Source organism: Drosophila guanche, unplaced genomic scaffold, assembly GCF_900245975.1.
Source record: "Drosophila guanche unplaced genomic scaffold, DGUA_6, whole genome shotgun sequence".
NCBI lineage: Eukaryota > Metazoa > Arthropoda > Insecta > Diptera > Drosophilidae > Drosophila > Drosophila guanche.
This window is the reverse complement of record NW_022995757.1, coordinates 529750-662429: the sequence shown is the minus strand read 5'-3', so window position 1 is coordinate 662429 and position 132680 is coordinate 529750. Positions and strand designations below refer to the sequence as shown.

The window sequence follows — 132680 nt, the reverse complement described above, 5'->3', positions numbered from 1 at the left end:
GTTTGCCCAACGAGCCAGAGATGTTTAGCCACACCATTTGTGGTTTTATAGATCCACCAAAAGTTGCTCCACGATATTTTCCATGGCTCTAGAAACAAAACCGAGGCACTCAGCATCGAAAATGTTCCCTCCTCACACACACAAATGATGACAATGATGTTGATGCTGTTGAATGGTGGGAATAATGATGATGGTTACCCATCAAAAGCTTCAACTTTTCTGACAAATTGTGAACGTAGGAAAATTGTGTATGGTGTGTGGTGCGGTGCGTAATATTTAACATCTCATCACGCATACGCCATGTGCGGTTGCATCGATTGAGTGCGGGACACCACAGCGCGGCCACATGTCAAGAGCAGCAAAAGGAAACGCAAAGGCAAAGGGAAAAGCAATAGCAACAGCATCAGCTGTCAATGCAAGAGCTGCCGTAATTGGCTGAAATGAAGGGCGAAAGGTGCCAAAACAACAACAAGAAAAGCAACTAAGCAAAAGAACATGACACTTGGAAAGTGTCACTGAATGAATATTTAATGTGGCGCATCAATATGAAAGATTGAGCTGAAAAAATCACCAAATTTAGCTCAAAGCCACAGTCTCATTGCATTGACAGTGTGCCTTGGGCAAACCCCCGATGGAGATGGAAATGGAGCCCTTTTCCAGCGCCCAACTGCCGAACCCACAGAGCCAGAGACAGAGGGGGAGAGAGTTATAGCTTCCAAGTGCAAATGCAAACATCAGCCGAAAGTCAAGTCAAGTCGAGCTCCAGCCCAAGAATAAATATCAGGCGAAGATTGAGATACTCTAACATTGATTCCAATCAAACTTTCATGACCCAGAGCTCCAGAGACTCCACGCAAAAGTGCATCAAATGTGTGGCATGGATGGTACCAGAGGAACTCCCAGTGGCAGTAACTCTGAGAGTCAACCGAGTGGAAGAGCGCACTGATTGCTCAGCTAGAAGATTGTGGTACTGCGAAGGGGAGTGTAGCAGGATGTGACTCTCTTTCTCACCGCTTCTCTCTTCCTGTCTGCCTGTCTGTCTGTCTGTGTGTCTGTCTGTTTGTCCTTGGAGTGGCGGCTGCGATGGTGTTCAAGGAAAACCATAAATCAAGAAAGCTTTCATCTTTCCGTTAAGGCATCACAAATGCACTTTGACAATATCTGGTGGATGGGTCTTGTTTTACTTATTTATTTTCCTCACTTTTGACTCAGGTGGGATAAAGGGGCCACGCATCCTGGAGATGCCATTTGATAAACATTATTGTACATGTCCGACAATTTTTCAAATGCCAACAATCGCTGGAGCGTGTGCCGTTGGCATTTGATTGCCACAAGGGGATGCGACGGCGGAGCACTCTCGCCTTAAGTTGGTAAACGATTTAGCTGGATATAAATGACAAAGCATTTCGCATTTCGCATTTGGCAGCTGTAGAAGTGATTGATTTTGCCCCGAGAGCGAAAGCGATAACTGCTCTCTGCCTGTCTCTCACTTTGAGCTGAAGCTGCGGCAGATGCCACATTTACATGCGCCCAAGGAGTCCGCACAAGCGTGAACTTCAGTCCACATCTCGGCCAATCAATCGACAAGCCCATGGGCCATTCACACATTCCATGCCATGCCATTCCATCGCATTCTTCGGCCCTAATCCTTGCCCTTCCTTTTGTGAAGCTTGTGGCTTCACACTGCTCGAAACACCCGATGTTTGTGTCGTTTTAATTACCCAATCAATTCTGCCTCAAGAGCGTACCCCAATTTGGTCAAAATGTTTTGCATATTTGCCAAAGATCTGAACAGTCGAGCTACGAGAGAGCTCGTTGAATATTCTCTGCGAAATAATCGATAAAGCTTCATCGAAAAAAAACAATCACGATGGACAGATGTGCATCCAAAAGCAGCAACAAAAAATCATTAAATTTATGTAGATTCAACTTGGAATATGGAGTAGGGGCAGCTGTAGGCTGTAGGCAAATGCATCCATGGATCAAGTATGTACATAAGTACATATGTAGGTATGTATATGTACATAGATCAATGTAAATACTAGAACGAAAATTCTTACAAAGTGTGTGGGGCAGGCACTTGTGCCATCCATTCAGATTTGACAGGAAACTCGGACACGAGAGAGCAGGCATATCCTTTTGCCACAGCCAAAAAATCTGCCTGCCTGCCTGCCCCATCGTCACCCTTATTATCGTCCTAAAGAGAGAGAGTTCGTTATACTCGTGTCCAGTGTTTGTCTGTGCAACTTCCGGTTGGAATCTTCCGTTTAGTTTGATTGGGTTCTTCGCTGTGTCTCTGGATGCTCCCTGCAAGAATTGATTAAGCTGTCGACTGTTGTCCATTGAATGTTTGCCTTTTCACCGCTCTCCTGCTGCCAGCTGCTGCCTGGCCCCAGATCCTGGGCATGTCCTCGGTTCCTTCCGCATCGTACGCGCCGCATAATTAATTTTCCCTCCTGACATTTGTGGCGAAACGTAGGCTACAACAATGCGAAATAACTTGACCATTGATAAATCGATTCTCATTTGAATAAAGCGTAAGATTTATTTATTTATTCATTCATTCATTCGTGCCCTGAACCCCACCACCCACCACCCATGAGCTGATCAAAACCGTAAATTGAATTTAATTTAATGGCATTTTAATTCGCATTTTTCTCAAGGCTATTCATTTGAAAATATCTAAGGGATTTCATGAATTTCAATGCTCATGCCATGGAGTTCTGATTCTCGGCCGCACATCAAAGTACTCTGCCATCTCAGATCCAGAGCTCTTTGCCCTCAGGTTCATGCTGCCTTGGATCATGCGACTGCAAAGCGCTTTCGCTCCTTCTCGTTTCATGCAAATTTGAGACGGCAACGAGTGGGGCGTGGCCATGGATGCCGCTGCGAGTGGCAATCAGCTGAGAATAATAGCGATTTAATGGCGAATATTGTATGTAAAAGTATTAGATAGAGATTCTACGAGTTTGTGTGCCATAAATCTATTTATTTTCGGTACTTATTCTGCGAATAATTTGAAGAAAGAAAAGAAAACACTTTGAACAGCTATAATAACAGCCAAAATTGAAGTGTTTTGCTGGCATCTATTTGCGTATGGCTGGACTTTGGTTGTAACTTGAGGCAAGGAAACTCCAACTGACTGGCCATAGAGCATGGAACGGAAAGGATCTTGGGATGGAATGTGCAAAATCTTCTCGAATCATTTGAATATGTTTTGGTAATTTTATGAATCATTTTCAGCATCGGTTGCCTCTTTCATCTCTGTGTCTACACAACCCTCTGCGAGTATATCCCTCGCTCTGACTTCACTGTGCCTCATTTTCTATGCCATTTGGCAGCCCCAGGTGCAGCTACAACTCCAAATTCCAAGGGATGGACTCTCCGCTGTGGAGTGTCCCCTTTCACGGGCTCTCTGTCTCTTTCATGCATGACAGCCTGTGTGCATAATTGAAGGCTTGCAACATTGCTCTCCCCCTCTAGTCACCCTGCCAGTCTTGTTTATAATTCAGAAACGTGCCAGGGAAAAAGCCAATTTGCTTTCGGGCCAAATCAAGCTCTGCTCAAGAGCATGCAGCAAAAGCAAACAGCAACTGAAACAGAAACGGAAACGGAAACGAAAACGAAAAATGGGAATGAAAACAAACGGAGAGGCACAACAACGCAGGAGTAGAAGTTCGCTCTGGACAAAATAGCAAAATATTTCGAAAAACGTGACATTGCAGTCTCCTGCGAACAATCGCTGTGTCGCTTTTCCGTTTTAGCCAATTTGCGACAGGTGCTGCCAACAGATAGCAACAGCAACAGCAACAGCAACAAAAATAAAACACACAGAAAATCCCCGAAATCAGAGAGCGAGAGAGAATCAGCAGCAGAACATGCCCCATTACCGTGCACCTACTGAAAGTTCTTCAGCAAATTGTTGTGTTAACCGCTCGAGTACGTGTCCTACTCTTGCCACATGGTGTGGCCAAGAGCTAAATGGCCGGCACGCCAGCATGCAGCACGCCACGGACTTCCGCTAACGGACTGACGGACTGACGGACTGACGAATGAGCCGCCAGACAACGCAACTTAAAAGCTTCCATCAGCGATAATATGAGGCGGTCTATTTTAAGCCAGCAAAATCAATTCTTTGCAACAACTTTGTTGCCTTAAAGGCACGATAAGTTGCCTGGGAACCGAAGATAGAACTGGCCAAAGGATATACTCTCCCCGCACAAGGACTGTCAGGTGTGGCCCATCAATTCTGCAGCTCCCACAATTGATGTAGCAAAATTGCCTCCACAGAGGGTATGCGTTCTCTCTTATTTACGATTTCATATGATATTTGCATGAGCGCTTGTGATGTGCCACAAAGTAGTCATAGAACCTAAGCCTCAAAGTATTACTTTTATTTTATGGATGCCTTTGTGCGGCAGGAGCGGATGCTTGCCGCCATGCAATGCTTTTACCTTTGGGCATATATTTAAAATTCCACCACGTGTCCAGAGCTCGAGCAGCATTCAAGGACCCTGTGTGATTGTGTGTGTGTGTGTGTGTGTGGGTCACGTGCCCCCGTTTAGTTTGCATATCGGGGGCACGCAACGACAACGCACCTTCGGGGCCTCCGGTCAACTTTTCGAGTCTCGCGTGAACTCCAAACTGCTGATGTCATAAAGAAGAACTTTTATTTTCTTTTCCCCTTAGTATCCTCTCTCACTCTTCTTGTCCTTTGCTGGGCTCTTGTGGCATGCTGTGGCCAGCCGGTGGCTATTTTTGAGGACTGAGGCTAATGACTGAAGCAAACACAGACGGACACCAGCCGCTTTGATTGAATTTCGCTGAGGGTCATAAATCTGCCACGAGAGCAACTGCAGTCCATGCTGCCTCAACTGCAATTAGCGCCGTGGGGCAACAGCAGAAGCAGCAGTCGGCGGGCCATCAGTGTGAGTCTGAGAAAACAGAGTCAAGGGACAGAGTTCCATTTATTATCCACAGACCGATGGCGCCACGGCACACTGATTCCATTTTCATTGTCCGAATTGCTGTCTAAAGCTAGCAGAAGTTTTCTAACCTTAATGTTTCATTAAAACAAAGTTCAACAAAATTAAATTCGAATGATTAATAATTCTTGCAGCAGCAAGATGTTCGCCATGTCCCTTCGATGATGCTCCTGCGTCTCCTCGGCATTCGCTCTCTGGCCTTTGCCCTGCCACTGACGCACACAGCCCCAATCGGTATGTCCTGTGTGTGTGTGTGTGTGTGTGTCGCTGATGCCCTTCGGCTGATGTCAGGGAAGCTTTTAGTGGTCACAAATCAGAGCAAAGAAAGGAAAATGGGAACCAATTTTTTGTTTCCTAGCAAACACGCTGTGACGCTAACAATGGAACGGTATTTGTATAGTTTCTACGCGATAAAACGAGAGAGAGAGAGAGAGAGAGAGGGAGAGAGAGAGGGATGGGGAGTCTCTGTCGTCGCCATTTTGTGGCTGGCGGCTGACTGCTTTTCTCCTTCCTGCAAGCTATCCCTTTTCGGCATTATTCATTTATGCATTGCCGCCAAAAGGCGCGTCAATCAAAATGTTGCCGCTCATTAATTTTTATTGCATACTTTTTGGCGAACAAAGTGTTCCGTGCGGTGGCAATGAAATTAATAAGTGTGCATGTCCGTGTGCCTTTGTGTGCGTGTGCTTGTTAGCAATTAAGAGCCTAAGCAGCGAGCCAAAACAATTTCTGATATTGTGGGGTATCCACGCTCGAGGGCTTGAAAGTTTAATTAAATGGAAGGACACACACACACACAAATCGCTGCCACACAAAACGATAATGATCCTGAACATAATGACAATAGCTACATGAACGCTTTGGCCCTTTGCCTGCTGCCTGTTGGCTGTTGCATGTACACAACCACCATATTCCATGCCACATTTGAGCTGCTGCAACTAATTAAGTGAGCGGCAGGCAGGCAGGCCTTCCGCCACAAGACGCTTTTGCCTCATAAATGGTTACTTATTAAAAATGAATTGAAACATGAACACACACATTACTGCTGTGAGCTGTGCTTCGAGTTGGTGTGTGTGTGTGTGTGGCATGTTTCTGCCCCATAACAACCATTGGGGGGAATGGCAAACGTGTCTGCCATTACGGCATCTAACGGACATCAGGGCATCAGGCGTCAGTCATTTAACTCGTAAATAAATCAGATTGCAAATGCCGTAAATCCCTATTGGGTTGCTTATTCATTAATTATTATTCACATTGATATTTATGGATGGATTGAGTTACATCTCGGGGCTATTCCTTAGGTTATTCCTTAAAGTGCTCATCAAAATTCGGGCTATACTGTTACAACAATTTCAACTAGGCCGAAAGTTACATCTGAATCTGTTTCTTAATCACTGAGTATACAATTTTCGGATGTGGAAGGGGTGCGTGGGGTGGTCTGAGGGGCATCAACGCTCACAACAGAGATAGCCGAGGGATTGAAGGTTACGGGTACCGACTTCTCCACTGTTTCAGTCAGGGAAGCCGTCTGCAGGTCCACTTCCTTCTCGGCCTCCGTGATCGGAGCAGGCGGTGGGGCATCAACGCTCAGAACAGACATAGCCGAGGGATTGAAGGCTTGGGGTACCGACTTCTCCACTGTTTCAGTCAGGGAAGCCGTCTGCAGGTCCACTTCCTTCTCGGCCTCCGTGATCGGAGCAGGCGGGAGACAGTAGCCACCATTATCCATCTGGATGAAGCCGTACTTAACCCCCTTCTTAAGAGTATGGGCTGTTGTCTCATAGATCTCTGCCCCACAAGTGTTGCGCTGTGGAATCAATCAAACGATTTGTGGGAAATCCCAATGGATTATCAAAGTACTCACGCCAAGGCGCAGCACCAGTTGTGCCACTATCTCCTCCAAAGTGGCAGACTTGTTCAGATCTCGAATTGCTTGGGTGATCAGCTGGACGTTCGGATTTGCTTTTGGGGCACGGGAGTGCGGGGCCCTAGACACACGACGCCGTGGGGCTGAGCGCGAGCGTTCTTCGTTGCGAGCTGCTCTGGGTCTCGACACCCCGCGGCGCATTGATTCGCGAGCAGGACGTCCTTGCATTTCGCGCGCTTTCTGCACGTTTTTCTTTCCCTTGGGAAGCACCATTTTCGATCAAGAATTGTTCCTAGGTAAACTTTACGTTGTTCCACTAGAAAACAAATTGTTCGAATTTTCGGAAAAATTTAAAGAGTTGACTGAATTTTATTCCCTGGAAAAAATTGTACGATGCGAGTGAAACAGGAGAATAAAATAAACTGAAACTGAAACTGAAACTAATGGAAACTGATGGCGAAATCCAAGGCTACTTTGGAATTTGATTTTTATGCTTTTTCGTTGTTTTACACACTCGCTTGTTGTTGTTAAATGGTGATAGCTTGTGTAAGTCTGTTGTGGAAACAAAGTGGACAACCAGCCGACCGAGGTGCGCTGCAGTATAACGCATACATATATTTGGAAACATCTGTACATATGTACATACATATTTACATTAGTCCTCCGAATAGTTATAAATTATTTACTTGTGTGTATTTCAAATACGACACTAAAATAGTCCCACAAAAGTTGTGCTGAAAAAGTGCGAATGAATTCATGTGGATGATAAGCTCTCAGCTTTGTAATGCCGCAATCCATCGTGGCACTACCCTGTAATCGTATGATGTGCAGTCCAGAGGATATTCAAAGCACGAGCAAAAGAAGCAGCCCATACACATGCAAATATGTATATACCCTGCCGCAGCCACTGCCACTGCAGGGTAGCAGAGCTGAAAATGATTTATGTGGCTCACACTCAATTGCCATAATTTAGATGCAAACGACAGAGAGAGAGAGAGAGCGAGAGAGAGGATAGTGAGATGTAGATACAGAGGAGCAGAAAACGGACGTAGTAGAAGCAAAAGAGAGGTCAAAGAGGGTGCAAAGTGTGTGGCTGTGTGTGCCTGTGCCCCAGAGTCACAGGGCAACATGGAAAAACTGCATTCGCAGTAAAAATTAAATAAAAGTGCAAAGATAGTTGAAGACCTTGGAGTTTTCTTTCATACCAGCTTAAGCCGAAGTAATTAAAGGCAGCAACCAGAACTCGATGGAGAATCTTGTTCATGTGTTTTAGATGGGCAAAGTGGGAAAATAATATGGAAGAGCATGGGTACAGATGGGCAGATGAGCAGCGCTGGCGGGACGGCAGCACTGTTAAAAGACCCTGTTAACAGCCTAGGTTAACAGCCCAGGTTAACAGCCCAGGTTAACAGCTCACTGTTCGTTCCGTTCCTCAGCTGTTCCGTTATCGCTCTCCGACAGCGCTCTGAGAGTGGGTTCGCTCTCGCTCTCACGATCAATACGTCTCGCGAGCGGCCTTAGTTTGTAAGCTTGTTTCCACCCCCGCATTTCGTTACGACTGTACCGCTAGTGTATATGTATGTACACATGTACATACAAAATCACCGCAGTGAACTGCTTCTTCGGCAGGGCTTACGCTGGGATAACAGCATCGGCGAAAGTTATTGCGAGGGGTCCACAGCGCTGCTGGAACTTGCAAGCTCCCCTTGGAAATTGCCTCAATAAAGTGAAGCTTACACAAACACACACAAAAGAAGAACAGCATTCTCTTTGAGTTTAATCAAATAAATCATTGTGTCTATTAGGTAAAATGAGCGCCTTCATACCCAATTAGATTCCAAGGAATTCTCGTACGAGTACGAAAATATGCGGGAGCATAAATATTTACTCAGGACAAAGACCAACGGAGCCAAGAAACGGGCAGACACGCGTGACGAGATCTTGGAAAGAGTCGAGGCGGCAGGACGCAGCAGCTCATTCTGCAGCTGCAGTTGCAGCTTGGAAAGCAAAGCAGCTGCTTAACGAAATATGCAAATTGCCTAAAAGTGTGCCACAGACAATGGCAGGACAGAGCACGCTGAGCAGGCGAACAAACAACAGCATTTTGCAATTAGTGGAACTGTCAACAAAGACATGCCCAGAGTCTGGCACTGAGTCTCTGACTGTGAGTATGCAGTCTGCAGTCTGCTGTCAGTGGGAGACCAGCTGCAAGCGGGAGTGCGAGCTGTAGCGGGAGCCATGACCAATGCAAGGCCATGTCCCATTCACGCCACTCAGGCCTACATTTCTCACTCTCTCTCGCTCTCGCCCTCGCTCTCTCTCTGACTCACTCACTCGATGGTGCTCCGTCGAGCTGCCTGTCAGGCTGCTCATCATGTGGCCCAAGTGCCTTTTGGGATTCACTTCACATGCCCGTTCCTTGGCTGCTGTCAGATGGCATGCTATATGCTATAGGACGATTCGGACCAACAAACACTTGATATTTAGGCACAATCGTGCACCCACCAATGGGGGGGTTTCAATGTTGTTTGCTCAGCTCTTATTTTGGAATATTTTATGGCATGGAAAAGGCCTTCAAAATAGTTACCACACTCTCAAGCTAATGGCAGCCTCGGTCTCTCTTCTCCACGGGCATTATCTGAAAAGACAACGCATCTTTGTGTCCCCCCCTGTGTTTCCTTGATTAATTCTGGCTTCTTTGAACGGGACTCTTCATGTGTGTGTGTTGTCGCGATTCTTATGTTTCCTTTTGTTCTTTCTCCTCTTCTGCTTTTCGTTGCAGGTAAGCCTGAGGAGGGGACATCTTGCGGATCTTACGGTTGGCAGGAAGGGGCTGCCTTGGCACAATTTCACGGCCCAGCTGGCGCCCTCGCACCCTGCCCTCCCGTTCAAGCCAAATGGAAGCAAATAGCCAGCAGGATGCTGCGGATGAAGCAGAGGGCACAGCTCCAAAGCAGCTGATGAAACTACGGGAAACTCTAATTGAATTTTATGTGTGCGGGGGCACACAGCATCTGCATGTGTGTGTCTCGTTGGGAAAAACTTTCAATGGCGTTTTCCATTTGAATTTCACTGCAGCTAAATGCCTTAATTGAAGAGTGCACTAAAACCCCCAAGAGTTACACGTTAAAGCATAGAAATTCATTTGCACACGAAAAGTTCGTTGCCCATTTTCAATGTAATTATATTTAAAGGTATTCCAGGGTCTGCCTCCGATAAAAGATTACTTTAGGCATTGTTTAAAAGGGTTTTGCCGCATCCCTTGGAGATTTATTCTTTGATGTTTGCTGAACAATTTTGGGCTTTCGTTCGGATTTGGTTACGCTTAAGGGTTACGCTTCCAAGAACAACTAAATCTGTTTGCCATTTCCCAAAGCAAAAAGGTTGGACATTCGATTGAAATTCGTCCTTTTTTGGTTGGCCAGGAACAATCTATCAATGTTTGCGTGACGGACAGCAGCAGATGCAGAAGCAAATCAATGAAAAGACAGTGATGGATCACCTTCTAGATATGTATGCATATACAAATGTACGATTATGTACTTAAATATGTAAATATGTATGTGTGGATGCATGCCCCAAATGGCAGCATGGCAAGTGTGCAGTGTGCAGTGTGCAGGGAGTGGGGTTTGAGTAAAAAATCAAACTGTGGAGACTCAATTAAAATGTCGAAAGCATTTCCAGCAGCAGACAAACGCCGCTAAAACCCATCACTAATACAAATCCCCTCAGCACATCCAGCCATTCACACAGCAGAGAGCACACACACACACATATGGATAGCCATTTTTATGGCCACAAAGTCGGCAAACATTTAAAACCTCATTCAAATGGCGCCATGTGGCATTAAAGTCCCTCTGGAGAGACGCCGCATGCCACATGCCACATGTGTGTGTGTGAGTAAACCACGCCCCCCACTTATATACAATTAGTGGCACTCGACAATCTGCGAAAACTTTTGCCCAAATTCCCCATCGCGATGGTGAAAACAAAAAAAAAACACACACACACACACAAATAACGAGCGCAGGAAAAACCCAATAGAGACTCCACGGGTGGGGAGGAACAATTCATAGAGATGAGAAATCAAATTACCGCTAAACTGTCAAGAGGCAGCCTGAGTAATCGTAATAGCAGATAAAAATAAATAACACATTAAAGCCTCTTCAACGGCAAGCACCTAAAGTGGGCCGCCAACAAGGGGGCATGTATCGAAATGTATTTACGAGTATTTATGCTCTCCACATTCGATTATTCGAGTAGCTTTTGGCATTTGCTAAGAGCCTTCAACACTGGCTAGCTGCTGCATTTTCTGTCAAACTGAGAGCAGAGATGATGGGAATATCTTACCGCAAAAGTTAGCACATCAGATTACTGAGCTGCATCCTGGAATGACATTTTCCACACTGCTTAACACTGTAATTCATCACTTACCAACACTGAAAGCACACATATTGTTGCTGTGGCACTTATTTGTTGCTTTTCTTGGCTACCGCCATTGCAACAGTCCAATATACCCCCCGTGAATAGCATAAAGAGCAACTTTTCTCCATTCGTGGCAACGGAGAGTGAGAGGGGGGGAGAGAACTGTCTTCCGGCTGCTGTCTATGTTGCTGATAATAGCTGCTTATTATTCAAGTGCGTAGCCCCAGCTGCCGTGTTACAGGTGCCACCCCAGAATCCACATGCCACATGCCACATGCCACATGCCTCCCCTCCATGCCCCGCTATACGCAGTGCTCGCTAAGCAGTTGCCAGCATTTGAGGCTGGGCAGGGCTTGAGGCCACTTTGGAGTGGAGCTCGGGCACCGCAGGCAGGTGCCGCTTATTTATTTAACTTTGGTTTCACATTCGCCAAACGAGCAGAACAAATGTGATTCACTTTTTTTGGCTTCTACGCATTACTTCAGAGATTTAGCCAGAGACTCCTGGCAGTGCACGCACGGAATGCCGCTTTGCATTTAAATACTCGTCGATGGTAATCCCAATTTGAGTTTCATTTAGTTATACTTGCCAAAATATTCAACAGACATTTTGCAGCCTCATTAATGTTGATTTTAAAAATGTGAACGTGGAATGTCTTCCATCTAATATTCCGTCTCTTTTGTGGCCTAACTTTATGATGGGGGAACACCCAGATGGTGGAAGCTTAGGATTTATTTTCATTTCTGGGCCATGCTCTGCTGTGTCCTTAATGTGGAAACTTACTGCTGTGAAAAATGAAAAAAGAAAGCGCAGGTGGCTTTGTCTCTCTTTTTCCCGCTCGTTCTGTGTCTGTATCGGCAGTTTTATCTCCGCTGCACACAGCATTAGGAATGGCAAACAAACAGCAAAGTTTACACAAAAAAAAACATAAATTATCTCTTTGCGAGCTAGAGAATCCCATTTAAGCACACTTTTGCCACAAGGAAACACAGGAAGCGTCTTCCAATGGATCTGTTGGAGTATCCAAAACTTCGTTCCGCCTTGCGCGGATCGCAATTTTTGCCACTATATTTGTATGTTTGGTGGCTTTTATTTGGTGCTTCCCATGCAGGAAAAGGATATCAGCATGCAACAAAACGCTAGCCCAGCACCATGAAAATATTCCATTTAAAATCTAAATTGAATTCCGCTTTGCTGCGTTTTGATGTCCATCTGCTCGTGATTGCATTCGATTAAGCTCTATCGATTATATCGTAGAATATTCAACGAGTTCTCTCGTATTTATGCATTTTTGCAACTGCTTTCGGCATTGCAACCCAATGGAGAGCCGGATCCCGTATCTTTCTGTACTCATTTATCATTTATCAACTCAGCGCATTGACATGCTGATCATTTGCAAGACAAATGCACCCACACCATTCCAACTTGCCAATCTAAATTGAAATATATTAAGACAATCTCTCACTGCCGCTCTCCATGGCCAAACATTTGCATTACACCGACAACAAAAATAGCAAATTGTAACCAAGTATTGGGATTGGGGTTGCAATTTTTGCATCGGTGTACAACCAGGGCAGAACCTGGCAGCAGCTCTGGCTCTCTGTGCTGGCAAAATGTGGGCTCTGCGGTGGTATTAAAAATGTTTGCCACAGCAAACAGAAACGCCTGCATGCAGATATCCTTTTCCTGTTTACAACCACACACACACACAACAAAAAATGTGTGTAAAATGCGTACAGCATTTTTTATGGCATACATTTTGAATAATCCATTTGTCGTCTCTTTACTTTATGCACATATGTTTTCAATAAACATAAATATGCTCTTGGGTGAATTTGGTCAACAGAATCTTGGGATATTTGCCACTCGTAGACCACTCGGCATACAGGGTGCAACTTTCTCTTTTCCACCCTGCACCCTGGACAAATATAGTGACAGGCATTTACATTTATCTTTTATTTGCCGACGTTTTTTTTTGTTTGTATTCACCTGCTGTTTCCCCTGTCAAGGGCGATTATTGTAAATCAAGTGTGTGGCAAATTCCTGCCTTCAAGCGGCATCAAGTGCCCTGCCGCCCGCTGCCTTCTCGTCTGGCTGTTGTCACATCTGTAATCGTATCGAAATCGCATTCATTTTGCAGCATTTCCGCAAAGAAAATACTCGTAAAGTTCTCGGAATTCCGTGACACGTCGATTGCGGTGGAATGCATAGAATGGAATCCCGAGACGGACTCAACCCATCCACCACATAATCTCCTTTTCATCATGGTTCAATGGAACCGGTGAACCTGTCCTTCAATTCCCATTGGACCCCCCCTTGGTCTTCTCCCCTTTTTGGGTTTATCCAGTGGCTTGCGGGTTCTGTGCTACCTGCAGTTGACATTGTACATTGTATGCGGAGCATTGAAAAGTGCTCAAGTCAGCAGAAAAACAACTAAACGTAAGCAATTCTGTATTCCTGCTGCTTCCTGTCTGCCCCAGCATCCTTCTCTTCTCCCATTTGCCGGCTACCCCACCCTTTCAGACACTAAGTCTTAGTAATATTTACTACAATAAAACAAGCTCTATAAAAACCGAACATAGCTTTCTGGGTGTGAACTTAAAGCGCTTTCATTCACCATTACATTTTCTTGCAAACAACTTTTAAAGTTGAAACATTTTGTTGGCTCTTTGTCGCAAAAGTAGCTTTGAAAGGTCCAAAGCTTTGAAGCTCATTTGGCAAACCTTTCTATAAAGTTTGAAGCTACAATTATGGCAAGGACTTAAAGCCCTCGAGAAATGTGTAAAGCTTCGATCGGAATATATGTACCATCATGGGTCTAAAGCTTATGAATAACTCACTTCTAGTGGGTATTAACATGAAAGGGTGAGCTTGCTTGACGGTTTCAAACATCAAAATTCTCGAGTAAAATGACCAAAAACAGGAGAATAAATTCTTAATAAGTTATTTATAGTTAACACTTTAAAGTGATTGAAACGTTTTGTTCGTTGAACCTTATTGTATGGTTCTAGGACTCTTTAAATGCTTTAAGCACATGTGGCAACTGGGGGTAGGAAGCCCTACTAAATTAAGCTTTTCGTGGTTCCCGTTGGTACCGTTGAGAGGGAATCCTAGATAGCTTTTAGGCAAGAGCTTTTTTGCTGGCACAACAAAACAGCTGAATGTCGCTTTCGGGTCACCATTCGTCATTCAAGTGTGTGTGTGCGTGTGTGTGCGTGTGTGCGTGCGTGTGTGTGTGTAAATTTTGTATATTTGTGTGTGTGCAGCGTAAACAATAACAACAAAAGCGAACAACCGGCATAGGGGCCACACACACACACAGCAACAGAGGGAAATACACACGAACACTTGTACGCACACACACACACACACACACACACATACCATGGCAACGCAGACGCAGATATTGGGGCCTGGTGGAATGTACCGTTTTCTTCTTTTTAGTTTCACTTTCCGTCAGTCGCCGCCAGACTTCCGCACGGAAGCGTCGTCGTTCGTCCTACAACGCTCTCTCGTGTCTCCGTCTCCGTCTTCGTCTCCGTCTCTCTAGAGTCGAGTCTCGAGTCCCTCAAGTCTCACGTTCTCTCACGTCTCTTGTCTCCCGTCGTCGCTTTCGTTCGCGCCACCGCTTAAGCTCAAACTCAAACTCAAACTCACATCTCTCACTCTCTGAGCTCTGGGCTATTGTTGCTATTTATTTTATTCATTCGCTTCATACTCCAATCGTGACACACACACACACAAAAATGTAATCAGCCAGAGGGAAAACCCCAGCCAACCCAAAACAGGGACATTTCTACGACAAAACGTTGAAAACAGACCAAAAAAGAAACTCGGAGCAAAACACTTTCATCAAACAAACAAACAAACAAACAAACAAACAAAAAAGGTGCGCGGCAATTTGATGCGGAGGGTAGCCGCCATTTTGCGGGGGAAAGTTGCTCAAAAGAATGTCGAAAGCTGCCTGACTGCTGACTGACTATTTCCAACGTTTCTGTTGGGTGTTTATCTTTAGAAATAGCAGGGTAGAGGTTGCAGTGTTTCCATAGCTACGAGCATGCTGATGTTCCTGGGATTTAGTGCTCCGTTTGCAGTGGAAATATCGAACAAAAAATAGCAACAGAAAAAAAGATATGAGGAAGTGTAGTCAAGTACATCTCTGATTTTGCTCACTCGAAATGATTCGATTGCTGATTTTGCTTGATAAAAATTGACATAATTGCTACCAAAGGTTTGTATATTCTCCCCTTTTGGCTGTACTCTCTGAAGTCAGGATGGAGCAGTGGCAGGAGCAGGAGACCCGAGCTGTTGTTCTGGAACAGCTGATGTTGCTACGCCATTTGTTATGTCTACCCATGCCATGAGGTTTTCCGCACTCTCCTCTCTTACTATATGAAAATGAGTGGCAAACAATCAACGACAAAGACAAATGAACAGCAATTGTGAGCAGGACGAGTGTGTCCTGTTGTGTGCCACACGTAAAGCTGTAGAGAAATTTTGAATTCCCTGCTCAAAAGGCGAACAAAATCCAAGCAAAAACCACTGTGCAAACTGTGTCAATGCCTGCTCCACTATCATCAAACTGCAGCCCAGAAAAATAAACCAAATAGCAGAGAGCAGCTGTTTCAAATGAACTGCCACACCGATGCGAGTGCTCCCCCGCTGTAAGCCTCCTGTCCATATGTCAGCGGTCTCGTGTGTCTGTCTTTCTGTTATTTATGCCACAGTGAGACAGAGAGTAGAGAGAGAAATGAAGAGAGAGGAGGATAAATACAAAAAGACAAAAAGTTTACCCAACCTAAAGCCAAGAGCTATATATTTTTTTTTCCACGTGCCTCTTTCCAGCCAACATTTCTCCTTTTGTTTGCACACAGCTTCAAGATGTGGCAAGATGTGCATGGCAGGCAGTCCTCTCTCTCTCTCTCTGCCTTTCTGTGTGTGTGTGTGTATCTTTGGCATTGATGTATGCCACTTCTTTGTGAATGAAAATCCTGCCTCCTCCACTCTGCGGACTGCCAGAAGATGCTGATATTGGGACGCACTGGGACTAAATGCTCGTCACATATTTCCAAGACAAGACAGATCATTACCCCAAAAAGAGGCCAAAGGATAGAGGCAAATAGAAATGGGTGATGCAGGGCAGGGAAGCAGCTGTCAGGCTGTTCAGGAACACTTCTATGGTAAATCTCTTGATTTGAGCGTTCTCTAGGAGATCTCTAGAGGAAAAGTTCATCATTAAAAATGCATGCCAAACTCATACTCGTTTTTCTTGGCTTTAGTTCAAGCTGAAAATTGTGCCAAACTCTGCCCGACAGCGGCCCTTCCCCCATGGCCAGAAAAATAGTTTCCTCTCTGATAAGTTTTCCACCAAAAGAGGCGAGGCGAGGCGAGTGTTCAGTGCATATTTTGAAGAGAAAGCGAACAACGAGTGTGCCAAAGCCATTGAATGCTCGAGAAAAGAATGCAAACAAAATATATATGTAAGGCCGAGGGAGAGTGAGACCTAGGCAAACAGAGGGGCTGCCACATCTCTCTCAGCTGGCTGCTGCTGACCGACACATCAATCATACGCTGCGTTGTACGAGGCAAGCATTTGCATAGGCCAAATGGCAGACTCTGCCTCTCCACCTCTCCACGATTCCTCCTCCAATATGCAAATTGCAAATGTGTCTGAAGCTTTAACCGAACATTTTCTCCTTTTTCTCCTCTCTCTCTCTCTCTCCAGCAGCTGGCGCTTGCTTTCCCTTTCCACGGCCAGCGAAAGTTTTCTGTTTATGCTAATACTTTGAGTAAAGATTTTCCTCACACATGTGCCAGCATGCCACACCCCCAACCCCGCCTTCTGTGGCTCTCTGTCTAATTCAATTTTTGGGAAATTCTTTTCCCCTTTGTTGTTGTTAGAGAATTTTGCGACTAAGTCGTTTATCTGCTGGCACCAAACACTGCCAGAAAATTGAATCAACAGCTTAAACTTACAGCAGGGGGAGTGGTGCGAAGCATCATTATAATCCTGAAATCGGCGGTCACATTATGCGGCTGCGTTCAGGTTAAGTCAAGCGAGCAAGGACATCCCTCCACCCACACCCAAGCTCCCTCGAATGACTTCCCTGCTCTCTGCGATTATGCAAATTTTCATTCTGTTTGGGAGGCCTTTCCTCTACCCTTGCTGCCTGACTGATGATTGCATAAACAGCTCATTAAAACCGACAGACAAACAGACACAGGCCCTTTTTTTGGGGCTGATGCCACATCAGTGGAAGAGCCGAGGCAGAAGCAGGTTCCTCCAGCCGAATCTTTACGACGCACATCTCTAATTGAGATGATGCCCAAGACAATGATGCGTTCTGTCCGAGCCACGACAAGGTGCATCGTCATTTAGCAAGCTGCAAACACTGTCCAATCTGGGGAATAGAATAAGAACTGAGAATTTCTTCGCAGTGTATGCCCTCTAATGCATTCCATAATGGCCATTTTCGTTTGATTAATGAGCCGTTTGACTTGCCAGCCAGGCAGCAGCTGACGCTTAAGCTAAAGCTAGAGGCTCTCCAACAATGAAAAGAGCAACAAAGAGCCGAACCGCCTGGGAGCCTCACTGTCCTCACGGCAACTCACAGCAACTTTCCTCCGCAGACAAACTAATAAAAGCCATCTCTCATCACCCGCCCAACTCCTTGTCATCATGCTCATCAACAACAACATGAACATCTCGGGATATCATCTATGACTCTATGTATCATAATCAGCCTCAGCCTCAGCCTCAGCATTCGCATCTGGCGGCGTATCGTTATGGTTGAGATACAAAAGCCGCATTCGGCATTGAAGCGACCATCGCTCAAACGTGAAACGGTCGTTGTAAACAACAGCAGTGCCCCAACCATCAAGAAGGTGACTCTGGTGCCCAAGGATGAGGTGAGAATACCCAACTACGGGCAAACCCAGCAAACTGTATATTTTTTAGGCCTGAGTAATTTGCATAAATTAGTGCCCATCCGAGTGGCTCGAGAGGGGACCGAGCGGAAATGGCTGTATCTTTTTTTGGGGTAATATTTTCGCACCTTACAACGTCATTTGTTTATGTTTAACAATGGTTTCATTCACAACTTTAATGGACGCAAGGGGCCTGTCTTTATATTATTTTGTACGAGCGCCGCTGAGGAATATTTCCAGGCGTGCACCGTCACCGTCTCTGGCCAATTTGTATCCAGAAATGTCACATTTAAAACCATAAGTTGCTTTGTTTTTGCTTGCCCTCGAATATTTAAGACAAGTTAATTAAGTATGCAAATGTTTTTGTAGCCATGGAGGAAGGGATGTAGCCTAGGCACGGAGTGGCTGGGATTAAGTGGGATTTCCCTTTTGCAAGGGCGCATTTAATTGCTTTTGGACGCGGCGCAGATAAACGCTCGAGGGGCAGAACATATTTCTTGGTTCCTGGACTCCCCTTTGCCCTCGTGCACAGCACCATCGAGTCCTTTATGCGCCGTATTTCATAAATAAAACAATAGTCAGTGGCCTGGCCCGCAGATTTCACAGTTTATAAATTCTTCAAAATATATCTACACTGGAGCTACCGAGCTCCCCCCCCAGGCAATGGGTAATTTTGCGATGGGCTTGGCCGGGTATTGCCGAAAAACTTTCGATTGGCATTTCATTATTTTTTGGTTGGCTCCTGGTCCTGGTCCTGGTCCTGGTCCTGGCTGGCCATAAATAAAACACGAAACTCGATTTGCCATATCGATTGGCACTTCTACATTTAGGTATAAGGGAAACCCTCCTCAGGGGGCAAAGGCCATCAAAAGCAGCCGATGGCAAGCAACTTTTTGTTCTTCTGCGCAAATCTTTGGCCATAAATAAGTGGCCCCTAGTAAGTGGCTTTTATTACCTTCTCTCGTGTGTACTTCTTCAAACTTTCTTTTGTATTTGAAGAGCAGAGCAGCAATTAATACACAAAGACAAATAAAATTGATGGCGCAGTTTTGCAGACTCCCAAACGATCATTATTTTGCTTTATGTTTGGCATTAAATTTAATTTTGTCAGCGAAGGCAATCAGTTGGACGTTACCCAGGAATGCGTCTGCCCTTTCAGCTCTTGCTCAAACTCAAACTGAAACTCATTTTCGGCTACGAGAAGCTGACAAACTTTCTTCGACTCGGGGGAAATGAGAAATGGAATGAGGGAGAAGGACTCACCCACAAAACTTTCACTTTTTGCTGATTGTGGGGACGGACGACAGACGACAGTGCACTGATTCGCATTTAATTATCCTCATTTGAGATTTGTGTTGGGAAAAGGGAAATGAGAAAAGGATTTGTACGCCCTGAAATCGATTTAAACTCAAGTCACTGGCGAAAGGGTTTTCCCTTTCAGCGATAAAGGCCTTTTCCTACATTTAAATGCTTTCGATCCACCAATTATAATATCAGTCTGCAGAGTACTTTCTGTAGCGCATTTAATGGTATTTTCTATCGATTTCTATTTGTGGAAAAAGTATCAGAGAAGGCCTCGACAATCGGCTTATACTTTTCGCATTCGAACAAATACTTCCGCTGGAACTCTCCTTTCCGTTCTGCTCTGTTTGGCCACGGCCTTTTCTCGCTCTAGCTGTGCAGCAATTTGTGGCCACGATAAGGCGATGGCGATGGCGATGGCGATGGCAGACAGAGAATGAAAACTAGGATCAATAAATAAAAGTAGACAATAAATTTTGCATGCCAGGCAAATGGCGAGTAGAGCAGGAGCACAAGGAGGAGCAGGGAGAGGGCTTAGTGTACCCTTTCATTAATAATTGTCATGCCTGGGGAACGTTCCCTCAAGGAGAGTGGCGGCAACAAAGTCACAATAATGACGCAAGTTTCATGCTCCATGTATGGGCCACACTTTGCGGCATGCCCCAGTTGCCTTCATCATCCACATTCCATTCGCTGTGGGGTCCCATCAATGTTGCAAATGATTCTTTTTCGGGTCTCCCCTCTCGGGTAACATTTCTGGACAAGGTCCCTCTGTCGATTCCTCCGCTGGCAATGTAGCTTGCCTCGTACCTATCTGCTGTGTGCCTCTCTCTCTCTCCATTTATGTTGGGCGATTTCTAATTAAAAGCCGAGAGTTGAGTGCCGACAACCGGAAAAGTGTGGCTCGACACTTGCCCCAGGTCGGAGTTTTGTGTGTGGAGAAACTTTTGTTGTGCCCCAAAGACAATTAATATTAAGATTAGGATTTTTAAATAGCCAATGAAAGGGCAAACATTTAATTTAAATTTTACTCGAATTCCAGTGAAATATTCAGTAAGTCTTCATTCGTTTTTCTTTTATTAAACTGCATTCAATTGTGTCGCTGGAAATGAAAGGGAACCGAGACAGGGATAACAGACAGCAATCCTTGGGTTCCTGCGTTTGTTGTCCCTTCATTAGCTATTAATGGCAGAAAGTACAAGCCCCCACAACACACAAAGCTGTGACAATTGGCCCCCACAAAGGTGTTTTTGATACACAAAAGAAGCGAAACAATAAATGGCAGTTGGCAGGTGGCATTTACGACTCTCGATTGAAGTGGATCCACTCCGCTCGGACAGATAAAGCCAACAAAAGTGCAACGGGAAGGAGGCTGTGCACCTCTCTCACGTGGGTGTTTGTGTCATGTTTATCGCGACCAAGCGAAGCGGGAGAACCCTTCTTCGGGCTTGGATTTAAACGTAAGAACAATGATGGCAGCACGCCCAGAACCATCCAAAGCACTTGACATCAAGTGCTTCCATTTCCATGACTTTATGGATAATTGCACAATTTTGCTTAAAAGACTCTTGAGGTTATATGAGCACATCAAAATCAGACAAAAGCAAAAAAAATCATAAAAACTTCCACCAAAAGCATGCACATCGTTTTCTTCAGCATAAAGTGGCCAGTTGGCATGCCATGAAACTCCAGCAACCTCTGAGCGTGGTTCAGGACGCCTCAAGACCTCAATCTAATCGAATTTGTGGTACCTCTGGGGCCTTTGGGCAACTAATTTCAATTAGAGACTGCCCCTGCATCGCTCCTCTGGTTGTGCCCCGAATGCCCGCACAAACATGAAATTTCTATTTTCGCCAGTGGTTTTCCATTTCCAGTCGACTGCATCGATCCCTCCCTCCTCGGCTGCTCCCACTTGGTACATTTTTAATTCGATTCAAGCTCTGATGTTTGCAAATGAATGCAAAACCACTTCGGGGACCAGAGGCTGAAATCAAATTTACAAACAACAAAAAACCCAGCCAGCAAATAAAACCCACCCACACACACACACACACACAGAATAAGATACGAATTTTGGGAGAGGTCTCCGGGCACTCCCCTGGGAGTGGGCGTGTCAAAAGTTTTCCCTCTGCTCACATGCAAAATGCATTCGAATAGTTAAGTCCACGCTCTTTTGCAGCAGCCATACCCTGGCCAAATATCTCTCATGAGTGAATGGCCAGAACATGTGTGTGGCTTTCATTTTCCAGGGTAACCATTGCTTGAGCTTCCTTCACTCATCGTGTGTCTGTCTGTGTGTGTGTGTACTTTTTGTGCAATTTGGCCTTAATTTCTTTACCATTCGCTTGTCAATTAAGCGCCTCAAGGACGCTGACACCACAACCCATCAGCCCATCCACTGAGATGCATCCAACGATAGCTTTGGCTGTGAAATTTCAGCTGCATGTCGCTGGGTCTGCCCTCTGTGGAAATTGATTGGCAATTGGGAAATTTCCAACTTTAGTCTCCAACAATTGCTTGGGGGGGGTGGGTCAAAGTAAATACGCAAAAAATAATTCATTCTTTGCCTTTCCTCATGAGTTAGTTGGTTAAATACTTGGTTTCCATTAGATTGATTAAAACCGATGGGTGGTTGAGGCACAAGAAAAACAAGGCGCAGCCTTTCTGTGCAATTAACTAGGAAAATGACTGCGAACTATGAACAGGACTCGCGAAGGGACAGCTTAATGGCTTCACTCTAGACTTAAGCTTAACTTTAGGCTGAACTTTTGTTCTAAGTGGAAATTGTAATTCAAATTTCAGCACGAAATTAATGGCAAGTCCGTCTCGTTGTCCCTTTTTGTTGTCATTTTAGGAGCTGGTGGCAATATCGCCCGAACGTCGAAATTGGCGTGGAATATTCATAGCCCTCCTGGTAATCGCTGCCGTCTTTAGCCTGATCATATTCTCAATATTTCTGCTATCGCCGGAGGATGAGGGCCTCAGGATCCGCGGTCGTCGCATGCTACCCAGCGATATACTCGGCAAGAGCCTGCAGTGGAAGCCCTTCAATGGCACTTGGAGTAATGGTAGGAGTCGATCGCCCCCAAACCCATCAAAGGTTTATTCATTCATTTCTTATATTATTTACTTCGCTTTGCAGAGCATGAACTCATTTATCGCGATCCAACGGGCGGTCTGTCCATACTCAACATGGCAGATCTCACCACACGCATTCTAATGACAAATTCGACATTTGTAAGTACACCAGTGTTGGGTAATGACTTAGCCTTTGCCACTACTTTGCCTCCCTCTCTCTCTCTCTCTTGTTCAGCGGCAATTGAATGCAGAATCGTTTCTTGTGGCACCGGACCAGAAATATGTGCTCCTGCAGTCGGACAGCAACTCAGAGGGTTCCAGGTAGAGACACACAGCTACAACCCACCGACCACCTTTATGCTGAATATCACCCTCTATATCATTTTAGACATCACGTGTATGAGGTACAAACGGCCAACACATTTCCCTTGGGACCAACAGAGAACATTGCCGAAGCGCCGCGTCTCCAGCATGTCGTGTGGGCACCCATCAATCCACCTCCGCCATCATCTGCAGCTTCAGCAGCCACAACATCCACCATGGCACCGCTGCCCAGTGGCAGCATCATTCTGAATAGCCTGGCCGGTGCGGCGGCAGCCGGTGGCAAGACAACAACACCGCCAACACCGGGCTCAAGCTCAGGTGGCAATGGGGCTGGCAGTGGCGTTTACACGCTCAATCAGGCCATTGCCTTTGTGCACCACAACGACATCTACTACAAGCCAAAGGTGCAGGGCGAGCTGGTCTGCCGCATCACACAGACGGGCATGGGTGGAGTTTTCTTTAACGGCGTGCCCGACTGGACGTACGAGCATGTCCCAGAGCTGGATAGCCGACGGAGCGGCATGGCCTTCTCGCCAGATGGCCTCTTCCTCGCATTTCTCAGCTACAATGACAGCGATGTCAACGAGTACAAGTAAGTGTTGGCCGAGCAATCAATTGATCCTCCTCCTCCTACTACATCAAAAAGCGAACTCTGTGTGACTTTTTCCCAGTCGAAAATCTATCTGATCTGCAACATTTTCTGCCAATGAGAACATTCGTCTCTCCCCTCTTCAGCTCTGTATTCCCCCTTGTGGTTCTCACTTTTGTATACAATTTTGTTAACCAAATTTGTTTGGCATCGTAAAAAATTGTTGGGAATTGGAACAACATCCAACGGTCATTAAACTAACATCTCGAATGAAAACAACATAAAGCGAGACAGGTCAAACGGCAATGATTCTTGTGGTGGGTTGGGTGGTGGGTGGCTGGCATCTCCTAATTACCCGCTCGCTTCCGTAGGTGGAAAAACATTTCTTTGACCAGGGCATTGCTCTATTAATAAATCCAACAAAAGTCTACCGAAACGTCCACAGGCTTGCTTGGGCTGCTTTAACAGAGCTGCCGGTAACATATTCTCAACAGAATGCGTTACTGCATAACAGAGCTGCCGGTAACAGGACGTTTACATAATACTATTACCAAACAGAGCTGCCGGTAACAGCACGTTAGCATAATGCTGTTACTGCATAACAGAGCTGTCGGTAACAGGACGTTAACATAATAGTGTTTCTATAACAGAGCGGCGGTAAGCGACTGTTAACATAATGCTGTTACTGTTACGTTAACATAATAGTGTTTCCATAACAGAGCTGCCGGTAACAGCTGTTAAAGCACAGCATCATACTGCTGCTTTAACAGAGCTGCCGCGCGCTGTACAGGCTTCTGTAGCATTTCCATGGGAACAATCCAACATATCCCATCTGTGACTCTAAAACTATATCTTTTGATTTTACTCCAACTCCACAAGGTACACCTGGATGGGCGATGACATCAAGTATCCGGCCGTGTTGAGCCAACGGTATCCAAAGACTGGTGCCAGGAATCCCAATGTCACCGTCAACGTGGTGAATCTATCGGTGATCAAGTATATATTTCCGACGCAAATCAAACTGCCAGCGGATCTGGCTAACGGCAGCTATGTGGGTGGATTGACATGGGCCTCGCCCATCGATCTCTCGGTGACGGTGACGAATCGCGACCAAACGAAGGCCACCACTGTCATATGTCGGGCTCCGAGCTTCCACTGCCAGGTGGTGCACACGGAGGTGACCATCAACGATGGCTGGGTGCTGCCCGCCGAGCGGCCCATTTTCTCCGCCCGCATAGCTGCACAGATGCGACAGGGACAGGGCCAGGGCCAGCGGCAGTTCCAGTTCCAGTTGCAGCTCCAGTTGCAGGAGTCGGCAACGATGTCGGCCATGGGCAGCAACGATTCGCTGGCGAACAATGTGAGCAATGGGCAAACCACCTACGAGATCACCAATGGTGGCTACCTGCTGAAGCGGCTCCCAGTGCGGGATGGGGAGCACGGACACTACCGGCATGTGGTGTTCATCTCATCGCTGGACCGGCGGCCAGTGCCCCTGACCATGGGTCGCTTTGAGGTAACCGAAATAGTCGGCTGGGACGAGCCGCGCGAGATTGTCTACTTTATGGCAGCGCCTGAGAAGCGGCCGGGCGAGCGGCATCTCTACAAGATCAGCCTCAAGCTGAATGTCACCGAATCGAATCGCACGTACATCACCTCCACACAGCCCACATGCCTGACGTGCGACAACACGGAGGCCACCTACCGCCTGCACCGGGCCAATCCCTCGAAGATGCCAACGCGTGGCGACAGCTGGGAGGACATTGTGGCCCGACTCGAGCCGGACGACTGCATCTACGACATACCCAAGAACTGTCTCTACAATCGGGTGCAGTTCAGCGGCGACTACAGCTACTACGTGCAGGAGTGCCTCGGCCCAGAGGCGCCCAGCGTCTACCTGGTGGAGACGGCCAGCAATGACAAGATCTTTGTGCTCAACGCTGGGGATGTGCTCAGGCATCGCCTCTCCCAGCTGGCCATACCACAGATGCGGACATTCAGTGTGGAGATTCGCCATGGCTTCCATGCCCAGGTGCGACTCTTTCTGCCGCCAGGCATGCGCGAGGAGGAGGAGGTTGCCTTCCCCCTGGTGCTGCATGTGTAAGTGCCTCGAGTAACCGCCGAGCATCTCCGAATATTTTCACCGATTGGCTGTTTCTTGTTGGCTTCTAGGGATGCCTCACCTGGGTCACAGTTGGTCACCGAACGCTTTCACATTGACTGGAATTGGTACTTGTCCAGCCAGCGGAGCTTCATTGTGGCACAAATCGATGGACGCGGCAGTGGCTTCCAGGGCGAACTGCTGCGCACTCAGGTGCATGGCAAATTGGGCACCGTCGAGGTTGAGGATCAACTGGGTGTACTCACGTGAGTATTTCTCTATCTATCTACCTGTTAGACATATCTAAATCGAAGTGTATTTTCTTAGATACTTGCGTGACAATCTGAAGTTCATTGATCCCTTGAGAATCTGCGCCTTTGGCTGGGGCTATGGCGGCTATGCATCGGCCATGATGCTCATAGATGACTCCCAGCAGGTGCTCCAGTGTGCGGTGTCCATCAATCCCATTGTGAACTTTGGATTCCACTGTTAGTTTTCCTACCCCCGATCCCCCCATCAGGCTCTCATCTGACTATGCGCTTTATTCCCGTTTAGATTCGTTCTTTACGGAACGTTATATACCCTTGAAGGGCGACTATCTGCGGGCACTGCAGGAGGCGGATCTCACCATGAAGGCGGGCAACATAAAGGGACGAAATCTGATGCTGATGCATGGCACCGCGGATACTTTGGTGCATCAGGAGCACACGCTGATGCTGGTGCGGGCACTGGTCGATCAGCAGGTCAAGTTCCGGCATCAGGTGTATCCGGATGAGGATCATGCGATCGGCAGATCGCTCAGTCATGTGTACAAGACCATGGAATGGTATTTCGATGAGTGCTTCGGGCCCGTCGACGACAACGAGTGGGACCCCACGGGTCTGTTTGTGTTCAAACAATAATTAAGACCCCCCTACGATCCTTACGACGAGGATCCGCTGGCCAATCAGCTAAGCGACATCGACATTGATCCCGATCGCGGCAGCAGCAGCAGCAGCAGCAGCAGCAGCAGCGGCAGCAACCTCAGCACCCTCATCACGGCCACCACCACCAGTGCGTCGCTCTCCGCTCTCGACGAGCTGGACAACAGCCTTCTGGTGCTCGATCTCATGACCTCCTCAAGCACCTCCACCACCCTCAGTAAGGTCTCTGGCAAGCTGTGCAACTACAGCAGCAAGCGCCGGCTGGAGCAATCAGAGACGGCTCTGGCCGAAAAGACGCGCATACTGCAGCACTAGGAAAAGAAAAGGAAAAGCTAAAAGCTAAAAGAAAAGCTTAAAGAAAGCCAGTGAAAGTTGACTCTCAACACATGCGTTTTTCCATACCATTTACTAGAACTCTATTTCAATTGTTTGTTGCCTTTTTATTGTACGCCAAAGTTGGGTTCGATCTGTTTGCTCTGATGGAACCACACACATAAGAGGGTTACTTAGGTAGAGTTTCTTAGTTTGTTGCTTGAGAACTGACGGTTGACGGATGGACAGGCTAAGGGCCCCCAGTGAGCAGTGACCAAAGCCCGTGCGGATGGAAAAATGTAAGGAAACAAAAGCAAAGCAAGGTGATTCATTTATGCGACTGATTATTAACATATGTGTATTAAATAATTAACAAAAACAAGTCATCGAGCAACAATAGAGTGTGTGACAAGAGAGAGAGAGAGAGAGTGCGAGAGGTAGATGGAGGGAGGATGTGAAACAATGTCGATGTAAAATGTCGTAGGGATGAAGAAGCGTAGGGGAGAACCAAGAACCCAAAATACGATTATGTAAATGCAAAATGCAATACAATTTCTATCATAAAGGAAACAAAACAAACCATCATGTATCCAGTTATATGATGTACCCATGTGCGTGTGTGTGCCCCCCAACCCCAACCACAGTCCCCCATTCCCATTCCCACACCCCACCCCATTCCTATTCCTCTTCCCATGTGTAACTGTTTCGCATGTGTGACTTTTTTTGTTATTCCTTTTACCTATGAATGTGTACGTGTATGTGTATATGTTATTTGTTGGTTGCTCTTTATTTTTTTTGGTGTTTGTTGGGTATTCGTAATCGTATATAAATATAGTTATAATTGACTGAACGTTATTTTTTTTGTATATATTGATAATTACTTTTAAAAACAAAAAACAATATGAAGCATACATATTGAATACATATTTACTCATGTCCAAAGGAAGGAGGAAATATATTTAAAAGACATTTTCAAAGTAGTTCAATGAACAAGCCGCCACAAGGTGAATTCACTTGGAAGGTGACATTGTCCGCTGTGGGGAGAACCAATAACCTATTCACCACGCTCACAGTAAGAGACAGAAAGAGACTTTCCTGTGGTGTAGGCGCCACCTTGTGACCAAATTCATCTTGTAACGGAGCACCAGCCACAGAAATACATTTGTATGCACATACATATGTGCATAAGTTTGTGTGTACTTTGAATAGGATAATTCGTTGGCTACTATAGAAGTGGCCTGGAATTAGCCTGGGCTTGGAAACATTCCTCTCCAGACTTTGTACTTGCAAACCTTGCTTTAAAGGTCATACCCCCCACCCTTACAATTAAAATTGAAATTGAATCTCTCCTGTGTGGTACTAATTTTTAAACATACTTATATAAGTACGATATTAACGAGTATATAGTAGAGGAGGATAAAAGGATGAAGAAAGTGCCACACAGAGACAAGTCCAAGGCTTGGAACCACTCTCCCCACACAGTCAGCCACAAAAATCTTCCAATTGGAACAGAGCAACCCCCCCCCTCCCACCACCCACTGAATGCCAAAAAGGATTATACCAGGGGATACTAGAGGAGAAAACATATGTACATATGTGCATATGTGTGTGTGTGTCTGTGTGCGTGCTTTTGCGTGAACCAAAATGAAGGGCAAAAGATTTTTTTTTTAATTTTTTTACCATTAACATTAAAAGAATGAATAAAAGCTAAAAAAAAAGAAAAGGATAAAGATATAGAAATAGAAATATGTATATGTACATACATACATATATGGGGGAGGGGGGGATTGGATTGAATGTTTTTCAAGCATACATAAATGTTAAATGTTGCATTAGCAAGCGATATTTGATTGTAGCAGGGTGGGGGGGTGCCTTCATTTCCAAAGCTCGCAACAACAAAATTCCAACTCAACGCCAACCCAAAAACAAAAATAACCAACAGAAATATAGTCAAGCTTTAAATGTTGTACACTGTGGTGGATGAGAAGGAGGAGAAATAAGGGGGGCGTCCTGTAGCAGAAAGCAGAAAATTGTTGGATCCAATTAAGTTGCCCTTAAATAGTAAATGTTACAGAAAGAAAAGTAAGGCACGAAATGGAAAGTCAACCAAAAATGCATATTTATAAATGTTTAACACAAGAATTCTATAATAAAACATAAACGAAAGTAAAAATACATATAAACAAATATAAATACATTCATACATACATACATACATATTTACGTACATTACATGCTGCAAGACGAGAAGCAAACCAGAAAACTAGTAAACGAGTACGTGGAGTACGTGGAACCAAACCAGTAAACGCAAAGCTAACAAACACTAACAAATACAAAGGAACAAAAACAAAAAGAAACTAACTCTCATTTCCCACAAAGTACAAACGTAAACCAAAATAATATATATATACATATGTATGTGTACATATATCTAATGAAAAGAAAACAGCATTTGTTCACCTTTGTTCCCTTGCATCGCATTGTGCCCCAAAAGACCAAGCAAAAAACTACGTTTTGGTTTAGTCAACAACCCCGCCCACAACACACAAACAGTCCCCCCAACGAATTGATTTGGTTTCAAGACGTACACCATACAAACATTTCAAAAACGAACAAAACACTGAAGAAAAAAACAAAAAAAAATTGTATTTATGTAATCGTGAAACGGAACCGAATTCAAATAGATTTTAGCGTATTAATAGCAGAACTATGTATTTCCAACAACAGACACAACGTATACCAAACATTTGAGAACTAAAAACCAACTAAAACAAAAACAAAAAACGAAACAATAAAGACATTTTTGTGTGTATGCAAAATAAAATGTGAAATTGTGTTTGAATTTACCGCTCCGGTTCATTTATTCACTGGAACCACTGAACCGAACTAATGTGAACCGACATGTGAATCGATAGGTAAAATTCAAAAATAAAATTCAATCACACCATTCAAATTTATTGATTTTTGTATCTTCTGCACATCGCAATCGATATATCAGTGATTATTAACTTGATAGGTTGGAGTACGCAATGATTCGGGCGTCTCACCAACGGACAGCACCGATAGCTATACTGATACTCGATATCTATGGAACCTGTGTATATTGTTGTTGTGCTGCTTGGCAGCATTGTGTCTGCGGAATTACAATTTGTATGTTTGTTAACAGCTTTCTGTGAATTTCTTTTAGTATTACTTACCATTTTCCGCAAGGCCTCCTGCTGTATGGCTCCATAAAGTCATATTAACGCAAGTTAATAGGGATGGGATGGCTGCCAGTTGGCCCAGCATTCGCGGTGGCATTACGCATGCGAGCCTGCGATGTTGCTACATTGTAGACGCGCACCTTGGCGTTGTTGATCATCGGACGGGCAGCATTAGCGGGCTCTTGATCAATGTTCTCTTTATTTTCCGCTCCCACCATTTGGCATGAAACAAAAGTTTCCTTTGGCTATTTCGTATATTACTCACCAGTTAACATTTACTTTGTATTTTATTTGTCTTGTTGTATGTTTAGTTGTTGTCGCTTCGCAGCTCTACTTGCGACTGACGAATATTTGTATGAGCATCAAATGCTGACACGACACAATCGAAACTAAGGCCAACGACTTGACGTGTTTCCTGTATCAGAATTTGTACATAAAATCCTATAGAATAGCATGCAGTGTAAATAATGTTTGTGGTGTGTTGGTGGCACAATTAAAGTAACACAAATTCTCCATATACTCAAGTCATTTCGCATTCTCTTTGGATGCAATTACCCGATTAAATGGTCTGTAAAATATCTGCAAAAAGCTACTGGAATAATAAACAAATCGACAAGAATCCAATTAAATTCAAGGTAAGTGAAAGGGGACAAACATTACAAACATTCCATCAGGGACAGAGATGGGGCCAATAATCATGCCAATTCGATTGGACTTTAATTTCGCTTTAGTGTTACATAATTTAGCCATTTTAAAAAACATTTGATAAAATAAATATGAAAATGAGTAATTAAAAAGTAAACTCAAAGGCGCCAGGCATTCAGGTTCATGTCAGGCAGATTGGGATCATCGCAGCCAATCATTTGGTTGCTGCAACAAAAAAACAAACAAAAAGAGAGGCTCAATTTATTGGCAAACTCTTGCGAGCTTGCGGCATTGGCTTACCCTGGATGATCAGCACGGACAAAGGCTGCCAGGGGCACTGCCTGCAGCGTTAGGCGATCGGCATTGTCGCATATGAGGCGAGCCATTGTTGCCTTTCGTATCTCCTGCAGCTGGTTTGGTGAAAAGGCACCGGGATTGATGGCAGCATCATACTCGTAGAAGTAGCGATCACCGTGCTTGAAGCGCGCAAACTGATCGGCAATGATCTCGGCAAAGGTAACGCCCACAACACCGCCATCAACGGCCTTCTCCAGTAGGCCGCCAACCCACAAATCAATGTCATCGGGTGTCCTATAGACGCGTGCCAGTTTCTGGCCAATCTCGCTGGGAAACTGATCGAAAGTCTTTAGCTTGCGGGCGCCCATTAGCTCCAGATAGTCGTTGTAGGTGCGCAAGCCCTGGTCCCGTCCACGCTGTATGTTTATGGCAGCCAGATCCAAGCCAAAGGGATTATCACCGCGGAACAGGAAACGACTGAGCTGCTCAAGAGAACCGGAAAACACGTTACTGAAGAGTCAAGGATGCGCATGGATATTACTCACTCCCTGGGTAATTGAGCTATCAATCTGCTGCATGGGCTGGCTGTAGAGCGTGCGCAGCATATCGTCATAGAACTCGCGCTTGCGCATCCGCGACGGATTGAACATGACATCCGGTATGTTGATCACCTCATCGATATGGCCATGCTCCCCCCGTATGTGAAACTTTCCATCGACACTAGAAACGGGGAAAATGAACCAAAGAATTATCGTATGCTACACAAAGTAAATCCCGAAACGAACCTAGAATGCCCCATGCGATATGCGGCACCGGAAAATTCATTTGTTATGGCCGGATTTATGTCCGGACTGTAGTCGTGCGCATAGCCCTGATGCTGGGGCACCAATCGAAATCGCTTCATCTGCTGCGGCCCAATAATAATCGGCAGGAACTCGTTGTAGGTGATGTGCTGCACTTCGGCAATGACAATGCGCCGCGCCTCCTGGAAGATTCGCTCATCGCTGGCCGATGGATTGATCTGCGACAGTATGTCGGCCACACGATTGTGCTCGCGAGCGAAGAGTATTTGGAGGGTTATCAGCGATATGATCTGATTGGTGCGTCCATCGCCTGCAGAGCCACATTAGGCATTAGCCACATGAGACACAAGGAACCAGACAATGTATTTACCCGATTTAAAGCATGACTTGCCGGCCTCCTCACTGGGACAGGACTTCTTGTCGCTAGTCAGCGGCAGCAGGTCCCGCCCGAAATCGTTCAGCATGCGCAAGCGACCGCCTCTGAATGATCTCAGTTCACGGGCGGCCTCCTGGCTGGAGCCGTATACTGGCGAGGCGTCCAGGAAGTGCGTCACCTTGCTCATTTGTTTGCCATAGCCGAGCTGGCAGTCGGGATTGGGAACAAGGGAGAGCCTCACTAAGTTCAGGCAACGCACACCGAAGGCACTGTAGAACTCATCATCCGGATCCACAGAGATCGGCATGCAGGCAAAGTGGCTCTGCTGCGGATTCAATGCCACTTTGCCGCCAGGAGAACAACACTGCACCAGATCCCCATCCTCGAGACGCACCGTGGAGGTCTGCGAGACATCGTGCGCCTGCAAAATGGACGTGGAATGAATCATTCCATTCTCTTCGCAGAAGCTCCTCTTGCTATACAAACCAGAACTTGTCCAAACTGCATCACCAGAAGATTGTACTTGGGATGGGGACGATCGATATCGGCCAGAAGGATGCGTGAGATCTTGCGGGCTCCCAACAGTGGAGTGCCATCAGTCGAGTGGACGCGAGGATTCCAGATGCCATCCTCGTAGGCCGGCGGCAGCATACGCTCTAAGGGCTGGCCGGCAGCGCCCCAATGCGACCGCGCTGGCAATGGATTGTTGCATGTGCCGTCGTGGCTGCGATACACGGATCGGATGTTCCTGCAGATTACCGGTGCCTGGCAGTGCTGGGCCAGCGGTGTCTTTGTGAACTTAACCGGCACGTTGTTGGTGATGATATCGTCCACAGGCACCTGCTCTTTCTTGCTGAACAGCTGTGTGGTGAAGACCTGCTCGAGGGCGTTGTTGGACAGCGCAAAGTTATGCAAATCTTCCTTGGCCGTGGAGTGGAAGACAATGCCGTGACTGAAGTCGGGCAGACCCCGACGAACGGGTATCTGGGCCACACCATGCATAAGATGCTCGAAGTTGCGCCGCGCCTCGTCCAATACGTCGGGCGACAGAAAGCTGGGAAAATCAGTGCGACGCTCCCTGCTGACCGAGCGCGGAACGGTGTGGTTCTGTCCTGTCTGGCAGCAGTAGCCGAACTTGCCGGCTGGAAGATCGCAAATTTGCGGCTTCTCATGGCTTTCCATGCGGACATGGGCTGGACATTGGATTTGCGGCACGCATTTCACACCGGTACATGGAAGACATTTTTTCAGCAGTCCGCTGGTGGCTAGAAAGAGATGCAAGGGCAGATAACCGTAAATATAACTGTGCACAAATGCGCTAGAACGGGATGACACTATTGACACAAAATAACGGTTCATCGGTAGCCATTGCGAAAATGTCTCAGGAAAGTTTTAAATCGACAAATATCAAATATCAAGCTCTACAAAAATTGGAAGATTAATCACTTACCTGTACTTGCTGTTGTAGTTCCAGTTGGAGCAGGAGACACCGATTCAGACGTCTGCTGATCACCTTCGAAATCGTTGCGGTTCTGGCGTGCAGAAAATGCGGCTGCTGCTGAATTCTCAAATTGACTCGCAAATAAAAAATGCAACAGAAACAAAGAAACACACAATAATCGACACATTTTTCCAATTGATTAACAACTAATTTCTGGATTTCTGAACATTTCTTTTTAATCTCAATAAGCGCGAAGATTAAATGAAGAGCAGTGTGCCCGTATACTTATCGATACAAAATACCGCTTTTTACTTATAAGTGTACCTTATTTTCAAAATATACCGTAAATATACTACAGTAAAAACAACTATCCCTCTATGAAAACCCTGCGTTAAAAAACTTAAGAGGCTGTTCGTCTATTTCCTTGCAGAACATCATTTATCTTTATCCACTAAACAAAAATGACCACGATGTGATATTAAATAGAATATCAAAAATGTGGAATATGAGTTTCCTCGGTATGTTAACGAGGAATGCATGGTATATTTTTTTTCGATAAATCCGCGGTCACACTGCTCTCCTTCGCGTGTTCGCAATTTTGCTGTCGTTTTTTGTTGTAATTCGAAAGGAAAACCCATAGAAAACGCATAAAAAACGCATGAAAACCAAGTATAAACTGTGAAAATTCAACAGTGACGTTGGCAGCCGTAACAATCAATAGATTGCAACGAGTTAACGTTTCTCGAAAAAACTCACTGTGCTTGTGAGTGCGTGCGTGCGCTCCTGTGTGTGCGTGTGTGTGTTTGTGTGTACCTCGGAGTGCGGTGTGTGCATAAAAAGGCATAGCAACCCACTGCCCCCGGGTCGGACAAGCGGGGAGGCACACAGTCGTCGTCGTCTTTGGTTCGATTCGATTCGCAGAAGCAACGAAAGTCAAGAACCAGAAATTGTGAGTGCGCTTATAAGGATATATAGCGAAAACTGAACAACTAATTGATAAAAACGCAGCCAGTGACAGCTACATTGCCAGGCAATAGAGAAAAGAACAGCAACAACTGTAATTTTCCATTAATTTTTGGGGCGGATTGCGATTCCATTTCTGTTTAAGTGTGGAGAGAAAAAATTGCATTTGAAAACTTCTTTTTTTTTTGAACATGTGTATGCATACTTGAGTGCGTATACGTATGTGTTTGTGTCGTGTGTGTGTATGTGCTAAACTTGAAATCCATCGCAATCGAAGCTAAAGAGAGAGGGAGAGAACAGAATAGAACTCGTCAAGGTAAAGCAGAAAAAAATGTGTGTGAAAAATTCCAACGGAATTACGCGAGAGGGAGCGTTAGGCAGAGGTGTTTTCAGCGTATTTGCGTTTTTTTTTTGCTTGTACTCTTGAGTGTATTTCCTGTCTGAGTGTTTGAATGAATTATAAAATACATTTTAATTGATTTTAATATGAATTGTGTTAAAAATGCAATTGCATAAATTAAATGTTTACATTGGACCGGCAGTGCTGTATAACAAATGTCTGATTTGGTTGCAGCGCCACCTACCGCCGACACCTATCGATAAGAGCGCATGTGGCCGTCCTATTACACGAGCATTTGGGTGTAATAATTTAAATGTTAAATAATTTGAACTACATTTCGGGGCAGGGTGAATGAATATGAGCCAATGCTGCTGCATACAATTAAGACCCGCATTTCGCTAAAACGCACAAACATAAATCCATCTGTGCCTTGGTCTGTGCTGCCGCCGCTGCTTCTAGTACGTGTTATCTCGCTTCAACAACTTAGTCAACACTGGATTTGACCAGCAGCAAGAAAGTGTTAATTTGCCAAAATTTTGTGTGTATGTGTGTTGTCCTGAACTGTACGTTTACGGTGCATCCACTGTTTAAAAAATCAAAGTTTTCCCATAAATGAAAATTTGTTTCGCACATGGAGTTACAGTGAAAATTAGTGCAAGACAAGTTTAAAAATGTGTGTGTTTTGATGGTGTGGCATTTGTGTGCGCTGTTCATAGGCTTCAACATAATTAGCGGGGTTTTTTTCCAATTGTATTTTTTTTTGCATAATCGAAGCCGCTTTTCTCTTCATATGTATATGTGTGGGGGCATGCGCTGGCCCCCAACCCTCTCTCTCATGCTAGAACCACCTTTTGGCAGTCATACAACGGCCACCTGTACGCCCTTGCACGAGAAAACACCAATACATATATGCATACAGTGGTTGTGCTTTTTGTGTGTGGGGTGTGGGTTGTGTTCGCGTGTGTGTGTGTGTGTGTGTGTGAACATCCATCGATATAATATTTTTTTTTCTTGACGAGAGTCTCGTGAGCACTTGCTCTATGACTGGCATTACCCAAATTGTTATCGCTCTAGCGACTTATTGTATTATTTGAGTGCTGCTGCTGCTATTGATGGCCCAATTTTAAAGTTTTATTTTTTTGTCTGTATATCCCAAGTGCATGTGAGCAAGTACTGTGTGTGTTGTGCATTCAGAGAGGGAGAGAGAGAGAGAAATTAGTTGTGTATGTTTTTCGCTCTGAAAAACAATTTTCGCTTGGCGCCTGGTGATGAACGCTTCAGCTGCATTTTGCTGCAGCAACCAGTGATGACGTCGAATAGATAGGACCGGGGGTGGGTACTGCCGCGCCGTTTTCTATTTGTAGAAAAGAGCGCATCATTCGAATAAATGCCTGGTGGCCATTAGCGCTTTCCATTTGTCTGTCTGGCAGGCAGGCAGGCAGGCGCATGCAATCATTATGGTTATGGAAAAGCAGTTGTCCATTTAGTGCACACAAAACAGATTTGCAATAGCAACAAACTAATTATATGTACAACCGTTTTGAGAACTTTCAACTTTGGCGGTAGAATTATCAGTAGTTGCTCATCTCTATCAGCTGTCGCAATAACCCACACACATACAGACAACCAACGCACATGAACCCAAAGCACAGTTATGCGCATAACAGGTGGCAACGCTCCAATGACTCCTGTTCTGATTTTCTAGAAGGAAAACGAAGAGACGGAATACATTGCCGAAAAAAATCTCACTTACAATTGTTTTCGGTTTCCTTGCAGGTACTTGTCGGAGCGGGAACAGTGAGTTCAAGAAGTTTCCAAATGGAAAACTGATATTCTCGATCCTCATGAAGTAAAGGATTATCCGCAGAGTCCTAGCAGGAACGAAGGACGGAAGCAAGGAAGCGAGAGAGCAAGAAATTCTCATTTCAAATCTCTCATCAGAAAATATACACACTATTTAGTTCTTTTGTGCATCACAGATATCAGTTCGGTAGGTCCTTCAATAGATAGAGAGTGAGAGTGATAACGGGCACTCCCCTCGGCTTACACCAAAAAAAAAAACAAACAAAAATCCAGCCAACAACAATTGTGTGCATCTGAATTTGAATGGATCCATTTGTTGGCTGGTTTCAGAAGGAACAGGAGGGACCATCGCTGCGCACATGGTTAAAGATTTGGGAGACGAATGCCCAGGAAATGGGCGCATTGCTTGATCAGCAGCTACAGCTAGCGACCAACAACGGAGGAGGAGGCAGCAGCAATCCAGGAGGCACCAAAATCATCAGCAGCAGCACCACCAGCCACACCACCACAAGCAGCACCAACACCACAACAATAACCACAACCACAAATAGCAGTAACACCAACGACAGTCACTGCAACAGCAACAGCAACGGCAACGGCAAGGCGTTTCTAACGCGACCAACCGCCTCCGCCGCCGTCGCTATCAGCATCACCCAGAGTCGCGTGCCCAACTTTCGTGCGGATTCACTTGAAATCCTGCCTCAAATCAACGGCAACGGCAGCAACAACAGTAGCCCTGCTGCGGGTGAAGACAACAACTCCAATAGCAGCTCCAGTAGCAGCAGCAGCAGCTCAAGCAGCAGTAACTCCAGCAGCAACAGTAGTGCCAGCAACGAGCCAGTTGTAACCTCAACAAACAGCAGTATATCAGGAACAGCAGCAGCAGTTGCAGGTGCAGCAACTGAAGCAACAGTTGCAACCACCAGCAGCAGCAGCACCACAAGTACTACCAGTACCTCTACCAGTACTAGCACCAGCACTCCTGCCACAACGTCAAGCGCTTCGACAACAGCAGCCACATCAACTGTAGCAACATCAACTGTATCAACTGTAGTTGGCGGCGTAATGAATGACACGTTAAACCAAAGTAATCGCACAAATATCATTTACTATAATCCGTCACGTAAAAAACGTCCAGAGAACAACAAAGTTGGTGTCACACATTACTACATGAACAATCATATGGCGATGATAGCAAAATATAAGGGCGAACCTTGGCGCAAACCGGACTATCCCTATGGTGAAGGTGTCGTTGGTCTGCACGAGGAAATTGAGCATTTCTATCAGTATGTGCTGCCCACACCCTGTGAGCATGCCATACGCAATGAGGTTGTGAAGCGAATCGAGAATGTTGTCCATACAATATGGCCACAGGCGGTGGTCGAAATTTTTGGCTCATTTCGTACTGGACTCTTTTTGCCCACCTCTGATATTGATCTCGTTGTCTTGGGTGAGTGTCTCTGAGTATCTCTCTGATACTGATACTGATTCTAATTCCTATTCTTTATTTTTTGGCTTGCAGGTTTGTGGGAGAAATTACCATTGAGAACACTGGAATACGAGCTGGTTAATCGCGGGATTGCTGAAGCGTGCACGGTTCGTGTTTTGGATAAGGCATCGGTGCCGATTATTAAGCTGACGGATCGTGAGACCCAGGTGAAGGTCGACATATCGTTTAATATGCAGTCGGGCGTTCAGTCCGCGGAGCTTATCAAAAAGTTTAAGCGCGATTATCCGGTGCTGGGGAAGCTGGTGCTGGTACTCAAGCAGTTCCTATTGCTGCGTGATCTCAATGAGGTGTTCACAGGAGGCATCTCATCTTATTCGCTGATCCTGATGTGCATCAGCTTCCTGCAGCTGCATCCGCGTGGCATCTATCACGACACCACCAACTTGGGCGTGCTGCTGCTCGAGTTCTTTGAGCTCTATGGCCGTCGCTTCAATTACATGCGCATTGGGATCTCGATCAAGAATGGGGGCCGCTACATGGCCAAGGATGAGCTGCAACGTGACATGGTCGATGGACATCGACCGTCGCTGCTTTGCATCGAGGATCCCCTGACGCCTGGCAATGATATTGGACGCAGCAGTTATGGAGTCTTTGGAGTCCAGCAGGCCTTCAGGTGCGCCTACCGTGTCCTCGCACTCGCTGTCAGTCCACTCAATCTCTTGGGCATCGATCCACGCACCGATTCAGTGTTGGGTGAGTCCTCAGGCGTTTGCTGACAGATCTGAGTTCCTAATCGAATTGTTTCCTTTGATTTCTCCTCGCCTAAGGTCGCATTATCCACATAACCGACGATGTTATCGATTATCGTGAATGGATACGCGAGAACTTTGAACATCTGCTGCTGGTGGATCGCATTTCTCCAATGCCGGCCGGCTACACTCCGAATGGAACCAAATATGTGATTATGCCCTCCGGTACAGTGGTCCAACAGATCTATCATCCGGTGCAGGTGCAAGCCCACGGCCATGCGGGGCATGGGCATGCGCATCCCCATCTAGGCCAACCATATACGACGACGACGACGACAGCGATGGCTGTGGCCGTGGCTGCCACCCAGCAGCAACAGCACCAGCAATCGCAGCCACCAACGCAACAGCAGCTGAAGCACCAGCAGCAACAACAGCAGCAGCAACAGCAGCAGCAGCAGGTGCGGCATCGGCGGGGCAGCACCTCGTCCGGTGATAATTCCGAGGATAGCAAAGACTGTGAAATTGTGGAAGCAACGCCAGCATCGACTGGAAAAGGAGGAGCAACAGCATCGAATGCAACAGCAGCAGCAGCTGCAGCTTCTTCCACGGTTGTACCCATGGAGTTTATCGATATAAGCTCTTCCCCCCCGCCCAATGGCCGTGGTGCCGCCACAGTGGTGCCCATTACTCTGGCCATGCCCATGCCGATGCCAGTGTCCGCCGTTGGTATGACATTGCCAATTGTGGTGGCAACAGGAGCCAGCAGAAGTCACAGCAACACCAGCAGCAGTAGCAGCAGCAATATGAGCTGGAGCGGGAATGGTAATGGAAACGGAAATGGAAGTCGCAGCCGAAGCAGCGGGAATGTAAATGGAAATGGAAATGGGAACAACAACAACAACAACAATAGCTCCTCAGCGGGCTCGTCGGTAATGCACACACCCACACGCCTAAATACATGATGAATGGTAGTCGCCGGTCTCCTCATGCAGCAGCCGCCGCAGCAGCAGCAGTTCACTGTCCAATTTAAACAGCAGCAGCAGCCGCCGCAGCAGCAGCAGCAGCCGCAGCATCAGGTTGCCGGCTATGCGAACATGCTGGCCGCAATTGCAGCCGCTGCCGCTGGTGCCGCCCATCCAATCCAACATCAGAATCATTGTTTAATTCAGAATCAAAATCCGAATCCGAATCAAAATCAAAATCACCTGCGCCAATTGCGTAATGGTGGAGTGGGGATTGGTATTGGTGGTCCAGCGGCAGCAGCAACTGCGGCCAGCATGATCAGCAGCCACCAACATACATGTATAACCTCTTCATCACAACTACAACAGCCATCAGACATCAATGTGTCGTCCAACCACCAGCAGCAGCACCAGCACCATCAACAGGAGGAGGAGGATGATCGCCATTCAACGGGAAGCAATGATGCCATAGCTGTAGTTTCTATGTCCACCACACCACCAAACGGAAGAGGAGGAGGAGGCGGCGGGCGGCACTACAACAATCAGCGCAACAGCAATAACAACAGCAACAACAGTTACTATCGCCAGCAGTTTTATGTACCGCCACCGATGCAGCAGCAGCAGACGACGTTGAACAAAAGCACCTATCAACACCACAGCAACAACAATAGCCATCATCAGCAGCAGCAGCAGCATCGGCATCATCATCATCAGAGCCAGCAGCAACAGCATCAGAACCAGCAACAGCAACAGCAGCAGCAGCAGCATGTGCAACAACAGCAGCGTACGCAACATTTTCGACAATCTGGGAATCGCTTTCAAAAGCCCACAGCTGTTGCGGCAGCAGGAAATAATAATAGCAACAGATTGCCACCGCTGCGTGGCACTTTGGTAAACTCCTCGTCTGCTATATCAATCATTTCTATATCCTCTGAATCATCAGTTGCCAGCAGCAGTTCATCCTCGTCAAATCGATCCGGAAGGAATCGCAATCAAAAGTCACGATAGGCCGAAACGTAGGGAGACACAACACTCACACACCCACACACACACAAAAACATATTGACAGCTAGCCCATACGACAGCAGAGACAGGGATAGAGATGGACAGCAGTAGCAGCAGACAAACCGCAAAGCACAGCAGAGAGAGAGACAGAGATAGTAATAGTAGGCGTAAGCGTAATCGTAATAAAAGAAAACGAGAGATAGTGTTAGAGAAGGATAGAGGAGAAGAGAGTTAGCGTTAATATATTTATTGAGTGTATTCAATATTCGTCGTATATTCCTCCTTTCTCACGCGTACTCGTACTTCAAATGTTCTGCATTTTTCGAATTAAAAAATAATATTTATATATACATATATACACTCTCGACATAAGGTAAAAGAAAGTCTGTAAACCCTTCTGCCTTCTGCACTCTCCTAGAAGCGTATATCAACTAACTGCTGTCCCTCCCTCCTGCTCGCTCCTAAAAACTAGACTTGAGAAAACAGAACAAAAAGCAAACAACTTTTGCCTACTCATTGCGCTAAGTGTATTTCATTTTGTTTCTAAAATAATATGAAAGCTGAAAGGCAAACAAAAAAAAACAAAACAAAAACACAAAACAAAACCAATTTATATATAGTCGGAAATATGTGTTAAAAGCGTTGGATCAGGATGCAAACCATTGATGTAGGATCCCATGATGATGAAGTAAAAATGAATTATGAAATTAGCAAGTATATCCATCAATGTGAATATATATATACAACTTGTATCTATATATAGTAATATACCTTATATTTAAAACAACATTTAGGCCGTTTTCATTAATTAATACGTTTTTTTTTACATATATAATATATATGCATACATTTGCATACACACATATTAATAATCTAGATTATAAATGTCTAAAATTCCCTTCTTTTTCCCCACCCCCCACTCCAACACACACTCCCAGATTTGTGTATAATCTTTGTAAATGATATACTATATCTTTTGTAAACCTGAGAATGCTCTACAGCAAAAACAACCTTCCTCCATCCTCCGGCACCAATCAGCCAAGCAACCAACCTCCTCCTGGATATCATGCGCTCAAGCTATTTATTATTAAGTGCGCAACTGTACAAAAACAAAAAATAACCTTCTAAAAACAACCCTAAATCTAAGATCGAAATTCATGCTAAAATCAACAACAAAAAAAAGAAGCGAATTCTTATATCTTTATTCTATATCCCCGCTCCGCACACGCCACATAGCTTAAAATGTGTGTTTTTTGATGATCAAAGGCTTACACCTATTACTACATACAACACAGAATGTAAATGTTTTTATGATTATTATTATTACTATTATTATAATGATAATGCTGATTGCTAGTTTTTATTATTATTATGCTATGTTCTAAGTATAGTATACAATATTGTAGCCTGTATGAACACACATTGCCCCGCCCTCGCCCTAAACCCTAGAAAACAGAAACAACAAATGCAAGTGTGTTTTAAAACAAAACTAACAACACAAAAAAAAACAACAAACAAACAAAAAGAAACCCAAAAAAAAAAAGAAACAAACAAAACCCACAAAAGAAACTAAAAAATGTGTGTACAATTATTTATTAATATTTATTATTGCAAAAGTGCATTACGCATAGAGATTCCTGCCATTTATTTTATTTAAATTGAAGTTTTTTTTTTCTAATTATACATTTAGTTCTTGCGATCCCCCTACCGTTGCCACCCGATCGTCCCCTCTCTATACGCACTGCCATTTTGAGAAAGGTTTTTAAAACTAAAACGAAGAGAAATGAGTGAAGAGATGAACATTCAGAGACTTTGTACATGTATAACATTTTAGGCTGTTCTTCTTTCCATCTATAAGAGAAAACAAACTACAAAAAAAACAACAAAACTATCTAAAACTGTAACCGATATGTAAAAGAATGATCTACGAGAAAAGCGCAGAATATCTACGAGATTATGTTACGCGAGTAAGAATTGAAATGTTTCTTTTCGCGCGCGCGTCAATCGTTCGACTCGATTGTGATAGCTAATCGGTGTCTGGTAATCGATGTTGTGTTGACTGTCGGCAAGTGTTGGCTAAGGTCGCAAGTACCCGTCGTCGCCTCTCCTCTCCATTTCCGTAACGCTGCTGAAGATCATTACAACAACTCTAATAAGCTCTTGCGCAGCTGACAGGCAGAAAGAGGGAGCGAGAGAGAGAGATTGAGCTTTGAAGCCCACCTACACATAGACACACGCATACTGCTGCACTCACATACACACACATAGAAAGACAGGACAGGCAGACTTAATACGAAGGTGTAACGGTAACAGCAAAGGCCGGAGAGCGAAGAAAGATAGATAATGAGTGAGAGGAAGCTACATAAGTAAATGTTTAAGAATTATTAAATTTATGCACTCGTCTGTTGAATATTTATATGTATGTATGTATGTAGTTACCTACTATTAACTAAATATAAAGATCTACAATTCATGACTTGTGAATTTATACGTACTATCTGTATGTATATGTATATGAATGTGTGTGTGTAAAGCAAGTTGGACAAAATGTCTAGAATATATGTAGGCTAATTCTAAGGACTCTCAAACGCATAGCTACTTAGAATACACACCACATAAATGCATACACACGCATAACATGCCTAACTGCGCATCAATATTAATGTTGAGGTTATGTCGTAGATTTTCTAATATCCAAATCGCTGTTTCAACCCTAGCCACGTAAGCACTGTAACTAACCAAAACACACACACTCAACTCATTTCTCTTATTCTCTCAATTGAATTCCATTCAACATAGACTCTGAATTTAACAGTTAGTTCCCAACACTCTCTCTCTCTCCCTCTCTTTTATTTTTTGTACTTCTTTGCATACAAGAATACACACACACACACACACACATGTGCATCGCAAGTAAGTGAATTTGTGTGACGTTGTTGCTAGAAAACAAATGCAAAACCCCCAAAAAAAATGTGAACATTTCTTGGAACATTTGTTTCCTTTGTGGCGATTTTAGGAGATATATAATGTACGTACGATTAACTAAAATACAGTGTTAAGAAAACGATTGAAGCAACCTACGTACATGAACATGTATGCGTATGTGGTGCAACATATTCAGTAGAAAATTCAAATAGATATTAAGCCCAAAGAAAAATCGTAAAGAATAATATGCAGTAAAAATTAACTGATTGTATAATTAGCAGTACAGAAAAAGCAACAAAAACACATAAAATGGAAACGGAATGATCAGAAAAACACAAAGAAAACATAAATGATAAATGATAATGAGAGATCGACCATCGATACGATTACGATTACGATAAAAAATGATACAAAAAAAAGCGGATAATAAAAATGCCGGCTAAAACTATGCTTTGTGTCTTGTGTACTCTAGTCTTATCTGGTGTGCGGAATGGCATCATTTCTACCATTTGATGTATGTAAATTTAAAGGTTTTCGGCTCTCTGGCTTCGCAGACATACAGCATCTGGATCTTGCAGTTGGCATCGTTGATCATTTCGCGAGTGGCGAACATATGGACACAGTTCTCGTTGCCCCCATAGTTGTCCGGCATTTGTTTGGGCCCATTCCAGGGGGCATAGGTCATGGGTCGGCCATTGGACAGCCAATAGAAGGCACCCTCAGTGCCCAGATCATTGCCCGATATCCAAAAGTAATCGTTGTTCTTAAACCCCTTGGCCTTCATATACTTAATCAGCGCTTCCATTTCCGCCTTGTCCTCAATGGAAGCCAAATGGGCGTTCATCATGCGACAGGCACCGGCCGCCTGAAACCAATTCACCTTGTTCATCGTCTCGATGTAGTAATAGTTGTCCGCAATTCTCACAAACGGCGTCGTATCAATCTCCGAGGGTATGCCTACAAAAAGGGGAATCGATTTAGTGATCCCTTGGGTCATCCCTCGCATCCGCTCGCTTACCATTGTACACCTCGGTGCGGTAGTTGGTGAAGATATTCACATCGGGCAGATAGGCCCAGGCCAGGCTCCAGCCGCCTGCCAGGAGCAGAAGCAGCAGCAGCACCACACCACCACCACAGGGATTCCATTCAGAGCGACGCATCTTTAGCCTTCTACGTACGGGCCACGAATACTAGCTAATCATCGCTCTACGAGCTTTATAGGGGAGCACCAAGCCAACTGTTTTGGCCAAAAAACAGCTGAAAATACTTCGCGGGAAACAGAACGAACGGAACGGCAAAGAACAGCAACGATCGATCGATTAGCCATTAGACGGAGTACGGTTAAGTGGAGGAGTTCCCTTGGAGCTATTACCATGTAAATATTAAATTTAATTGTGCTTAAATTATGAAATAATATATAAATAATTGATTGACAAGGCTGGTGGCATTCAGACCGTTCCTCTCAGATCGAATTCGGGCGCAGGCGGCAGTGGTATCTGCTCCTTGTAGCCACCGGGCCACACAATGCCCTCGATCCAGGACACGTAGCTGGAGACACGGGTATACACCGAGGGTGGACCGCTGGCACAGCCCTGGCCCAGCGATGTGATGCCCACCACATAGCCGAAGGGTCCGTTCTGCATGATCAGTGGGCCACCGGAGTCACCCTGGCACGTATCACGCTGGCGAGTGGCATCGCCTGCACACAGCTGCGTGGGCACCACGCCCAGCGAGAGTGTCTCGGCTGGATAGTGGATCTGGCACTGCTCGTTGCGCACATGCTGCAGGGGCGCCTTCAGCAGCTGGGACGAGGAGAGGCCCGCAAAGCGCGTCTGGCCATAGCCAATGGCCATCAGCTCTGTGTCGGCCAGCTCATGCTGGTCCCACAAGCAAGTGGGACGCAGTGAAGGCGCCTGCAACTGGTCATTCAGCTGCAACTCCAGCAGGGCAATGTCATTGTACGCCGAGCTGGCATCGTACTCCGGATGTATCACAACGCGCTTAATGTTGAAATCCTCGCCCGTGGCCAGCGTGAGATTATCGCCACCCAAACGCACCTGACTGGGCTGAGCGCTGTTTATGGATGGATGAGGATTAGATCTCGTCGTACATAATAATACTGCGCTTACCCGCCAAAGTCAATGCAATGAGCTGCCGTGAGCACAAATGTGGGTGCGATCAGGGCACCGCCGCAGCGATAGTAGATCCGCTCATCGAAATTGGAACGCCAGCCAAGGGCCGCCATGAAGGGGTACTCCCGGTAGGCTGTCGGTTTTCCCCCCACCACCGACACCACGAACGTAATGTCGCGTTCGTTGAGCTGCTTCACATCGTTGTAGTCGTAGCACGCTGCCAGGGGGAAATCCAAAACCCAAGTCAATCCAAGGTTTAGTCATGATAAACCGCCTTAGAATGGCGTTTAATTATCTCACTCACCCAGAACGCTGGGGCGCTTCTTGAATGGAGGCAGAGGCGGCAGTGGGGGTCGCTCTGTTGTTGTTGTGGTTGTGGTGGTGTCTATCAGTGGCTGTTTATCCGGCTCACAGCAAATGTAGTGATCGAATTTAACAAAATAGCAAGTCTTGGGCGACTCGCGCTTGTCCAGCCAACGCTTCAGTGCCGGTGGACAGTCCTGCATTAGCTTGCAGGTGCCAGCCAGTTGCTTGGCATCATCCAGAAAGCAGTCGTCAAAGGACTCCTTGGGAAAGATGATGCCACGCTGCGACAGCGGACTGATGGCAGGTGTGGCCCCTAAAACGAAAGTACATGGAAAATCCGGCTATCTCCGACAACAAATTTCTTTTCTCTATTACCTGCCGCAAATGGGAGCAGCAGCAGCATCGCCAGCAGCAGCTTTGTGGACTGGTTCATGTTGTGGTGGTGTCTCTACTCCTTTCGTGCTCGCAGCCAAACGCGTACTGCACTTTGGCGGTTCGGATCAGACCGCTTGGGAGCGTCTGGCCGCAGCAGCAGCGGAAGCGAAACCTGCCGGGCAACTTCCTTCGCTTACTCTCCAGGCACGCGCGCTCAATTGGCACCAGAAATAATAGCGCGATTTGAATTGAACTGTTGCTACAATTCCTCCTGTATCTGTGTTATTATCGCCAAATGAGCTTGACTTTGTGACACACCATCTGGGGGTTTCGGTGTGACTTTTGGGCGATAATGAACGGTGGCAAAGCGCTGCGACCGGTTCTAATTGTTGGCGCATTGAACTTCAGACATATTTAAAGCGGATTGCTTTGGTTTCGGTTCTTATTTTGATCAAAAACCGGCTGTGTTAATCACTCAATGTTAATCACCACCCTTGCCGAGCTTCCCCCCTTGCTAACGTTTGCTTTGAAAGGCCACACTAATAAGTGTCCAGTTTCAAAAACACCGCCTTTTTTACCACTGGAGTGCTTTCATGCTACCTACTGATGGTCACACTTGCAAGCACTGTCCAGAAAAGTGTTTGTAATCAATTTTCTTTGTGCAAAAATTGTCTGCAAATACCCAGAAGTAACAGCAGTATCATCTTATCATTTTCAGCATTATATTTCATTCCCACTCCTCTAAATTTCAAATATAAATATTAAAGACAATAAATTTTCCCGGTATAATTTGAAAATAAACATATTTATTTAGGTAACTTTTTGAGGGTCAGACTGTATATTTTATCGATAAGTCTGCGGTCACACTGCTCGCATCTTTTTGCCACCACTTTCATGATATTTCCCTGCCATCCCCCGACGGGTCACACTAGCCTACTATTTTGGCGGCCTTGCCAAAGCTGCGCCGTCTGTTTTGTTTTCAATCGCAACTTTTTCTACGAATCGCACGCACGAGCGCTAGGTACGGGTACCAATCTGTTTCACCCCCCCAAAATTTGTTTGCCGGCATTTTGGCGTAAGTGTACTGTGCACTGAGTACAACTAGAACTCGAACTCGAATGTTTATTTTTTGTTTTGTGCTGTGTTGTTTTGTGTAAAAGTGTAAGTGACGCGCGCGCATTTTCGGAAACTGTAATTTATTAATATAACGCACGTATACCTACAGCACACACATACACACAACATAGACACTTTACCTGCATAAATATATCTAGATAATGTTATCTTTTAGTTTGTTGGTATTCGTTGTTGTTTTGTTGTTGTTGTTCTTTTGCAAGTGAACGGTCCCAGCAGCAGCAATTGCTCTGGTGATGCTGAATGGCAGTGAAGAGAGCCAGTGGTAGAGCGGGACGGCAGGATGCCATTGCTGGGTGGTGATCAGCTGAAGGTGAACCGGTTCGGTTTGGTGGCTACCGTTTCAAGTGCAACCCTATTGTCTTCTCTCTTTGCCTCTTCTCTTTGTTGTTGTCCTATCCCCTAAGCTTATGACGTCAGGGCGCCTCGCTCGTTAGATCGGCTGCCTGCCAGAGTGTGGAGTGGGGGGGAGAGTGAGCAGTGACTCATCCCTCTCTACCTTTTTTTTTGGAGCGTAGTCTGACGTCAGCGTGCAATTTTAGAACACAATCAGCGAGAGTACGATCGACTATTTATTGTAGTTACAACCCCATCACAAGTTCCATTCCGAAATCACCAAACAACAAACAGAATGAAACGACTGTATCGGCGGTGTGGCTTATCATTTGATGATAATGGGAAATTCTTCCACCTGCTTCCCCCCCCCCCTCCGTTAGCGCTCTCCACTCCGCTCCACTGCTCTCCTCTTCTTCGATAAGATAAGATATGAATTTTTTTTTGCATTGTTTTTTGTTGTTTTCGCAGACACATTGTGCTCGTATTTCTGTTCGTTTTATTTTTCTCTGTGTCACAATTCTTTTTCTTTCTTCTAGAAAAACAAAAGCAACGCATTAAGAAATAAACAAATTAAATAAACAATAAAAATAGGCAAAAAAGTTTAAACCGGTTGCACATACAAAAAACATACACACACAAACCAAAAAAACACGTCATTTGCGGCCGCTCAACGTTCAACAGGTGAGTGTCCCCCATGGGGCGAATTACGTATTTGCAAGTGGTAGAAGCCCTCTGCGTGTGGCCCGGGTAAGGGCAACATGTCTTTGTTGTACTTTCACCAAAAATATTTATCTATTTATGAGCACTCGATTCCACCTTCACACTTCCAACAACTGATGACTCGAGCAACAGTTAATAACTCAACTCTTTATGGGTGTTTCGTTCAACAAGTTCTTGGAAGCAAACAATACTCGTAGTTCCTGTTTTAAGCTATGAAATTTGGGTACGCACATATGTTCGTGCGTCATTTGGGTAGAGCTTTGGGGCTACACATTTGTCATAATCGAACGGATGCGCTCATGAAAATGTGCCAAAAAACTGAAAGATATTTGAGAGAGAGTGCAGGAGTTGCATTTTAGCCCAGGATCGGGAAGCTTCAATGGTGTTCTATACATGATCATGTTATGAGTTGCTGCAGCTGTACAAATAATTAGATATTTCAGATTTATGTTGCCTTCTGTGGCATACAAAAAATCTCTTTGGGTTGCAAATCGCTCCAAAATCCTTTCCATACGCCCTCTAATTTTGTGATACCCTGGGTGGCTGCCACTTTGCATTATTTATTCGTGTATGCAAATGATTGCCTCTCACCTCAACCGAATGATCGGATTACTTGCCACATGCCACTCGGCACTCGGTACTCGGTACTCGTATTGTAGACAAGTTTTCCAGTCCCCTGATCTACGGCTGCTGCATTTGAATTTAAATTTCGAGACGGAGACGGAGATCGAGACTGAGACAAGGCTGTATGTACTGTATAACAACGATATTGACCTCCATTAAGCGGAGCCAAAAACGATTACCCCTTTATGACTGTCTCGCTCACGCTCTATGCCTCTGTTTGTGCTTCTGCCTCCCTTTGTTGTCCGCATTTGCAGTTTTATTATTTTAATTCGGTTGATAACTATTCTGTTTTGGGTTCTTTATTCTTTATGTGCGCTCCCCAAATTATCCAAGTCCATTTCCGTTACCCTCCTCCTCCTCCTCCCGACAACCACCAGCAACGAGCAAACGATTCCCAGCTGTACCCTGGAAGAGGAGGAGTATATTGGAGATTCTCCCTCCCATAAGCGAAAGGCTACGGGGAATAGGAGAACCAATGGGGACCCGAATCTCCCTAAATCCCTGAATCGAATGAGCGTAGTAGCCGTTGATTTTGTCCTCCCTCTTCGATGCGTTCACACTCCGAACAGAGAAATCTTTGATCTCTCAGTCAACTGCTCAGTGCTCTCTGTGAAATTCACAATCTATTTTCAATCGATAAGACTATCAACTTGCAAAGTAAGATGGAATTCCGCTACTCCCGATACAATACAGTGTCTCGATTCTCGCAAGACTCTGTTGCAATTGTGCAGCTGGTGTACAGCATCAAGCGTCCAGCCACCATTGAAGACATCTTTAACGCGGTCGTCTTATATTATCAGGTCAGTAATTATTGAAAGGATATATGCACATGGCTCATCCATTCGTTTGAATTCGCAGCCCAATATTGAAGATTTGAACTTTTGGAAAAATGTTGAGGAGAAGCTCGACATGGCCATAGACCGTGCATTTATTCGGGAGGATCACGGGTGCTATACCGTGGTGCATTCTCACCGTCAATGAGCCAATGGATCAGTGACGTCTAAAGCGAGGGGTATCCAGCTGTTCGAACCCTTGCAAGCTTTCATTGTCGTGTTATTTCTGTGTGACCTGCATTTTGGTCAACGTTTTTGTGTTGCTTATTTCATTGTTTTGTTTTTATGTGCGTTGCTCCAGCGCCAGGGGAATTTTCAACAATTTTAACGACGTCAAAAACATTTGGCTAGCAAAATTGTATACAAAAAAGAGCGCCGCACAACACGAAGATACATCAAGAGGCCAATAGCAAACAGCACACAGATACACACACACACAGAGAGAGAGAGAGAGAGAGAGAGAGAGAGAAAGAGAGAAAGATAGAGGTCTAAAAATGATCTCATTCTCAGGGGGTCTACCGGGCATGCAGAAATTTGCTCCATAGCCACACGTTTTCGGTGTTCGATTTTCGATTTTCGGCTTCAGTTTTCGGTTTCCAGATCTCAATTTAGGCACCAAAATGTAAACTTGCAACTCTGTATGTTTGGTCTCTAGCAACGATTGAAAATTATTGTGTCCTAAATGATGTATGTTAAAAATATAAATTAATTACGTGAGTATCCGTTGCATTTGTGTCTGTCTGTCGAAGGGAATGCCAAGCAAAAATATTGCAAAATTGCAATATCTGGAAAAACTCCTTTAAGAACTGATTAAAATTAATACTTATGAAGAAGCTTTCCGCAGTGGATTGCCATATGCATTTACAACTCAAATAATACATTATTATACATATTTCAATGAGAATTAAGCACAGCTGAAAGTAAATGAATTATATTAATGTTTGGACCAATTTTAGTCGAAGATCAGATCCGATCGGTTTGGTTCATTCAACTTCTGAAGTAGATACTCGGCATCCGGCTCTCTTTTGGCTGCCTGCATTTAAAAATACTCGTTCTATCCAGTCGTTGTTCTTGATTTGATTTTTTCGCACTTTGCCTCTTTGGGGCATTGGGGCGACTGCCTAGATTGAAGCCTGCAAATGGGGCATAGCTGTAAATTGATATAATGTCTGGGCGGAGTCTCAGTGCGATAATCATGTGACATTTGAGATGCATTTCCCACTGCCCCACATCAGTAGCAACAGAGAGCAAAACAGAGTTTGGGTTTCAATCGTTTGAGTAGAATGAATTCTGCAACAAAAAACCCTTGAGGGTGGGTTGTCCGTGTGTTGTTGCACCATCCCCCAGAGCTGGCCTGCTGTTCGCCCCATAATGTAGGTCACATTGTATGCCCCACTCTTAATCAGGCTCTAATCGCCATCACAAACGAACGAAAGCAACGCACCACCACCGCTGACACAGTGAAAGAAAAACAATAAGAGCAAAATAAACCCATCGGTGGAAGGGAATGGGAGAGCTCGCATTTCTGAGCTGCATTCGGTGCTGTATTACGTGGCCATAAAACTGTCAAGAAACCGCCGCCCATATTGCACAGTCGCTGCCGGCGCTCTAATTTATTAAGCGCCCAAGCACCACCCTTTGCAAGCCGAAGAACCACGAGAACCCACCCACCCAGACGCTAATTCCAAGAAGTCCAGAAGCCAAGAAGACTTCTGCTCCAGCTGTTAGTATTTGTGTTCAGTTGCCAGCACAGAACAGAAAGGGTATATTGGTTATGCAGATTAAAGGACAACAAACAAACAACTTTACGAGAGATAATTGCTCGAAATATTTGCATTGCTCTCTGCAGCTGGGGATTTATAACTCATTTTTCGAGCCACAAATTGGCTTTGTTTTCAACTGAATTTTACAGAGTATCCGCCCATGGGTGTGTATTTTGTGGCACGGACAACCCTTGCCCCGTAGTGTTGCGTGCGTCGCGTAGTTAAAAGGGCCACAATGTTGCATGCCCTGCAATTGGACATTTGAGTGGAGTGGAGTGGAGGGGCAGACAGCCACCCACGCACTGCAGCTGGTATTATATTGATCCACAGAGCTAATTGATCAACCGATTGAATCGTCTGACTGCCAGATGACGCATGCCACAGCAGAACTTATTATTGCATCAGACATCAGCGAGCAGAAGAGGTCTTCAGCTCCCACACGACAATCCATGCCCAGTCCATTTCGCTTCTCCTACTCCTCAGCGAGTTAATTTTACTCAATTCGAACAGAGCAACAAAAAAGTGTTCTAAAGGTGTCTGACGAAAGATTCCACCATGCGATAGAGACACATATATCTAAATTGTATTCGTATGTCTCGAGAGTATAAATATTTTCCCCCCAATTTGCGCAAGAATCTGGCCAAAGAGCTGAAGAAAGATCCAGGCATGGCGACGGCCCATTGCTTTCTCGCTTCTATGATTAATGCCCTGGAGAACTCATTCAAATAATACGAATTTCAAAATCTAAATACATAAAACACTTATTCGTATAAAGCAAAGCGGGAGCTCTCTGCTCAAAGCTTAGATTGTACATTCTCTGAAGGTCAGTCGCTGCTCCCCCAGCTTGTTTGACGATCTAAATAATCACGGAATGCCGCAAACATTACGTCAGAGTCTGGGTTGGGATGTTGATAAAAGCATAATGACGTCATCGTTCGATTGAATTCCAGTTGACCCTTCGGATCTTCGACCCGAGTCTCAGGGTCTCAGGTTTGTTTTTGTCGGCCTCCAATTAAAACTTTTCTAACATGCAAATTGTCTTGCAGTTACTTTAATTTATTTTCGCAGCCAAAGTTCAAGGGAAAATCGATCGAAATCGGATCGATACACAGAATTTAGCATTTGCTGTAACTCTCCACAGATGGCACACTTTCATTCATATTTGGATGGCAGACACAAGTTCATAAATGATATGTACGGAGGAATATTCAGTTGCAATTCTGTATATCTTTCGGCCTGGCTGGTGTTTAAAAATAATTCCTGACACTTGCATCTATGGATGCATCTTTCGCTGTAGTCGTTTAGCGCATATTTAGGCACAGCATTTCAATTTGCTTTATTTTTTCCGTAGTTATAATCATAAATTAAGAGTCAGCATGGGCAATGCCCCCACTGCCCTCGCAGCCACAGAGCCTCCCTCAAGTGTTTCCAAATTGTTGTATAAACAAATCGAAAAGTATATTCACTGCTCGACAATTCAGGCCATTGAATGTTCCAAGAACCCAAGATCCAAGGCAGGGCGGAAGAGCGCTGTGGGATGTGGATAATGACTAGCCGGCTGCTGCTGCTGCTGCTACTGCTGCTGTGGAGTGAGAAATAATCGTTATTTTGTTTGGAATAACCTTGACATCATAATGGAGCTGATTCGTGGCATTATGATGATAATGTACACAAATGTTTGGGGCGCTCTTTCGCTTTGAAAATGAATTCAATTCGATCGAATCAAAAACTCACAAGAGATCAACCATAGCCATGTGCCTGCCCTTTGCCTTATTTGTGAGTCAGGAAATTACTTAATTGTCTGTCAAGTTTGTGTACGAGTACTCGGTATATCGGTTCAATAGTTTTTCAGCTTTGAGTCACGTTTCGTTTCGCCTCAGCTCGTCCCTCCCAATTCCCATCCGTCGCCAAGTTGCAAAATTAACTCAAATTATGCGGTAATTAGCTCTTTGTTACCTTTTGCTAGGGAATACACGTACCTTTTGCACACTCATTTACCTCCATGGATGACGAACTGCGATACTGCGATGTAAATCCAACGATTTTTGGTTCATTTACAAACGTTTTCGCTTGTTTGCCATTGCCATTGCCATTTCCATGATAAAGGGAAAGGGTTTATAGTGTTGTTACACAACACTGAAGATCTCCTGGGCATACTTTTCAGCTGAAAGATCGCTTTGCTTGCCACTTCCCACACTCGCAACAGGAAACCACAAACAAGTATTGGCTATCTGCAGTACATGCAATAATTATGTACGTACAATGGGGGTCATAATTATACAGCATTTGGTCAAGTTTTAGTGGAAAATAATCTATTATAATTTATGGCTATTATGTGGTTTATTTTAAACCATTTATTGGCAGCGTCTTTTGCTTTCTTCCAGAGTTTTTCAATCAAATTTGAAAGCTTCGATGAATTTTAAGGCTTCAAATTGCATTCAAAGTTCTTTTGGGACAACTTTAAACAATCTTAAATATAATTTTGAAATGTTAACTATGGAAACTCAACTATTTATTTTTTGTAAAACCCACTGACAGCTATTAGTGTGGCCACAGTTGTAGGGCGTCTATCGGTGGGTCGCGGATCTCCTTTGTCTCTGGTTCTGCTTCATCTCTTAGACCCAGACCAGACCAGTCACAGACCTCGCCATGCATTAAATTCAAGTGGAAAACATAAGAATTATTTGCTGTTCCTTATTTATTTTTGCGTGTGGGCTGCTTAGCGGTTCTCTCTCCCTTCGTTCAGCTTTATCAGTTTCTCTTCCTTCTTCATATTTATCCGCCTTCTATCGCTAGTTTCCTGGGCAAATATGCAATTTGTTTGCTGTTGTTTGCTGTTGTTTGGCGAGACACGTGACTGGCGTTCTGTCAACCATAAAATGTTTTCGCTGCTGGGGAGCCAAGCCAAACCCTTTTCCTTACCCTCGGTAACCATTCGACCCATGGGAGTTACGCATCGCCAGGCACTTGCTATAGGAATTTCCAAATTTGTAGACGACGCCCCAAAAGATTGGCCAACTATGAAAACCCCATCGAACGGAAGTGAAGAAAATGCACTTTCAGTAGAGGTGGAGAGACACCGCCTGCCCCCCGCCCAAGGGAGTGTCTAGACTCTAGACCAAAAGGCGGCACTGTACTTTGCCATTTTGTTGTTTGTTTGCTGCTCTTTGCCTTCGTTTTTGCTTGTTTTTGTTTTATAATTGAAATTGCAGACCAGACCAGACGTCACAATAATTTCCGGCTCATGAAATTGGAGTGCTGCTGGCTGCTGACTGCTGGCTGGCTGCTGGCTGGCTGCTGCACCCTTGACACACGAAATGCTGGGATTGAAGTGCATGAAGAATCTCTTTAATCTAATTAAGAATCAAGTGCATATCCTCCTCAGCTCTAGCTAACATTTCATTGAGGATTATTCGCACTTGGGATTTGGGAGACTCTCTCCGCACCTGCAGAAGAGTTATCCGGGAGGACAGAAGTAGTTGGATGGCATCTAAGAAAATTCCACAAAACGCATAAAACGCATAAATGAGAGACCCATTTTGGAGAAGCAACCCCAAGCCAGAAGCCAGCATCGTGGTGTGTGAAAAAAGAAATGTAAATTTCATTTCCTTGTTGGTTGCATTTTCCCCTCGGTCCTTTTGCTGCCTGCTCCCCTCTTGCCTCTTGCCACTCGGTTCGTTCGCCTTTTCCCCTGGGGATTGGGGTGTGTGTGTGTGCGCCATGCAAATATGCGGAACACAAGTCACCCCCCCGGGTATGCCTCCCTCCCCACCGCCACTCCTGTCCAGTGGGTATTCTAAAAACTCTTTTTGCCGCAGCTCTTTGGTTGACATTTGGCCCGGAAGTTGACTTGCTTTTGGCTCTAATTGCGGGGTAAAAACTTTTGAGAGTGCGATGCCCCCTGCTTTGCCACCCCCGCTCCCCCGGGGGGTTGTCATGCTGCCAAGTTTTTGCCTATTGATTTTCCTTCTTGCCTTTCTTCGTTTGTTTTGGTCCCGTTTTATCGGCTGGCTTTTTGTTATTTTTTTTTTTTTTTTTCATTTTTGTAGGCCGAAAGCGAGTCACTGGGTCGCCTTTACCTTACCTTACCGGCAGGGTAACCCTCCGCACGGTAGGGTTGCGGAGGGGNTGGTGGGGCTGGGGCGATTTATGACACCAATTAGTTATGAATTCTAAATTTGTTTGGCCCATTGCCAGAGCAGCAGGCAGACCCGCCGCGAAACAAGAGACAACGTCAGAGTTCCCCGGAGAAAGACTTTAGGTGGCAGGCAACATTTGATCCACGGGGATATGGAACTCGCCACACGCACAGTGAAGAGTCCCAAGAGAAATTCAAGAAATTATATACGAGTAGCTACTGTAGTTTACCAAGAACTAGCCTTGGGTCGGAAGTAGCAATTGCTTTTGCGGTGTTCGAAGAGGGTTTGGGAACCGATTGTCAGTGTAAAATAACTACTGAGATTTAGCTAAAAGTATTTACAAATTGCTACTTGTAGGTGCATAATGACAATAGGTATGTGTGTGGCACGCTCCACTGTACCTGTGCCTGTACCTGTACCTGTACCTGTAGCCCCCGCTCTGCTTACTCTGTTGTACCTTTGCTGACAGTCAACTTTTGCTTTTCTTTTGGCAGCAATCAACAACATCAAGTTTTTTTCGGGCTCAAGGACATACCACCGCCCATATAGACAGCGGGATCTGAGGCAGCAGAGAGACAGAGAGAGAGAGAGAGACGGAGTCGGAGACGGAGACGGTATAAATATGTCAGAGCGAAGAACTCACACACAGATGGGGCCACCGCCGCCGCCCCCCAAGCCAAACAAATCGCAGACATCGAATGGGGGCAGTGGAAATGGAAATGGGAACGTGAACGTGGATGCCAATGGGGTCCTGCCGAATGGCAACAGCAACAACAGTTATAACAGCAGTAACAGTAACAACAAAATCCGCGGCAATAAAAGTGTCGCAGCCCCGCCGCTGGCTGTTGGAGGCGAACAGAACGAGCTGCAGAACACGAGCGTCTCTCGTAGGAGCCAGACACCGCCGCGGACAGAGCAGGTCGTGATGACGCCCCGAGGCAAGACAGCCAACAGCACGGTGATCCTCATTGAGAGGAAGCTGGTGGATGAGATCAACGATCGGGTGCACGTGGCCGGTGGCGATCACACGGGCATCATCATAAACAAGGACACGGTGGCTGGCCAGAAGAGCGCCAGCAAGGCGGCTGCCTTATCCCTGGAGTTTCGGGTGTTCCTGGTGAGCGCCAACACGGGCAAGCACTCGCAGGAGTCGCGCACGTTGCGTTTCTGGTTTCGCGATTGGCTGACCAACGACGAGAAGCAGGCGCACATTGCCCAGGACTTTTTCAAGGAGCTGGTCAGTCCGCAGGACTTTCCCCGAGGTACATTACTCTAAAGTTTTCTTTGTGCCTATGCTTAAGGTCTCTCTCTCTCTCTCTCTCTTTGCAGACTATGTGGGCTTCATCAAGAAGATCATGAAGCTGATGCAGCACGGCTACTCGGAGATCCAGTCGATCGAGATCGAGCTGCGGATTCTGGAGCAGACATCGGCGCCGCCCTCACGTCCGCGTAAGTAAATTCTGCTCTGAGCAGAATAATTCTGTTTTTCTAGTCTCTTCTCCTCTTAATCTCTGAACTGATTTGATTTGATTTGATTTGATTGATTTGACTTGTGGGGAGGCAGCTCGGGATGGTTACATCATCTATTGCTACGGCGATTGCAATCGCAAGTTCGAGGAGGCGCTGCTGGCGCAGAAGAAAACAGGTGATGGCGGCGATCTGATGAAGGCCATTTGGCTGGACATGTACACGGATCAGCTGAGTGCCAGGCGGAAGTGATTGCCAACTCCACTTCTAGCCCCTTCCGCAACTAATCCCCCCTAATCCACGTCCCGTTTACCGTGGTGTCTGCCGTGCCGTGCCGTGCCGTATATCTGCCGCTTACCACCCCACCCCTCCGTCTACTACTACTACTACTACTACGTTTCTCTCTCGCATCTCTCTCCTCTCTGTCTCTCTCTTTGTTCTTTCGTTGTTTGTTTTGTTTTGTTTCGTTCGTTTTTTCGTACTAAATGCACGCTCTAAAACCACAAGAAAATCCAATCCAAAATCAAGTAATGTTTTTGCACTAAAAAAACAAATGTTAAAGCGAACTCAAACATAAATAATAATAAATAATGCTTAAACCAGTGGCTTGGCAACTGTTCAACTTATCTAGATCCAAGCAGTTCTTAAACTGTAGGAGTGGAACTGCTTGCAGCTTAGAACAAAACATACTCAACTCTGGGCAGGTGAATACTTGAGAAAACTGCTTGTCAGCGCTGCCAAAACAGTAGTTAGCAATCTCAGTCATCGAAAGCTTAAAACTGTATTTACTTTCCCCAGTAAGCTTCTGTAAACTGCAACTGCTATCTAAACTTCGATGACCCTCAAACTACATGCATACACAAACATGCATATGTGCTTGTCAAACTGCAGTGTATCCACCAAACATTCCACAACTGTAGCGGTTACTCCTGAGAGTGTGACTCAAGCGACCATGGTGACCCTAAAACTGTACCTATTTTGAACTGCTTGCCAATGTGTGACACTCCGACTGCAGACACCGCAGGTCATTGCCTTTTGCAACACGAATCAGTGTCCATTGCTCCCACTCATCCTCGTACTCACCTAAATGACATCTTTAGAGACCAATTTGTCTGCAGTCAGTAATTAAAATACGCTGCTTGAGCATTTTAATCGACTCTCGACAAAGCGAAAAAAACCCGAAACACCCCTACAGTGCCGTCCTCGTTTCTTGTGTTAACCAGCCAGTTAATCCACTGCCTAACCAGCCACGCGCCCACCTGCTAACATCGTTGCATCGCACAGATTTCATGGTCCATCCAGGGGGAAACATTATTTCCTGCCCTGTAGGGATGTGAAAATACTCGTATAACCCCAGCAGCCAGGCGCTAAAGCTCCTCGTTCCCAGCTCTGACTCCAATCTGATCTGTACTGATGATCAACTCTCCCTCTCTCTGTCTCTCTCTTTGGCAGTTTCGCTGGAGGAATCGCAGTTTGAATCTCCGCCACTGACACAGGAGAAGGTGCTCGAGCTGATCGAGCAGGCCTACCCCAATCCCGTTTCGCCCGAGGATCTGGCCAAGTGAGACATAAACCAATTTTCCACTAATACAATATTTAATTGAATTTGACTTGACGCAGGGACTACGGATGGAGCGAACAGGATGTGCTGCTGGTCATACAGTCGCTGCAGGAGCGTGGCCTGATCAAGTCGATGGAGTACAATGCCTACACACGCATCCACCACGAGGACAAGGAGATCAAGGTGGTGAAGCAGATGCCAACGATAGCGTCCAACAAGCAGCCGACGATTGCCATCATAACGGCGCAATACTGCGAGAAGCTGGCCGTGGATGCGATGCTCGAGAACAAGGAGACATTCGTTCGCTATACCACAGTCGGTAGGTGGGGCGGTGGGGCGTGGACAATCGCAAAGTCGACTAATCCATAGAAAGCTGATAAAGAACAGTTTGATGACCTTTCAACTCCTCCAACATCCTCTGAGTTCCACACTAATAATATCTCAACTCTCTTTCTCTCTCTCTCTCTCTCTTTTTCGCTCCCTTAATGTGGCTCCTCCCCCTACCCACTCTCTTAACCGCAACTTAACCGCATCGTGCAACTATTACGCAACCCAATTGAATGAATTTGCATAAAATTGTTGCTTGTTTTTGCGACAAAAAACATTAACCTCCCTCCATCCACTCTACCAACACCAACCCCCTCGCGACCCACGAAACTCGAATGTACCCGAAACTACCCGCCCCGTAACAGATTCCGATCCCAATCTAACGAACACCCTAAGAAAATCCAAAAAGAAACGAAGATTTGGTAAGCCACAAAAACACAAGTCCAAATTTCCATATCCTTAGTTTAAGAACAACTTGTGTATGGGTTGGTACATGGGTATTACATTATATATCTGTATATATATTTACTTCTATTTGGATACAAGTTGAACTCAAGAGAGTATAAGTTCTGTGTGCTTCGTTCTGTACACTGTTTATTTCCATGTTTTCGTGTTTGTTTTTTGTGTTGTTATGGTAAAGGATTGTCCAAGGAAGGACTCCTAATTTCACTCGTATCACTCCATGCATTTGTATCACTTTTTTTTTGTTGGGTTGAAATTGATTAATCTCGTCACGCACTCTGCACAAAGAATCCAAGCAGCCTTTGGGCCATCCATGTTTCATTTCTGTGTGCCCTCCCCGTTATGAATCGTTGACTGACTTTGCTCTTCCACAATCTACTTTCTGTGCAGGCGAATCGAATGTCTATACTTTGGGCAATATTGGAGCGCATCGGATAGTGAGCACGAAGCTGCCATCGGTGGGCAGCACCAGGGAGGCGATGACAGCCACTGGCAACACGACCACACGGCTCCTGGGCACATTCCAAAAGGTGGACTTTGTCTTCATTGTGGGTGTCGCTGGCGGTGTGCCACACTACACCGACTACAAGAAGCACGTGAGGCTGGGCGATGTGGTCATCTCTTATGTGGACAAACAGCGGGCACTGTTAAGCAACAGGTGAGACAGGTCTACAATCGATTGGTTCGCTCAATCATTCAATCATTTCATTGGCAGCAAGGAGAAACCTTATGTCTATTTGTACAAGAGCGGCGAGGATGTGAAGACATATTTCCCGATCAATGACTCACTGCAGCAGATCGCCGAGAGCCTGCAGGCCAACATGGAGCTGAAGCGTCCGTGGGAGTCGTATCTGGGTCAGGCCCAGCAGACGCTTGCCCAGAAAACGGAGAGCGACTTTGGCCGGCCGGACCCAAAGACGGACAAGCTCTTCATGAACATTGGCAACAATGAGGTCATCGAGGTGGCCCATCCCATTGCCGCCGACGAGTTGAACGGTGTGCCACGCCTGCGACTGCATCTCGGTCCGATTGGCTCTGGCCGCGATCTCGTACGCAGCGATGATCTGCGCACACAGTTTGCCCGCAAGTACGGCCTGCTGGCCACCGATGTGGAGATGAGCAGCGTCCTGGACAGCATTATTGGTAATTGCCGCGAGAGCTTCATTGTGGTCAAGGGCATATCCGACTACAAGGACGGCATGTCCACCCGCAAGTGGCAGAACTTTGCCGCTCTTTCGGCGGCATCTGTTGTCAAGTCGGTCATCTGCGGCATGGATGCGCCCACCAATGTCTGAGCGGCATGGCTATCTCAACTACATCTTCGTCCACACTTCAGATCAGTGGGGACTGTGCTGGGGCTTCTTCTGGTAAACCAAAATGCATGCCAATCGTGGAATGGCAAATCGATTGCATTGCGAGTAATGAAAAATGAATGTTTGAGTAATATGTATTAAATAATTTCTTGTTATTTATTTTGTTATAACTTTTGTACTACAAAAACAATATTAATTTACACACACAAACACACACACCAGCACATATGTATGCATATGTATGCGCAACATTAAATAAATATTGCAAATTCGCTTGCAAACAAACAGAAGAGAAACAAAGCAATTTTAGAGAATTTTTCACAGGCCCCCCCCCAAAGGTATTTCTAATACGATCTCAATTGGTTGGCTTTCCACATTGATAACAGACAAGCCCCGTTTGCGTTTTGGTTCAAAAACAAAAGCTTAAGGGAGGAACATTTGAAAATCTGATCTGAAGAATCGCTCGATCATGGAGCGAAAATCATAGCTGGCCTTGACAATTCACTCGACTATTTGCCATTCGATTTGTGAAGTCATATTACAAGTATGTCGCTCGGCCGTGTGTCGGAAAAGAAGCTAACCGTGCCTTCGCTGGTCAAAAAATCGAGCAAGAACCGCTCGTTCTACTTTCGCTACTTGGAGCTGTGTCGCGCCAAGAGCTTGACTCCAGTTCCCGAAATTCGTAGGAAATGCCATGAGATTAGCTCCTTGGAGCTCAACGCCGACAAGCTGAACGTGAGTGACTGGCTGCAGATCAACGAGGCGCTGCACAATGATCTCTGCCTGAAGACTCTGGTGCTGCGGCTGCAGCGCTCCTATGAACCAAGTGAGTAGCCTGAAGACTGTTGGACTGTAGGGCGGAGAAACTAAGGAAGGGACTTATCCATACAGATGCAATCGCTCCCATTGACACGGAGAATCGGGCACGTCTCTTTAAACAGCGCCCCGTGGTGTTCACGCGCTTTATTTTCCGTGGCCTCGTCCAGTCAATCGCCAATTGTGTGACGAGCAACATGAATCTCACGGAGCTCAGGCTGGAGGGTCTGCCCCTTCATGAAGGTTACATCGAGTGCATTGCCAAGGTAGTATCATCCATTCTAGGTAATACCAATCATGATGCTACTCTGATTCCAGTCGCTAGCCGCGAACAAAGGCTTGGAGATGTTGAGCTTCCGCAGGTCTCCCATTGGGGACAAGGGCTGCGAGTTGGTCTGCAATATGGCCAAGTCCTTCCATCGCATTGAATTATTCGATCTCTCCGAGTGCTGCATCACCTGCAAGGGGGCTGTTCATGTGGCTGAAATGATCAAGGTATCGGTATATCGGAGGTAGAGGATGCATTGTAATCCTTGCCATTCCACGCAGATGCAAAAAGTATTCCGATGGGAGCAGGCCCCCCAAGATGAGTCCATGTTGGGCTTGAGCACGCTCCTGCTCGCCAACAACCCCGATATGGGAGACGAAGGACTCCAAGGGATCGCCGAAATGCTGAAGGAGGGTGCCTGGATACAGGGTAAGTGGCTTGAAGCATGAGCCATGCCAAGGTCCGACTCTAAGATCTCCTCCGATCTCTTCTGCAGTCGTGGACGTGCAGGACTGTGGCCTGACTGACGTTGGAGCTAATTTAATACTCGAGTGTCTGAACCAGAACATTTCCATCACGGAGTTCAATGTGCGCAATAACGAGGGAATTAGCCAGCTTTTGCACCGCAGCATTCGCAACCACCTGGCCACCACAGAAGTCGAGAAGAGGCAGCAGTCGGAGGATGATGGCAGCGTGCCCAATGGCAAACAGTTCACTATTGACCAGCTGACCGCGATCACCAAGGAACTCGAGCAGCAGCTCTCCCTTGAGCGGGCACTACGACAGAAGGCCGAAGCGATGTACACAAAGCTCAACGATAAACTGTTGACCATGGCTGGCCACAAACCCAGTGATAAGGAGGAGCAGGAACACGGTAGCCGATCCGAGGTGCAAGCCAACCACACCAACATGCCCGAAGAATATCTAGAAAATATGTCAGAAGATCCCATAGAGTTTGGTTCGATGCTCTTCCCCAGCTTGGAAATGCCTCCTTGCAGCAACTTGTCGTCTCCGCGCAGCAACTTGTCGTCTCCGCGCAGCGATAGCTCAGCGTTGTGTGATGACGAGGAATCTGAGGCACAGTATGGCCAATCAGATTTGCTGGAAGTAAAGCAGGTTCGATGTTTCAGGAAGAAGCTGAAGGCCCCACGGGATCAAGTGCGAAAGGTGCGCAGCGAGATGCAAAACGAAGAGTGCAAAGGGAAGGCAGAAAATAAGAATCACGAGTCAAAATCGGAAAACGAAATCGCCAACAATCGCCACGTGAGTAACTAACGGATTTCCTGATTATTACATGAATTATTCTTTTTCACAGTACAAGCTCACCCCGATGCATGAAGTCGAGCAGGACATTGGGGTTAGTATTCTGGTAGCCGAGAAACAACGTCCGTGTGGTCGTAACAAATCGATGGACAAACCAATGCAGTAATTCGAGCAGGACATGATGATCAAGGGCGGCCCTAAGCAAGCGCGTGGTCATAACGACGGAGCTGGTGAGGGTCAACCCTGTGGAAAGATGCCGGACAGGATCGATTGATCTGTGTAGTTGTCTTGCAATGTTTAATTGTGTTTGTGCTATATTTGTTTAGTATAGTAAATAAATGGGTATAGCCCAATAAAATGAGCTAATCTTGTAGAAATTTGATTAATTGATCCGTTAAATTTGTATTACGTACTGGCCGGCGCATGATGCAATTATATAAGGTGCTGTCAACAAGTGCTTGTGAAAGGGTTCTGAGTGTTAAGTGTGAGTGCAACGAGAATAGAGTGTGCTGATTAACCCTTTTATGTTATATATAGTTGCATCATGGGCATCACGGGACCTGCCTTAACCCGTAAATAAAATCAAGGAGAGTAACACAATGTAATAAATGAGTTTCAGGCGAGAACCTTGTTTATCTCACACACCTTGCAAAATGTGTAGCAATTGTGTAACTACCGCGTAGTTACAATGTAAAAAGAGTTTATTTTTGTTGAGCTTTTTTGCTGAAACCTTCATTTGTAAACAATCCAATAAAAGAAGTCCTGAACAATCAATAATTTGAGAAAAAAATATAGCTTAAGGTCTGTGTGTCTTAGGTTGGTGGTAATATTCAGCCGAATATCAGATATCAGAATCGACGAACATAATTTAAGACTACGGTATATTTTTAATATGAGAAGGTATATTTTGGTTTATTTTTGAGGGTCTGACGGTATATCTTATCGATAACACAACTGAACACAACTGCGTAGAAATAAGTCAAAATAAGCCACATAAAATTAACATTTGGACATATAACAAAAAATAAATTAACAAAACGAAACTAAATTCAACGTGCTGTGCTTTTGTCTTGAAGTCGTGCCATTCCATAGAGATACCATCGCCTAGGCGCAGCAACTGTAAGTATCAGCAAATTATATTTAATCACGTCTAGTAGAGAGGGGCAGAAGCGACAATTCCATTTCATTGCCAATGTTTTTTACGCATTTGCAGTGGCTTGTGATATAATAATGTCGCGCACCCTGATTCGTGCACTCGAAAGTGTGGGCCGCAACTGCCACATACGGACAACAATCCGCATCCACGGACGAACTGCCTTGCTCAGCGCGACGAACATGCCAATGGCGGCCTTGAAGATTTGTGCAGTAAACTACTCAAAGCGCGGATCCGGGTCCGGGTCCGGATCCTCCTCAGACGCAGGCAGTCCATTTAAGATTGTTACCAAGAACCGTGAACCTGCCGACGATGATCTCAATAGCATTGAGTCCGAACCGAACTGGGAGTTGACTGCCCCGAGGAGCAATCGCTTCTTTCTGCCAGGTTGCTGTGGTCCAGCCTGGCAGGGCTGTAATTCTACGATGCAGATGACGACACCCCTCTCGAAGATAGTGAATTTCAAAAAAGAAGCCAATACAGACAACTTGCTCGAGATATCCTGCTGCCAGTGTCCCATTCTGATACGTGACACCCTCATCGAACTGTTCCCAGTGCGCGCCGTGGCCAGCAAGGACACAGCCATAACATTGCTCACTTTGAGCTATGACGGTGACATCGAATCAGGCGCCTCAAAGGTAGTGCTGCTCAAACACATTCATTTTTGTGCAATTTTTTGATTTCCTATCTCTTCGAAGTTTGTGCTGGCCGCCAGAGACATCAGCGAGCGTCTCTTATCGCTGGGCTATTGGTCAGACTTCCTGAATCCCTTCAGCGGACGACCTTTCTTTATGCCCAAAGATGATGACAAGTTGTACAAGCAGGATTGCCGTTTCCGCGGACTGAACATGAATATATCCATTATGGAGAATTGCATAGTTATTTCTCCCGAGGAGAATGACACAACCCACTTCTCAGGGGCCATTTTTTGTACGGCGCCCAGCGACTACGATACGTTGGTAAAGCTGCTGGAGCCCGACGACGAACAGCCCAAGCATAACCAACTCTTCTAACAAAAGGACTCCATAGCCCAATTAGCTGCCACACCACAGGAGAGTAGAAAATGCAGCTGAAAACGATGACAAAGGCCTTTCTGTGATGACAACTGTGGTAGACTATTAGTTCCGGCTTTGTATATGGCTTACAGATATAGAGAATTGTTATTTAATGCAAGAATATAAATTATAAGGTTGTTGTGTTCCTACTATCTAATGGCCGTCTGATTGCAATGCCTCTCGATCTCCTTTAGTCGATTGATCAGCGATTGCAACTCTTCGGCATTGCACACAAACTCCACAATGGTAATCCGTTCGCCGCTGCTCTGCTTAAACCGGCCAAGATTAATGCAAAACTGAGCAACGCCCGTACTGCTGTCGGACGTGGAGGACTTTACATCGCACGCTATGCGCCACTGGACATCGGTGATGTGGGGAAAATTGTGTCCCACTTGCAGCTGTCGCAACACCAGATCCTTCCGATTGTCCTCGTAGACGCGTGTCAACTCATCCACGGCACTGCTGTGCAGCGCAAGGGCCTCCAGTTGCTGGCGCAATGTCAGTGCATCCCAGGCGTGTTTGGTGGCCACTGCGTACAGGGTAACTACGGCGTATTCGCTTTGCTTGGCGCTGGCCGCATTGTTCGCATAGATTTCAGGCACTGGCGCAATGGCTACACATATGCGACGTGAAATTAGCTTTAGATCACCTCAATGTTTGGATTTTGTACGTACTTGCGTCTGGATGGAGAGTCAACTTAAGGGAATTCGCAATGAGAAGTTTGGTGATGGATGGCGGCAGAATTGTGCCAAGGTTTCTTAGGCCCGCCACCACAGTGGCAGAAATCAGGTTACAGGCATCTGTGTCCGCTTCCACCACGGGGGAGATAGCTGTTGTGGTAGCAGCCATTCGTTTAAATAAAAATAAACAAAACACAATAATGCGATGGGCTGTGACCGCGGACTTATCGATCAAAGATACCACATGACCTACCGTAAATATACCGAAGCCGAAATCATTTTCCTTGATTATGATGTTCTATTTAATATTGCCAGCTAGTTAGTACTCTCAGATTGATGAATCAATTCTCTACAGGATTGGCTAATTTTCATGACTTCCTTCCTGTTAACAAAGCTTTTTTTTTATGCTAAAAAGGTCAACAAAAAGCATAATACGAAATTACCGTAAATATAAATTGAACTCAATTTCGTGAGTAAAACAACCCGTGATAATATACCGCAATTGGTTACCTGGCTGTGACAAAATGGCGCTTAACAGCACAAAAAGTTCCACCCACGCAAAATAACATAAACAGCTGGCAACACAGCAGAACTTGAACCCGCGAAGCGAACCATCGCTAAAGTGCATGTCATTTGAATTTAATACACTTTAAGTACAATATTTACACTTCAACCTTTTTCGCCTACGTTTATTACACCCTGTAGAAACACTCCTTGGCCCGCGAGGCACAGTTGTCGTATGCCTTGAACATTGCGTCGCCATGAGCCGCCTTGCCTTCGGTGTCTATTTGGTCTAGTTCCGATTCGGGTACACAGGCGCAATTGAAATTTGTATTGCCGGGGCTGTATAGCTTTCGTGGATAGCCGGTCCAGGCTCGCTCCTTGCCATCGCCGCTCGTGGTGGTGCACCACACACGCGTTCCCTTGGCCTCCGACCACTCGATGTTGCAGCCGGGATACTTTAAGCGCATCTCGTCCACAGCAGCCTTCGCTATCTGAGCCTGCTCGAAGAGCGCCAAGTACTTGTGGTGATATGTCGTCGGTTCACCCTGTTCATCGTAGAAACGTCCAATCAGCTTCCCCTTGTAGATGTATTCCTTCTCGTAGAACTCCTTCCAATTGGCCAAACCAAGCAGATCGTTCGGTTTGAGGCTGAGCACATCGTCGGCAGTCTGCGGATCGTACTCCTCAAATTCGCCGCTTATGAACGCCACAGAGGCGTCGCGACCCACAAAGAAGTTATAGCTGCAGCCGGTGCCATAGTGCTTGATGCCGCGCGTAACATCGAACACGGATCCCAGCAATGCCAGATAGATGGGCTGTCCATCCTCGCCATTGTATTTGGAAAGTTCGGCCGGTGTAAGCAGCATCGCTTCGTTGGCAGCTTTGAACTGAAGCGAAACCGTCTCACCATCAGCGTTGTCCACATAGTTGGCCGCATGCCTGTTTGCAAACTGTTTTATTTCCGTGTGATAGAGGCCAGCCAACACAGCTGCCAAAATGAAAAGGAACTGGAATTTAAATAGATGTTTGACAAACCCAAACATATTTGTGTTTCCTTATTGTTTGCTTGTTTTTCTTCGATACATTGGCCTGTTTGCTGGTGTCCAAGTTTGTATTTAATTTTTTTTAATTTTGCCAATGAAAACTTGTTTGGGTAGAAGCTGTTAGGGATGTAAGATGTATATCGATATATATTTTTCGTTGATAATACATTTCATTGGTATCATTTTTTTGGGCTATTATCAAATTGAGGATCAGTAATTTTTTGAATTCAGAATGAATTCACCATTTTTCTCTTCATAGGATCTACATCGCTAGGCTCATATTTGTCGTTTGGTTTCTTTTTGCTGCTTCGTGAAACAGCTGTTGGTTGACCATTTAGTATTTACATATGTATGTATGTATGTAGATGTCTCAGTGTCTCTCGATATGCGTAACTCAGGCAGCAGGTGCGCGTAGTAGTTGTATGTAGAATGTGCTTTGAAAATGTTTATTTAATTGACGGTCTTTTTTATAATATCAACAATATAACGCATACAACTAAGTACATCTACTGGCACTGGCTCAATGCGTGGGCGTACACTGTTTTCTCCCCGGTTCCCCGCTTGATAACATGCGGAATCTTCTTGGGCTCCATGCTAAAAACCAAAAGAAGAAGGTTTTTAACAAATGAATACAATTTAAGATAAAGGTATTGACATACGTAATGCAATCAATGATGGGGCACACGGAGACGCAGAGCGTGCAGCCCGTGCAGTCATCGTTGACGAGGGGCAAGTGCGTGTCCTTGTCGAATTGGATGGCCTGGTAGCCGGAGTCCGCACACGTCATGTAGCACTTGCCGCAATTGATGCACATGTCCTGCAATTAAACGGAGGAGATTAGCCCATGCCGTGAGTGACAACTGGGTGGTGTCTGTACTGTACTCACATCGTTGATCAGGGCGACCTTCTGTTGCTTATTGTCCAGCTGGTTGTAGGTTCCAATGCGCGGCAGGGCAGCGCCAATGATGTCGCCCACCTTGGGAGCTTCTTTTGGCCCATCGTGGGAGGGGGTAGTGTTGACAGCATTCTGCTGGGCATCCCACAAGGCTCCCTGCTTGCTGCGCAAGTTGGCCATCGTGATGTCGCGCTCCCTTTGGTAGGGCCCGAAGAAGCCCAGCGAGCTGTTGCCTTCGCCCGTGAGATGCAGCACCGGCTTGCCCTTCTGGTGGACGGGTGTCGGCGGGGACTGGCCGTCCCAGAAGGCGCTATTAATTGGCGGTGGATTTGCCTTCAAGTACAGCAACGCCTTCAGGCTGGTGCAGTAGTCATCGATGACGGTAAAGTCCTGATTCTGTACGGAAGAGCAGATCTGCAGCACTGTGGCGCCGGCCTGGAGGAATTGCAGGGCCACCTCACCGGAATCAATGCCGCCAATGCCCAGAATGGGGAAATCGGGAACTTTCTTGGCAATCTCCGAGATGGCACGCAGTGCCATGGGACGTGTAGCATTGCCGGAAACGCCGCCGTAGGTGGTGCGCTTCTCCTTGCCGACGGCCGGCCAGGCAGTGGCATCCGCCTTGAGGCTCATCAGCCCCTGCACTGTGTTAATGGCCGAACAGCCATCGGCGCCACCCCGCTGGGCTGCCTTGGCAATTTCCGTGATGTCCGTAATGTTGGGCGTCAGCTTAATGAAGAACGGCAGCCTGACGGCATGGCGCACCCATCGGGAGATCTGCTCGACCATGTCGGGTATCTGACCGCAGGCCAAACCCATGCCGCGTTCGCCCATGCCATGGGGACAGGACAGATTCAGCTCGAGGGCATCGGCCCCGGACGCCTCCGCCTTGATGGACAGCTCCGTCCAGTCGGCCTCATTGTAGCTGCACATGATGCTGGCAATTATGATCTTCTCGGGAAAATCGCGCTTCAGCTCGCCAATGGAGCGCAGCCAGTACTCGGCCCGCTTCTCCGAGATGAGCTCAATGTTCAGGAAGCAGCCCTGCTGCGGTCCGTACTTGTAGCCGGATGTGGTGCCGCGGACAATGCGCGGCGAGACATTCGTCACCAGATCCTTGTCCAGGCCAAAGGTCTTTGTGACCACGAAGCCCCAGCCCTGCTCGAAGGCGCGCCGTATCATGGCCGTGCTGGTGGTGGGCGGTGCCGAGGCCAGTCCGAAGGGATTCTCAAACTTCAGGCCACACATCTCCACGGATATGTCGACGCTGTCAATGTCCGTGTAGAAGAGCGGCAAGGCTGCTGGCGTGTCCAAAGGCAGACCCTGCAGCTGGCAGTGAATGCCCCAGGCGGCCACCTTGCCATCGTTCACCGACTCCACTGTGGTATTGGCCACGCCGGCCAGATCGCCGCCAATGAACACTTGCGGCAGACTGCTCTGCATTGTAATCCTATCCACCACGGGCAGCTCGCCACGGAATTGTAGGGGCGAGAGAGCTTCGCGCACATCCGGATCCTGCAGTCCCGAACCGAAGGCGGAGATCACAAAGTTCGCCTTGAGGCGCACCGTCTGCTCCTCATCCTCCACCCACTCGTCCTGCTCGTTCTGCTCGGTGCGACAGAACTCCATGCCGGTGATCAGGCCATCCTTGAGGCACACCTTGCGCGGACTCAGATAGGGCAACATCTCGCAGCGCTCCTCGCGGGCCAGCTCCACCTCCTCGGGCACGGCTCGAATGCCCGACGAGCCCTTGCGGAAGACGACAAAGACGCGACGGGCACCGCAGCGTAGGGCGGATGTGGCACAATCGAAGGCCGTGTCGCCGGCACCCAAAACGATGACATTGCCATGCAGCTGGGGCAGACCCTGCGAGGCCTTGCAGGCGCACAGACCCGGCTTGGAGCCATCCGACACCAAAGGCAGGAAGTTCTTGGAGGTGTAGAAACCCGCGTTCACGTCCAAACCCTTAAAGATGGGATTCAGCTTGGGCTCTGGCAGGCCAATGCCCACAAAGACCGCATCAAGGCCGCTATCGAGCAGACCCTAAACAAGACAGAAAGAGAGAGAGAGAGATCCTTTGTCGGCATTTGTAATGCGAATGGAAGGTGTGCTCCACTTACCTGAACTGTCAGATCCTTGGTGCTGAGCGAACGATTTGTCTCGATGCTCACGCCCAGGTCCTGGACCAGCTGGATCTCAAAGTTGACCACATCGATGGGCAGGCGATACTGGGGTATCTCGGCTGCACTCAGGCCACCCAGATAGCTGCGTCGCTCGTAGATTTTGATGTCGCTGTAGCCCAGTCGAGCCAGAAAGGTGGCGCACGAGAGCGAGGCGGGACCGCCGCCCAGCAGGGCAATCTTCTTGCCCAGCGGCTTGGCCTTGGCCTGCGGCGACAACCGCTGCCTGATGCCCATCTGCTTGAACACCTCCGTGGCGAACTGCTGCAGTCCCCCAATGTTGATGGGTCCGGCCTCGGAGGCCTGCAGATTGCAACCACCCACGCACAGGTCACTGGTGGGGCAGACCATGCCGCAGGTCAGTCCCAGCGGATTGTCCGAGAAGATGGCCTTGGCGGCGCCATAGAAGTTCTTGTTGGCAATGCTCGTGATGAAGCTCTTGATGTCCAGCTGCGTGGGGCAGGACTTCTGGCACGGTGCATCGGCACACTTCAGGCAGCGGCCAGCCTCTTCGAGGGCCGCTCGCTCCGACAGTGTCGTGTGCTTAATGTCCTCAAAATTATTGGACAGAGTGGTGCACGGCGGTGCCGTATGATCATTGTTGCGCTTCCAGTGCTTCTTGTTCTCCTTGGTCTGCTTCGTGGGCACCACTGTGCATTGGGTCTTGACGCGCGGATTGAGCGACAGCAGATCCTGAAAGCCAAATGATGGATTGGAACGGGGACTGGGGTGGGTGGTTTGCGACTGGAACCTACCTCAATGTCGGGTGAATCTCTGCTCAGCATTATCGGTGGACTCATCTTGTTGGTGCACTCACTCCTCCTCCTGTCTGTGGGGGGTATGTCCGATCTGTGGCAGAGCCAAAAACGTTTTACAATTACCAACAATAAGCAGGTTCGGTGGCGGGGCGGGGCGGTGTCTTTGCTAATCTACGGCTACATTCGTTATCACTGCTTACCGAGCGAAAACACTTTTTTGGACATCCCGTACGCCCCTGAACAACGCTGCTGTATCTAAGCGCATAAATAAATTCATATATAATAGTGCCATACTAGCAAAGCATAGAGCTCTTATCAGTTTTATCAGTCAAGGTTGGTGTTCGTATACGAGCAACCAGGGAGAAAGAGATTAGGGGGCAGCTGGGCTGTGGAACCACGTCTTTTGATGTTCTAATTGTGGTGTTGGGGGGGGGGGGCTGACAGCGCCACGAAAATAGCCGGAAAAAATTATATGTGTCCACCACTACCCCTTGCTGAGAGAGCAAAGAAAAGGTTAGGGGAAGGTCACTAATAGAGGGGGCCGGGCCGGACTGGGCCGCTAAACGATAATTGAGCACCAATGGGAAAGCGGCGCACGCCTCAGGCCAGATCTTCGGGCGCTCAATTGATTTCTGTTCCAGATTTTGCAGCAATTTTGATGAAAATAATTATATTTGTTAAGTGTTGTGTAATAACACAGAAATTTTGGTGACCGCTGACTCTCTCTCTCTCTCTCTCTTTATCTTAAATAGTTACATTTTTGTGATAATTTATGATTAGGTTTTTTGTGTAACAACAAATGTTTTTGTTATGACATAAAACATGTAACCAGTTTAGCAGCTTTTAGTCTGAAATTATTACGAAATTACTTGCTGAGTTCTTCTGTTCATTGGCAGCAAGCAGTGCAGCCGCTCCATTCACAATTACAGTAAGTGAGTACTCGCATGTACACACATCCATACATGTGTAGGCATGTACATATGTACATACATGTGCACGTATGTAACATGTACGCGACTAGCCTTGTCTCCCTTCCCCCATCTGCTTATTTTTTCCACTGATTGTTGTTTTAATTGTATTCATAAGATTCGTTGAACAAACAGCTGAATCGGCATCATGCTGCTATGTTCCGTGTTTAGCTGGGCTTGTACCATTATCAAATTCGTTTTTGGGTTCAGGCAAGTTTTTAAATGTCGCGTATGCTAATGTCGATGCGAAAAACAAGTTCAGATTATAAACTACCCAATTAGAGTGGGACTTTTCTCGCCTGTTCTGATCAACAGGTATCAGGTATCTGATTGGAAAAAAACAAAAAAAGAAAAACAAACCTTTTTACTTGTGTAACGGATTTCGATTCGATGGCGCACACACACTACAAAAAAATATACTCTTGCGGGATACAATGTATTTCCCACTGATCGGCAGCGAAACGATTGTAATGAAAAGCACAAGTGAGACGAGACGAGGCAAACGAGGGAATTGGTCTTCACACTGGAAACGCCAAATTAATAATAAAAATCGTGAATAGTTTCAAAACCCTTGTTGGCATCGAGGCGGCCTCGATCGTTGAAGCCGAAGTGTCGAAGTCGGCGCCGGATTTTGATTACCAAACCAATACACAGGCAACGCAGGCAAACATAGAACCAGCGATACAGACACAGATACGAGCGGGCAGCTCACATGTTTACTTTTGTTTTTGCAGAGCAGAAAACTGTTTACTCGGACGCATGGTGAAATTATTATAGGTGACGGATTCACCACAGTGCCTTCTCATTCGAGGCCCAAGGCCATGAAGCAACTATAAAGGAGGGCCTGTCGTCGGCAGCGCTCCTCGGGTCATTTCCCCCCGACAACCGTGGTGGGACGCCATTATGAGCAGCTTATACTCTTATTATTGTAAAGTTGCTCTCTCTCTCTCTCTCTCTGCACGCCCTTTCACTCTCACTTATTGACAGCATTGTTGCGTTTCCCATTCTAGAGCCGACGGGCCCTCCTTTATAGTTGCTTCATGCCCAAGGCCCACCAGCTCATGGTGAAATACTAATAATCGTTTGCTTTCTCTCTCTAGCGCTTGCTTCTCTGAGAGCCGAGCAAGCGTGGTGAATAAGCTGTTAATTAGAATTAGTAATTTCACCATGGGTGGTAGCGACATGTGGCAACTCTTTTGCAGACGCCTTAAGTTCACGCGCAAATCATAGTTTTATGATTAAATACACTTATATTTTAAGCTATCATCCAACAAGTCAACGTTTTGCGTACTACATTTGTGGCAGTTTCTAGAGATAGTAAGTACAAGTTCCACAAGTAAGTGGAACGATATTTATGCTGACTCGCGCTTAACTGTAAACTGCAGCCGGGCTGCAATTTTGTGCTGGGCCAGATGGCCTATGAGATGAAACGCAAGGCCTAGTACCATCCTCGTCCCCCATGCACGAACAAGTACTTGGAGGCTCGCGACAAGCGCAATGCCGAGATTGATATGCTGCACGGGCCGGCTAGCTCCAAGACCAAGCTGATTCGCGACAGCCTGGCCATGATGGAGCGCATACAACAGATCACCGGCACCAAGCCGCTGGGTGAGCACGCCACCATGGCCGACTGGAACGATACAAGCACCGTTGAGCGGGAGGCCGTTGCAATGATGCGCCACTATGGCCTGATGTCCATGGGTGTTGAATCGATGGCCCCGCTACCGCTAAAGGAAGAGTCCTATTCATCTGCTTCGCAACGGCCATCGGAAGTTTCCCTTGATAACAGATCCCGAATACTTTCGGCCTCGCAAGACACGTCTGGCAAAGGAATCCCCCACAAGCAGTCCCTCGACAAACTTCAGCGCTTCTGGATCGTCGTTCCACACTGCCAACGACATCACTTTTGACACTTTTAACGTTTTGCAACGTTAAGGTCGCAGCAACAAGGTCAACGAGGGGCAACAGCAAACAAGGTCAAAGAAACCTGGGAAATAAATCGAATCATCAGGATTTCCTATGAAGGGAGAACGTGTGGCAGTTACCACATCGGCGTCTGAGGCAGCGTCAACATCTCTCCATGGGATTCCTAGATAAAGAACTGAAATTAACCCAAAACTGGAGAGCATTGCACATATCCAGATATTCTAATAGAATATTTTCTATTATATCTAAACATTTTATATTCTTTTGAACCTTCTAAAAAGCAGAATGTATTCCAGAAAAATGCAGTGAAGTGAAAGGGACTTAGAGAAGGTAATAGTGTGTTATGAAAACGATTTAGATTATGACTCGGCACGGCCCTATCCATGGTGAACACCATTCACCGTGTATAATTCCATCATGGGTTTCACAAAAGATGCGTCTCTCATCCCTAACATTGACATTCATAGATAAATTAGAATTAATAATGATCATCTTTGTCAAGTGGTTTGTTAATACACGCATACACAAATATGTGGAATCTAATATATTATACATACAAACATACCAAAATAGCAAAACTCTATTCCCAGCTAGCTGATGGTTTCATTTACAAGTCTTACACTGTATTCATTTATCCCATTTATCTAATTTATAAGAAATAAGCAAAATAATTCCCTAATCAATTCTCTGCCAACACCCCCTTTCCTTATGGTATTGTTTCTGTGAATAGAACTGTTATTAATTCGCTGAGCCAATCAATTAAGCCTAATAATCTGTCGACAGAGCAAATTTGCGCAGCCGCCTTAGTGGAAAGGGGAAATTAATAGCTGTGTGTGTGTGTGTGTGTGTCAGTATTTTGTCAGAAGCGGGCAATGTGTTTTAACATATCATCAATATTGTTACCAATCAAAAACTTTGCGACACATTGTCAATGCTCCGTTTTACGTATCTAATGCAAATATCCACAAAGATCTTAATATTCCAACCGTTAAAGAAGAAATAAAGAAAACTAGTACGAAATTTTGTTTCTATTTTTTTCTTTATTTTATTTTGTTATTTTTCTTATTCTCTCCCCTTTTTCTTCTCAAGCCAAAAGTTGTTGTAGCTGCTGGATGCTGCTGTCGCTCTGCTGCTGCTGTGGTTGCGTTGTTTGCATTAACATCATGTTGTTGCTGTTACGCAGAACACATACAATACATTTTAAGGCAGTAGTGAGTTCAAGCAGAAAGAAGGAGATGGAATAACAGAAAAAGAGTGGGAAGAGAGGCGTATGTAAACGAGATTACAGTCTTTTTTGGAACGGTAGGGAAAGATTAAGGAGAAACCACAGTTACTGCAAAACAAATTCGCACGTCTGGTTAAAATACAGTTATGGGTTGGTATTTTCCCACGGACCTTGACGATTTTCAGTGTTGCTTGATTGTAACGTGAATGTGTATGATTAAATATTTTTCTGAGGGGTTCACTCTATTTCTACGCACACGAATTGTTGGGGTGAAACTGAGTCCACGTTAGCAAGGCATCCGAAAGGTAAAGGTTGTTAGGTAGGCGACTGAGAGGCGGGAAAGGGAGTAGAGTCACATAAAAGACGAAGAAGAGGCAGAGGAAAAAGCAAAGAAAAAGGAGCAACAGCCCTCGCCCATGGTGAAATTAGTAATAGGCCGAAAGTATTCGGGATCTGATATCAAGGGCAACTTCCGATGGCCTTTGTGAAGCACTCTTGCCTTGGGTTATGTGTAACTGGTAGCTATTAAGCTAGCCGTAAAGCGAGAGCAGTCTTCCCAGCTTGCTCGCTCTCGCACCCACATTTCGTTCTATTGCAAAACTGGTCAGTTACAGTGGAAGTAGCAGTAGCAATGTCATAGCGGAAAGCTAACAGAGGTGAAAACATACACAGCAGAGATAAAAGCTGTACAGAATTCTGTTGACCTGAAGAGAACATCATGAAATCTTAACATAGCCAGATCGCTGTAGGTTAACAGTTTCTGATAGATGCTTTTGAACATATCCATGTTGTTTGAAAAAGCGCTTAACATGGGTGTGTTGGTTTATCATCTCTGATCTCTCAGCGGAAAGCTCAAATTTGAACGAAACCAAAGCTTTACAGGCTGGCCAAAAAGCTATAAGGCGCAGAGAAAAAGCGAAAATAAAGCTTAGCTATAAACTTGAAATCTACCGGAATCTAGAAATGAATAAACACAGAAATGATCATTAACATATTCAATTCAGGACAATATTTGCTAAACAATTATGCTCAGAAAAGGAATACTTTGGAATAACTAAAAAATGTATGTTTGTACATACTTACTGATTCGATTTGGTATTGAAGGCGACACACAACGTTCCACCTCGTTTATTTTGTGTATATTATAGCCCACAATTATGTACATGCATATGTATATTGTAGACATTGTGTGAGTGCCCCCTTCCAGTGGCTGCCACATGACATTGACTATAAACTTGAAACGATGCCATTAAAATTGGACACTAACTGGATGCATCGCACCGGATGGATGCCAAAATGCAGATGCATTCCTTTGCGTGGATGGGCTAACAAATTATTTATGGGCACACTTTTCATTCATTCACTGGACCACTGGCTGTTCATTAAATGTGCTTAAATAACACAACAGATGGGCAACTCAAGGAAACTTGCCCGACACTGGGAAAGTAAATCAAAGCGTTTAATTAATATGCACTGCAGGCAGTCTGGCCATAAATTACATTCGAAATTGTATGCCAAAACAAGGAAACGCCGCCACCGGCTACGCTCCGCCCTGCCCCGTCACAAAAAAAACACAAAATTTCACTTTCGATTCCTGGCAACGAGTCGTTGGATTCAAACCGACAGCCTCTCAGGTCACATTGTCACATCGCTCATTGGGACTGGGATTGGGATTTTGGCTGAAGAGACAAGACACCACCGAAAAGAACCGAAAATGACGGTGCCATCGCAATTAAGATTGTTTCACTTTGCAGCCAACTGGCACGCACTTTTCGCAGGAACCGACCAAAGGCATACCCTGTAGGCGATAGCTTTCAATCTTTGTGCCTAAAGAGTGAGTTTCGTTGGTCTTACTGAGAGATAGTCAAAAGGGAATTTAACTAGTTGAATGCTTATCTATAGATGGGGCCATCGATGGGGCTTATGCGCAAATGTATGTATGGTAGCTTTGTGGTCGCATGCAGAACGTTTATTTCCATGATATGTGGTTCAAAGAGAACATCTTAAATGAGATGTTTCAATTCTTATGATTGAATATAGTTAGTATTTTCTTATTTGCTGTGATCTTCCACGAAGAATAAATATAATATAATCAACAAGTTTGGGTATTGGGAAGTGCGTTCAATGATCCCCATATGCCCGCTTTGTTACAGGGTATTCGGCAGACAAATGTCATGTATGCGAATGGAAATTGCGTGCAATTAATCAAATTTGAGCCGAGTGCAAGCTCTTTTCCCTACACCCTACACCCTCTCCACTCTTTCCCTATATCCTGGTGTGCTGCGTGTCCGATTGTGTGTCTGTGATCCGAGCAAAAAGCAATTTGTGATTAGAACATCCACATGCGACAGAGTTATTTTTGTTGTTTTTTTGGCTGACTGGTTGGTTCTTTCATCTAACGATGGACAGATGCAGATACAGATATAGCCAATGGAATGGTCCATCTATGTAGATATGTAGTAAATTGGTTCGATAGATAGATAGATACACGACGGATGGTCATTATTTTTGTTGTTCATCTGTATATGCAGCATAATTTATTGGCATTTTTATTATAATTTTATTTATGATTTCTGAGTTTTCAAATTTGTTTGGCTCCTTGGCAATGACAGTGGCAGTGGCAGTGGCCGCTAGAGGCTTGTCTTTATTGTTATTGGGATTGTTGCATATTCTCTATACTATTCCATATAAATTAGTATATGGCTTTACTTATATATGGATGTGTCCACAGTGGATATTTATTTCTTTTCGCACAGGCATATATTATAGCGTATTCTCCTCCTAAGCACTCGATGACAACGAAAGAAGCTAAAATTCTTCGAATAAATTGATGAGGCAGGTGGAGCCAAGCTGTAGGTTTGGTTTACAGTGAAAGCTCTGACTTAACGGACAGCATAACCCTGGTGTATTGCTGTACGTGTGTGCTTTTCTCCCATGACAGTCATCCCTGTAAATATTTCCATTTTTGCGAAATTTCTTTTCTATAGTTTCTGTGCTCTTCTGATCTAGGGATTATAAAGCGAACGAGAGAGAGAGAGAATGATGTGCTTTTGATAATTATTTTTTATGCAGACATTTTCTTTCGATTTAATGAGCAATTTACTGAGGCGGCACAAAGTTGAATCAAATATTGAAAGAGGCAAATAACAAATTTTTATTAGACACGATACACGTACATACACACACACACACACTCGCACATACATACATATATGCCTGGGTGCATGTGTCCCGAAGAATTATGAATATGTATATTGAATCGTAAACCCGCTTGTGACTCGCCAAACTGTCGCTTTGGTCGTTTGGCGAAGGCATAGGCGAAGGCGAAGGCGTCAGTAGTCGCCTGGCCTGGTCCAACACAAAAATAGACGCGGCCCCCAATTTGAATGTTCGCCTGCAACTTTTTAATATCGAATAAAACAAATGCTAATAACCAAATCGAATCAAATGCTATCCAAATTGATTGCTTTATTTGATATACTCGTATGCCCATCCAGATCTTTAATAGCCTCTTGATAGGTCTAAAGGCAGGCAAGTGAAACCATTCTGAACCATCCGTTTCTAGAAGCAAAGGTGCGACGCTGCGCTGCGAGTGTAATCCTCCTCTGTCTGGGTTTATTTTCAAAATGTGGGGCGTCGTCTGGGGCCAGCAGCAGCATGGATTAAAAATCATTTTGACAAAACGTTGCCAAAGCCCCCATAAGACACACAGGGCCGTCGAGTATAATTTTTAATTTATTATAAATAAATAAATACAAATACAAATACAATTATTAAGTTTAGTACACACAACACAACAAATTTGAGGGAGGGTGACTACTTGGAGTTGGGGGTGACAGTTCGGGAAAGGTCTGGGGAGGCCATCTTGAATCCTGGCCCCTTAAGGGCAACCTTAAGCCGTCTCAGTGGCAGCGGGAGCGGGTGCAGGAGCAGGAGCAGGAGCAGCTGCTACCTCTTCGGCCCGTGCAGCCTCTTCCAGGGCGGCCAGTAGCTTGTCCGCCTCGGCTGCCTTCGCCTGGAGCTCGGCCAACTTGCGCTGCTTCTCGGCATCCTCGGCCAGCCGCTTGGCCCGTAGCTCCTCCTCGCGGCGCAGCAGCTCCTGCAGCTGGGTGCGCACCAGGGATTCGCCCAAGCCCAGCTGATCCATCACCTGGATGACGTCGCGACTGTAGCGGAGGCGCGTATTGGCCGCCAGCTCCTCGCTGCAGTCCTCACGGCCCTGGCCAAGGCGCTGCAGCACCGTCAGCTTGGCATCGATCACCACATAGTTGCTGCTGGGTATGAAGTTGTCGCTCTTCTCGTTCAGGTACTGCACCAAGGTGCGCAGCGAGTTCGAGTTGGCCTTGGCATTGATGGCGCCGCTGGCAAAGTCCTGCGACTTCATCATCTGGGCATGCGTGGACTTTTGCTTGCACTCCAAGCAATTGTAGTTGGGATGCGGCAAGCCTGTGATCTCCGGCACCACCAGTCCCGAGCAGTTCGTGTCGCGGCAATAGAGTCCCGAAATATAGGCGCCCTTCTCCTGCATTGGCAAAAGAAAAATCAAACAATTAATTAATGATCGATAAGGCAACAGGATTGACAGGTGCGTGGTAGGTGATACATAAATGTCACAAAAAGCATTCGTTTAATGATCAGTTAGTGATACAAAGAGCAGTCGATAAGTGATCGATTTCAATAAAAGACAGTGAGGGGTCGACTAAAGCAAACCAAAAGAAGAGAACACCCACCCAAGACTTAGGGCAAAAGGATTACAAATGATAGAGTTAAATTGATTGAAGATTAATATTTATATTCCATGAACGACCAGGAGACTCAAGTTGCAAAGTAGATAATTGATCGATAACTTATAAGTGAAGGAAGAATTGCGATGAATGCAAAGAAGGATCAAATGCCCATTATTAGAAGAGGTAAAAGATATCTTTTCAGCTCACAACTTACAATTGGAAACACTTGAAAGCAGAGCAAACACGATCTGCGGTGGATCTCTTGGAGATATATTTCGAATTAGTCATTGGGCATTCATTCCGGTCCAGGCCAAATTGTCTGAAACTGCTGTTCGCATTGTTAGGATTCCGATTGCAGCTAAAAATAATCCATAACGGATTGACCAAGTTCAACGTGTGATCTCTATATCTCATAACTATGTCCATACCCATACATGCATATGCATATATCTGCCATATAAATACATATTCATGTTCATCGAGTAAGCATGTATTCGGTGCACATACATATATCGCATGTAGGCGTGCGTATTGGATGTTTGCGTATCTCTACGCAGAACTCAAGAAAAAATTGACACATAAATATAAAAAAGATGTCGCTACGTGTGCATTTTATCTCGTATTCGCTCGTGCGATCGATAAATATCTAAATGAAAACTCACATATGTATGTATATACATAGATAGGTACGTGTATCCATCTGGAAAAGTATTTAGTAAAGTGTACGGAACACGGCACACGGAATACTCATATGCAGGGACGATGACGATGACGATGATGATGATGATCAGTTCAACATGGAATCTGGTTGTTAAGGGAGAGCCACGCACACTCAGCAGCCAGCGACGTCATGTCTATTAAATATTTGAATCGCTTGGCCAATTTGCTTGTCCATAAATTTAACTCGATAATTAATGGATCCGATCCGCAGATCGGTTGCAAATCGGTAGCGGATAGCGGATAGCGGATAGCAGATAGCAGATAGCGGATGGTTGAAAGGAAGCGCCCTCTCTTCTGTATGTTGTGGGTGACTCATAGATAGACACCCTGGGACACCCAGTTCAATGAACCGATTCCACACAGAGTAAAGGATGGATCGTGCCATTACAACCGAAAAGAAAAACAAAACAAAACACTTCAAGGTCAGAGAGCGGCAAACAAGGTGATTAGGATTATTATTTATAGTCAAATCTGTAAAGCTATGCAACTTTCCATTTCCTTTTGTTTGTGTTCTGAATGACCTATGCGTTTTTCGTGTATAAAATATATGCTACATTATATGACAGTGGCCTCTACTTTGGTTGTGTCTCGCATTCGAAAATGCGAATGTCAAATGGGAAATAACGACTCGACGGCGCTACATGTGGCCCTGGCCAAGAAACAAAAATCTTTTTTCTTTTAATGGTACATACACACATATAGCCAAACAAAAACGATTAAAATAATAACAACAACAGGGAAAAAAGAGCAACAAATATTATCACCAAAAAACAGGTGAAAAAATGCGACAAAAATGTATTTAGGAATCTTTGAAAATCAAATTCAAGTCGAAATGCCGGCGAAAATCCACAGAAAATATGTGGTCTATGTCAATATAGAAATCGAAGCGCTAAACAAAAAGAAAAAATAGATATAGAAATCTAGATTCAGGCACCAACAAACCCACTTCCCTCTGGCGCACAAATATATGCATGGAATCAAGCAAATTTAAAAGCTTTTTGGAATCACATCTATTTATTTGTGATTTAATTGAATGGTTTTCGGCTCGCTCAAAAAGAACACACACAAATTTCGAATGTTGTTGCTGTTGTTGGACTGCAAAAGGCCGCCACTTGTTGCGCCTGGAAGTGTGAGGATTTCGGATTGAGAATGCCCCCAGAGCGCGCGGGAGGCAAAACAATAACAAGACCAAAAACTTGTAATAATACGAGTGGAACGAACGAAGCGATGGGGTGTTTGTGTGTTCTTTTGCTGGTTTAATTGTTTTCGGATGAATTTTTGATGTGCACAGGAAATCCTTAATGAAAGTTTTGCCCCTCGCAACCCCAAGAACAACAACAACAAATGAACAAATAGTCGGCCAAAATCAAAAGGAATTCATTCGCAAACTACTAAATGGAAGGATGCCACGATATTGTCTTCGCTTGATGGATCTCGAAAGCAGTTCATATACTCGTACTCATGGTCCCAATGGTCTCAAATGTATTTGATCGACCTCGAATTTGTTGGTTAATTGGTTAAATAGTTTACACAGCTGGCAGATCTCTCACCACTTGGCTCTGTCTGTCTGATAATCTTGGCATGGGAAAACAATTGCCGTTCGAAACACTCAAGAAGTGACGCGAAATGGAGCAATCTTCGAGTTGGTGAGAGGCGAGAGTAAAATGCAATAAATGCAATTTGTATGCCAAAATATCTTTATTAGAAGTCCCTGCTGATCAATAACTAAAGATCGATGTTAATGGATGTTGATCGCTCAATGAATGTATTCATTTGATTATCACAAATGATCTTTTATTTATCTGAATCAAAAGAATTCCAATTAAGATTTCAATCTGTAAACGATGTATCTCTGATTGCCCCTGATTTCAAACCACAAATGATACGAAAACATTGTTTTTGTCAGCAACTAATAAATAGGTTAAGGGATTTGTGTTGCTTACCGTTGGATCGGAGCAGCGGGAGCACTTGCAAGTGAAGCCCTTCTTCATTTTGAGGAATAAATGTCGCGCAATGTTGCCCGTGAATAATTTCGTATAGGTTGTGGTGATCTCAAAGCCCTCGGGTATGTCGACGGCGGCGCGCACGATCATTATGTTGGTCTTCGCCTCGAAGGTGTAGTATGTGTTGGGAATGCAGTCATGATTCATGACAGCAAAGAGGGGATAGAGGGCGCGATAGTTGAACTCCTGATTGTCGTTGGTGCGATCGGTGGTCTTGTCGAATCCGTTTGTTCGCAGCACGGCCACGGTGCGGTTCATGATCTCGAAGATTTTCTTGTCGGTGGGGAAGTTCTTGAAGCACTTGGCCGCGTTGCGCACCTCCACGCGATGATTGTTATCCAGATTCGCCTGCAGACAGTAGATCAGATCGCGCTGGTCCTTGTTCAGATTGAGGGCCCGGGCCACGCACAGCAGCCGTATGATCACCGAATTGGCCACCTCGGGCTCATTGGGGCCCCACGACTTGAGCAGATCGCAGTCGTTCTTGTGCTGTTTCTTCTTGGAGCAGAGACTGCAGACGGGCAGGCCGCAGCCCATGCGGCACATGAAACGCGTGTCCGGCAGCTCCGTCAGGCACACACTGCACGTATTCAGGGAGTCCTCCTCGTGGGCGGACAGGCTGATCAGCAGCGGCATGTCTTTGAAAATGATTTGGCCGCGCTTGAGGCTGCGCGTGGCCATCAGTCCCCTTCCGGCTATCTTTGATACCCCCACCTCCCAGGCCGGATCCTTATCCTTGAACGGTGCCAGATGCAGATCCAGCAGCTCCGAGGTACGCTTCGGGCAGATCATGGCGCGAGTAAACCACACACAAAAAAACTAACAAAACAAAATACAAACTACGAAATATTCGATCGTATCACAATAGCAATAGTTTTCCTGGGAAACCCCTTCCTCTTCTCTGTGAGTTTGGGTCTGTCGTTAGTTTTTGTTTGAAAACTCTTTTTGTTTTCTTTCTTCTGTTCTTTTTGTTGGTGTTATCGCTGGGCGGAGTTCTTTTCGCGGCTGCCGTTTGTTGTAAACTGTCGCCGTTTTCCAGCCTTGCATGATTTTTATGTGAAAAGTCGGACGGAAAAATCGTTTGCACAGTGAAAAAGCTGAGAATTCGCTTTCAACGAGCGATCGCGAACCGAACGACGACAGCGCGCGATCTTACCGATCTCAACCTCAACACCCAAACCCCCAAAACGATGCTGAAAATATCCGAGTGCTGCCCCATCGGATTTTTGGATCTGTGTGCTGTGTGCTGTGTGCTGTGTGCTGTGTGCTGTGGGGGTGGGTACGAGCACAGACAGGCATCATGTGCCATCATTATTCCCGATCCCAACTGCGATCCTTGTCCCCTTATAGACATGGATGTACAGCACTTGGTTTGTGATCTGACAAAAATGCAACGGGTGCCACGCAGTTGAATGTACGATCGGATGGATGGATGGGATGGATGGATGAGCAGACGAACGGATGGATGGACGGATGACTTGTCCGCTGGCGGATGTACAGACATCCCGTATGTTCTCATACAAATCGGCAATGGATTTTTGTGCACTTCTGACAGCGCTCTGGAGTTGCGCCAAGAATGCTGCCACTGCCGGCTCAGGCCACTGCCAGTATCGAATGATGAACGATTCAACTGGTGCCTCCGCCGAGTGCTCTTTTGTGTTTTGTGTTTTGTGTGGCTGAGTGAGTGTGCGGAAGTAATGTCATTTATGAAGCGCACTGTACTGTACATTTAAAATGAACCAAAACAGATTCTAATTTCAATTCCATTATCACATTGGAGATAGGAGGAGGTAAGCATGACCCCCAAGAACTTTGGCCAGAGAGAGAGCGAGGGAGGGAGCGCTGTTTTGTCTGCCTATAAAGATCGACTCGAATGGCAAAGCACAGATCAGTTTTTGTTTTGAAAATCAAACGAAATGTTCAAGCATAAATTTCTGCTCATTTGCCTGGCATTGGCATTGTCTGGCATTGGTGCTCTGGTCAGTGGCAGTCCTCACGGTGATGGAGAAGTTCCACCCCCAGCAATCGGTGGACTCGGTGCACCCAGGACATTGACTGTTGCGGAGCTGGACAGAGCTCATGCAACGCTGACGTCTTCCCTGGACACTTTGGCCGCTGGCGAGGGACCCAGCTATCGGTGAGTCATTAGGTAGATGCCTATGTCATTAATCATAGTCCTCTGTTCTGTTTTTTGGTGTCTTTTAGAGTCTCGAAAATAATGTCAACCACCGTACAGGTGGTCGCCGGCTCTCTGAATTCGTACATTGTGGAGTTAATTGAACCGAATGGTGCCACCAAAGTGTGCGAGGTGAGGATCTGGTCCAGACACTGGCTGCCCAATGGCATTCAGATCACCTTCAACTGCCCCAACGAGCCGGAGGTAGTTAAGACATTGTATGCCCGACTACGCGTTCGAATTGAATAAGTTTTGACATTTTATTTGAAACGATTTTGTGCTCTTTCTGAAGGACAACCCAAGCTGCCAATGATTTACTTTTTTTTACTTCGAAGTCTTGCTTACATTCTGCTGCAGCTAAAGCTTCATAAAGCTCCATAAAGCTCCCCTTTAGCTGCTCCTGGCTTCGATCTCTGCTCATATTTCGCTGTTGGCAATGCCGTCCATGCCTAATCCGTTCCGTACTCTTGATAAATTAAGCAAAATTTGCACATTTCTGTTGCAAATACTATCTACTTGCAGACAGGGAATAAATATAACTAATACTTACACTAGACAACTTGCAAATTGGCCACCGCCTCTTTGGCCGCTGCCTCCATTCGCGTCTGACGTGCCAGACCCCCGCAACGCACCCGGGACGGGGTGACGAAGACGACTCACGTGCATCAGAGTCAGTCGTCAGGCCAAAATGCAGTCTGCAAATTGGCTCAAAATTCGCCTTCCGACAGCTAATGCCAACCTCCGAGAGGCAGTGCCAGTGGCAGTCGCAGTGCCAGTGGCAGTCGCAGTGCCTGTGCCAGTGCCAGTGGCTATGTGGCACCAGCAACAACTTTAATTTAATGATATGCAAAATAAACACACCGCACAACAACAACAACAACGAAAAACCAAAAATTATTATAATATAATAAGATTCGATGTGTGCAAATTGCTTGCAAAATATGCAAATGGCAACAGGAATCCAAATCCCATTTTATTGGCGCTTTGACGCGTTTTTGCAACGCTCCGCTGGCAATGAAGAATTTGGCGCCATTGCCCCGTGGCCGGTGGTGTGGTGTGCTCATTGCCATGTCGTCGTCCATGTCAGACAAAGTTGCCACAGATCCGCCAGCAGCAGCAGCAGCAGCAGCATCAGATCCAAAAAAAAACGAATTTTGCCAGTTGCTGCTGTCAGGTGGCGCCACTCCAGGCGTTGCACTTGCACGTCCGCTGCCAAGAGAGTGGCAGTGAGAGAGAGAAAGAGAGAGGAACGTTGAATAATTACAGTTAATCGAAATGAAAGCAAGTATGTACACATGTGTGTAAGTATTTAGTACATATAAATAAGCCGTGTGGCAAATGCCGAGGCCCCCCTCTCAAGAAAAACCAAAAATATTTATTACCTCGTACTCCACCCGCCTGTACCCTTTTTGATTCGCTTTCCGCACCAAAATATCTATGAAAATTTGCTGAAAACCAAAAATCTATGCCATGTTTCTGTTGTTTCTGTAGCTGATGTTTTTCCTCAGTTTTTGGCGTGTTTTTCGATATATATTTTTTGTTTTTGTATTTTTCAGAGTCAATTAAAAATTGTAAATTTTACTTATAATTTTAAGGTAGGCAAAATGCAATGCGACCAACGACGACGGCGACGGCGACAAGCGATGAAAAAAAAAAAAAATTGCAATTACAATTTTTCGCGTCTTTGTCACGGCAACATACACGGCGCGCGGCGTTAGGCAGTTCAGCATTGCAGCCGGAAGACGGAGCGGACGGAGACGAAGGTTGGGCACCCGCTTGATGGCGTCAAATTTGGCGTTGAATGAACCTCACCCCAATCACACCACAATGCCCCCTGTCCCCGACTTGAAGGATGGGATCTGATAGTTGTCGCAGCAGAAGATCGGGTGAACTGTTTGCGTGGCCCATTGCAAGCACTAAGATGCATCCGTGCCGACATGGAAGGGTAATTGTGTTGATTGAAGATACAAATGTACATATTCAAATGCATCTGTAGATTGCTGTGAATGGAAATGGTCTGGATAGCCAGGCCACAAGTCTCTGTCACAATTCATTTGAGTTTAATTGGTTTTCCAGTGCACATCACACACGTGGGCTATATATCAAATATTAAGGCAAGTGGAAACCAAGCGCACAGCAGGTCTTACGAAGGTCTATTGCGGAGCAAACCCTAAAAGTTGCTATAAGATAATACATATATTCTTAAGTTGAAATAAGTTGAACTGTTTTCCTAACGTTGAGCTTCAATGGCCCGTTACCTAAGAATACTTCATAGTTACTGTCATAATAGTTTAAATGTAAAAGGATAGCTCCGCTGATCGCTAGCAACCTTAAAAGTCCATCTTTCAATAGGCCCTCACTCTTGGATCCTGGATTCGAGGCATTGAATCAACATGTGGACTTATTTGCGGTGGACATATTTTGCATTTGATTTTAATACACTTTAACGCAATCAATTTTATTTCTATCGTTGCGGTTGCCTGTCGAATCAAATTCGTTTTGATTTGCTTTTGAATGTGGGATGTGGGATGTGGGATGGCTATGTCGATGGCGATGTGGATTCGATTTGGATATGGATTTTGCCTTCTGCGCCATTCGCAAGGTCCCTGCCTGCCCACCTGAGACCGCGACTAACCCTCCTCCGCCACATTCGATTGAAATGAGAGAAAAAGAAAAAAGAAAATCTTGTTTACAACCAAAATGCGAGTGTGGAATGTTACGAAAAGTTGCCGTTGCCGTTGCCGTTGCCGTTGCGTTCCATATGCACACGATGATCTAGGCGATCCATATAGCCATGTCTGAATGAAGACCTGACCGAACACTTGGAACAGAACACAGATCCGCGACTTATGTGTTAACATAAAACAGATGACGAACAGCAGCTGCGACTGCCAATTTCGCTTCAAAAAATTTCGAGTGGAGCAGAGTGGAGGAGGGAGATGACGAGAAGCGGACGGCGAGCGAGATCCCTGACGACTACTCCCTCCCCTCACTATTTTGCACATGGGATTTGGGATGATGGCGCTGATTAGATAATCTTCATAATCCCAGATAAGCTTAAATTATTGTCCAGACAGCTCTCTACAGCTTAGTGCAGTTTTGTGACTGCAACGGAGACTACAGACGATACCCACTGATCGCAATGGGCCAACGGTCGCTGATCTGTCTGCCGCTGTTCCTGTTGCTGGTGCTTCTGGGGGTGAGTAGTCTCCATGACATGATTCTCGAAATCAAGAGATCAGATTCCACCCCACAAAGGCAGAGCGCAAGAAACCGGTTGCAGGTTGCAGCCACAGCTGCGGAAACTTTTTCAAACAATCAAAAACAATCCATGATTATACTTTATCCAAGAATAGCTTTTGTAGAGTAAGACATGTTTGCATAACTAGTTTAGGGCTAATAATACCAGGTGTGACCTTATTGAACGAGCAGAAACGGTGTGAGACGCGCTCGAACGCGACAAAACTTAGACAAGCCTGCACTGGGGGTTAGGCACTGCAAGTGAATCGGTTGAAGCTATGTATGTACATATTTGTTTACTATTCCTCCAAATGCAATTATAGATGCTGCAAATCGGAGCCCTGGCCAGACCCACACCCACACCAATAACATCTCCACTGGGGAGAGACCCCCAATCGCTGGCACTGCTGCGGGCGCGTGACCTGTGCAGTGTAAACCTGAGTCACGCCCAGCGAGTACGAATGGATCGGATGCAGTATGATAATCTGCCGCATGTGCAGCGATACGTTCACTGCTTCTGGGCACGCCTGGAACTGTGGCACGACGACACTGGATTCGATGCACTGCGCATTGTCCACAGTTTTGGGGGACCACGTCGATTAAATGTGGAGCAGGCACTGCCGGCCATCAATGGCTGCAATGCAAAGGCGCGAAGAGTGTCGAGTGGACTGGTCTTAGACTGGTGCTACAGTGCCTTCGCCTGTGTGCTGAGGACACCGGTGGGCGATTGGTTTCGCCGGCACATGACCGACGTCATCAATGGTAATGCCTAGGGGGATGTCCACATCGGTTCGAATATAGCATTGGCAAGTAAGCTGTAGAGAAACTTCACATTTTCAGATAGGAGATAGCTGCCAAAATCACTAAAAATAATGTTTGTTAAAACGATTCGTAGTCATATCACGGCGAAGCCGTTGGAAATACTAAAATCTTCAAAAGCACGCAACCGTCCCAAGCGTTATGCAGCCGCTTTCCAAGATGTCTCGATCAGCGATTGGATGGGCGTACTGGGACAGCCACTGGAGTCTGCCCATGGCCCCATACATATCGACAACTCGGGCACGCATCAATTGTGTCCGTGTTTGCAGGCAAGCGAACAGCAAATTCGGGAAACCCAGACAACCGAGCAGAATGGTGATACGAAAACTGATGCCACGGAGGAGCAGAAGGATATGAGTACAGAGACACCAGGGGAAAATAAGAAGAATCGCTGCCACAAGTGTGGTAAGAAATTGGGTCTGACTGGAGCATTCCCATGCCGTTGTGGCGGCATTTACTGCGCAGTCCATCGCTACAGCGACCGGCATGACTGCAGCTTCGACTACCGCGAATTGGGCGCCAATGAGATCCGTCGTGACAATCCGGTTACTGTGGCCAAAAAGTTGCCAGATATATAGCGTCCATACATAAAACATACCAATAAATAGCTTTTCCATCCAAAAATGCATCGCAGGATGCACAAAATTCAAACCAGAAATAGTCCCATGCTGTAAAATACTAACCAAAAAATACCAACAATAAAATACCAGCTAATCTCCTATCATATCAGCTATTTTTTAATTTCTTGGCTTTGTATTACGTGATCATCAATGTGGTCGATAAAAATCAAAGGACTGTGTCGGCATAATATAATTTATTCGCATAATTTATTTATTTTTTAAAATAAATTAGACGGGAATACTCATTTATTGCATTAATCTATCGATAAGCGTGAAGACTATCGACAGAGACATCTAATTTTGTTACATCTCTAAAACCTTGCAGCAGAGACACCACGAGAAAATGCAAAAAACTAAAACCAAAACAAAATCAAAACCGAAGCTACTTGCCCCAGCGGAAGTGATGCAGGTCGACAGTGGTGCGGCCTTAGACGAGGAGGTCCACGAGGAGGCAGGTGCATCGGATGATGATGATGAAATGGACTTGGCCAACTTCAAATCAAGCTCCTCCGCCACAGTTCAGAAGAAGAAACGCAAGAAGGGCATTATTTATATATCAAACATACCAAGGCACATGAACGTGACACGTCTACGGGAGATCCTGGGGGAGTGCGGCAAGATTGGACGCGTATATCTGCAGCCTGAGAAGCAGTCAAGTGAGTGAAAGCACGTGCCTTACCAGCCACAGGCAAATGATTATCCTCCTCGTGTCCATAGGTGACAGGGCAAAGAAGAACAAGCGTAAGCGCTACAACATTCACTTCACCGAGGGCTGGGTTGAGTTCGAGTCGAAGCGTGTGGCCAAACAAATTGTACCTTTGCTGAACAACAAGCAAATCTCGACGCGTAAGAGCTCCCAGTTCTACGATTCGTTGTGGAGCATGAAGTACTTGCCGCGTTTCAAGTGGGTTCATCTCACCGAACGCATGAACTATGAGCAGGCTGTGCATAAGCAGCGTCTACAAACAGAGGTGTCCCAGGCCCGCAAGGAGACGACATTCTTCCAAAACAATCTGGACAAGAGCGAGCACCTCAAAAAGCAGGCCAAAAAGTCGAAAAAACTTGACCAAGGCAATAAGAATGAGGCGTAGCACTTAGAAATAATTATTTTTATGTAGAACTGGAGTGAAATATACATATTTAGTTTATGATTATCAATTACAACAGATTCGCCTTATATCCTAATGGTCATAAACTCTATTAACAATTAGCTTATTTCAAATAAAACGCAGCTAAGTTATGTATATCGCACAGAAATATCGTTTTGTCCCTGTTCATCGTCAAACATGCAAATAATAAAAAACCGCAAGGTCTAACGAGGTATCAAAGCATACACATTGTGTCGATTTGCTTTAAACAGTAAGAAGTAGTGCCGTCGATCAAACATATACCACATAAAAACCATATTAATATTTTCATCAGAAAAAAAACATCGCCTAGAAAATACATTATCAAGAAAAATAATATGCATACATCGATATATTGATGTATCAATATATATCTAGCATCCCTAGCATTCCGCCATTTTCCTTTGTTGCGCCCGTGTGGTATTCGTAAATTCTGTGATCAAAACTTATTAATTACACATAGAAAATGGTAAATTTAAATCAAAAATCTATATTTTTTTAGTTGTTTGCAGTGCAAGTGTTAAGTTGAGAGTACAATTTGTTAGTTTTCATTGATGTTTTCATACAAATTAGCATTTTCAATTGCCGGGTGTGTGGCCCCGACGGTGACTCGAGCGACCACAAAGCCCAAGCCATTTTGACAGGCGGCCGCTTCGCACGTGAGCGGGGAGCGCCTTGCCCTTCCAGAATGTTCTTAATATTGTACAAATTAGAATGGTTTTCTTGCATTTGTAATGCAATTATTACAAAATGAGCAAAAGTAGAACTTTCTAGAATGCAATGCACGCCGTTTTGTGATGCTCAAGCGATGAATCACTCGCCGCTCTCTCGCAATTTTAGGGGTTAGGTCGAGGCGATGAGACGAATGGGAGAATGAAATTAGCTGATACACTCTAAACAACAAATGTTTACTTTTCCTCATGCAGGAGATGTCTCTAAATCCCGTGCGCGTGCTCAAGAATGAGGCGCAGGAGGAGAAGGCCGAAATGGCTCGTCTCTCCTCGTTCATTGGCGCCATTGCCATCGGTGATCTGGTGAAGAGCACACTGGGACCCAAGGGAATGGACAAAATCCTAGTTGCCAATGGCCGCAATGCAGGCCAGGTGGAGGTCACCAATGATGGTGCCACCATATTGCGTGCCGTGGGCGTTGACAATCCAGCAGCAAAGATTCTGGTTGACATGTCGCGTGTGCAAGACGAAGAGGTTGGCGATGGCACCACCTCGGTCACTGTGCTGGCCGCCGAGCTGTTGCGCGAGGCCGAGAAGCTGGTCGAACAGAAGCTCCATCCACAGATAATAGTCTCCGGCTGGCGCATGGCCACCCAAGTGGCGCTCGAAGCGCTGACTGCCGTTGCCCAGGACAACTCTGCCAACGATGAGACATTCAAGGCAGATCTACTTAACATTGCACGCACCACGCTGTCCTCCAAGATCCTGCACCAGCACAAGGAGTTCTTTGCGAATCTCGCCGTTGATGCTGTCCTACGTCTGAAGGGCTCCGGCGAGCTCAAGTCCATACAGATCATAAAGAAGTCTGGTGGCACATTGGGTGATTCGTTCCTGGATGATGGTTTCCTGCTGGACAAGAAGCCAGGTGTTCATCAGCCACAGCGTGTAAGTGTCAATGACCAGCAACCCCCCTCCCCCCCACTAACCAAAGCCAACCAAGCTCTCTCTCTCTCTTTCTGCGTCTGCTGCTGCATATTATCGCGTCAAAATGACTGTGAGCTATGTATTTTTGATCTCATATCACAGCCATTTTGACGAGTTTGATGTGCAGTCCATCCATCCATCAATACAACGGCAGAGTAGAGCTTTTCCAGTGTTGTACAATCGAAGGTGTCGCGCGTGACTTTGCAAATAAATCAAAGAAGGTGCAAACAAATGGAAATTATTTAAAAACTTTGCATAGAAATGCATTTATAAACAGAGTGTGTTTGCCTCATTTGTATTGTGATTTGATTTCGCTTTGTTGTTGTTTATATTCTAGCATTGTGTCCTCCCTCCTCTTCCTCTCTCTAGATTAAGAATGCAAAAATTCTCATTGCCAATACGCCCATGGACACGGACAAGATCAAGGTATTTGGCAGCAGCATTAAGGTCGATTCATTGGCCAAAATCGCCGATCTGGAGATGGCCGAAAAGGAGAAGATGAAGGAGAAAGTCAACAAGATTCTCAATCACAAATGCAATGTGTTCATCAATCGTCAGCTGATCTACAATTACCCGGAACAGCTTTTTGCCGATGCCAAGGTGATGGCCATCGAGCATGCCGACTTTGATGGCATCGAGCGTCTGGCATACTGCACTGGCGGTGAGATTGCCTCCACCTTTGAGAACCCATCGCTGGTGAAGCTGGGCGAGTGCGATTTGATCGAACAGGTCATGATCGGTGAAGATACACTGTTGCGTTTCAGTGGCGTTAAGCTGGGTGAGGCCTGCACGATCGTCATTCGCGGTGCCACCCAACAGATTCTGGATGAGGCCGATCGTTCGCTGCACGATGCCCTCTGTGTATTGGCTGCCACAGTCAAGGAGTCGCGCATCATTTATGGTGGTGGCTGCTCAGAGGCTCTCATGGCCAATGCTGTGTTCAAGAAGGCCGCCCTCACCTCCGGCAAGGAAGCCATTGCCATTGAGGCTTTTGGACGTAAGTGTCCCCAGCACACCCTCCCCCCTTCCGGGAAGTGATGGACAGAGATTTATATTGATTGCTTTCTCTCGCCTTTTTTTTCTAGGTGCTCTGCTGTCGCTGCCCACAGCCATTGCCGATAATGCTGGCTACGATTCCGCTCAGCTGGTCTCCGAGCTGCGGGCTGGTCATGCCCAGGGCAAGAACCAGCTAGGTCTGGACATGGACGAGGGCAAGGTGGCCAATGTACGCGAATTGGGCATCACCGAGTCGTATGCCGTCAAGCGACAGGTACTCATGTCTGCCTCGGAGGCTGCCGAAATGATACTGCGTGTGGACAACATCATCAAGTGTGCGCCTCGCCGTCGTGTGCCCGATCGTGGCTACTGCTAGACTAGACTCATTAAGTATTCTCTTGTTCTAGGATCATGTTTTTTTTTGTAAAACAACCCCCCGCCCCATACCCCCCATACAACCTCGTTTAACATTTTCACGTGTCTTTTGTTTGTTTATAAACAATACAAATAACCCCACTACCCCTACCTCCTCTCGCTAAACACTTTTTGATTCATTTAAACGCACTGCTCTCACACATTAAATGATTGTCAAACAACAAAAGAAACAAGATAAAGCCCAGCTTTGGTAAACAGCAGACTCTGGCTGCCACAGAAGCATCGTAGGACGAACAAAATTAAAGCATTTCAAAAATGTTCAGCTAACTAAACTACACAACAACAAAACAAACACCAAACAACTTGCAAATGAATACAATTATTGTAAACATTATTGATATGTGCAGCGAGGCGAAAGAGAGTCGAGTCGTTCACACTCACGCAACACTCACAAAGAGAAAGACCGAAAGACCACAAAGAAATGAAAATAAAAACGATCATATTTATATGCTTAACAAAACTAAACACTAAATTGTGTATTTTATTTCGAATGCGTGCTTAATGCTTAATTGATGAGTGGCATTGGGTTGGGCAAACTGCAGCTCCTCAAACTGTGCCCAATAGTTGCCCGTATCAACGGTGACAATGAACACAATAAAAAGATTATATAGATCTTACCCATACGCTCCAACAACAGCTGGTTGCAGCTGAAGACTATCTCGTGGTCGTACGAGTGCAGGTCGTCGCTGATCAGTAGATTCAGTCGGAGAGCTGGTTCGCAAAGTGATTCAAAATCTGAAACTTGCGCTAAATGCATGCCACATTGGACGTCCACGAGTAGGCTTGCACATTCTCCTGCCAGGGAAAGTACTTCCCGAGTGGCAGGCAAATGAGCAAATTTTATCTTAAAAATTATGTTGTAGCCATAACCGCCATAACAATTTAATTATCAATTGAAACACAATGGGGTTCGAATTGAAATTTTGCATGGAAATGAACGATGATTCGTCTTTGCCCCATCCATGTCCAATGGAACTAACTCCTGCCGTTCCCTGCTACTGCAATGCTGCTCTCTGCTCTCTACTCTCTGGAGCATTGTTTCCTTGTGTTTAATAGCTCGAGATTCACTTATTTGATAATGTAATGTGTCATATAATATTATTAGCACAAGTTATAACAGAGCACGGTTCTGGCAATTCCCTTTAAAATAACAAAATATTGAAATATACATAAATAAATGGCACAACATCGAGCATTAACATTGCAAATACACATTTTTATTGTAAATCTTTCGCGTTTCTTCATTACAATCAAAACGTATCAAATGTGGGGTGCAAGTGGTGGGCGAGGGGTCAAATGAAAACCTACGGATTAATGGATTTAATATCCATAATGGTTAAGGTTATCGAAGTGGTTTACGAGTCATTTGGGTCCTATAAGTTATATATGTTTAACTCGTATAAAGCGATAAAGAGGGTTACCATTTACGGAATTTTTTTGTTTTTTTGGTTAGAGCAAACAAACACGCAAGAAAAACAAAAATAAAAGGGCATTATGGGCAAAGAGGTCTTTCAAATATATACAATCGGCCTCTGGGTTAAAATTATACACACACACAGAGAGAGAGAGATAGATAGTTAGATAGATAGAGGGTTGAGTGACTGAGAAAGAGAGAGAGAGAGGACGTTTCCAAAAGTTGCAAAAATTGGCATTAAGTGGTCGCAGATCCGTTTGCTTTTTGGTGGGGGATGGGCCCTAGGAAATGGCGCACTCCATTTCCCCATGCTTGGGCACACAGTCCAATACAAGTGCGACGGCACGGGACATGTATGTCATGGTTCCATAGCTGCCGCTGGGAGCACTACACAGAGAGAGAGAGAGAGTGAGCGAGAGTTAGCTTTGAGGCTGTTCATGTATGGATTATGTTCATACTGTTCCTACCTGTCGTACAGATGCTGACAAATATAGGCCGCACCGCCACAGAGTAACATTCCCGAAGCGGCCTGCTGCTGCTCCTTTCCATCCTTGATCTTGGCACAACACAGGGTGGCATCGCCCTGGACCTTACGCTGATCCTCGAGGAACAATTGATTGGCCTTGTGGACCAGATGCTCCACATAAATGATGCCACCCAGTGTGGGCACCATATTGTGCTCGGTGACCAGGGTGAGCACCATGAGGGCTTCGACCACCAGCTGGCGATACTCGGGCTGTGGTATCTGATTGAGGGCCGTCTCCACCTCGAGGGCAAACTTAAGCTCGCCGGGCGTCATCTCCTGGGTGAGACTCTGCTGCAGCACACGTCCCTCGATGGCCAGGCCCTGGCACTTCTCCAGCACCGTCCAGACGCGCGAGTAAAAATCACGCGGCACACGATTAAGGGCGCCATCGAGGCGACGACGACGCAGCCACTGACCCTGGCGATCATCGATGGTCGCAATTAGAGCATCCTCGCCCTCGGGATCACCCAGACCAATCTGGCTCTTCTTGCTGACGCGACTGCTCTTGCAGCTGACAATCGACAGATTGCCCCGGGCCACTGCAAAGCGGAAGATAATCAAATGAATGAACGAAAGGAGGATGAATGAATGAATGGGGGACATGGGGGACATGGACATACCACTGCTGACAGCAAACTCCTTGCCGCTGAGTATGTGATAGAGGAGATTCTTCATCTCGAAGGGCGAGAGGTTAAGTAAATGCTCCGATGCCGCCTCACCGTCACAGTTCAAGGTGCGTGACAGCTCCTTGGCCATCACCTGAATGATCAGGCCAACGCGCAGGCGTAACATTTCGTGAAACAACTGCGGCTCGGTGCGTATGAACATGGCCAGATAGACCATCAGCTCCTGGGTGAGCATTGCTGTGCTCTCATCATCTCCATAGGCCTGCCAGGAACACACACATTAATATTGATTATGGATAATACTCTATTTAATCTATTCACATCGTGTATCAGTTGACGCAGCTCGCCCTCCGGCAGGGGTGCCGTTATGGTGTGCTCGTTGTTCGGCGGCATGCCCACGGTGACCTGCTTCTGACGCACCAGCAAATCGGTGACGGCCTTGGCCAGATCCTCTACACGTTTACCCAACATCCCGGCCGTGTGGCGCACCAGTCCCCAGAGCTTCTGCTGGCAGGCCTTCTCGTAGAGGCCCTTGAGCAGGTCACGTACGGTGACCACGCGTCCCTCCTCCAGCATTCCTTCAGAGTGAGAAGAATCGTTGTTAGACGGATTCACATTCAGATTCAGGCTGCTGCTGTTGTTGCAATTGTTAGTCGTGCTGCTGCTGCTGTTGCTGCTGTTGCTGATGTTGCTGCTGCTGCTGATATTGGCGGTGGATGCGGCAGCGGCAGCGGCACCTCCTCCAGGCGCCGTTGTCGTTTTGGGCGTCGAAGTGGCATTGGCTTTGTCCTTGGCGGCATTCGGAGTGGCTGTAATTGAAGCAGCAGCATCATCGATGATCACTGTGGGCAGCTTTGGCTTTCCCTTGCTACCACCACCTGCACCTGCACCTGCACCTTCTGCCCCACCACCACCACCACCTGCAACATTAGCATTAGCCAGTCCGAGCACCACCTCGTCCACGAATTCTTGCTCGAGCTCTTTAAGTTGGTTTTTATTTGATTTTTGTTTGGGTTTGGGTTAGTTTCGGGTTGCGTTAAGGAACAGCGAAAAGTATAGGAAGAATCGGTTGGATGTTGGTTGGTGTTTTGTTTTTTTTTCCATGGTTAATGCAACATGCGGCACACAGAGAACATGCGTGGAATGTGTTTGTGTGTGTGAGGCGTGTGTGTTATTTTTGATGTGTAGCGTGGAATATAAAATAAAATGTAAAAGAAATACAAAAATTATACGTTAGAAAAAATGCATTAAACGTGAACCAAGTAAAAATATATTAAGTGATGGATAATATTATTTGTAAGCCATAACTTAAAGCAGAAAGCGCTTAAAACTAATGTGTTTAATGCCTAAAAATTAAATAAATAAAAGCAAAGCGGCGATTTGTGATGAAACAAGTGACTAAAATCACATACAAAACGATCACAAAAGCAATGGGGAAAATGTTTAAACAGAAAGTTAAGTGGAATCACAAAAGAGTTGGAAATATATTTAACAGTTCAAGGAATTATGGGACAATATTTGGGGGAAAATTTGAGCAGATCAACACAGAGGGCAGACAATCTTTGGCTTTAAGTAATCACAAAAATACACAAAGAGAGGTGGAAAGTTAAGGGAATTATTTGACAATATCTGGGGGAAAACAAAGGCAGAAAAGGTGGGAGAGTAAATGGGATGCAAATGCAAAGATACAATAAAAATGCTACGTAAAGGTTATTTGCCAATCTCTGGCTATAAATTACAAAGGGAGAGAGTGGAGTAAGGGAAAGGAGTGGAGTGGAGTCTTGTCCTCATTTGATTACAAGCCCCATTTAGATGCTCTTACACAACCACGACGACGACCATCAACATTAGCAACGATCTACAGCCATCTATAGACAGATTTGGGAACGAGAAGACAAACTTACCTCCAGCTCCGGCCACGGCAGAGGCATTATCATCCGATTTATTCTTAAATCCCAAGCCAGCTGTAGACATTCGCAAACATAACGAGCACGAAGAGTACGAAGAACGGAGTACGAAACGTTGCACGATGGACAAGAACAAGAATGTGAATGTTTTAAGGGGTACAATGAGTACAATATTGAATGCAGATCAGACTTATACCTAAGACTAGTGTTTGAAATATTCAACTAAAGAAGAATGACTCCAAGGCCGATAACCTTAATCGACAGAAGCTAACATAACTAGAAGATTCTGATTACATCTGCGCTCCAGCTCTACCTCTTTGGCTAGCCTGGCCAAGCTGCTCTCGCACTCACTTAAGTCCAGGATTCAACATAACTTCCACTTTGTATCCATTCACAGAAGCCTATCATTGGACTCCAAACTAAATAGTGATACTTGTTTCAATCTGCTCAAGAGTCCAGCTCCAATGTAGAATATCACCAAATACAGACAGAAGGAGACGTGAATGAGAATGGACTTTGGAATACCCTTACAATCTATGCACTATTTTGTTCTGAGCTTAAAAATATGAAAACTGAATATTTTCAGTGCTTATGTGTGTGTGTGTTAAGGCGTGTGTGTGTGTGTGTGTGTGATTGTAAAGCGTTGGTGTACCATGTGTACCATAACATTTTTGTGTCCTTAGAGGAGATAATAAAAGCTTTAAGCTGATCTAAAACCATATTGTTTTTGTGTTCTTTCCTTGAAGACTATGTATGTGTCCCTCTGCTGGCACTCACCTGTATTAAAGTCAAGGCCCTGTGTATCGACCAGATACTGGAGTATGTCGCCCTGCTCCTCGAGATTCTCCGTTTCGCGCAGCATGGCAATCAGCTCCTCCACTTCTGTGTCAGCGAAATTGGTTTCCGCCCGATGGCGTTGAATGAGAATTTTTGGCACCGTTACTATAACATATTACACCAATACGCAAGCACACAGAAATACCCAAAGAAATGAAAATAAAAAATAAAAAGATAAATGTATAAGAACATAATTTACAACAAAGTGGAAACTAAATTCGAATTTGAAAAGAAAGAGAAACTGTGTGGACTGGGGGAAACACTAACTCTCTTGCTGGCGTACGAATTCGCTGCGCCTGTCGATGGCCGAACGATTCTGTCCGTGTGGATCCACGGGATAGATGTTCTCGCGTATGACCAGCTCGTTGCCCAGCAGAAGACTCGGTGTGCTGGGCCCCTCCTCGGGCGTGGTGGCAAACACTGAGACATGGCTCTGCTTGTTGGCCTGGAGCCAGGGCGGCGGCACCACCGATGATAGTCGTCGCTCTGTGAGCGGTGAGGGTCCCTCCATGCCAAGGTTATCGGCTGCAAAACATACACAGACACAAAAAAGTTATCCAAATAGAGCACAAGAAAGGTTTCCACTTACAGTCGACATTTATGGAGCGCGTCTTCTTAATGGCTCCCTTGCAGGACATGCGACGGCGTAGAGTCCGTGGCCTCAGCTGTCCGCCGCGTAGATTCATTGTGCTGCGATTGCTAAACGATCGCAAAAGATGCTCGTCCAAATACGTTTGCACATCGGGATGCAGACGATCCGGATAGCCATCCTCGGTGCTCCCCAGAAAACTCAAGTCCGTGATGGCCGACGTGTTCAGAAAGTCCTTCAGGCTGCCCAGCATCACGCGGGTGCCGTTGATGTAGCCAGACTTGAGTTTCCGCATCGTTTGGATCATGGCCAGCGGTATCTTGTCCTGGTCTGGATCGTTGATTGACAAAATGTTAGCTAAACTTCTGCACCACTTTTGGATTTTGTCAAAATTTATGATTTGTGTGGATGTGTGCCTCTTGTGGCTCTTGTTTCTCGATCAATTGATTGAATGGAATGGAATGGCGTTTGTGGTTTTGTTTGGTTATTAGGGCGCTGTTTCTTATAGCTACGGTTTAGTCACACAATAAATACAACAATGGCCGGCATATAATATATTTATGCACGTATTAGGTACACAGGGATTCCAGCACCTTCAGTGGGGATTTTTGCAGGGGATTAGTCAAGTGCGCAAATCCAAACATGACCGAAAAAATGCATACAAATAAGGAACAAGTTTAGCCACAAGCGCCAAGCAAAGGACCTACACAGTAAGTGGGTGTAATTTGTAATTTTACACAGAAATTAGCTACATAAATTATGCATAAATAATTTTGTAATTTATGATTTTTCCGGCACCAAATACCGAAACAAAGTTTACGTTTGCCGATTTTAAAAGGATTACATTTTAAATGCAGATGGTATATTTCCACTGTAAATTTTGATTTTATTCATTGCACGGAGCCAGACTGTGCGCAGGTTTAAATTTACCATAAGCGAACGGATTGGGATATGTTTGAACTGAAATTCGAGTAAACTAAAGCGACCATAGAGCAGGGGGTTTGTAGAGAGAGATTTTGGCAAAGAAAACAGAGTACACATAAGAAAGAGTAACAATAAATGTTTAGGGGAAAATATTGCTTAAATTATTTACAAACGTTTTAAGAAAGTTTAGAGGCTGCATAACGAGGGAGGGAGTAGTAGTCGTAAAGCTGGAGGAAAGACTAAATGCAGACACAAGCCAAAATATCATAGATTAGAGATTACAGAGTTCAAGGATCACAGGATCAATTTCTCAACAATTTGTTGTTGATTTTGTTGTGTGTGTGTGTGTGTGTGGGAGGAGTGTTTATTGTTTTTTTTTTTGGATGCAGATTCGGTTTGAGTATTTGGAATTTTGTAATTGGTAATTACCTAGCATATAGTGGGTTGCCATTAGTGTAATTGTCGGCCTGCCCAACATGTGACGCCAATTGTTGGTCAAGAATGCTAAATTTGTGGTAAAATTGCTGGCAAGCAAATCGGGATCGCGTGTTGTATAGTATTCTTCATAGTCGATATGCTGTGTAAGTGTTTGATTTGGTTTGATTGATTGTTTTGGTTTGTTTGTTTTGTTTTGTTGGTTGATCGGTGTGTAGGTTGGTTGCATTTCGTATAAAATAAACAAGAGAAAGGTATTTTGATTGGTTTTTTGTTTGCATCGATTTTCTATGGCCAATTTGCAATGGAGCAATTTCAGAGGATAAACTCAAGAGTACAAATCAATCAGAGCGGGAAAGTAACAAATGGAAATGTCAACTAAAAACTAAGTAAAAATCCATTACAAAAATATATAAATATATGTGTAAGTATGTATGTTTGTGCATATGTATTTATGTATTGCTTCTATATTTTAATATATTCTATATACTACCAAGTGTTTCTTTTTTCTGCCATAACCAAGAACTAAAATAAAAAATAAACGATAATGATTAAAACTAGTAAAATCGATTGCCCAACGTCACATGATTCAATAAGTTCCCAAGTAATTTCATTAATAGAAACAGAAGAATTGACATTTGTAATGCTGATACTGCAACTTAATGAATTCAAAGACTCGTACGCACAACATCTAACCGAAGAGGCACATACGAATTAAATGAGTGAGAGTTTCACAGTGTTTACATAAAGTAAATAAAATAAAATGTAAATTCCACTGTGGGAACTTATTGAACCATTCATATAGTCGGTACACATATGGCATCCAGTGGAAGTAGAGTCGGGGGGGGGGGATCACTTGAGCCTCCAGTTGACAATAAATATCCAATTGGAAGTCACTTGCTGCGGCCATTGAGGGCAATCGAGTGTAAGAATATATCATAAATGAATCTCTAATAAATAAATTCAAGTGCGTATGTGTGTGCGCGTGTGTGTCAATTAATTTATAAACAATACAGAAAGAAACCAAACGCAAACCCTTGCAAGTAAATAAATAAAATAAAAACAGAAAGAGAGCAACAAATTAAATGGATAGTAAGGGGGGAGAACCACACACAGAGAGAGAGAGAGAGATACTTATTAAATGAAATAACAAATAAAATTGATGAAAAAGTAACAGAAAAAAGAAATATTTGTTGTGTTGTCTGTGAAGGAACCGACCTAAGTGGATGCGCTTCAGCACCAGGGTGACCAGTGGCCGGCCCAGCAGATCCCAAGCGGACTTGAGAAAATTGATTTCGCCCTTAAGGATGTCGATCATGAGTTCGTTATCGGAGGCTATATAGAAGCGCGACAAGTCGGCAAACTGATGCACATCATACGAATAATACAATAATAATAATAACAATGATAAATAAAAATCAAATAAATAGAGTAGAAAATAGAGTAGAGCTTAAGGAGAGCAAACAGAGGAGACAGGCGAAAGGTGACAGGTAGGGACACAAAACTGTGAACTCACCTGCGGCGTGAAGGCGAATATACGATCCTTCAGGGAGTACAACTTGCTGGTGCTGAGTATGCCCACATCACGGGACTTGCGACCGCTGAGGCCGAGCTTCCGATTGCGCCCCAGATACGTGTACAAATGGCTAAGGACACGTGCGGGCTGCACCTCAATGGGCGCCACCTCGGCTATGGTCTGGACATGCAGATCATGCTCGGCCAGCTTGTCCCGTATCTCATTGTCCTCGGCAATGATCACCACTTGGACGACCACATCGGGTTTCTTTTGGGCACCCAGACGACGATTCAGTGGATCCAGTTCACCCACAGCCAGGAAGCCCTGCAGCCAAAATGGAACTAGAATTAGTTTCAATTGCAGAAATTTCTTCATAATTTATACTTTACCTCCTGCAGGAGACGGCCCAAAATGAACAGCGATTGACCCCACAGGAAGGGACAACGGCCCACAACTTCGCGCAGCTGTGATCCAGGTTTTTGATACTCGAATCCCACCAGATCCTGGGGCACAGCATAGCTTTCGGGCACCAGCAGTGTGCCATCCTCGGAGCGGACCATTATCTTCTCCAAACGATCGGCATACTCCTGCACCGAGCGCTTGTCGTTTTGAAATGCATGGAACAGGATGAGGTAGCAGAAGAAGAGCGGCCATTCGCACTCAATGTTCTCGAACATGCGCAGCTCCCAGCGCTCGTAGTAGAGCCTGGAGGGATCCTCTTTGGGTGTGCGATAGCCATCGCGCAGGAAGCGCTTGCAGCCGTATTTACCCTGCAAGCGGGACAGAATCGCATCTTTGGTGTTGTGTATCAGCTGGGCATCGTCCACGGCGAACGCGGGAAATCCAATCACACACAGGAGGCCCGAGTCCAGCTCCTTGCTGTTGGATTCACGTGGCAGCATGGACTGAAGCACAGCCTGGCATTTGTGCGCCTCATCGGCAAGTACATGAATGACGCTGGCCGGTCCGCCGCGTGCCCCAAACAAATCCAATTCGTTCATCGCCTCCAAGGCGGCCTTGGCCATGCCAATGGAGCTGGCATTTAATTCCGGCTCACCTGAACACACAGAATTTTTGTGTTATTTCTGTTATATTAAGTGCACCAAAAGGTGGAGGAAAAGTGTAACCCACCATGATTGGTCTTGTCGCCACGCTCCCAGATGCCATAGTCGGGTATGGAGTAGGCCGATTCAATGTAAAAGACCAGATTCTGTATGAACGACACCTCGTCCAGGGAGAAGACAATCTGCAGACCGGAGGCTGTCATTTGGGCCAGGATCAGGAGATACAGAGAGACGGCATCGATTTGCAGATGTCCCCACTCGCCATCCTCGACCACGGGCAGGCCATTTTTGCTGGAGTACTTGGCATGCAGCGAATCGTAGGGGCTCTGGGTCATCTTGAACTTTTCGACCTTGTCCTTTTGGTTCATCATGGCCATGAGCAGGCCGCGCATTAGCTTCACACAGCTCTGCTCCAGCTCGTAGCATTTGGCACGATCCTCATCCTGATCGGCTATCTTCTTGTAGGCCATCGACAAGCCCCAAACGGCCAGGATGCAGTACACATTGTCGCGTATCCATGCATGCGAGTTGACATTGGAGGCAGGAAATAGGCCGGTCACCGGCTCCTGGTGCGCCAATATAAGGCGATGAACAATCCGCTGATAGTAGTCCAAGCGGACGCCCGAATTGCTACGTGAACGCATCTCGCCTATGTGTGTGCTGTCTCTGTCACTACACGTACAAAAAGAGCATGCCATGTGTTAGGTTTGTTAAAATCGTTGGATGCTGCTGCTGCTGCTGCTGTTGCTGTGGCTGCTGCATGCAGCTACTGCACTTGAAATGATCACTTACATAATTTAGAATCGTTTGTTGTGGTCTGTGGGGCAGCCAGGGCACGCACGCATGCAATTGTTGTCTCACGGCCGTGAGAGGCGCCTCTCACAGAGGCAGAGGAGGATGACCAACCGACCCGACCACTGCGACCACACGCTTCATGAACCCCTAGAACCCGCTAGAAACGTCGTCAGCACTTGCAATCCATCTCATTCTCGATGAGAAGTCGTATGTGAAGTAACGCGAGTTGCCACAATCAATATCAATGTATTTTCTGTCCGTTCTTTGCAAATAAAATGTAATTGTAATTAAAAAAACCAAACCAAAAGTCAACTCAATGTCATGCAGTGTGACCAGAGGCGGCCAAACGGTATTGGTTCGATAATGAACGAACCAAAAAACGAACTTCTTATCGTTTCGCTTGTTCACGATCGGGAATCTTATTTCTCGGGGAGCTAATACTCTCAGCACTGCACATATAATTTTACGCAAATGCATTTTTGACAAGATAAGGCAACAATAAGTACTCTCTTTTATTTGATGGTCTATAAAGTGCGCTTTAAAAAAATAAAGCCAACAACAGAAATCGCTTTCAAAAAATACTAGAAGAACAACACTTCTTGATCGAAGAAATACTAAAATAGCATTAAATGCAGAGTGTGTGACCTAGAGAGGGTACAAAATTGAACGAACCATAAGTTTGAGCTAGTTCACTGAATCAAAATGAACGAATTGTTGGGCGCCAACTTCAAGTCCAAAAACTTACATCTTTAAACGAGTCTATGGATTAATACAAATAAATCTGATATAAATGAGAGACATAAACAGGCTACTCTTCAACGAATGAAAAGATCATATATATTAATGCTGAACTGTTCCAGAAATCTGAGAACATTCTTACTACTCCCTCCAGCAGCTATCTCTATATGGCCTTGGCTTTTCTGCAGCTAGTAGTACGTATTAGCTGGATAATAATCATCCAAGAGGAAGCGAAATCTTGCATTGGAGTGAACAAACTTGTCCAGTCTGCCCCAAAAGGAAAGCAATGTGCCGCTGTGTGTGTACGGCTCGGGGAGATCTATTTCGAGTGGATTCACTTCCATTGTGTCCAACATTTGAGCGATATCCCGATGCACGGCTGTGCCCTTTACGTAAAGGTGAAAGGCGCACACATTCAGGAAGATCAATTTGGCATTGCGCTTCCAGGGCCACCAGTTCTTGAATTGGTCGATGGGGCCGCAGGCAAAGACGGCCACAATGCGACGCCACTCATCGAACGATGCCAATTTTGCGACATCATCAATGACTTTATATTTCCTACTTACGCCACCCTAAGGTAAAGTAAACAAATCGTTATGGGGCGAGGCTGATAATCAAAGCAAAATGCAACTCTCACCGCAAACCATCGCTCTATAATGACCTCCTCGCGATGCTGCTCTACTGGAGCCCAGGGACACGGACGCTCCTCTGACTGCTGGAACTTCAGATCCACCAGCAAGGCTTTAACATTTTTCAAAGTGATCAGGCCATGGGGATCTGCTGGCAGCACTATGATGGGCAAGCGCATCGGGGGAGGCACCTGTTCGAGACTCTGGAGTCGATAGGGACCCTCGGGAAAGTGAGTGCCCAGCGGATCGATCACAAAGTTCGTCTGAGTGGACAGCGGCTGGAGGAACTTCTCCTGCTCGTAGCGGTTGTACTTTGGCAAGAAAGTAATCGGAGCAGCTGCTGTTTCCTGCTCCGCCTCTGGTTCGGGCGTCTGGGGGGAATCGGTTGTGGTTTCGGTATCCACGCTGGAAGAATGCAGTTTCTCCTCACTGGAGGAGGTAGGGGAAGAGGTAGAGGAAGAGGTGTAGGAGGAGGAGGAGGAGGAGAAGGAGGAGGAGGAGTTTGTTCCCAGGCTGGGCATATCCCTGCCGCAAAGACCTGCAATTTGATCAGCTCCATTGGCACGTGGAGTCTTGGGCACAGATTTTCTCTCCGTGGGTGTGGCTGCCTTTCGTTTGAGAAAGGAAGAAGCAGTGCACAGTCTTAGGTACGGTATGTTGGAGAGGGGATCCACATCGCTATTCTCGCTGGAAGCAGCCTCCGCTGCACCGGCGGCGGCAGCTTCATTCTCTGCCAAAGGGGGGAACGGGGACTGCGGAATTCAACTTATTTCACATCTCTTGTCCCACATTTTGTGGCCTGCAGCTGCCTCACCCTTGCCTTGTGCTCCTCCGGCGTTTTTATCGCCTCTCGCTGCATGAGATTTTCGGCCAGGGGCTGTGAGTCGGCGCAGTCAGCCGTTTCCTCTTTACGCTTAACTTTCCGGCCCGGGTTTTCCATATTCAAAATTATTTCTTTAGTTTTTTGAAGTAAATCAACTGAATAGACAGATCGAAATTAGAAACCCTTTATGAGCAACGATTGAACTAATACATATAACTCATTTGTTTACATTAAAAAATGCCAATGCAGAAAAATGAAATTTAAGCCTAGATTGGCACTTTTTGAGCCGCAACAACAAAATACCAATATGAATTCGATAGACAGTAGCTAGAAAATACTAATAGGAAATCTACTCCCAAATACCGATAAGTAGCAATGAACACTAGCAGGAAAATACCAATAAAATAGCATCCCAAATTATAGCAGAGTGAACTTCTCGAAATTATATTGTATGTCCAATCAGTTGGATCAACACATTAAATTTTAATTTTAAGGGTGAACTAAAAACCAGAAGGGGTCTCTTTTTCGAGGTGGTATATGGGTATTTTCCGTCATCGGGAATAACATTTAAAGAAGCGCCAGGAGTCTTTCTATGTGCAGCAGTGCCCAGAACATTGCGGGTACAGTAAAAGAGTACCAAAGATCATGAGGATGGTGGAGGAAGCTTCTGGATAAGACCTTTGTGTGCCAGCAGTGTGAATTTTGCGCCGTGACGGCAAGGAGTACGTCTGAACATCGGAAATGCCCGCCACAGTGACTATAAAACACTCGTCTTCTGCCTATACATATGTACAAATTTATGGCATGCAGTTTGCATTAGATAATGAAAGTAAATCTGAATTTAATACAAATAAATCATCAGTAAAGTATTCTTTATGGTTACTTTTTCAAATATTATCAAATAACCAGCTTCAGTATTTTGTCGATCGATTTTTGGCCCCCGAAAAAAATACTCGTCGTAAAAGCTATGTTGAATTTTGTTTTGAATTACCAGCAAGTTATATCATCAAATGCATAAAACGATAGATGCACGAAGCTCATTCTTTAAGAAAAGATTCTTGCACGGGGAGTCTCGATTCTTTGTGGTTTTCAACAACCCGTAACATCTCCATCTGCAGTTATCCGCTGAGCGGGAAAAAGTAGTCTGCAGATTTGAATATGGTGCAGCCTGTGGGCACAGCCTTGCTTCATCTTCTCACTGGACCAACAAACAAAGAGGCACTAACCACATATAACCTCTAGCTTCTAACGATTCTATCCATGTAACGCTGTGCCTCGAGTCTCGTTATGGATGTGAGATGCTAATGGGACATGAAGGATTACAAGAATAAATTAAAATGCTCAAATTGCGACTTGTTTTCGTCAGTGTGATTATTATTCAATTTGCACAAGGAGTGTATGTCGATTATCAATTATGAGGATGATGCTGATGATGATGATCAATGATCAAAGATGATTGATGATTATGAATTATGCAGCTGTACGCATGCGATGTTCTAGTCGCGACGACTGCGTTTGCGTTCCGATTGGCTGTTGCGCTCGTTCTTCTCCTCGGCCCGCTTGGGCGCCTTTTTGGCCATGTTTAAGAATTGATCGAGGCCGAAGGGATCCTCCTCCTTCTCGAATTCAACGGGTCCGCTGCGTTGGGCAGCGGCCGTTTCACGCGATGCCCCCGAGAACTGTTTGTCCGGCACAAATCGTTTGGTATTCACAATGGCATCCAGATCCCCGCCATAATTGTCGCTGTCCGCCTGCTTGCTGGGCCTGTAGATGTGGTTGCCCAGGGTGTTGGCGTCGCGCCATGGCTTGTCGTACACATTGTAGGCCTCATCGTCACCGTAGCCCGAGTCCATGCCCTTGGTGGTGTTGAAGAGACGCTGGTCGAAGAGGGCTTCGCCATTGCCGGCACTCTTGGCGGGCAGACCGAGGGCTATCTGCTCGGAAATGTCGCGCTCTCGCTCCTTTTGCAGCTTGGAGCGCTTCTCGGGCGCAGCACGCTGCAGATTTCTATCACGCTGTCGCTCCCTTTGTCGCTCCGCACGCAGATCGTTGCGTTCCCGCGCCTCAGCCCCAATGGCCCCGCCGCCTCCAATGGGATCGCTAGCTGTTTCCGGATTGCGCAGGCCGGCACGCTCTTCACGCGCCCGCTGTGCCATCATCCGCAGCATGTCCTCCTTCTTTTCCTTCTCCTTTTGGGCCAGCTTCTTTTCCAGCTGAGCTCGTGCCTCCACCGCCTCGCGGGCCTTGCGATCGGCTATGTACAGGGCCTCGGCCATCTTGGCGAACTTCTCGTTGATGTGCACCTGCTGCAGGCCCCGTCCATCGGCAGCCAAACGCTTGTCCAGCGGAATGGTGTAGCCTATGGGAGAGAGTTTCAGTTAGAATTTAATTGAAATGGCAGTGGTAGAGGGAGCACTCACCTTTGGCGTTCTTCCAGTTGGAAATGCAGGGAGGGATCTTCCATTCCTTTTGCTCCTTGACCGTCACTTTGCGCGACGGCGAGTGCAAAACTGGTGCCGGTGGAGACGGTGGACCACGCGGGATTTTCTTATTGATGCGAAACTTGGGCGGCTCCATGGGATCCAGCTGGGCCTCCACCATCCTGATGACTCGCTGCTTGGCCCCCGAGTTGAAGGCATCGCCCTGCTGGGAAGGCGTGTAGCGAATGTATTGGGCCGGTCCCGCCTTCTGGGCATGACGGACGGGCAGTGCTGAGGTTATCTTTTGGTTGGTCAACTTCTCCAGGGCCAGGCGCGTCTCCTCAGTGGTCTCGGCGACGCTCTCCTCATCGGGGCGCTGCAGCTCCTCGGCATCCTCGGCCAGCACCTCGGCAGGCAGAAGCTGCGAGATGGAAGAGTAGACAACTTTGCCTTTTCCATGTCCCTGTCGTGCTATCGCATCGTATTTGATTTTTCCCTGATCATCCAGACGTACAGCCAATGCATCGGACTTCTTGCCCATGGTACCCGGGGCACCAAGACCTAAGTGAAAGCCACCAAAAAACAAATTAGGATCATATGACAAATGCCCTGGAGGAGAGGCCCCGTGAAGCCTGCGCCCAGAACTCACCCAGTGGATATTGTGCCACATGTATTTCGGGAAATGCACCGCCATCGCCAAAGTCAGCTTCTGTGCGGGGCACCCACTCTTTGCGACAACCGTACGGGGGAGCTGCGATTTTGGCGGAGACCAGGGCTCCGATTTTCGGGGCACCTTTGGCGGCCAGGCGACGCTCGTCCTCGCGGTCCCAAACCGCATTGGTCGGCGTGGGTAGCAGACTCGACAGCGACATTTATATGATTGCTTTTGGTTTTCCTTATTATTATTGTTGTTGAACACCACCTTTTTGCGTTGCGTCTAAGTTTTGTGATACAAAATGAAAGAGATTGGGAGAAAAAAACACGCACACGCACACGCACACACACAGCCAGTTGAGAAGAGCTGCCAGGGGTGCGGGGCACATGAATATATCGATACTGGCTGCCTTTTTTATCGATACTTTGATTTGGAAAATCGTGGAATTTTTGCAAATTTTTCAAAACAAATATATTCATATGAGATTTTATTCTAAGTTTATTATTTTTACATTTTGTATGTTTGGGTCTAGTTTAGTCTTTGTTCTTCTTCAGCTCCGGCACTGTTTGTGCGATCCAGTTTAAATATGGCAAATTGCCATTTTCAATGGGCATGGAGATCACCTCGGCGACGCTGTGTGGATGATTCTCGCGGACGAACTTGCTCAGCTGATCGATGCGCTCCGTGCGAGTCTTGATCATCATCAAATACTCATCGTCCTCGGTGACTTTGCCCTCCCACATGTAGATGGACTCAATTTTTGGTATAATGTTGACACAGGCGGCTATTTTACGGTCAATGATGCCGTGAGCCAACTTCTTGGCCGACTCCCTGTCCGGTGTGGTCACAAAGGCCACCGAATTGCTTCCTGCAATGTAGGATGAATCACAAGTCTTCTGGTCTGTCATTTTGGTTGTAGAACACAAGATCCGCTTGCCAGTTGTTGTCGAGGCGAAGGCTGTGCGGCTTGTGACAGCAACAGCAACACCGACAATTAGTAATTTGCGCGTAAACAACCAGCGGGAGGGCAAGAACCTGATACTGTCCCTATATTGCATTAATTATGCACTTTGCACAGCAGTGAACCGGAATCAGCAATGCAAAACAAAAACAACATTAAAAGCATCTGTAGAAAGTTAGGGTTGCCACTACTTCAAGATACTATCGATACTATCGAAGAGTCCAATAGCTGTGGAAGAGAGGTGGTGCGACAGAGGCAGGCAGCTGTCACGACAGAGACAACAAAATTGAAGTTAACAACAATAAATAAATAGAACAAAAAAAATGTACACACTGCTGCACGGCTTCTACAAATACTTTACACAAAAAGACGAGTACTGTGTGGTGATCCTAGGCCTGGACAATGCTGGCAAAACGGTATGTCTCAGCCATCAGAATCCAGAATTATAGACACGTCTGCAAAACTCTCTCTCCCTCTCATCATGATTCTCTCTCTCTACCTTCCAATTCCGCCCACGCAACAGACGTACCTGGAGGCGGCCAAGACTAAGTTTACAAGGAACTACAAGGGCCTAAACCCAACGAAAATCACAACGACAGTTGGCCTCAACATTGGCACCATCGATGTGCTGGGCGTGCGACTGAACTTCTGGGATCTGGGCGGCCAGCAGGAGCTGCAATCGCTGTGGGACAAATACTACCAAGAGTCCCATGGCGTCATCTATGTGATAGACTCGAATGATCGGGAGCGCATGGACGAGTCGAAGATCATTTTTGGTATGCCCAAAGATCCAATCTAAAATCTCGATTTAAATGTCCCCCTTTCTCTAAACGAACAGATAAAATGATCAAGAATGAGCTGCTCTCGGGTGTGCCACTGCTTATACTGGCCAACAAACAGGATCTGCCCGATGTGATGGGCGTGCGTGAGATAAAGCCAGTCTTCCAGCAGGCTGGTGCCCTCATCGGTCGCCGTGATTGCCTCACCATACCCGTCTCAGCGTTAACCGGTGAGGGTGTGGACGAGGGCATCAAATGGCTAGTCGAGGCCATCAAGCGGCATGCCTTAGTACGGCCGCCGCGAGAGAACGATTGAACAATGCAACGAGAGCAACAGCAGCAGCAGCCTTACCTACTAGTAGCTTTAATATTTAAGGTCTAAGGTATACAGTTTTTAGTTATAGGTGAGAGAGTGTGCAGAGTAGTATGGATCCTTCCTACTGCTCTATTCATACATAAATATGTAGATAATGTTGTTATACTTAAATGCCCCGGAAAAAAAACCCAAGCGTGAGTCTGACATTGCTTTGAATTCCTTATCTTCCCCTCAGGTTCGCCACAGACCACGTCCAGACCTCTGCTCCAGTCCCTCAATGGCAGTTGTCAATGACGACTTTGCTTATCCAAAAAAAAAAGGAACAACAACGACGACAAATACCTAAAGCAGATTGTTATATGTTCTCACGGAGTGGTGTTATCAGCCCTCCGATAGATAAGTGTGTGTAGTTTTCGTCTCTATCGGACTGTGCCACCAATATAATACTGCAAACACTTGCAGTGGCGGAGGGGAGAGAGCTGGGGCCCCATGCGGCAGGCTATGTCAGTCTTTTGCAGAAGTTTCATCGGCGCGGGCCAGCCAGTCCATCCGTTCTGTTCAATCCTTGTTTAACGTTCAAATAATGGAATGAACTCGCCCCATAAACTATTAGTGCCTTAAACCTTCTCCGGCTCAGCGACCAACAACCAAATAAAAGAACAAGACCAAGAAAATATACTTGTAGTTTTATATGTGTATATACATTGAAAGAGAAAAGCAGCCTACGGAATTACTTACCTGTTAATGTACATTAGATAACACGGACACAGTGTGCCTATGTGGAGCACTGTAGTGGGGCGTGCTTATCATTATTCCAGTGTCAGTGGAGCACAAAACCAGAGTGTTTATACATACGACTGTTGTGTTGTGTGTGCAAGTTAGTTAATGTTTCCTTCCTGCTACTCCCACAACTACTGCTGCTACTTATTGATACTCCATCAAAATAATCACATCTGAGAGTCATGTATCCGTATTATGAGCAGGATTGGAGCGTGCTGCCACCGGAAAACAATCGCAGGTAAGCGGGCCTATTTAAAAATTATTTTGGGATTTTTAAAAATGACGTTATGGCTAGTCAGAGTGACCGCATTCACATTCTGCTGCACTCTCATGGATCATCTTTTTTGTATTTTTTGGAGCAAACCGTTGAGTCACTCGGAATTTAATGCTTGCAATTTAAATATGAATTTCATTTTAACAATATTTCATTCAAGTCTATGTAGAATAATTTATATTCTTAGTATTGAACTAGAGGTTTCAATTGCACAAATTACAGTATTTTGTTGATCAACGCGTTAGTATATTTTTGCGCTTCTTTGTAAATATCGCCCTCTCACTCGCTCTACTACTGTTGCGCTCATCATCAACATATTCTCTGCGAACATTTTTTTACTTGTTACGTTGATTTTGTGGCATTTAAATTCAAATATAGCATAAACTAATGCAGTGAGAACATGTGTTGAGCGTAGCCCACCCAGTTGTCGCCAAATTGAAATCATTCCAGCCAATAAAAGGCCCACCAGTGTGTCCGTGTCCCCTTGTGTTGAAATTTTTTTGTCGCGTTGTAAAATTTCGCATTGGAAGTTGGCTGACGCGGAGGCGGAGGGCAGGTGGTTAACCAAACACTAAATGAAACCGAATGACGCTTAGCCAATAAGAGCGCACTTAGTCGCCAAAGTGTTAAATAGTAGCTTAAATGCATTCAACCGACAAAAGTGTAGGATTTTCTTCTCCAAAAAGGAGCATACGCTAAACAGGGCCTGCATGCATGTGTGCGTGTTTGTGTGTGTTGGTTGGTTGGGTGTATCTGTGTGTGGGCTTTCCAATGAATGGCATAAATTAGCAACAGAAAAGCGGAAAGAAAACCAGGGAAAACTCAAAGTCCCCTCTAACAATACGTGTTAAAATTCGTCAAATATTCGCAGATAGTATACAAATGTGCCACCAGTGTCTTATTAATTCCACTGTCAATCGATATATTTATGTTGGTTACTGAGTGTCTATCGATGACGGCAGCTGTTTTGGCCATTTGTATGGGTTTCTGGCCATTCATTAGTTTTGAAAAAAAGTAGATCTAGTGATAACCATTAAGTGCAGAGATCTCTTCGTTAAACTCCACATTTTGCACATACTTTGTGTTTGGTTGCGTGTTTCTGAACATTCCAATTGGAATGTCGCTTGCATATTGAAGTGTTTTGCCCTTTTGTGTGAGAGTGCGGAGTGTGCGTGCGTATTGGTGTCAATGCTTCAAGTGCGGTTTCAGGCATTAATCACTTAATCAATTTGCATTCCCCGTCCTGTCCGATCGACATATGTATATGTCTCGGCTCAGTTAACACCTGCTAGCCCTAATTCGAGGTACTACCCTTTCCCTCGAACTGTTTCATGTTGCTTGTTTTGCCTTGGCCAGATCGTGCTTACATTTGTTTGAACCAACACACACTCACTCAGAGAGAGAGAGAGAAGCACACGCACCCGCGCTCGGATGAGAGATGTCAAGTTTCATAACAACCGTTGATCTACTGCCGTCAGCAATAAATGCTACTGCTCGCACTCATTTACCCAGAGGTCTTTTTTAGTAGATTAGTAACACGGGTAAAGAGAGAAGAAGACCGAGCTAGCGAGTGAGTAACCAGATTGTGCTGCCCATTATAGCAAAAGTGTAAGGAGAGCAGAGCGAACAAAAGTATAACGGAATAGCGGCCGGCTGTTTCTTGTGCATTTACATATGTATGTATGTTCTGGAGTGTGAGTTCACGTGAAGATCTGCATAAAAAGACAAACGCGGCTGCCGTACCATCGCCGACACGCCGACACGCCCACACGGCCGCCCACGCAGTCCAGCAGTCAAGAACGCGAACTTTAACGCGTAGGCCGGCAAAAACAGATAAAAGCAAAGAGTGAAAAACAAACACAGCGACAACACAAGAAAGCGAACAGGCGTTCGCCAGCGTCAACAGAAATTGCAGTGGGGCCCCACAGAAAGAAAGAGCGTGAGAGAGCAGGCAAACTGCAGACAAAAAGCTGCAAAAGTGATTCAACGTTTTTGCCTCCACAATGAATTCCGAGCATGGGTAGGCCTAACAACCGGCTTCAGTTACCTCATACTCCTCTCGCTAAAATCTCCTTCTCTTCTCCTTCTATCCACCCAAAAACAGATTCAATCCAGCCTTCAATATGGCCACCATACGGCAGGCATTTACAGAGGCGGTTGAGAGAGGTAAGTGAAGAGAAGGAGAACGCATTGTATGTGCATTCGATTAATTAACTTGATGATCATTGATCATCCTACAAACACACAGTCAGAATGCCCACGCCCACACGCCTGCGCGATCTCATCCGACAGATACGCGCCGCCCGCACTGCTGCCGAGGAGCGTGCCGTTGTCAACAAAGAATGCGCCTACATACGGAGCACATTCCGGGAGGAGGATTCTGTCTGGCGGTAAGTGGGGTGGACTCAAGAAGTCCTGCCTTAAACTACTTCAAGTAAACCATCTAATAATTGCTTTAATTAAACATTTTCAGCTGTCGCAACATTGCCAAGCTGCTGTACATACACATGCTCGGCTATCCGGCTCACTTTGGACAACTGGAGTGCCTTAAGCTGACCGCCAGCACGCGATTCACAGACAAGCGAATCGGTTATCTCGGGGCCATGCTGCTGCTGGATGAGCGGCAAGATGTACACTTGCTGATCACGAATTGTCTCAAGAAGTAAATCCAAAAAGAACTAAAACTAAAAAGAATTTAATTTGATCGCATCCCATGTCCATCTTTCAGTGACTTGAACAGCTCGACACAGTTTGTGGTCGGCCTGGCGCTGTGCACTTTGGGAGCAATTGCATCGCCAGAGATGGCACGTGATTTGGCCAGCGAAGTGGAGCGTCTGATGAAGTCACCGAATACGTACATCAGAAAGAAGGCAACGCTGTGCGCCTTTCGTGTGATTCGTCGAGTTCCCGAGCTGATGGAGATATTCCTGCCGGCGACGCGTTCACTGCTCAGCGAAAAGAATCATGGTGAAGTCCCTAAAAAAAAGTCCCAGTGTGTACTTGCACGATGTTAACCATATTCCATCCATCTATGCAGGAATTTTGATCACTGGCGTAACGCTCATCACGGAAATGTGCGAGAACAGCTCAGACACGCTGATGCACTTTAAGAAGGTAAGCTGATAGTTGTGCCCCAAGAAAATAATGTGTGTTCCCCACCGCCCCCACAGCAGAGGCTACATCCTAATACTAATACTACTAATGCTGCAGCTGCAGCTGCTGCTCGTGGCATCTTCTTCCATATGTCTCGTACTCTGATTTTTCTTTTCTTTCATACGTATTCTTTTTCCTCTTTTGTTTTTGTGGCGCTCGAAAAAGAAAAGCCTTAAACACAGGTTGGCGTCGAAACGTTTTGTGGCCCATCGTGCGGTCTTCTAGATGTAGTTAAATACAATCCAAAGCCAATCTCTAACTATACATATGTATATAGTCCCCTCCCCAACCCCACCCTAATTTCTATATCTAATTCTTTAATTTGCAAAATTACACACATTATTTTTGTTTTTCTGTTCCCTGGATCTTGTGGTTTTTTGTTTGTTTGTTTTTTGATCAAACAACCTGTATACTACAATTTTAATGCTCGTTTTTGTTTTTGATCGAATACCGCGCAAAACAAAATGAAATTTGTTGTAATTTGCTTGCCAGGATAGCGGAAATCGAGAGGTATGATCGTTTTGTGCCTACTAGAAATATTCCTCCTATATAAAACGCCTCTCTTTCTCTATGTGTTTCTCTCTCTCTGTCTCTCGCTCTCTATATATACATACACCTATTACCATGTATATTGTATGCAATATTTTTCTGTTTTGTTTTTGAACCAGTTTTTGTCTGTTGCCTATGTATATGTCTTGATAAATGTCGCGGCTAATGTAAAATCATAATTGATCAACGCTTAAAACGATTAAAACCCATGCTTTGATACTGGTTTGTGGCTGCGATAGGAGTTACCGAGTGTATTACGTGCATGGTTTATCATTGCCAGTCGGCTTTTAGAGTACCAAGCACTCCAGTGGAGCCTTTAAGTCTCATAAGCGATGCAAAGACATATACATATTTAATGGATTTCACTTTTGGAGCGAGTGTTTTGTAGATCCACTATTTTTTTTTTTTTTTTTTTGGTAGGAAGTCTCTCTCTATCCACTTGTACACGCCTGTACTAGCTCCTGTACATAGAGTTTTTTTGACCTACGAGAGGTCTGTAACACACACAACCACAATGAACCACGCGCACACCACACCCAAACTCACCACACCACACGCTCATTCTGTCTCGTCCAGTTGTTGTTTTTCACACTGTTAAAAAAAATACACACTATTACGAATTACTTTCTGCATTTCCCTGTTACCGAATCTGAACGTTTTCGAACACCCAAAACCAAGTTAATAATACTTTCTACTCATCCACACACCCACACAGATTGTGCCGAATCTAGTGCGCATACTGAAGAATCTGATATTGGGCGGCTATTCGCCGGAGCACGATGTGAGCGGTGTGAGCGATCCGTTTCTGCAGGTGAAGATATTACGTTTGCTGCGCATCCTCGGCCACAATGATCCAGATGCCTCGGAGGCGATGAACGATATACTGGCACAGGTGGCGACCAATACGGAGACGAGCAAAAATGTGGGGAACACCATACTCTACGAGACAGTGCTTTCCATAATGGATATACGGTAATGGAACTCTCAGAATGTCAATAAGATATACTCATGTCTCTTCCTCTCCTTGGTCAGCTCGGAGGGTGGCCTACGTGTCCTGGCTGTGAATATACTGGGACGATTCCTACTCAATTCGGACAAGAACATTCGCTATGTGGCACTGAATACGCTGCTCCGCACTGTCCATGCGGACACATCGGCAGTGCAACGGCATCGCACCACCATTCTGGAATGCCTCAAGGATCCAGATGTCTCGATTCGTCGTCGGGCAATGGAACTATCGTTTGCCCTGATCAATGCACAAAATATACGTACAATGACCAAGGAGCTGCTGCTGTTCCTCGAGAAGGCCGATGCTGAATTCAAGGCTCAATGCAGTTCGGGCATGATATTGGCTGCTGAGCGCTATTCGCCCAATACGCGCTGGCATCTGGATACACAGCTAAGTGTCCTGATTGCCGCTGGCAATTATGTGCGCGATGATGTGGTGTCCTCTACCATACAGCTGGTGTCCAGCAGCCCAGTGTCAGAGCAAACATACATCACGAATCGATTCTGGGAATCGCTGCAGGTGGCAAACCATTGCGAGGATAAGCAGCCATTGTTGCAGGTTGCCGTCTGGGCCATAGGCGAGTACGGGGACCTCTTCATGTATGGCTCAAATGAGGATGGTGAGTGTGGATGGCCATGGTGGTTATTTCCTCTTTCCAATTGTCTATTCCTGTTTGGTTTCAGAGTTTGAACGTCCCTCTGAGAGCGATCTGATCGCCATGTATCATAAGTTTTTAACCTCTGCTCAAGTCTCGACCACAAGCAAGCAATACGCCCTGGTCTCCCTAGCCAAGCTAAGCACGCGTCTGCAGCAATGTGTGGAGTGAGTCCAAGCCATCTCTCTCGCCTTATCAACGATCTCTTCTCTAATGCAACCCTCTTTCTGTTCTTAGGGAAGTACAAGCTCTAATCACCTCGTTTGGCAGCCATCTCAATGTGGATCTGCAGCAGCGAGGCGTTGAATTCACACAACTCTTTGGCCACTATAAGCATCTGCGTCCACCGCTGCTCGAAAAGATGCCGGCCATGCAGATCAGTCGCATAAGCTCGCAAAATGGCGAAAGTGGTGGCTCCTTTGATGACAATAGTCCAGATGTTATCGAGAATGGTGTGGAGGGTGTTGGCAATGTGGGCAATGTTGGACATTCACTTATCGAAAGCAATATGAATATGCTGGGTGACAATACGGTAAGGGCATTCCACCCTCACCCCCCATTTATCCTCTCTATAAATTGCTCTCTCTTTTTTACAGAACATTCTCCTGGATCTATTGGGCAGCACAGATCTGTCGGCGGGTGCCAGTGAACTGGTGACAGCCACCGATCTGTCGAATGCCGTGCATAAAAAGAACACCCGGAATGCTAATGATGTTGGCGTTTCCGTGTCCAATAATCAGGATCTGTTGGACCTACTTGATCTGGATATGACGGCCCCTGCGGGGGTTACAACGACGACGCCAGGTGCGGGCGGTATCTTGCTGGATCAACATCATTCCAGTGCAACTAATATGAATAACATGCTGGGCGGCCTTGATCTGGGTGGCTTTGGGGCTCCTGACTCTGGCTCTGGCAGCGTACCCACAAATGGTAATGATCTGGTGGCCAGCATGCTGGGCGGCCTGTCCGGCGCCTCAGCCCCACTACCAGCAGTAGGTGCATCAGCAGGAGCGGATGGCAATGGCAGCATTCTACTGGGTGATCTAAATCCCACAGCAGCCTCCAACAACGTGACTGTGGTGACTATACACATAATTAATATTTTATCAATTTGTAATGAGATTTGTTTTAAATAGCCACCGCAGGGACCCAAGCTGACTGCATTGGATAAGGATGGTCTGCTGGTGCAACTGGTACCGGTTACGGGCAATGATTGCATGAGGATCTATATGACGACAACAAATGGCTCAGGAAATACATTAGAGCAATATTTGCTAAAGGTTAATGGATGCCCATTCCGCAAATTAAGCTTTTCGCCCTCTCTGACTGATACCTTATATTTTTTCTGTCTTTTGGTCAACAGGCGGCCGTTCAAAAGAGTTTCCAACTGCAAATGCTGACACCGTCGGGTAACCTGCTGCCGCCTGGTGGTATTATCACGCAGGAAATGCGCGTAGTGGCCACATCAAATGTGAGTCTCAAGTATTCTCTATGGTATCCCTAATTAAACTGATATTTTCTGCGATTTTCAGGCGGTATTGCGTATGCGTTTGCGTATTCAGTATGCGCTCGATGGCCAGCAGCTGGTGGAGCAGACGGAGGTCAGTGGCTTTCCAGAGCAGCAGCCAGGACAAGCAGAATAAAAGAGTGTAACTTGTATTAAAGCAAAATTAGCCTAATATATCCAAAACAAACAACAAAAGAAATAAATGCAAAAAAAAAACTCAAAAACGGAGAAGGAGAAGGAGATGGAACAGCAGCAACCAACAGCAGCAGTAGGTGGAGCAGGAAACAGGAGGAACAGAAATGAGCAACAATTCTAAAAGCTAACACACACACACACACACATACATACTGTGGTTGTCACACATTTATTGTAAATTAAGTTAACATATGTACAATAACATCTAGATTTCAGATTGGCGCCCAGCGCTGCCAGACTGGGGATTTTTTCTCCAGCCACCAGTCAGCGCTCAAGCTTAAAACGGGCCCCATTTTCGTATTTGTTTTTCTAATTTATTTATATACTGTACCGCATTGATTTCTTGTCAGAATTGTTTGTCCATTGTTTTGTCCAATTTATTGTGCATTTTGTATCCGTGTGTTATTAGTGTCTTTATTTTTGTTTGTGTGTGTAAAAGACAACTTTGAGTTTTAATTTGTAAGACAATAAAAGTCAAAACCTTATAAATAGCCCCCAAAAAAACTAACGTAAATTGGCAAACTAAACAGAATTTGTATTAAACAATAACAAAACCATATGTGAATTTGTGTAGCAAAAAAGGCATTTAAAGGGAGAAGTTGAGCATTTTTAACGATTTAAAAATGGAAAAGAAATGAAATGAAAAGAAATGTATGGCCGGCCATTTGATAAAGCATCCATGAAGAAGCACTGTTAACTCTTATTTGTAATGCAATTGTGCCCACAAATGGTTTTTTGTTCTTTGTTTTATTTGATTTTTTGTAGACCAATGTCGAAAAGGAACAGCGAAGATCAGTTTCTGGCAGGGAAAGAGCTACAGCTTCAGCCTCAGCAGCAGCAGCAGCAGCAGCATATCCATACAGAGGATAAGGCCTTTGATGTATGTATAAACATATACATACATACGTGCATACAATACATGTACACACACAAGAAAAATATTTATATATTGTTATTTCCTGTGAGCACGTACTTAAAGTCGATAAAATGAGCTGAAACGGAGCCCAGCAGGAGGAGATAGCAAAGGAAGTAACCATGAAGAGCACAGTGGGAAAACTAGATAATATCTATAATAAATATAATTGCAACACAAGAACACACACATACATACAAACATATATACATATATATAAATATAACAATAGTTATGCTGGCTGGAGGCGAGCTGAGAAATGAGAATGTGTGGAGGATATGGGTATGATCGGGGGCATCGGAAAGCAAATCCATTAACTATTATTATTATTATTATTATTATGATTATAAATGAATTATGCAGTCGAAATAAACAAAACGATTTTGTTTTATCGAAGGACACGAAAGCCCTATACTTTTATCATCGATTCTTATTGGAAATTTCAATGTTTTTGTGCTGAAAATGCCGACATGGACATCATCATAAACACTGACAGACATACATACACCCTGTATTATTGTCTCTAATTTTCCAAACCCTGTCAAATGACAGTAAATTCATTTTAGTCATACGAAAGGCATAGAGAATTTATGTAGCTAGAGCAAAAATATTCCATTTAAATCGGTCAATTCGAAAAAACGTAAATTGTACAGCAAATTTTTTTTACTTGGCATTGCAGTTTTGTAAATTATAAAAACAATTTCATTGCATTGAACGCTCCTTGTTAGCCATGAAAAGAAACGACGAGGCACACGACGAGCGACTTATTTTTCCAGTCTTTGAACGCACTCAATTTGATTGCGGCCGCAATCGTGGTGGCATGGGTGGCCCATTTCAACGTCCACCACACTAAAGGTGGAAACTACTACTGTAATCAGCCCGTGAATATGCCGCGAATCTTCAAACACATTGGCGAGCAGGTGCTGCGCCAGGAGCAAGCCCTTGTACGCATGCAATAAGAATTAAGTCGCAATGAATTGTTCCGCTCGGTGGCATTGATCGGCCCACCCGGCGTCGGAAAGACCATGACGACTAATGCCCTACGCCAGATATTCCCCTGGCAGAATAATATCTTTTGGTATTTGTGGAGGGCCAGCGAGCGACCCCTGACATGGCGATACGACGTGTTGTTAGGATTCATTCACCAGTTTTCCGACTGCGGACTATGTCTAAACAAACGGTTTTAATTGTGTACATTTTTGACCTGATCCCAAACTGCCTTGACTGGCAGACAGAAACCCTGCAGAAGCTCCTCTCCCCCTATACGCCCATAGTTAGCTTCCGCTCGTTTGGCATTGAGGATCTAAAGAGAGCACTCGTACCCCACACTCCTCTCCGTTTTACTACGCCCTTAGCTAGGAGGCAAAAATGAAAGTTCTCGACAAGGCACTCGCTAAGATTGCTTATTTTGGATGCAAGTCACTAGGAAAACTCATCAGACAGTACGGCGATACTGTGCAGTTCAACTGATTCAAATGATGCTACAACTTCAAACAACCACAAAGTACACACAGATATTACGAGTACGATTCAATGGTACAAAAAAACTCCGCAAGCACGCAAATATTACTAAATGTTTGTACAAATAAGTCATATGCATTTATAATGTTATGAATGTGCACATGTTTATTTCTTTTTGAGTTTAGTCTGCCGTTTCCAGTGATGAAAAGTAGTGTCGCTGCCTCAGTGTCGCACAACGTTCCTCCTCATTTTAGGTGGTTAAATATGTTAGAAAAACTGTGCTGAAAAATTTGTCTTAGAAAAAGTCTTGCTTATAGGAGATAATACAAATAAAATTGCAAACAACAAATTTAAAAGATTAATTTTTTAATAGAATTATTTTCCAAAAGGGTAAATTAGTTATCCTTCAATAAATGTATATGGCAAGACAGGCCCATGTATGGAAGTAAATAAGTACTATTTAAGTTGTTGATGTAACTATTTGTAACTCAGTACAAACCTTGATAGTTGAAAACGATTTGGGATCCTATTTGAAACATTTTAACGTCCCTCAGTTCTTTTTGCAATTAAGATTCGGTTGGTAAGTAGTCTAAAAAGGCGTTACATTTTCATTTCCGACAGGAAAAAGGTTTGTGTGTTTGAAAATGGAAAACGTAGCGAGGACCGTCTGATTATGATGATATTTCTCATGTATCTGCTCTCTTTCTCTAGCTCTTAAGGACGGCCCCTGGAAAGTAGACTATGAAAGAAAGCGAAATCCATGGTCCCTTGTGGCGGCTTGCGTATAAATCACTGCCACAAGTCGCTCGAGCTGTCAGTCACTTAGAAGAATAAATACTTGGAGCTCGCAACGTCGTCGCACACCGTACACACTCGACAGACGTAATCGTAATCCTAATCCTTAAGCAAATCCCCACAGCAGCAAAAGTGTAACACAATGCGAATAATGGAAATCATCGCTGGATATCGCGATGTCTCACGGCTGTCAATTGCAGGCATAGCGGGCCACAGCTGTGTCTAGCATTTTTTTTGGGTGCCCGAAAACGAGCACGAGCCTAATCTCTCACTCTCTTTTTGTTGCAGGTGTATGGTAACCTTTGGTAAGGTTAAATGCGAACAGCGGAGCCCGCGAATTGTGCCACGCCAAAACAGAGATGCGACGCCTAACCAGTAGCAGCAGTAGCAGCAGCAGCAGCAGCAGCAGCTCGTTTCCTGCCCTTTGTCTCTCTTTCTCTCTGTGTGTGTTTTTGTACTTGTGTGTGTGTGGGGCGAGGCGGGACAACGTGTAGAAGCGCCGACGCATTGAGGGATATGGATATGGATACGCTTTTATCCTTTGCATCCAACTCGACCACGAACGGCTCGCCCCAAGTTCGCTTCGAGCCTGTTGGCTTGCAACCGGTTCGACTGCAGGCTGTCAGTGGTGCTCCTGTGCTCCGCCGCCCGGCAGACCTACATACGCGCGTGGGTGTGCTTGTGTGCTTTGGCTATAAACAGCATAAGCATCTATGTATATCTATGCCACGACAGCCACTGCCACTGCGCCCAATTCCCTACCTCTCTCCCTCCCTTAAGCAGCTGCTGTCAAGGGCGTAGTACAAATACTTGACTCGATTTTGGGCCGTCCCCGAAGGGGTGGGCTCTTATGGAATGATTGCGATTAGGTTCCATTTCTTAATTGAAAAGTTTCTCTAATCTTTTGATATTTGTGGAAAATTTGTTTCAATATTGATATGAATTTTATGCTGCAAGTCGAGGCTGCCTGCTGCTGCTGCTGCTGTTTCTGCCAACCCCCCGTGGCACTACGCCCGCGCATGAATGCTCTCTATGGTACGGTACATCAATCGACCTTCGGGCTGCTGCTGCTGTTGCTGCTGTTGCTGTGGCCTCTGCTGTTGTATTCCCTGGGCAGTGAGGAGGCCCAGGGCCCACTTTCCGACTCCCCACTCCATTCTCTTGTTTGCGCCTCCTGGCACTTGGGAGGAAAAAAGTAATTTTGTGCAACGATGCGACGACCCTTGGCCAAAAACGACACACAAAAAAACAACGGGCGGCGGCAGTGGCTACAGAAAGAACAACACGAATAAGTGGGCTATCTATAGCGCCGAAGACGAATATACCCTACATATGTATGTATGCTAATGACTATGCACTCCTAGAATTAGTTCATTTGTTGAGATATTGTTATCTCCAATGATCTCCAAAGATGTTTCTTGATATACATAAGTTATTCAGCAAACTATAGAAGATAGACGTGAAAAATGGTTAATTCTAGACCTTAGTTCCAGCCACGGACATTCTCTACGGAACTCCGTTTTTAGTTTACGTATATATGTACATATGTATGTAAATATGTACATGTGTTCATATGGACCTGTCTCTTTGATCTATTAACCTTATCAAGCAGATGTGTATTCTAGGATCGTAAATTCTTTCATTCGCTGCAGGGCAAACATCTGTTCAAAGTCATGATACCCTCACCATCTTTCTCTCATTCACCATTTCTCGTCATCTCTCTCTCTATATTGAGAATGTAATGAGAAACCTTTTATGGCACAAACACATGCTCGCTTTTCATGCTCTCCATTCCCCAACCCGACTCATCCCCAGTTTTATGGCGTGTAGCCCAAAGTTATCTTCACTCGCTTTGCCTTTTAGTCGTAGTCTAATTTTATTTTTTTGATGCTTCATTTGCTTCATACTCCTCTTCCATCTTCATCTCCAACTTCTTCCTCTACTCCAATTCCATCTCCATCTTCTCTTTCTCCTTTTGTCTACTTAGAATTAATAATTTTTGTTTCTTTTTCCTCTTTTGCCGCTTCATCATATCATCCATTCACTGGGCACTTGCATTTTTTTTCGACATCTTATTTTTTGTTCTTCTCCGTTTCCACTTCTTATTCCTCTTTTTCGTCTGTGTTTCCACTTCTTATTAATTTTCTTGTAATACAATATGTTTTTTTTTGTAGGTACTCTTTATGTATATATTTTGTTCTTCTCTTTTGTTTCTTAGCTTTTTTTACGGGTTTGTTGTTGTTCATTTTGATAATTTCTATTACAAAATAAAAATCAAAAAGCCAGTGGCATGGATTGGAATGGGCGGATGGGGGAATAAGGGTTTGGCTGGGTGGCTCTTTTTATACCCGTTACTCGAAGAGCAAAAGGGGTATATTAGGGCGTCTGGATCTCAGAGACTACAGCAACCATATTTTGCATTCAGAGCTGACATATGTACCACACAGTAACAAGTGAAGATTTGAAGATACGATAAAACGAAAGACGCAGTTCTGTAGAGATTGGCCATATTTATCAGAATCCCGAATTAGGGACAGATTGAATTATTGGTAGAGCTTTCTCATTCTGCCTCGTGTAGAGTGGTGGAGGGGAGCGAGTTAAATATTGGTGTTGGTTTGAGAAGTAATATGGATGGATATGGAAAAAATTTGAAAAATTCGTAAGCTTACACACTGATGTATATTACGTACATTCTAACTGAGTATCCGGTATTTAAGTTTTGAAGCGCACGGAAGCGTCTCACAACGTTCCTCATCGCTTGTTTTAATTTGGCAAATGATTTGGCAGGTGGGTGACCGACCCGACCTGCTCACTGCCACTCTACCTCACTCACCTCACTCTTTTCTCTCTCGTGGCCCCACCTCTCTATCACTGTGTGTGTGTGTGTTTTTTTTTGTGTGCTCTTGTGTGGGTGTAGGGGTGTGTTCATTGGAAGCATCTTTATCGAAATAACATTGTAATTGCTTTTTGATAAATGAAGCACGCGCTGCACAACTGACAGCCAAAAAAAGCAACTAAAACAAACAGCAAGAGATGTGAAAGAGGAGGGAGTGCTAAGTGTTAGCGAGAAGGGGGAAAAAAATAAACGAAAACAATCTTATAAGTATGCCAGCCGCCCCCTAAGAGCACGATAAACGTTCCAGGGATTACCCTAGAGTTTAGCAAAAATATAAATAAATCGCGATTGGATATTGGAAGACATCGACTCCGAGAATACCTGGAGCAAACACACTGTAAGACACGATTGGAAAGAAGTAAAATATAGCTTGGAATGGACCTTGGTGGGCTGGAAAGGCTTTGATAGAATGTGCGGTTTCGGGAATCGACTTCAAACTGAACCACAGCTTCGAAGGTCCAAAGAGCCAAAGGCCCTATAATTCGTATTCATTCATTATAGGGTATTGAAGGTGTTTATCCGCTTTGATTTGATTTTTTGTTTTTTTTTGTCCGTCGTAAATGCCCTTGTCCCATCATGGTATTGGGGTTATAAAAGAAAAATCGCTTGGACATATCACTCAAGAGATGGCAATGCACCAATCCCATCCCTCTAATTACCATTCTCCACTACAACCACCACGCACCCTCCTCCTCATCGCATCTGGATGGTGCAGCAAATAGAGGGGAGGGCGATAGAGGGTACCACGCACTCGCTGGGAAGACAATTTAAAATGTTGAAAAATGCTCAGCTAATTGGCAGTTGACAGAGTCGAGAGCCTGGGATTGGCTTGCCCCACAAAGCCCAAGAGGACAGGGTGGGAGAGCAGTGGGACACTGCGAGAGTGCCACGGATAGGATGGGGCACGACGGGTGATGGAATGGGTGATGGTTGTAGGGGCATATAAATTTAATTTGGTTTATAAAAAGTGCTTGAGAATGTGGAATGGGGTGACGGAGAACATGGTCCACCAACGAGCGCTGAAGCGGCCTGAAGTGGCCGAGGCGAACAACAGCTGAAGGGGGTAGGGGGGTCGGTGTGTGTGTGGGATGGATTGATGGTTGGATGAATGCTGCTGCTGCAGGGGCAAGTAGCAAGAGGTGGAACGGGTGCAGATTGAAACCGGGTCTAATGGCAGCCAAGTGGCCGCCAAATCCATCTGAGATGGACTCGTACCCCGTTTGACCCAACCACCCAAAAAAAGCCAAAGCGAATTAGAAAAATATATTTTAAGAAATTTTCAAAAAATAATAAAGGAAAATAATGAAAGAAAAGCGAAAAAGTTTTGGTCCAACATTTATTAAAAGGGGGAACCCGGGACAAAACACAGCAGCTGAAGGGTCTGAAAGAAAAAAGTTTAATCGGAAATTCTTAAGAGAATACTTTTCCGGGGTCGCGCCACTCCACTTCACCCCACTCTACTCCATCGCATCCCATCCAAGTCAGCCCCTCTCTTCCGATGGAATTTTTCCATTTCATCTATTCAAAGAAGTTTCTCATAATCGACACGACATCCCCTGCCATGTCGCCTTCGTCCCTTACCATGTAGGAATCATCCCCCCTCCGCCTTTTTCGTCTTGAATGCATTTGCATATCCCAACTCTAATTTATATGATAAGTGGAGGACAAAAGGGACGACTCCCAGAGTACCTAAGAGAATAGCACCAGAAGAGGGGGGCATAAAAATCGATGACTTCGTTTTTCTGATTTTTCCAATTTCTTTCCCACCCCTCCACCAAAGGGTGTAGTATTCCCATGCCAACCCGTAGTAACAAATAAAAGTAGCCAAAAATGAGCTGCAATAACAAATGAAATTATATTTACATAATAAACAAATAAAGGATAAAATGTCTTAGGTAAGAAGGGTTTTTTCTTCATCCATAATTGAAACTCTTATTTTCTATCTAAAATATTATTAGCTTTTCGAGCAAGTCTAACCATTAACAAAATAAACAAACAAAAAAATGGGAACCTGGAAGATTTTTGGCTCTTTGACAGAATGCATTTGCTATATCTACTATACAAATTAAAGTTAAGACTATTATTCATATAAATATGGCAATGGGTTCTCAGACTCAACAAAATTGTATTCTAAATGCACGCTTCTCGTATATGGGAGCAGGGAAATTTGAGTTGTCGCATCATGCACCCGATAAGTTTGTTCTTCTTTTGCAATTCCCGGGCATTCTCTTTGAAAGCTTTCGGTCGTGCGTCTAAAATCGAGCATCAATATGCCGCCGCCTCGTGTCCACCACTGTTCCATTATGTGGAAAAGAGAAAGAGCAGTTCCATATTTGGGTGCTTATAGCATATTTTCTTGAAGGAAAGGAAAGGTTTTCCAGTTTGGATGATTCCTTAACAATGGAAACGGTTTTTCTTCTTTATTTTTATTAAGGGGATTCTCTTTCTATACTTCAATATGAGTATTTATGTATGTTTATATATTTTATCAAGTGAGTATGCACGAGTACGTATAATTATTTATCAACCATTTTGAGTTGGGTTGAGCTGAAATTTCATTTCATTTTTAGGGAGTCTTCCCTTTAGTTAGGAGCATAATCGGAAGAAACTCCATTTATAATTATGATTCTCATAAATAAAATAGGGAGATTTGCAATAGAATTAGCGGGACATTAAAGACTCAGCGAGTTCAATTCCTATCTTGAAAGGCCCAGTAATAAATTCATTTCTATGATTTCTGGACCTTCTTACTTTCAGATCCGAATAGGATAAGGAAAAGTAGAGTCATTGCTTTCAATATGCGAAAATGTAAGGGGATATTTACAGAACAGGATGGACTCAGAGGACTCTTCGGGGGTTTTTTTTAGGGCAACTTATAATAAATTATTAACAATTAAATAAACAAATAAATTAGGGCTTAAATATTTACAGGCATTTTGCGTAGCGAAGCTTCCTCTCTTTCTCTGTTTCTTTGCCTTTGACCTTTGATTAACCATTTAGTTTAGTGTTTAGTTTAGTTTAGTTAGTGGCTGTTCTAACGCCTCCTTCATTCTCTTTTTGCTTATTCTCTCAAGTACAGTGTAAGTCAGTTAATTAATAGTTTACTTTGTTGTTACATTTTGTTTGTTTTTCTTTTGTTTTGTTGTTTTTTTTTTTTAATTAAATTGAGCGTTGGGTTTACTCTAGGTATAAACATTTAAAAATTTTGAAAAATATTTCGTTTTTTGATTTTAGGTTTTGTAATTTTGTTTTGTTTTTTTTTTTACGACAAAAATGTAGAAAAAAAATTGTTTAGATTTTTTGTTGTTTTAAGTTTTTGTTTTTTTCTTAAATGTATTAACAAATAATTTGTTGTATGCAAGCGAGAGAGACACGACGATTGACAAAAATTTGTAGCAATTTGTTGCATGTTAGTTTGGTGTATGTAGTGGTTGGCCATCGGCCCCTAGGACTATCATTATATGTATATATATAATATATAGTTATATATTCCGTATTCTGTATCTGTAGATATCTGCTGTATAACTATGATATATATGATATATGTATGTGCATATATGTACTATATGTATGTATATGGTTTATTTATAGTATATGGCATATAATGTATTGTATATGTAGCTACATATGTATGAATGCATGAACGATATATGTATGTATGTATCTATGTATGCAATAATAGTATATATGTATGCATGTACTCTCTACTCGCATGACTTGCGCTTGATTTTGGCATTAGGATCTAAGAAAGGTAAGTGGTAAAAGTGTTACAACTTAAACTTAATTGAGCAAACACGTTGCTTGACTTTCAATCTCTTGATTTTTGGATCTCTGGATCTCTGGTTTTGATTTAATGAAATGCATGAGATAATGCTGGGCACAATTAGTGCCCACAGCTGTGTGGCAATATATACAGTTTTTAGTGGGCGGGCTGTGTATGCGTGTGCGTGTGCTGAATATCACATAGTCAGGCATATACTACTATATATGTACGACTACAAAGTTCTTCATTTTCGGCACTCCTACTCCACCTGCGGGTTTTCGTACGCTTTAGACATGCAGCGTCGATGACTCAAGCGAATTTCTCGACGAACTCCGATGTCCACCACCAATCAGCGTGGCCGTGTCCGCTTCCGTGGCATCTGCATCTAGAAGGAAGCGCTTGCGTTGCGGACGCAAAAACAGGAACATCACCAATAGCGACAGGAAAAATGCTAATGCCCCAAAGGCTGGATAGACAACGCCACTCAGTTGGCTCGTTGTTGGCAAAGCACTAATGATATACACCCGATCCGTGGGATGCACATGGGCATACATCTTTGGCTGTCCTCGCTCCTCGCTCGCTGTTATTGTTGTGGGTGTGTTACCCTCTGTGGTGCTGGTGCTGGTGGTTCCCACCAACTGGCGCGTGTCCACATTGAGCCTCTTCGAGCGACGCATCATGCCAGTTATCTTTGGGCAAAAAAAAAGGGAAACAATTTGACAATTGCAAGAGGGATTAGTGATATTTTAGATCGGAACTGCAACGGTAGCGGGGGTGAGGTGGGTGTTGTGGTACGCACCTTATGCTTGCACGTGACCTGTATATTGTAGACCGTGTCCGGCCACAGGGAGAGCTCGGCACGGGATGTGTCTGTCAGGAGATTGCCTATCAGGCCGCCTCCAGACACCTCCCAAGTGATCAAGCACTGGCGCGAGGCATTGGCTATCATCTCGTCCCAGCTAATGTCCGTGAGCACGAGTGCTCCCTGCCGCTGTGCCCTGTGTATCCTCAGCTCGAAGGGCGACAATTGCTTTTGACAGTTTTCCCAGCACTGTGGATGCCCGCGGAGAGGCAAAGACAAGGACACAAAAACAAAGGAAAAACAATGGAAAGTTAGCCATTTGTTAATTAGTTTTTGTAATTATGTCGCGCGCCCTCAGGTAGGCAATGAAATTAGTGCTCATCTTTCATTAACCCTAGGACTTCCGAATTCATGAAAAATGCTGTCCATCAGAAAATATTAAAACAAACCGCCCAGCTAGAAAAATGATAATCAACTTTTTAAGACCTGGGGGCTCTACATCTACATAGCCCACAAAGCAAACAAAAAATTGTGACATTTTCGAGGAGAAGATTTTCAAGAGCCAGCCATTAATGGGTTAATGATATCGTTAGAAGGCTGTCACATTCCGCTAGAAGGAGAAGGAGCCAGAGGCGTAGAGCGTAGATACTTACATTTCTGCAATCAGTGGAATCCGTACAATAATGCCAGTCCCTGGAATACTGCAAAGAGGAGACGTTAGATGGTTAGTGGGCGTGGCCTAATCGAATTTTAAGTAAGCAACGAGAAGAAAAAGTAATCAGGCACAGGACCCGAGGCGGGCTGTCGCTGCTGACTGCCTGCCAGGACAAACACAACAAGAAGTCATCCTGCCCATCTCGTTTTGTCCCTGTCCCATGACTTGGTCCCTGCCTCACCATCGTGCCTGTGTCCTGTCCTCTACTTTTCCTCAACAATAGACGCAAATTTGTAACTTGTAATAAAAGGCAAAGCAGGCAGGCAGCAAAAAAAGAAAATGTAAAAGTCTATGTATATATGTATATGTATGTAAAATGATAGATGTACGTATATAAATGACCACAAACGTTCGCCTGTGAAGAATTGAAAATTTCACGCTCCTGGCAATGAGGATAATGAGGGGGATTGCCATGGCAAATGGGTAAGAATGGAAGAAGGAATGGCACGGCACGGCACGGCACGAAACAGATCGGGATCAAAACTGGACTGCCTGCTTAGCCTTTGTCAACTGTCGCCTTACGCACAGGCAGAACAAATACAGAATAAAGCTGAACAGAACAGCGGGAGGGGACGGGGACGGGGACAGGGACGGGGACGCGTACGGGTAGGGGTACGCACTCTCTGATTCCCATTCCCATTCCCACTCCCATTTCTAGTTCTATTTATTTTCCTGTACTGTCTGTTTCCTTGCTTTATGAATGAGCAGAGAAAATATAGG

The 132680-nt window shown here is 45.3% G+C and overlaps 25 protein-coding genes, 1 long non-coding RNA gene and 1 pseudogene across 60 annotated transcripts in view; 14 read left to right on the top strand and 13 right to left on the bottom strand.

The window, feature by feature from the left end:
- Positions 1-6192: 6192 nt before the first annotated feature.
- LOC117590394 lies at positions 6193-7286 on the bottom strand. Of its 2 annotated transcripts, XM_034282987.1 has the most exons (3): positions 6850-7286; positions 6661-6792; positions 6193-6528 (listed from the first exon to the last, which is right to left on the bottom strand). In XM_034282987.1, the coding sequence occupies exons 1-3, from the start codon at positions 7123-7125 to the stop codon at positions 6373-6375; spliced, it is 564 nt and encodes a 187-aa protein (XP_034138878.1). In that variant the 5' UTR covers positions 7126-7286; the 3' UTR covers positions 6193-6372. The 2 variants fall into 2 exon arrangements, with proteins under 2 accessions (XP_034138878.1, XP_034138877.1); XM_034282986.1 differs by having other exon boundaries at positions 6193-6792.
- Positions 7287-18004: 10718 nt separating this feature from the next.
- On the top strand, positions 18005-27385 carry LOC117590389 (dipeptidyl aminopeptidase-like protein 6). Of its 2 annotated transcripts, XM_034282973.1 has the most exons (9): positions 18006-18186; positions 22361-22574; positions 22649-22743; positions 22820-22905; positions 22973-23500; positions 24377-25597; positions 25670-25864; positions 25926-26086; positions 26154-26721. In XM_034282973.1, the coding sequence occupies exons 1-9, from the start codon at positions 18064-18066 to the stop codon at positions 26498-26500; spliced, it is 2970 nt and encodes a 989-aa protein (XP_034138864.1). In that variant the 5' UTR covers positions 18006-18063; the 3' UTR covers positions 26501-26721. The 2 variants fall into 2 exon arrangements, with proteins under 2 accessions (XP_034138865.1, XP_034138864.1); XM_034282974.1 differs by lacking the exons at positions 25670-25864; positions 25926-26086 and having other exon boundaries at positions 18005-18186; positions 24377-24757; positions 26577-27385.
- A 3360-nt stretch (positions 27386-30745) lies between these two features.
- LOC117590390 (chorion peroxidase) lies at positions 30746-33869 on the bottom strand. Its single transcript, XM_034282976.1, has 7 exons — positions 33608-33869; positions 32644-33422; positions 32152-32578; positions 31764-32091; positions 31524-31698; positions 30982-31460; positions 30746-30906 (listed from the first exon to the last, which is right to left on the bottom strand). Exons 1-7 carry the CDS (start codon positions 33783-33785, stop codon positions 30840-30842), a joined length of 2433 nt encoding a protein of 810 aa, XP_034138867.1. The 5' UTR covers positions 33786-33869; the 3' UTR covers positions 30746-30839.
- Positions 33870-34162: 293 nt separating this feature from the next.
- On the top strand, positions 34163-42759 carry LOC117590387 (non-canonical poly(A) RNA polymerase protein Trf4-1). Of its 11 annotated transcripts, none has more exons than XM_034282972.1 (8): positions 35572-35602; positions 36678-36744; positions 36777-36891; positions 37035-38154; positions 38227-38907; positions 38982-39832; positions 40235-40272; positions 40582-42759. In XM_034282972.1, exons 1-8 carry the CDS (start codon positions 35587-35589, stop codon positions 40871-40873), a joined length of 3180 nt encoding a protein of 1059 aa, XP_034138863.1. In that variant the 5' UTR covers positions 35572-35586; the 3' UTR covers positions 40874-42759. The 11 variants fall into 11 exon arrangements, with proteins under 11 accessions (XP_034138855.1, XP_034138862.1, XP_034138856.1 ...); XM_034282969.1 differs by adding an exon at positions 39956-39979 and having other exon boundaries at positions 40271-42759; XM_034282967.1 differs by adding an exon at positions 39941-39979 and having other exon boundaries at positions 40271-42759.
- A 1283-nt stretch (positions 42760-44042) lies between these two features.
- LOC117590396 (C-type lectin 37Da) lies at positions 44043-44988 on the bottom strand. The gene is made up of 2 exons (XM_034282989.1): positions 44814-44988; positions 44043-44752 (listed from the first exon to the last, which is right to left on the bottom strand). The coding sequence occupies exons 1-2, from the start codon at positions 44953-44955 to the stop codon at positions 44298-44300; spliced, it is 597 nt and encodes a 198-aa protein (XP_034138880.1). The 5' UTR covers positions 44956-44988; the 3' UTR covers positions 44043-44297.
- Positions 44989-45183: 195 nt separating this feature from the next.
- Positions 45184-47096, bottom strand: LOC117590392 (serine protease persephone). The gene is made up of 4 exons (XM_034282983.1): positions 46609-47096; positions 46232-46546; positions 45925-46144; positions 45184-45868 (listed from the first exon to the last, which is right to left on the bottom strand). The coding sequence occupies exons 1-4, from the start codon at positions 46664-46666 to the stop codon at positions 45244-45246; spliced, it is 1218 nt and encodes a 405-aa protein (XP_034138874.1). The 5' UTR covers positions 46667-47096; the 3' UTR covers positions 45184-45243.
- A 463-nt stretch (positions 47097-47559) lies between these two features.
- LOC117590391 lies at positions 47560-61514 on the top strand. Of its 6 annotated transcripts, XM_034282977.1 has the most exons (10): positions 47560-47683; positions 48615-48759; positions 56652-57419; positions 57487-57606; positions 57722-57802; positions 59077-59185; positions 59245-59504; positions 59878-59934; positions 60365-60632; positions 60687-61514. In XM_034282977.1, exons 3-10 carry the CDS (start codon positions 56780-56782, stop codon positions 61267-61269), a joined length of 2118 nt encoding a protein of 705 aa, XP_034138868.1. In that variant the 5' UTR covers positions 47560-47683; positions 48615-48759; positions 56652-56779; the 3' UTR covers positions 61270-61514. The 6 variants fall into 6 exon arrangements, with proteins under 6 accessions (XP_034138868.1, XP_034138871.1, XP_034138869.1 ...); XM_034282980.1 differs by lacking the exon at positions 59878-59934 and having other exon boundaries at positions 47563-47683; XM_034282978.1 differs by lacking the exon at positions 48615-48759 and having other exon boundaries at positions 47564-47683.
- A 319-nt stretch (positions 61515-61833) lies between these two features.
- On the top strand, positions 61834-63839 carry LOC117590444 (protein Cep78 homolog). The gene is made up of 6 exons (XM_034283063.1): positions 61834-62113; positions 62179-62369; positions 62422-62598; positions 62653-62800; positions 62868-63634; positions 63687-63839. Exons 1-6 carry the CDS (start codon positions 61834-61836, stop codon positions 63798-63800), a joined length of 1677 nt encoding a protein of 558 aa, XP_034138954.1. The 3' UTR covers positions 63801-63839.
- Positions 63840-64591: 752 nt separating this feature from the next.
- On the top strand, positions 64592-65994 carry LOC117590299 (methylmalonic aciduria and homocystinuria type D homolog, mitochondrial). The gene is made up of 3 exons (XM_034282785.1): positions 64592-64753; positions 64848-65425; positions 65486-65994. Exons 2-3 carry the CDS (start codon positions 64865-64867, stop codon positions 65798-65800), a joined length of 876 nt encoding a protein of 291 aa, XP_034138676.1. The 5' UTR covers positions 64592-64753; positions 64848-64864; the 3' UTR covers positions 65801-65994.
- On the bottom strand, positions 65929-66731 carry LOC117590300 (COMM domain-containing protein 3). Its single transcript, XM_034282786.1, has 2 exons — positions 66517-66731; positions 65929-66455 (listed from the first exon to the last, which is right to left on the bottom strand). The coding sequence occupies exons 1-2, from the start codon at positions 66689-66691 to the stop codon at positions 65992-65994; spliced, it is 639 nt and encodes a 212-aa protein (XP_034138677.1). The 5' UTR covers positions 66692-66731; the 3' UTR covers positions 65929-65991.
- A 445-nt stretch (positions 66732-67176) lies between these two features.
- LOC117590371 (neuferricin homolog) lies at positions 67177-68195 on the bottom strand. The gene has a single exon (XM_034282917.1). The coding sequence runs from the start codon at positions 68067-68069 to the stop codon at positions 67215-67217; it is 855 nt and encodes a 284-aa protein (XP_034138808.1). The 5' UTR covers positions 68070-68195; the 3' UTR covers positions 67177-67214.
- Positions 68196-68497: 302 nt separating this feature from the next.
- LOC117590235 (dihydropyrimidine dehydrogenase [NADP(+)]) lies at positions 68498-73419 on the bottom strand. Its single transcript, XM_034282706.1, has 6 exons — positions 73231-73419; positions 71900-71993; positions 71085-71837; positions 68956-71007; positions 68729-68886; positions 68498-68663 (listed from the first exon to the last, which is right to left on the bottom strand). Exons 2-6 carry the CDS (start codon positions 71942-71944, stop codon positions 68576-68578), a joined length of 3096 nt encoding a protein of 1031 aa, XP_034138597.1. The 5' UTR covers positions 71945-71993; positions 73231-73419; the 3' UTR covers positions 68498-68575.
- A 491-nt stretch (positions 73420-73910) lies between these two features.
- On the top strand, positions 73911-74820 carry LOC117590443 (annotated as a pseudogene).
- Positions 74821-79798: 4978 nt separating this feature from the next.
- Positions 79799-84504, bottom strand: LOC117590260 (SET domain-containing protein SmydA-8). Its single transcript, XM_034282747.1, has 2 exons — positions 83412-84504; positions 79799-80543 (listed from the first exon to the last, which is right to left on the bottom strand). Exons 1-2 carry the CDS (start codon positions 84261-84263, stop codon positions 79914-79916), a joined length of 1482 nt encoding a protein of 493 aa, XP_034138638.1. The 5' UTR covers positions 84264-84504; the 3' UTR covers positions 79799-79913.
- An 848-nt stretch (positions 84505-85352) lies between these two features.
- Positions 85353-85949, top strand: LOC117590268 (sarcocystatin-A). Its single transcript, XM_034282753.1, has 2 exons — positions 85353-85608; positions 85677-85949. Exons 1-2 carry the CDS (start codon positions 85388-85390, stop codon positions 85894-85896), a joined length of 441 nt encoding a protein of 146 aa, XP_034138644.1. The 5' UTR covers positions 85353-85387; the 3' UTR covers positions 85897-85949.
- A 1241-nt stretch (positions 85950-87190) lies between these two features.
- On the top strand, positions 87191-88108 carry LOC117590269. Its single transcript, XR_004574277.1, has 2 exons — positions 87191-87662; positions 87724-88108. It is a non-coding gene; the product is annotated as an uncharacterized LOC117590269 (long non-coding RNA).
- Positions 88109-88713: 605 nt separating this feature from the next.
- On the top strand, positions 88714-89833 carry LOC117590267. Its single transcript, XM_034282752.1, has 2 exons — positions 88714-88846; positions 89211-89833. Exons 1-2 carry the CDS (start codon positions 88790-88792, stop codon positions 89658-89660), a joined length of 507 nt encoding a protein of 168 aa, XP_034138643.1. The 5' UTR covers positions 88714-88789; the 3' UTR covers positions 89661-89833.
- On the top strand, positions 89689-90432 carry LOC117590265 (AN1-type zinc finger protein 6). Its single transcript, XM_034282751.1, has one exon. The coding sequence runs from the start codon at positions 89760-89762 to the stop codon at positions 90282-90284; it is 525 nt and encodes a 174-aa protein (XP_034138642.1). The 5' UTR covers positions 89689-89759; the 3' UTR covers positions 90285-90432.
- A 194-nt stretch (positions 90433-90626) lies between these two features.
- Positions 90627-91490, top strand: LOC117590261 (pre-rRNA-processing protein esf2-like). Its single transcript, XM_034282748.1, has 2 exons — positions 90627-90982; positions 91044-91490. The coding sequence occupies exons 1-2, from the start codon at positions 90670-90672 to the stop codon at positions 91415-91417; spliced, it is 687 nt and encodes a 228-aa protein (XP_034138639.1). The 5' UTR covers positions 90627-90669; the 3' UTR covers positions 91418-91490.
- A 285-nt stretch (positions 91491-91775) lies between these two features.
- LOC117590259 (T-complex protein 1 subunit beta) lies at positions 91776-121265 on the top strand. 2 transcript variants are annotated; one of them, XR_004574275.1, is made up of 6 exons: positions 91776-91922; positions 92380-93069; positions 93478-94105; positions 94194-94905; positions 107683-107685; positions 120740-121265. XR_004574275.1 is itself a non-coding variant. In XM_034282746.1 (4 exons), exons 1-4 carry the CDS (start codon positions 91920-91922, stop codon positions 94478-94480), a joined length of 1608 nt encoding a protein of 535 aa, XP_034138637.1. In that variant the 5' UTR covers positions 91776-91919; the 3' UTR covers positions 94481-94957. The 2 variants fall into 2 exon arrangements, 1 of the variants encoding a protein (XP_034138637.1); XM_034282746.1 differs by lacking the exons at positions 107683-107685; positions 120740-121265 and having other exon boundaries at positions 94194-94957.
- On the bottom strand, positions 95980-105508 carry LOC117590255 (probable phosphorylase b kinase regulatory subunit alpha). 9 transcript variants are annotated; one of them, XM_034282727.1, is made up of 13 exons: positions 105170-105508; positions 104445-105049; positions 103703-104370; positions 103314-103637; positions 103016-103160; positions 100439-100768; positions 100117-100374; positions 99790-99954; positions 99010-99069; positions 97427-98085; positions 97100-97367; positions 96421-97018; positions 95980-96340 (listed from the first exon to the last, which is right to left on the bottom strand). In XM_034282727.1, exons 2-13 carry the CDS (start codon positions 105019-105021, stop codon positions 96235-96237), a joined length of 4158 nt encoding a protein of 1385 aa, XP_034138618.1. In that variant the 5' UTR covers positions 105022-105049; positions 105170-105508; the 3' UTR covers positions 95980-96234. The 9 variants fall into 9 exon arrangements, with proteins under 9 accessions (XP_034138618.1, XP_034138617.1, XP_034138624.1 ...); XM_034282726.1 differs by lacking the exon at positions 103016-103160 and adding an exon at positions 101792-101939; XM_034282733.1 differs by having other exon boundaries at positions 97427-97683; positions 105170-105507.
- Positions 106094-107479, bottom strand: LOC117590442 (parafibromin-like). The gene is made up of 3 exons (XM_034283062.1): positions 107354-107479; positions 106548-107291; positions 106094-106482 (listed from the first exon to the last, which is right to left on the bottom strand). The coding sequence occupies exons 1-3, from the start codon at positions 107477-107479 to the stop codon at positions 106099-106101; spliced, it is 1254 nt and encodes a 417-aa protein (XP_034138953.1). The 3' UTR covers positions 106094-106098.
- LOC117590258 (puff-specific protein Bx42) lies at positions 108709-110800 on the bottom strand. The gene is made up of 3 exons (XM_034282744.1): positions 110432-110800; positions 109783-110343; positions 108709-109721 (listed from the first exon to the last, which is right to left on the bottom strand). Exons 1-3 carry the CDS (start codon positions 110652-110654, stop codon positions 108859-108861), a joined length of 1647 nt encoding a protein of 548 aa, XP_034138635.1. The 5' UTR covers positions 110655-110800; the 3' UTR covers positions 108709-108858.
- Positions 110950-111530, bottom strand: LOC117590264 (protein CutA homolog). Its single transcript, XM_034282750.1, has one exon. The coding sequence runs from the start codon at positions 111493-111495 to the stop codon at positions 110971-110973; it is 525 nt and encodes a 174-aa protein (XP_034138641.1). The 5' UTR covers positions 111496-111530; the 3' UTR covers positions 110950-110970.
- Positions 111631-113162, top strand: LOC117590263 (ADP-ribosylation factor-related protein 1). Of its 2 annotated transcripts, XR_004574276.1 has the most exons (4): positions 111631-111814; positions 111922-112174; positions 112237-112581; positions 112729-113162. XR_004574276.1 is itself a non-coding variant. In XM_034282749.1 (3 exons), the coding sequence occupies exons 1-3, from the start codon at positions 111722-111724 to the stop codon at positions 112491-112493; spliced, it is 603 nt and encodes a 200-aa protein (XP_034138640.1). In that variant the 5' UTR covers positions 111631-111721; the 3' UTR covers positions 112494-112802. The 2 variants fall into 2 exon arrangements, 1 of the variants encoding a protein (XP_034138640.1); XM_034282749.1 differs by having other exon boundaries at positions 112237-112802.
- Positions 113408-120619, top strand: LOC117590256 (AP-1 complex subunit gamma-1). 8 transcript variants are annotated; one of them, XM_034282741.1, is made up of 16 exons: positions 113845-114103; positions 115149-115567; positions 115652-115713; positions 115796-115937; positions 116021-116209; positions 116276-116514; positions 116585-116661; positions 117193-117210; positions 117965-118221; positions 118282-118877; positions 118942-119080; positions 119151-119445; positions 119510-119992; positions 120050-120193; positions 120277-120384; positions 120446-120619. In XM_034282741.1, exons 2-16 carry the CDS (start codon positions 115551-115553, stop codon positions 120554-120556), a joined length of 2877 nt encoding a protein of 958 aa, XP_034138632.1. In that variant the 5' UTR covers positions 113845-114103; positions 115149-115550; the 3' UTR covers positions 120557-120619. The 8 variants fall into 8 exon arrangements, with proteins under 8 accessions (XP_034138628.1, XP_034138627.1, XP_034138629.1 ...); XM_034282739.1 differs by having other exon boundaries at positions 115076-115567; XM_034282740.1 differs by having other exon boundaries at positions 115073-115567.
- Positions 121266-130383: 9118 nt separating the features above from the next.
- Positions 130384-132680, bottom strand: part of LOC117590249 (transmembrane protein fend) — an 8482-nt gene continuing 6185 nt past the window's right edge. Inside the window, exons 2-4 of the mRNA XM_034282721.1 lie at positions 131899-131946; positions 131243-131494; positions 130384-131132 (exon numbers count right to left, since the gene is read on the bottom strand). Coding sequence (XP_034138612.1) covers positions 130731-131132; positions 131243-131494; positions 131899-131946 — 702 coding nt within the window. The 3' untranslated portion in view covers positions 130384-130730. The remainder of the gene's footprint in view (positions 131133-131242; positions 131495-131898; positions 131947-132680) is intronic.

What these genes read in the sequence shown, in the direction of transcription:
- LOC117590394 (XM_034282986.1), bottom strand. Translation starts at nt 7,125, where the DNA reads ATGGTGCTTCCCAAGGGAAAGAAAAACGTGCAGAAAGCGCGCGAAATG. An exon ending in AACTGGTGCTGCGCCTTGGC is followed by an intron (nt 6,793 to 6,849) that starts GTGAGTACTTTG and finishes TTGATTCCACAG; the next exon opens with CGCAACACTTGTGGGGCAGA.
- LOC117590389 (XM_034282973.1), top strand. Translation starts at nt 18,064, where the DNA reads ATGGTTGAGATACAAAAGCCGCATTCGGCATTGAAGCGACCATCGCTC. An exon ending in CAATGGCACTTGGAGTAATG is followed by an intron (nt 22,575 to 22,648) that starts GTAGGAGTCGAT and finishes TTCGCTTTGCAG; the next exon opens with AGCATGAACTCATTTATCGC. An exon ending in GATCAACTGGGTGTACTCAC is followed by an intron (nt 25,865 to 25,925) that starts GTGAGTATTTCT and finishes GTATTTTCTTAG; the next exon opens with ATACTTGCGTGACAATCTGA.
- LOC117590390 (XM_034282976.1), bottom strand. Translation starts at nt 33,785, where the DNA reads ATGTGTCGATTATTGTGTGTTTCTTTGTTTCTGTTGCATTTTTTATTT. An exon ending in ATAGCTCAATTACCCAGGGA is followed by an intron (nt 31,461 to 31,523) that starts GTGAGTAATATC and finishes TCTCTTGAGCAG; the next exon opens with CTCAGTCGTTTCCTGTTCCG. An exon ending in GTCCGTGCTGATCATCCAGG is followed by an intron (nt 30,907 to 30,981) that starts GTAAGCCAATGC and finishes TTTTTGTTGCAG; the next exon opens with CAACCAAATGATTGGCTGCG.
- LOC117590387 (XM_034282962.1), top strand. An exon ending in AAACTGATATTCTCGATCCT is followed by an intron (nt 36,745 to 36,776) that starts CATGAAGTAAAG and finishes GCAGAGTCCTAG; the next exon opens with CAGGAACGAAGGACGGAAGC. An exon ending in GCATCACAGATATCAGTTCG is followed by an intron (nt 36,892 to 37,034) that starts GTAGGTCCTTCA and finishes GGCTGGTTTCAG; the next exon opens with AAGGAACAGGAGGGACCATC.
- LOC117590396 (XM_034282989.1), bottom strand. Translation starts at nt 44,955, where the DNA reads ATGCGTCGCTCTGAATGGAATCCCTGTGGTGGTGGTGTGGTGCTGCTG. An exon ending in CCGCACCGAGGTGTACAATG is followed by an intron (nt 44,753 to 44,813) that starts GTAAGCGAGCGG and finishes CCCTTTTTGTAG; the next exon opens with GCATACCCTCGGAGATTGAT.
- LOC117590392 (XM_034282983.1), bottom strand. Translation starts at nt 46,666, where the DNA reads ATGAACCAGTCCACAAAGCTGCTGCTGGCGATGCTGCTGCTGCTCCCA. An exon ending in GCTGCTCCCATTTGCGGCAG is followed by an intron (nt 46,547 to 46,608) that starts GTAATAGAGAAA and finishes CTTTCGTTTTAG; the next exon opens with GGGCCACACCTGCCATCAGT. An exon ending in GAAGCGCCCCAGCGTTCTGG is followed by an intron (nt 46,145 to 46,231) that starts GTGAGTGAGATA and finishes TCCCCCTGGCAG; the next exon opens with CGTGCTACGACTACAACGAT.
- LOC117590391 (XM_034282977.1), top strand. Translation starts at nt 56,780, where the DNA reads ATGTCAGAGCGAAGAACTCACACACAGATGGGGCCACCGCCGCCGCCC. An exon ending in GGCGCCGCCCTCACGTCCGC is followed by an intron (nt 57,607 to 57,721) that starts GTAAGTAAATTC and finishes GTGGGGAGGCAG; the next exon opens with CTCGGGATGGTTACATCATC. An exon ending in CGGGCACTGTTAAGCAACAG is followed by an intron (nt 60,633 to 60,686) that starts GTGAGACAGGTC and finishes TCATTTCATTGG; the next exon opens with CAGCAAGGAGAAACCTTATG.
- LOC117590444 (XM_034283063.1), top strand. Translation starts at nt 61,834, where the DNA reads ATGTCGCTCGGCCGTGTGTCGGAAAAGAAGCTAACCGTGCCTTCGCTG. An exon ending in ATGTGGCTGAAATGATCAAG is followed by an intron (nt 62,599 to 62,652) that starts GTATCGGTATAT and finishes CATTCCACGCAG; the next exon opens with ATGCAAAAAGTATTCCGATG. An exon ending in GGAGGGTGCCTGGATACAGG is followed by an intron (nt 62,801 to 62,867) that starts GTAAGTGGCTTG and finishes TCTCTTCTGCAG; the next exon opens with TCGTGGACGTGCAGGACTGT.
- LOC117590299 (XM_034282785.1), top strand. Translation starts at nt 64,865, where the DNA reads ATGTCGCGCACCCTGATTCGTGCACTCGAAAGTGTGGGCCGCAACTGC. An exon ending in TCGAATCAGGCGCCTCAAAG is followed by an intron (nt 65,426 to 65,485) that starts GTAGTGCTGCTC and finishes ATCTCTTCGAAG; the next exon opens with TTTGTGCTGGCCGCCAGAGA.
- LOC117590300 (XM_034282786.1), bottom strand. Translation starts at nt 66,691, where the DNA reads ATGGCTGCTACCACAACAGCTATCTCCCCCGTGGTGGAAGCGGACACA. An exon ending in GACTCTCCATCCAGACGCAA is followed by an intron (nt 66,456 to 66,516) that starts GTACGTACAAAA and finishes GCATATGTGTAG; the next exon opens with CCATTGCGCCAGTGCCTGAA.
- LOC117590371 (XM_034282917.1), bottom strand. Translation starts at nt 68,069, where the DNA reads ATGTTTGGGTTTGTCAAACATCTATTTAAATTCCAGTTCCTTTTCATT.
- LOC117590235 (XM_034282706.1), bottom strand. Translation starts at nt 71,944, where the DNA reads ATGAGTCCACCGATAATGCTGAGCAGAGATTCACCCGACATTGAG. An exon ending in CCAAGGATCTGACAGTTCAG is followed by an intron (nt 71,008 to 71,084) that starts GTAAGTGGAGCA and finishes TGTCTTGTTTAG; the next exon opens with GGTCTGCTCGATAGCGGCCT. An exon ending in AGGTCGCCCTGATCAACGAT is followed by an intron (nt 68,887 to 68,955) that starts GTGAGTACAGTA and finishes GTTTAATTGCAG; the next exon opens with GACATGTGCATCAATTGCGG.
- LOC117590260 (XM_034282747.1), bottom strand. Translation starts at nt 84,263, where the DNA reads ATGATCTGCCCGAAGCGTACCTCGGAGCTGCTGGATCTGCATCTGGCA. An exon ending in CCCGCTGCTCCGATCCAACG is followed by an intron (nt 80,544 to 83,411) that starts GTAAGCAACACA and finishes TTGCCAATGCAG; the next exon opens with GAGAAGGGCGCCTATATTTC.
- LOC117590268 (XM_034282753.1), top strand. Translation starts at nt 85,388, where the DNA reads ATGTTCAAGCATAAATTTCTGCTCATTTGCCTGGCATTGGCATTGTCT. An exon ending in GGCGAGGGACCCAGCTATCG is followed by an intron (nt 85,609 to 85,676) that starts GTGAGTCATTAG and finishes GGTGTCTTTTAG; the next exon opens with AGTCTCGAAAATAATGTCAA.
- LOC117590267 (XM_034282752.1), top strand. Translation starts at nt 88,790, where the DNA reads ATGGGCCAACGGTCGCTGATCTGTCTGCCGCTGTTCCTGTTGCTGGTG. An exon ending in TGTTGCTGGTGCTTCTGGGG is followed by an intron (nt 88,847 to 89,210) that starts GTGAGTAGTCTC and finishes ATGCAATTATAG; the next exon opens with ATGCTGCAAATCGGAGCCCT.
- LOC117590265 (XM_034282751.1), top strand. Translation starts at nt 89,760, where the DNA reads ATGTTTGTTAAAACGATTCGTAGTCATATCACGGCGAAGCCGTTGGAA.
- LOC117590261 (XM_034282748.1), top strand. Translation starts at nt 90,670, where the DNA reads ATGCAAAAAACTAAAACCAAAACAAAATCAAAACCGAAGCTACTTGCC. An exon ending in GCAGCCTGAGAAGCAGTCAA is followed by an intron (nt 90,983 to 91,043) that starts GTGAGTGAAAGC and finishes TCGTGTCCATAG; the next exon opens with GTGACAGGGCAAAGAAGAAC.
- LOC117590259 (XM_034282746.1), top strand. An exon ending in GTGTTCATCAGCCACAGCGT is followed by an intron (nt 93,070 to 93,477) that starts GTAAGTGTCAAT and finishes TCCTCTCTCTAG; the next exon opens with ATTAAGAATGCAAAAATTCT. An exon ending in TGCCATTGAGGCTTTTGGAC is followed by an intron (nt 94,106 to 94,193) that starts GTAAGTGTCCCC and finishes TTTTTTTTCTAG; the next exon opens with GTGCTCTGCTGTCGCTGCCC.
- LOC117590255 (XM_034282726.1), bottom strand. Translation starts at nt 105,021, where the DNA reads ATGCGTTCACGTAGCAATTCGGGCGTCCGCTTGGACTACTATCAGCGG. An exon ending in TGGGCCGTCTCCTGCAGGAG is followed by an intron (nt 103,638 to 103,702) that starts GTAAAGTATAAA and finishes TTTTGGCTGCAG; the next exon opens with GGCTTCCTGGCTGTGGGTGA. An exon ending in GGCAACCCACTATATGCTAG is followed by an intron (nt 100,769 to 101,791) that starts GTAATTACCAAT and finishes TCAACGATCCAG; the next exon opens with ACCAGGACAAGATACCGCTG.
- LOC117590442 (XM_034283062.1), bottom strand. Translation starts at nt 107,479, where the DNA reads ATGGAAAACCCGGGCCGGAAAGTTAAGCGTAAAGAGGAAACGGCTGAC. An exon ending in CGGAGGAGCACAAGGCAAGG is followed by an intron (nt 107,292 to 107,353) that starts GTGAGGCAGCTG and finishes TGAATTCCGCAG; the next exon opens with TCCCCGTTCCCCCCTTTGGC. An exon ending in TTATAGAGCGATGGTTTGCG is followed by an intron (nt 106,483 to 106,547) that starts GTGAGAGTTGCA and finishes ACTTTACCTTAG; the next exon opens with GGTGGCGTAAGTAGGAAATA.
- LOC117590258 (XM_034282744.1), bottom strand. Translation starts at nt 110,654, where the DNA reads ATGTCGCTGTCGAGTCTGCTACCCACGCCGACCAATGCGGTTTGGGAC. An exon ending in TGTGGCACAATATCCACTGG is followed by an intron (nt 110,344 to 110,431) that starts GTGAGTTCTGGG and finishes GCTTTCACTTAG; the next exon opens with GTCTTGGTGCCCCGGGTACC. An exon ending in CAACTGGAAGAACGCCAAAG is followed by an intron (nt 109,722 to 109,782) that starts GTGAGTGCTCCC and finishes TCTCTCCCATAG; the next exon opens with GCTACACCATTCCGCTGGAC.
- LOC117590264 (XM_034282750.1), bottom strand. Translation starts at nt 111,495, where the DNA reads ATGCAATATAGGGACAGTATCAGGTTCTTGCCCTCCCGCTGGTTGTTT.
- LOC117590263 (XM_034282749.1), top strand. Translation starts at nt 111,722, where the DNA reads ATGTACACACTGCTGCACGGCTTCTACAAATACTTTACACAAAAAGAC. An exon ending in TGGACAATGCTGGCAAAACG is followed by an intron (nt 111,815 to 111,921) that starts GTATGTCTCAGC and finishes CCCACGCAACAG; the next exon opens with ACGTACCTGGAGGCGGCCAA. An exon ending in CGAGTCGAAGATCATTTTTG is followed by an intron (nt 112,175 to 112,236) that starts GTATGCCCAAAG and finishes CTAAACGAACAG; the next exon opens with ATAAAATGATCAAGAATGAG.
- LOC117590256 (XM_034282736.1), top strand. Translation starts at nt 113,456, where the DNA reads ATGTATCCGTATTATGAGCAGGATTGGAGCGTGCTGCCACCGGAAAAC. An exon ending in CGTCTGCAGCAATGTGTGGA is followed by an intron (nt 119,081 to 119,150) that starts GTGAGTCCAAGC and finishes TTCTGTTCTTAG; the next exon opens with GGAAGTACAAGCTCTAATCA. An exon ending in TAGAGCAATATTTGCTAAAG is followed by an intron (nt 120,194 to 120,276) that starts GTTAATGGATGC and finishes TTTGGTCAACAG; the next exon opens with GCGGCCGTTCAAAAGAGTTT.